The following is a 107,909-nucleotide window of genomic DNA, read 5'->3' as shown; positions in this document are numbered from 1 at the left end:
AGTTGGCCAGGCTCCGTATGAAAGAAGGAACTTCGATGCGGCATCATTTTCAACAGTTCGACGATATCATCGGCAGGCGCAAAGCTCGAAGATGACGACATGGTATCGCAATTATTTCTCACACTTCCCGATAGCTATGACTCCCTTGTAACGGCTCTAGTATTATCAACGAGAACGACCTCACATTGGAGACTGTGAAACAGCGGTTACTGGCTGAAAAATCCAAGCGGTTTGATAGGATGGAAGATTCGAGCGAAGACAAGGCAGCAGCGTTTGTTGGAGGCAGAAATAAGAAGCAACGAAAGTTCAACGGAAAGTGTCATCGATGTGGGAAACTGGCCACATGATGAAAGATTGTCGTGTGAAGAAGACCGATGATAACGTCAACGCAGTGGTTGGAAGCAAAGCAGTTTCGTTCAAGGTGAACCAGAAGCAACCGAAGGTGCAGAACAAGCAAACCATTTTCTACGTGCACTCCGGATGTAGTGACCATCTGGTTAACAGTTTAGATTGCATGCAGTCGGAAGCTCAAACAACCTTTCGTTATTGATGTGGCCAAAGATGGTGGAGAGTTGACTCACTTTCTTGGGATGAAGATACGATACGATCAACAAAATGGTAGAATGATGCTGTCTCACGAAACCAGCATGGAAAAGATCTTGCAGAAGTTCGGCATGGCGGAGTGCAATGCAACAAGGACGCCAATGGCGAACGGATTGAAATTGGATCGTCAAGTGGCCGAAGGTGTTCAAGAACCGTACCTTGAATTATTGGGAAGCCTGATGTACGTGATGATGTCCACAAGGCCGGACATTTGCTTTCCTATCGGATATCTGGGGAGATTCCAACTTCAACCTAGACAACAACCCAGACAACCAGAAGTCGTATAACAATGTGCAGACAGTATCGTAAATTGCTACAGTTTAAGTCAAAATCGCATATAAGAATGGCATGCATCGCATTATATTTATGTTAAATCGTATAGAATGCAAATTTCCGACCTATTTGCGATGACTCATTTTTCCGTCGTACTGTATCACGAATCAAACCGGATTACATCGTAAGACTTTTCAAAGTGAATTTGTTATTACAGATTAAATCGTATATGATGTTAAATCAACTCGTTTAAAATTAAATTAAAATTTGCACGTATATGGCCTCCACGTTTGTACGTAAAAGCCATTTCTTTGCATTCTGTACGATTTGTTTGTTTGTATATATGTTTGTATATCACGAAAACAACTTTGAATATACGTGTATTCTGGTTGTCTGGGAACATTGGACAGCTTTGAAACGGGTTGTACGATACTTAAAGGATCGATGGAGTGTTGCTTGACGATTGTTATGACCAAGAACTTGGAGAGTAAGAGAGACCAACACATCGACATTAGACACCATTTTCTTAGTGATCATGTCGCTGCTGGTAAGCTATTGGTGGAGCCGATTGCCAGCAACAACCAGTTGGCTGACTTCTTCACTAAATCGTTGGACGTTGAACTTTGGACGATGCTGGGACCAGAGCTGGTAAATATCACGGCCGTCATGTGACGATGAGAAAACAGATCCTCTCACTATCACGAGACGAAACTACCTATCACTAGCTTTCTTGTCATTTTTCAAGCACTCAAGCACTCATGAGAATAATTTTTATGTGGTTTTGACATCAACATTTCTTACTGATTTAGATGAATTTAAGCAAAGAACCGTATGTAATCGGTAGAGTGAATACATTATTAAGATTTCCTCGGTATAAGTAACTTTAATAGCATTAAATGAGCTAGTAATTACGATGATCACAACACTGTCACGTTCTGTCATGACAAAAAAATCGATGAGATTTTGAAGAAAATCTCTATCATCGTTTTCTCATCCAATGATAGTGACAGAAGTATCTCTGTAAATATCGCGTGAGATCTTTCATTGAAAATGCCAGCCCTGGCTGGAACTATCCAAGCGAGAGGGGGTGAAATCAAAGTAGTCGTTGGATTATCTGACCTGGTCACTCCTGTTATTTTTCGCTGTCATTCCAATTCAAGAGCTCGATGTGAGCAATTCATATGCTCCGAGTGTCAATCTTTTGTGGAAGGTTGAACAGACAAACGTAACATATAATGGCATTTGTTACGGTGTAAGAGGAGAGGTAAGGGGTGTATCATTATCAGACAAACAATGCATTAGATACAGGAAAAACGTTTGAGACATGATTGAATTCATATAGTGCAGCCTAATAAAGTTAGATCTGAGTTCCCACCAGGTCTTAAAGCACTTCGCACCTAAAGCTTGCAGATCGCTTTAAACAAAATGCACAGAAACAGATAATTGGATTTTAGAGAGCTTACACTCTATGCACTACTCTATAGTCAAATTTTGAACTTGCCACAGTTCGTAACACTAAGTGTCTAAGAAGTCTTCAAATAATCCCAAGAAGAAACGGCTGTTAGCCTCTTCAAGTAGTATATTGGTTCAAGAACGCCGTTCCAGGAAGAACTTCAAGTTCAAAAGCAGTGCAAAAATTGTGAACGTAGGGGAAATGGATGTAATGTCGGCCTAAATGCCCCTAATTTGGGCCCATACATAAATTCAGCAATCGACTAAATTTTCAATAGCAACCAAAAATATCCATTTGTACCGTCCAAATGACGCGTTCATTTAGATAAAATTGATTAATAGCAGATTTTTAGCGATGTGCCCAATCTTAGAGCCATAGGTTAACATTAGAGCCATTTCCCCTAGATGAAATATTGCTATGAGTCAGATCATTTTCATTGTGATCAGATAGCACTTTGCTCCCGTGATGTGCAACATTCAACACTGCCTGATTCAGATTAGCGAAGTAGGTACCAGTACCATGTCCGGGGAGGAAGGCGTACTGGCGGTGGTAAAGGTAGCCGTTACGATCCTGACACCTTGCTGACGCTACATGCATGGGCTCGTGACCCGAGGTGCTCTGATTCGAGATTGGGACGACCAGGCTGTGCCTCCAAACCTTTGGAATGGTATATCCCAACCATTCCCTATTGAGAAGGTTAAGGAGTGTTATCTTGCTTCGTGGTGGTAGAATTTTTAACATTGCATACACGACGTCATCTGGGCCTGACAGCTTTAAGGCTGCCCTTCGGATTTATGGTGTTCTGGTTGTGATGGGAGGGTGCCCAATATACGAATGCTGAGAAGGTACAGGCTAAATTTGAGGGTAGACGCAAAGCTCCAATTGGGAAAATTATACCGTATATACCCAAGAAAAGGAAGAAGAATTAAGAGCTAACCTCGAAAAATCATTGTACAACTATGATCGGAATTCTCCAATAAATCAAATATAACGAAACTATTGATTTCTAAATTACGAAATAGCTAAAATCTAGCATCCGATAGAGACAACATTATCAATATCTAGTGGCGATTTTTGGACAATAGTTTTCTCTTAAAATCAATATCTAAATTATTATCATTTTCTGAAATTAAATAAGTATTCTTATTAGCTATCTAGAAAAAAAAATATCTCGTAAAAATAGCAGAGTCAAAACTTAAGAAAATCGTTCGTTTTTTAGCATTTATCAACCCAATCAACAACATTCCATTTACGGCCCTTCTCGAATTCTCATTACTATCTGTGATATTCCACCTTCTTGCTCTACCTGTGACTATCCATAAGCACCTGCTTTTTCGTAAGCCTTCATGTTCCTTATAAACAGAAAACCGAAAATCAAGTTCACCCAAAAGCTACAACCCACCTAATAGAAGAACGTGATTTCCCTTGTCCGGTTTTCATTGTCGCGCAGCATCACTCACAGAGATGCTTTTTCGGAAGCAAAAGCAAACAAATTCAACGCCTTACAAACGATTTAAAAAAGAAGAAAAAAAAAAGATCAGAAAACGAAAATATATATAAAATATCACTATGTGGTCCAAAACAATACTAGGCTATTGAATTGAAGACAATTATAAAACATTATTGAAATTCCTCACACCGTGAAAGCATAGCTGAAGATAAAGATCAATATGCCAATAGAAAATATCGCAAACATCGAATCGTTCAGGATCGATTGATTTGTTGGCAAAAAAACAGTGAAGGCATGTCCCTTCGTCAGGATTTGTCCGGAATGGATAGGTGATAAAAGGGAAAAAGGACGGAAATAAATCAAATTTACATATTAATCGCGAATCTGTTTAGCTTCGATGCGGCTTATAGATAATTCAGAATAAACTAAATAAAAAATAATAAAGACAGGAAAACACAAAATGGAATTCCAATAACTGAAGCGCTCATTAGTTCTTATACAGATCGTTATACAAATATAAACTGGAACTGAATGATCGAACACAAACAGAAACCGATACACTGCCACTTGATATTGAGAGAGGCTCAGGCATATTTCTAATCATATAATAAATAAGAACTTAGATTTCCACCACCCAAAATGAACAGGCTAGACGCAGCAAACAACAAGAAAGAAATAATCTACACAAAACAAAGAAGCAGACTGCAAATATACAGAAACCTAGAATTGCTACAAATCTACACATACACAAGAGAACAAAAACAAAAACCTACAACAACTCTCACATTCCGCCGACAAGTTTTGGAGGACTTTTTTTTACCTAACACCTTCAAAAATAATGGCTTTCGTGTACTGTACAATTACATCTTAAAAAATCTCGTCAAGTCGACAAAAACAAAGAAAACAGTAAACTATTCCAAACATAAATCTTACAGTGAACAACCCGAGTAAAATAAACTTATTCGACTACAGCGTGGCTTTCATTTTAAATAAAACAGAACGAAAAGAAATTTCTTTCCTTGAAACTGTAAAACAAACAATTTTCATATCATAGAAACATTTACTTGCACGTGAATCCGCGAATTCGAAAATAAGTCGGCCCTCCCAAATCTGAAAAATGCGCTTTTATACCTCTGGTTCTGAAATTAAAAACAATAGAAACAGTCATTTTGCACTACCGCCAAATCTACTGGCTACCACCACCACTGATCCTCTCCGCCGTTTGCTCAGCGATCACTTTGATCAGGCTTTCGTCGAAGTCCAGGTCGCCGGTGCTGCCAGTCGTTGCTTTTGGCGAGACTTTCGGAATTTGCACAACTCGGAACGGTCGCCCTTGGCCCATATCTGGATCGAACAAGTTGCGGGTTTGGAATTAAAAAAAAAAGAAAAGAAAATTTAGCCAATAGCTTAAAGCAAAGCACATGCTTAGTTATATTTGCTGGATCCAGATAAGCGCCGAAGACATGATAACAACATAAATAAAGGCAATTAATTGAAACAAAATCTGCGAGAGCATTTATTTTGGAATATTGACTTAACATCTAATAAAAGAAATGCTTGGTTATCGCTGAATGAAGGGGAAGTTCAGCATCTCTACTAGTATTCTGCGCTGCCGGACACTTTTTTCTCTTATCAGTTCAATGCATTGAATGTCGTCGTGGAACGAAATCACATTTATAGCAATCATTTCGTTCTATCTGACCAATGGCGAAGACGTTTGGTTCCCCTCGCAAAAAGGCAGGGCAGATTTACGCTTTACGCTATACGGTGTTGACTTATTTATCTGGTAAATAAAGAGAAGATAAATAAGTGTTGAATGGTTTGGTTAGTTAATTAGATCTGTGATTGAGATTTTATGGTGTAATTTAATGACAGAGAGTTTTGCAAATCAGATGAACGGTTTTCTTGGAACAAACATAATATTTGTATTACATTTTTCATTGTAGAACATACTAAGTAACTCTTATTTATGGAACATTTCTGTATGACATTACAAATATATAAAAAAATATGCAAAAATATGACTATCCTTTCACCAGAAAATCATGAATAACAAAATAACGATCAACAATAGGCATATATTTTCATGAGTTAAGTTGTTTGTCATAACATTTTCCATCGTTTAGCTTTACTAAATCAACTATAGTTCTTATTTTGATGTCCACTATTGATGATAGTATGTCATAATGCACAAAGAAAAAGCGTCTAGAAAGCCGTGAGAAAAAATCCCGAAGGAATGTGAAAAAAATATGTAAGTGTTGGGTTTCACTAAACTTCGATGCATTAGAAATATTGGTTCAGCTATGACTATGAAAAATCGAGCTACCTCAGAATCGTGTTTTTCAGAGTTGCTGCCATACAAAATGTTGTTTTCCTTGGCTACTAAATTTGCATTTTGGAATTCCCGACTTTTTTCCAGTTCAAACCTAAACAATTGCCCGGTTATGAATATTCAACAACTTTTATTCAAAACCCCTTAGAACACCACGAAAACATTGATTTAACGAGTGAAGAGATGTTGTTCTTCTAGAAAATTTCAAATGCTCATGGAAAAATAGCAGCAATTTAGAACGATAAAGACATTTCTAGATTTTTTGAAACTTTTTGATTTCGTTTATTTTGAGAAATATAACAGATGTACAACATAGAGTCGGTGTATAATGAGTCACGCCAAGAGAAAAACAGTTGAACTCGCATCACGGTTTTCGAAAGATTCCCTTTCTTTTAACTTGGCAACAGAGGACTTCTGCATCAACTTCAAATGACTTCTAGCGAGGAAAAAAATTAACGGCTGTAGTAAATCATTATATCAGTGATTTTGTCGAATTATCTTAAGGAAAAATAGTAGAAATTGTCATTTCTGATCATTACAAAACGTATCGCATGACAAATGTAATGCTCACTGCGTGTATATAATCATTTCTTCGGTTATATTTAATATTTAATTGCAATACCTTTGGTGGACCTTTCATAGCATCGTAATGCTTGTTTACTTTGCACGATAGGTAGCCGGTTTGACAGTTCAATAGGTAGACTTGGCTTCACTCTTGGCGTGACTCATTATACACCGACTCTAGTACAACAGTGAAAGATTCAAATTAAATATGCACTCAATATCTCTCACAAGCTCGCTCAGTTATTGTGGAACACGACCAACTGCAATAACTCAGCGACTGAATTCAATTAACCACTTTATTCGAGCACTTAAAATGACGTTTACTACCACTCGAACTTTGAAATAAAACATTATTTTGAGATTTTTTCTTCTAGAACCTCGAGAAAAGTTGCCAACATTTGTGCGTTTCATAAAAAAATTGAAATTAGTTGGTCCAGTTTTGTGAAATCGCTGGTAGAAAGTCACGCCAAAACTGCTTGACAAAGTGGTCAATTGACTCAGAGCATTTTCTTTCCATACGAAATTTACTCATATTTGGAAAAACTGTATAGGAGTCGAAGTTGATCTGGGAACGTTTACCCGTTAAGGCAAATGAAGCATCGTTAAGTGGAATTTGATCAAATAGGGGAAATGACGGCTTCGGCATGATAGACTATTTTCGGCAACACAAATTGAAACACTATTTTCACTGGATTTTCTTACGAAAAAACTTCGCTGAATGCATGCAAACGATTCTTTATGCTTTCAGCTTCAATTAAACTATATATTTACCACTGAGAAAAAGCAATCTAGCAAGTTTTTCTTGAATTTCAACACACGCACTATAAATTGTAGCTGATTTCGAGTTGCCGATAATAGAACAGCAGATTTACATGCAGCTCAAATGGAACGGTTGCCGAAGAAAAACTGGTTGCCGACAATACTCGCTCTCACTAGAGAAGATTGGAGCTTTGTAAAAGCGTTTCAAAACAGTTTTTGACAATTCTTTCGACTGAAATTGTTAGAGCAGCTGGCAGCAAAAGATTGTAAACAAACCAATACTGCATATGCGTGCGTTCCTTGGAGAAAAAGGCTATGGAAAGAAGGTCGCTGCTTAGGTTGCCGAGAATACGTACATTCCCCTACATGCACTTTATACTAACTCGGAATATTTTTTTATAGTTCATTACAAGACCTGGGCACACTTATTGGCACTGTTTGACTCTAGTTTGACTCTAGAATTCAACTGACTTGAACGTGAATTTAACGTGTAAACCATGCCATTCAACTGACTTGATCAACTCACTTGAATTGAACAAAGTTGAACCAGGCTCAACTTTTCAAGCCAATTGAATTCAACTGAGTTGATCATTTGACTTGCCTAGTCTAAACCCAGCTATAATGTTTTTTTTTTAATGTCCGTCGAAAATTAGTGCAAGGTGTTTGACTATAGATACTGTAGATTCCATAGATAAGCGGAGGCAAAGTATAATGTAGCCAAACGAACTGTCAGTTAGTGTAGCCAAACGAGCATGACGTCATCGTGGTGTTGTTTGAGGGAGAAGTATTGTAATATTATTAACACAAAACGCTTTCCACACTCCACATTCCGATTTATTTCGCGGACAACGGAAGAAGGATAGATAAAGCAAACTATTCCTCGATTCATTGTTGCAAAGATTTGCTTTGCACTTCATTTTGAACTTTTGCGCACGAAACAAAACAAAACTGCACAACGAAGAGCTTTATGATGGCATGAACGTATTTCACAGATGCCAGTAAGATCATTTATTTTTCATGGTTGCTAAAACATCTTTTTGTGCATCCGCTTATCTATGGAATCTATAGTATCTATAGTGTTTGACGAGGCACAACCATAAACAAACAAGAATATCCATCGCTTAAAGCACGCCGTGGACCCTATTTTCCAACTTTCCTTTCGCAAATATAAACAATTAACAACGCCATTGACGTCAACAGTGATTCCGGCATCACGGCCAGTCAGATTGATGTGATCCCTCTGTCCTTTTTATTCCACGATTGCTACTGTCAAATCGACCAATCAGTAACTGGCTCGGATTTGACAGAAAATTGGCACGAAATCGCTACCCGATTGTCAAGTCCCGTCCCAGAGGGATCACATCAATCTGACTGGCCGTGATGGCGGAATCACTGTTGACGTAAATGGCGTTGTTGATTGTTTATATTTGCGAAAGGAAAGTTGGAAAAAAGGGTCCACGGCGTGCTTTAAGCAAAGGATATTCTTGTTTGTTTATGGTTGTTTTTATTGTGTTAAGCAAAAATGAGTTACAAGGTGCTAAACTGCGGTAGGAACTCCGAATCAAATTACAATTAAAAAAGAAAAATCATTCTGCAATCCTGGCATCATTGGTCAACCCCGTCAAACTATAGTCGCTATATTCATAGTCTGGCGGATACAATCTCGGGAACCAATAGAGCTGTCAAATAGCGGAACCAATCGAGCAAATCACGACCAACTATTACGAAAAAAAAACTTTGCAAACCCTTTTCTCGTTACTCAAGGCTCGCCTACGCAAACTAACACCATCTTTGGGTTGAGGAAAGTTACCCCTATCCGATGATGCCGGTAATTTGCGTTCGATTGGCGAGGAAAGAATAATCAACGTTTTGTTTATAAAAGTTGATAGTGCCTTTTCAATTGTTGGTCTACAATACATTGAATTGGTTCCGCTTTTTGATAGATCGAAATTCTATCCGAACTATGAATAGACCTTTTTGACGTTTAATCGTCTTTCTCCATCTAGCACACATGGATGAATGGACGGTTTGTTTTCCCACTAATCTGTTTCCCGCTTGCTCGCACTCGTTCGATTTAAATGGTGCAGTAGTGTGCGCCGTTTAAACGTCAAAAAGCTTTACATAGCAACTATACGTCAAACACCATGCACTAATGTTGGACGGGCATTCATCAGAAACATTAAGAAGAGTGAGAAGCTGGATTGTAAAGTCTAAAGCCCTACAGTAAAAGTATGGACGTCTGTCATAATTTGTTCCAATCGAACCGTCAAAATGCACCGCTTTCCTCGATTGGAACAGCTTTTTTCAGTTTTGTGGTGACAGTCGTCCATACTTTTACTGTACACGGAGAACAAATTCGTTAAGTTAAGATAACAATCCTAATAGTTACTTTCACATGGAAAAATATTGTTGTTTGAAAGAAACCTATAGTTATTCCAACATTAATTTGACCGTCAACTCAATCATATCTACCTAGTAGATTCAATACTCAATTCAACTATAACTTTGATCAATTATAACAACCGTCAAATGTAATTTATTTATATAATTTGGTTTCAAATGATCATCATAAATCCACATACTTTTAACTTGTGATGCGTAGAGCAGGCGATAAGATAGCTGGTTCTCACGCAGATGAACACGGTTCAAATCTAAGTTGAATGTTCTTGTTCACTTTTTTATGATTTTGCAGTTGTGTTTTTGAGATCGATAAAGAAGCAAAACAAACTTCCTTAATATGTCGATAATGAAGAGCAGTTCGTTTAATAAACATTGTAAAATTTTGCTTTTCTAACAATAGTTTTCTTGAATCAACTAAAGCATAGTTGTATTTTGAAGATTGACGTTTGTTCATCTACTGAAAAATATAGTTGGACTATAGTTGTTGCCCTCTATATATAGTCAAATCAACTATAGTTTCGGGTTATCTCTAAAACAATTGAACAATATAGTTATTTTGACCGGAAAAATAATTGCGTCTGCTATAATTTGTTCTCCGTGTAGGGCTTTAGTAAAGTCCCGTTCCGGGAAATCGCTACCAGATTGTCAAGTTCCGTCCCAGTGTAAAACATCAGTTACAGATAGAGGGAACAGCGTTGCCAGATTGTTTTAAAGTTCATCGGTATCGTAGGTATTAAAAAATCGGTATTTATCGGTATTTAGTATTTAATCAATTTTTTTTTTTTTTGCCGTATTTGAAAGCCTACTGCCTATCATTAAATGAACAAAAATATTGAAAATCAGCCAAAACAACGACTAAACTAATGACAATAACGACAAACAATATTTTCATTTTAAAAGGTCACAAACCACATGTCAAATGTCGGGCAAAATACATCGTAGTCGTTGCAGTGTTTTAAGACTGAGAAAGCCGTTAATCAAAGCAAAATCTTAGCTTTTGAACTATGATCGGAAAATTCCGGAAGATAACTCCGGGGAATGTTTGAAATAGCTTCTGAACGAAGCTGAAAAAAATTTCCAGAGAAAGACGAAAGAAGCTCTTCTGGATGAAGTTCGAGGAAAGTTCTAAGAAAAGTTGGAAAAACATCCGGGAAACTTCCAAGACACGAATTGAGAAACTTGTGACAAAAATTTAAATAAACTATCGGAAAAAAAATCGGATGTCACATCCAAAGGAAACCAGAAAATTTCGAAAATCGAAAGTAAATTTCTAGAAGTAGCCATTTCGAGGGAAAGCCATAAGCTCGGAAAAACCTTCCAATAGAAGTCTAACAAAAAAAACACCTTTGGCTTATGGTCAAACTTCCAGAAGAAGACGATAGAAATTTCTGGAAGAATTAATTGAACTTCCTGGAGAATACGAAAGAAACTTCCTAAGGTAGATTGGAAGAAACATCTGAAGAAAGTCGGAAGCCAGAGCGCTTACGGAACAGTTGAAAGAAACAAGGACATAATTCATAAAACATCCCTGAAGACTCCGCAATTTCCCTGAAGTTTTCAGAACACTCCTGAAATGCACTTAGGAATATTCCATGATTCCTCGAAATTCCTTAAAAGTTCTTGTAATATTCCTGAAATTAGGGGCTGTTTTGAAGTCCTCTGGTCATCGTCGAGGCGCTCGGAATTTCCCTGATTTTAATAAGACTACCGGAATATCTCTAATCATCTTTGAAGGTCTCTGGACTTTCTTGAAAATTACGAAATCTCTTAAGTGCTCTCACAATTTTTTTTTGAATTTATTGTAACATCAGTATTGAAGTTCTCTGATCTTCCAGACTTTTTTCATTTTTAAAAGTTATCGACACTGCCATTAAAAAGCATAGAACTTCCCATAAAATGTTTTCCCAATGTTCTAATGTTCATGTAACTGTTCATGGAACTCCTTTATAATTCCAGCAATTTCATTGGAATTAATTGATCTGTCCTGATGTTCTCTAAGCTTCACTAAAGTTCCTGAAAACCATTAAATTTCCCTGAAGTTCTTTGGACGTGTGAAGTTTCCAAAATATGTATGATGTTTCCTTAAGGTGATACTCTAAGGAAGCCTTAGCGTGAAACTTTAAAGGCACAAATGTCAGCTTCCACAAAACATACAAATTTGAAATTGCTACTCCTTGTTTGCTGTGCTACTACAAACAGAGAGTAGCAATTTCATATTTGTATGTTTTGTGGAAACATCATACATATTATCGAAACTTACACAAAAGTCTGGACTTTTCTGAAGTTTCAGAACTTCTTAAATGTTCCTGCATCCTGTGGATCCGCAATAAAAATCTGATAGCATCCTTGAAGTTCCGGGAAAGTTGATAAAACTGACTGGAGAAGATGAAATAATCATTCGAACGAAGGCTGAAGAAGCTTCCAAGGTAAGGTGGAAGCAAATTCCAGGGAAAGTTGGATGAAGCTTCCGGAAGTTAAATAATGTTTAAAAAATATTTCTCAATTCCCTAGGAATTACCGGAAAGAGCCATCGACTATTTCTCGATTGATGGGTAGCCAATCAAAAGGAGGAAATGCAAACATGTCGAAAGAGTATCAAGCATAAGGCATGTTTAGAGATGGTTTGTAAGATTTTTGAAGGCTCAAAAATTATGAGGTTTTCAAAAAGATACAAGCCTTTCACAAAATTTTATTCGAACTTCGAGCGCGGGCAGGCAATAGTAATTTTGGTTATTTAAAAAAAATCGGTATAAAACGGTATTAAATCTCAAAAATCGGTATTCTGAGGAACCTTATCTGTATATCGCCATCGATAAATCGGTATATCTGACACTGAGAGGGAACCTTATAAGTGTGCTAAACGCAACCTAATTGTTTACTTCCCGCAATAATAATGTACGGATAGCACATAAATGTATGCAACCTACATATAGCTAAAAGCAGTGACGGTATTTTCGTGTCATCCGAAGTAAAGAGCCTGAATTTAGGCTCTTTAATCCGAAAGTGTTCTGTGGGACTGTTAGTGTTTTGCATTGTTATTTATCATTCCCTATGATCAGTTGCAATGAAGTTTGCATGTTTTATTATATCAACGAAAAAATGTTAATTCAAAAAGCAGAACTGTAACATGACATCTAGACGATGGAATTTTAGAATAGGACTGCTATGTGATTACTTTGCATGATGGGACAAACTGAAAATTTCATTTAATGGATGTAATGTCGGCCTGAATGCCCCTAATTTGGTCCCATACATAAATTCACCAATCAACTAAACTTTCAATAGCGAACAAAAATATCCATTAGTACCGTCTCAATGATGCGTTCATCTAGATAAAATTGATAAATAGCAGATTTTTAGCAATGGGCCCAATCTTAGATTCATAGGCCAATATTAGAGCCGTTTCCCCTACATTTAAATTAAGCATAAATTCGAATGTGATTGAAGCAAAGATATCGAAAGGTTTAATGGATCATTACTAAAAAAAAAACATTCAAATTTCATCTATGTTTTAACGAACTGCTCTGTTCTTTATGCAGGATTTTTGTTTTGTTCTGTTCTCAAGAATTTCATTTAGAGTCATTATTCAGAATTATTCTGAAACGACAGGGAAATGACTTGAATTATTCCTCTAAAAAAATGATCAAACTAAAAGCTCAAGCAGGGAGACACTTGAAAATATCTGGAAAACACTCCAAAAATTCATGGGAATCTCTTCGAATTTTCAATGATTCTTCAAAGGAATTACTGAAGCGTCCTGATTATTTTCAAAATTTGATTCAATCCTCCCATGAGATTAACCTCAAAATTGTCTTGAAGTTTTGCTCAGAAAAATCTTTGCTCTAGATGCCCTTAGAACTATCCTAGGAATTCCCATGTAGTTCCTTTAAGATTGCCTCGCCAAAATTTGATACACTTGGTTTTTTTCGCGGAATTCCCTGGAAATCTCTTTAGGAATCACTTCAAATTACACAGTGCAAAACGACTTTCTGGAAAAGGAAAATTTTACCATGTTTGACTGTGTTGAAGTCTAGAATATAATGTTGCCCTAAAACGGTACGGTTTTAAGGTACCGCCCACTTTATGAGGTTGTATCGTCCTAAAGACGTGAGTGAACGTGAACGTTTTCTAAAAGACACCGCAAAAGTAGGGTCGGGTGGGGCAACCCTAATAAAAAATAACCATAAACGAACGATAACCCAAATCATTGAACTATTCCACAAATGGTTTGGATGATACCCAAAACACGTCGTTAAGCAAATTAACCATACAATTTTTATTAGGGAAGAGTGCCACCCCCTATAATTTTGAAAATAAACATGTTTTCAATGCTAATTCACCCATGCAACTATGAATGGTGTTCCTATGCAGCATTATAGAAAGTTCTGTCCAAAATTAAGTATTACAAAAAATGCAAAAAATCATTTTGTGTTGATGTGTCAAAAATCGAAATCTATCTATCTTCTATCTATCTATCTATACATATATATAAAAATGAATTTCTGTCTGTCTGTCTGTCTGTCTGTCTGTCTGTCTGTCTGTCTGTCTGTCTGTCTGTCTGTCTGTCTGTCTGTCTGTCTGTCTGTCTGTCTGTCTGTCTGTCTGTCTGTCTGTCTGTCTGTCTGTCTGTCTGTCTGTCTGTCTGTCTGTCTGTCTGTCTGTCTGTCTGTCTGTCTGTCTGTCTGTCTGTCTGTCTGTCTGTCTGTCTGTCTGTCTGTCTGTCTGTCTGTCTGTCTGTCTGTCTGTCTGTCTGTCTGTCTGTCTGTCTGTCTGTCTGTCTGTCTGTCTGTCTGTCTGTCTGTCTGTCTGTCTGTCTGTCTGTCTGTCTGTCTGTCTGTCTGTCTGTCTGTCTGTCTGTCTGTCTGTCTGTCTGTCTGTCTGTCTGTCTGTCTGTCTGTCTGTCTGTCTGTCTGTCTGTCTGTCTGTCTGTCTGTCTGTCTGTCTGTCTGTCTGTCTGTCTGTCTGTCTGTCTGTCTGTCTGTCTGTCTGTCTGTCTGTCTGTGTCTGTCTGTCTGTCTGTCTGTCTGTCTGTCTGTCTGTCTGTCTGTCTGTCTGTGTCTGTCTGTCTGTCTGTCTGTCTGTCTGTCTGTCTGTCTGTCTGTCTGTCTGTCTGTCTGTCTGTCTGTCTGTCTGTCTGTCTGTCTGTCTGTCTGTCTGTCTGTCTGTCTGTCTGTCTGTCTGTCTGTCTGTCTGTCTGTCTGTCTGTCTGTCTGTCTGTCTGTCTGTCTGTCTGTCTGTCTGTCTGTCTGTCTGTCTGTCTGTCTGTCTGTCTGTCTGTCTGTCTGTCTGTCTGTCTGTCTGTCTGTCTGTCTGTCTGTCTGTCTGTCTGTCTGTCTGTCTGTCTGTCTGTCTGTCTGTCTGTCTGTCTGTCTGTCTGTCTGTCTGTCTGTCTGTCTGTCTGTCTGTCTGTCTGTCTGTCTGTCTGTCTGTCTGTCTGTCTGTCTGTCTGTCTGTCTGTCTGTCTGTCTGTCTGTCTGTCTGTCTGTCTGTCTGTCTGTCTGTCTGTCTGTCTGTCTGTCTGTCTGTCTGTCTGTCTGTCTGTCTGTCTGTCTGTCTGTCTGTCTGTCTGTCTGTCTGTCTGTCTGTCTGTCTGTCTGTCTGTCTGTCTGTCTGTCTGTCTGTCTGTCTGTCTGTCTGTCTGTCTGTCTGTCTGTCTGTCTGTCTGTCTGTCTGTCTGTCTGTCTGTCTGTCTGTCTGTCTGTCTGTCTGTCTGTCTGTCTGTCTGTCTGTCTGTCTGTCTGTCTGTCTGTCTGTCTGTCTGTCTGTCTGTCTGTCTGTCTGTCTGTCTGTCTGTCTGTCTGTCTGTCTGTCTGTCTGTCTGTCTGTCTGTCTGTCTGTCTGTCTGTCTGTCTGTCTGTCTGTCTGTCTGTCTGTCTGTCTGTCTGTCTGTCTGTCTGTCTGTCTGTCTGTCTGTCTGTCTGTCTGTCTGTCTGTCTGTCTGTCTGTCTGTCTGTCTGTCTGTCTGTCTGTCTGTCTGTCTGTCTGTCTGTCTGTCTGTCTGTCTGTCTGTCTGTCTGTCTGTCTGTCTGTCTGTCTGTCTGTCTGTCTGTCTGTCTGTCTGTCTGTCTGTCTGTCTGTCTGTCTGTCTGTCTGTCTGTCTGTCTGTCTGTCTGTCTGTCTGTCTGTCTGTCTGTCTGTCTGTCTGTCTGTCTGTCTGTCTGTCTGTCTGTCTGTCTGTCTGTCTGTCTGTCTGTCTGTCTGTCTGTCTGTCTGTCTGTCTGTCTGTCTGTCTGTCTGTCTGACCCTTATAGACTCGGAAACTACTGAACCGATTGGCGTGAAAATTTGTATACAGGGGTTTTTGGGGCCGTGGAAGGTTCTTATCATGGTTCGAGACCCCTCCCCCTTCTGTAAGGGGGGGGCTCCCATACAAGTGAAACAGAAATTTCTGCATAACTCGAGAACTAATCAAGCAAATGGAACCAAATTAGGCATGTGGGGGCGAGTGTGGGGGTATAAGGAGATAATCATAGGGGGTAGCCCCTTAGATAATAGGGGGGGGGGGCTACGTACAATATAGCATGCTTTTTTTTAAATCGGCGCATAAACTCAAGCTAATATTGAATCCCGAGCAAGACCGGGCACACTCAGCTAGTTACTTATAATAATTAGACATCATAAAATAAGGATTTTGGAATTTCCAAATATTGTTTTCTACAATAATTAATGATGAATAACAAATAATTGAAACACCAATAACAAAGAATATATAAATATTCCCTATAATTAGTCAAAAATAATTTTCTTAAAAATTTACCTCACACGGGCCAAGAGTGCCACCCCTACATTTATGAATAAAATTATACAAAAATGTAAAAGAAATTGCTTCATTGCCCATTTAAGTCTTCGGTAAGCTTGTTTTGACCAAATTTGACAAAACCAGCTACATAAAATATCAACAACAATAGTTTTCATTTGAATTCATTGTTAAACATAGTTCATTTGTTATGTATTGAATAATACTGTAAAATTCAATAGTTAAATTGGGTAAACAATAACAGCTGTTGCTAGCATGATTCATAATCAAAAGCCTATATTATAAATAAGCATTAATCGATTTCATTCAATTTAAGACGGATGGCCCTTTTGCCCCATAGGGGTTGGCACTCTTACCCTATTGCAGTTTCAAAAAAAGATTTGAGATTACATTTTGAAAAAATCGTAAACAACTTTTGACGAGATATAATTTGCATTGCATTGCTGATGTATGAAGGCAATAATATGAAGTTGCAATACGGTGTAGAAACTCCTATAAATATCCACTATTTGGCATATATAGAACGTACAATTGTTAAGGTGGCACTCCCGAGCAAAGTCTGAGATCAAATTGAAATCTAAATTTGATGTTGTGATTTCGCTGATAATGATTACTCAGGTTGCTGTCATTTTGGTCGTCTTAACGGTTAAAATATCACAATTCTCGCGTCACTTTTCAAATAGACCAATGTAACAAATGTAAACAAATCGAGTTAAGCTATACAAACTATTGCTCTTCTATCATTGTATGTAATACAAAAACATCCATCAAAATTTACTTTCATTTATTTAAGATAATCATAGGTCAACAATTGTCCAATGTACAGTTTGAAATGATGGGTACATGTTTGTTACTTCGGTCATTCGGACTGCCTAACATGATTGGTGCTCATTTTCTAAAGGCGGGGCTAAACTAAAGTTAGGTACTCTACTCTGAAATCTGTGAAAGGAAAGCTAGTATCATGTAGACAAAACGTCCAATGTAACATTCATTGATTATGTCATTGAGAAAAATCGTCCAATGTAACATGTCCGATGTACAACTTGACTAGTCAAAACGTCCAATGTGGTTTTTTTTCTATATTGTAGCATGAAATTCAAAGTAAAATTGTGATTTTATCGTTTCTAATGAATTTTCAACGTTATTATTCACTGACTACATTAAAAATGGTATTGCAAAATGTATTGTTTCTAAACAGTTTAAATAATAATCTGTCGAACTTCAACTTCGATTTTCTCAAAATGGTGGATATGTTACATTGGTCTATTTGAAAAGTGACGCGAGAATTGAGAGCAAACAAATCTTCCTGTGACATCACATTGAAAACTATTTCTGCTATCAGTGAGAGCAAACGAAAAACTTAATTTGATTTCCATTTTTCCTGTTGATAGCAAAACAAGTATTCAATTTGATGTTATGCTAAGGCAATGAAAACAAACCCGCAACAACATATTTCTGAAGACCAAATGTACAGCAAAATGAAATCAAAATTAGGTTTACAATTTGTCAATTGCGTAAACTGAAATCAAACTATGATTTCCGTTTGATGTTGATATCAAAACTTGTTTTCAATTTGTTGTCATTTTGAAGCTGTACTTTGCTAGGGCTCTTACCCCACCCGACCCTATTAGAAATATCACGGAAATGATAATGTCACATGCTTAGGTTAACAGCAAATGATCAATCGTGGATAGTATCCCAATGCCTAAAGAGGGTTATAGATGAAAAGGTGACGTGTTAGACCTCTTTGCATAGCCCAAGTCCTGAACAAATATGAATTAAAAATTATGCCATCTAAAAAACGGGTAACTTCGGCTAACGATGTTCGAATTTAAAAGGCTAAATAATCAGAGATCTAGAGTAACATTTGAAATGGGCCTATGTCCAAAACGTAAACAAACCAGAAAATGAATTTTAATTTTTTCCGCTACTATTCAATTCATATTTAAAAAAAATGAAGTATTTTAGGCATTTACATTGTTCACCTCATAGCCTAGTCAGTAAAGGCACGGTATTACCAAGCCGGAGGCGACGGGTTCGATTCCCAGTCCGGTCGAGGGAATCTTTCGGGTTGGAAATTTTCTCGACTTCCCTGGGCATAGAGTATCATTGTGCTTGCCACACAATATACAACTTCATGCATTGGTATTGGCATCGAAAGCTCTCAATTAATAACTGTGGAAGTGCATTTAAAACACTAAGTTGAGAGCACGCAATAAGCTAATATGCGCTAAGCAATAAGCTTGAAATGCGAACAAGAAGAAGAAGAAGATTGTTCACAATAACAATAGTAACTGGATCTCAGTATACAACATCCAAAATATGCGAAAAACTTTCAAAAATATATGAAAATCGATAACAATTTAATTTCATAAATTAATAAGCCTTTTTGTGAATCTTTCAATGGATTGGCCCTTTTTGTTAAGCCGTTGCGCTCGTCATCACAAATGGTACGCCCTTTCCTAAGCCTTTTCGCAACCAGTGTTGGCAACATCATCACTCAAATTATATTTTCCCGCTCTCATACGTTCTCAATATCACGCGTGATATTGGAACAAAATATCATGCTTGATATTGATTTTACAAGCTCCTTTGATATTGCGAGACTATTCACAACGTGCAAAAATCAAGCGGAGAGTTGACTCGACACAAAAATGATTCCGTTGCACATCGTTTTCTTAGAAAGAGAAAGTATAGTTTGCTATCCCTTTTTACTGTTCACCGATGGCAGACACGAAGTGACTGCTGCCAGCCGTTATGGAAGTTTCGGTTGCGTTCGGGTGAAATGCAAAAATAATTAAACTCAATCTCACCATAGTTTGTTGAGATTTGCAGCTGGTGAGTTTGGTTAGCTTGATATTCCGAGCTGCAGTATCACAGCTTGCAAAATCAACCGCGGCTGTATGCGGTATTTTTGTCTACGAAAATCAAGCGTGATCTAGGGAATTTGTGAGATTTGATTTTTTGATATTTTCCCAACACTGTTCGTCAAATAAATTCAAAACAAATCATCGGCCCTGCCTCAACCAGTAGGGCCTAGCTTTGGTTTGAAAACTTTCAATCATCGGCCCTTCTACGTCACTAGGCTTATCAATGAAATGAAACAAATTAATGGTTGGCCGTTTTAGCGTGCGGGCCTTTTTAATGAATCGAACAATTTCGTTGATCGGCCGTTTCGATAATCGAGTAATTTTTAACGATTTTTCTCAATTATGCGGAACTTTCCTACACGATTAGTAGCTATCATGTGGTGCTAAAGAATGGTATCAAAACCCGATTTGTTTACGTTTTGGACATAGGCCCATTTAAAATGTTACTCGAGAGTGAACATTTTTTCTATACAACAAAAAAAGGTCTATTCCGGGAAATGTTTCGTTCCTGGATATGATTTTCCGGAAAATATCATACAATTATTTTCATTTGCAACATAGCAGAAAATTCAGATCCGCACATAAAACTGGATGCGAATAGCAACAGCACTCGCAAGGCTCTACAATATTCACCCCTATTCTGTATTTCGTTTCGAACGAAATTCTCATACAAAAAAATATTTTTTTGTATGAGAATTTCGTTCGAAACGAAATACAGAATAGGGGTGATTATCAAGGACTAACTCCAAGGAAGACTACTCCAGCTAAGTTCCAGGGCAGATTTGGTTTGCTATCGTGATAAGCGCGCAGAGGAATAAAAAAGATTGATGAAGATTTCGTCCAACAGGATAATAGTAGATGGGTTTATAAGCAAGCAACACAAGGCAAAAGACATTTAGTACATTGATTCGCTAACGTGAGATTTTTAGATTGCCATTGAAGCAACATAATATGTTCGCAGAAAGGAATACTTTTGGGCTGAATCCAGTTTACCGTTAACTATTTGATCAACATATCCTACTAAAATCTTAAAGTAACTTTCCCGCGGTTGAAAACAACTTCAAGTTAGCGTGTGCATCTAGCAAATCAATTTAGTTAAAACACTTCGTTAATTATTATTAATTTGAAAATCTAGCAATACATTAAAACTTATTCTAGATCAATTTGAATTATCCACCATCATTCTAAATGCAGATAAATTTTGCACGACATTTCTAAGAACATATCAAGCTGAACAATGCATTAGGCCCTAAGTAACATTGACCGATTCTCTTTGTTGACTTTCTCTTTGCATCCTCACGGTCATGTTAATGCATTTTCTGCTATTTTCAGCGCACAAATCGATGAAAGAAGCTTTTATCTAGCTTCTAATACGACAAACACAACAAGAAACAGTTATGTGCTCAAGTTGATAACGAAAGAGGAAGTCGACGAAGAGAATCGATCAATGTTACTTAGGACCTAATGCATAGTTGAGGTTGATATGACCATATGATATGTTGTCTGAATTTCTGCATCTCACTTGAGGGCAGCCCGCGGTACGTCACAACCCATAGATTGAGAAACGCTGAACTAGTGTATTTGAGGGCCCACGGGGTATCGCTGAAACATCCATCAAACGAAATTTTAGGTGCTCAGCTTTCATCTGAGAGTAGTTTTAAAATGTTCTATTGGTGTGATTTTACAATTTTTTTTCTTCCGAAATTAGCTTAAACATCGATTTTTGTCTCTACTCCGTAACGGCCATTTGGCATAATCGTGGGAAAATCAATTTTAAAACAGTATTAGATTTGAGATACGACGGTACAGCCGTTCTATTTGTGTTAGGTGCAAACGTTTCCAACAACAATATTGTTTGTGTAATATAGGACACTAACCTCACAATTATGGATCATAAGGTACTTTCCCTTCTTATTTCATGAGCAGTAATTCTTCAACGGTATTCCGTTGTATTGTCGTGTTGGCTCATGAAACAAGAAGGCATGTTTCTCGATTGTTCATCATATACGGGAAATGGATGTAATCGACCTAAAAGGCCCCTAATTTGGGCCCATACTTGAATTCAGCAATCGACTAAATTTTCAATAGCGATTAAAAATATCCATTAGTACCGTCCCAATGACGCGTTCATCTAGATAAAATTGATAAATAGCTGATTTTTAGCGATGGGCCCAATCTTAGATCCATAGGCCAATATTGCTCAAAATGTTTTTGGTTGTATACAAATGCAAAAATGTGTTTTTTGAAAACTGCAAGAACAAAAGATGATCCATGTCGCCCAAATTTATCGAATTCATCAAAAAAGTTGTTGTCTTGATATGTTGACTTCGTTTTCAAGTACCGTGTGGTGGCCGTTCACAAACCAAATCAAAGTAAAATTAGTAATTTTTGTTTACGTCTGTTTGTATATGTGTCACATTCTATAATTTGACTTTTTAAAGCTTAAACATTAATTTTCCCACGATTATGACAAATAAGCGTTTTTCCAAACGACCTGTGATACCACGAACCATGGGCTTATAATTGGATTGATTAAGGCTGGCATATAATTGAGACATTGGCATTGCTATGCAGCAGATTCACAACCATCAGCCAATGTATTCTATCAAGAAAATAAAGCAAACAGCACAATTTGAAGTTCATTAGACATGGCGGCGACAAGGCATGTAACTGTAGCTTCTAATGAAACTTAAAAAAACATTTTAAACAACAAAGTATTTACCTAGCAACGTTTCCAACAGACTCGTTTGTTCGAGATTTGCTACAACGGCTATCATCGCATCGGAGGGGAAGCAATAAAAGTAAAGGGTAAATTTTCCTCTTAATTTTTATTCCAGTATTCCACGACGCTACAGATTTGTAACACTAAACTAAAGGCCTAACTCGCTATTAATATTCTATTGAATCTAGCTGAACGCACTTCCAACGATAGGGTAATTCCAAATTTTCTTTTTTCTTCGTAAGTCCCATTCACACGAAAAAGACGAACGGAACGGGACTTATCGAAAGCAATTCGCAATAAAAGCCAAACCAATTACGGCATCACTTGGTGGTGAATTCAACAGCTCAAACTGATTGATTTTCCCTTCTGAATCAATCAAAGAAATGCATAGAACGGCGTGTCTTTGGCCTTATACTGCCCTAAAAATGTGATTTAGCATTATTTCTTACTTGAAACTCTCTTGGACATGTCATCGAACTCGGCATCCGAGATGTTCAACATCAAACTGTTAGCGGAGAGGTAGACACGGTTCTGCGAGCTTGCGATCTGTGAAAGAGCAATGTGGTTATAAATTGAAACCGGTTAAACATTACACTGCCAAGACATACCGTTCGAGCGATGCTCTGTGCGGCACGAATCTTTCTGAGCTTCAGGTAGCCAGGATTTTGACTAACGGCCAGACCCAACATTTTTGCTGCCTCGGCTTCACCCTCAGCCTGGACGATTTTCTGCTGCCGTTCTTGCTTGGCACGTTCCACGAGGAAAGCCGCACGTTGGGCCTCCTGCTGGGCAACTTGTTTGCTTTCGACGGCAGCCGTATATTCCTTGCCGAAGCTGAGTTCCGTCAGCGAAACATCATCCAGGATGATGTTGAAGTCTTTTGCGCGTTCCACCAGTTCACGGCGGATCAGCAGCGAAACCTGCTGGCGCTGGGTGATGAGCTGCGAGGCATTGAACTTGGCCACCACACTCTTCAACACTTCGTTACAAATTGATGGCAGCACTTTTTCGTCGTAGTCCAGTCCCAGCTGGCGGTACATGATCGGAAGTCGCAGGGCATCTGGTCGAGACAGTACTCGAAGGGAGATGTTCACCATCTGCAAATCCTTCGATCCGGTTGGGGACGAGATCTTCCTGGGGCGCGAGCGGATGTCATATACGATCGGATATTGGAACCATGGAATCCGGAAATGCAAACCTTCAGTGAAGGTATCATCACCGATGCCACCGATTCGGTTGAACATGATTGCACGGTGACCACCATCGACTGCAAATCAGATGCATATTAGTAAGATATATCTAATCAAGATCATCGATCTTCAATGTGTACATGATGTTGCATACCGCTTCATAGGCGGCATGTTATGTAACAACAAATACACTGAATCTGTTTTTGATAGATATTGCAATTAAATGGAATAAATATGTGTCACGTCCGTATGGTGATTAAGACCCTACATAAATCGAGATTTAACCAATATTCACGATATTATGTCAATTTTCTCTCTATTGTGTAATCTCCATGTGAAATTCTTCCGACTCAGTTCCAGGTATTTGAAGGTTATGTTCCTTACATCAAAACCACAAAAAAGAAGTTTCATCCTTGTCCCATGACAGAAAACCTCACCTGTGAACATGGAATTGCTGATGCCATAAGCAGTGGCTCCAACTGCGGCCAACAGCTTCAAACCGGTAGTCAATCCGGGTGGTCCACCCTTGCCGAATTTTCCGGCCAAATCATTCAGTTTACTCTGAGCCATTTTCGGATTGCGACAAACTGCGCAACACGTACGCCACTTGCACAAAAAGTATTTAAGCTACCAAAAAAGAAACGAAAGGGAGTTTACAAGATGCCTCAGGAAGATTTATGATGAAATATTGAGAATAATAGCACTTTTTTTCACTTACAGCAGAGCGAATTACAAAACACGGGCGACTGTAAGGAAAATCACACACTTTCTGCAGTTTTTCTTCAGCAGAGATTGACAACTTTCAGCAGCTTTGGACAGTTGTGCTGAATCGAAGAAAATGTCAACAGCATTATAACAGTTTTAGACATGCAGGGCTGACACGAAAACTTGCAGGCGTCTTCCATCAGAGTCGATGGCAGACGCAGAAATATAAAACAAGCTGAACATTGCATAAGGTCGATTCTCTTCGTCAACTTTCTTTTTCGCTAATAACTTGAGCACATAACCGTTTCTTGTTGTGTTTATAGCATTAGATGCTAGATAAAAGCTTCTTTTATCGATCTGTGTGCTGAAAATACCTGAGAATGTCTTTACATGGCCGTGGGAATACAAAGCTAAAGTCGACGAAGAGAATCTGTCAATGTTACTTAGGACCTTATGCAATGTTCAACTTGAAAACTTTCCGAAATTTTAAATATTTTTTCCAGCCCAGTGGCAGGCGCGTAGGCAACATGTTATACAGTGACAGCGGGCCCAGCACAGCAAAATAAATTATTTGAGCCCGGGACATGCTGCCTACTGTCAAACGCTGCTGTTGGTATAGGCCTTGTCACTGGCCTGATTTTTTCATTCAATCAAGCTGAATAATGCATTAGGTCCTAAGTAACAATGACAGATTCTGTTCGTCGACTATCAGATAGTCAAAGTAATTCTCTTTGCATCCTCACGGCCATGTTAAGATATTCCCAGCTATTTGCCGCACAGATCGATGAAACAAGCTATTATCTAGCTTCTAATACGACAAACACGACAAGAAGCGGATCTGTACCTAAGTTATTGCGAAAGAGAAAGTTGATGAAGAGAATCGATCAATGTTACTTCAAGCTGAATTTTGCATTAAGTCTTAAGTAACATTGACAGATCCACTTTGTCGACTTTCTATTTGTATTCCCACTGCCATGTAAGGCTGTGAACCATTTGCCGAGTTAAATTTAACTCGTAGTTAAAAGTGACATTTCGAAAGTTATTTCTTATGTTCGAAAATCCCCGTGCTGTCGATCGACCGGTTTTCGAGCCACGGTCGTCAAAATTTAACTTCTTGTCTGTCAGAAATAACCACGCTCGGATAGCAGGGTTAATCGATAACTTTCCATCTGTCAAATTTTAACCAAAAGTTAAAATAATCCACCAAATGGTTCAGAGCCTAAATACATTCAGGGGCTACAAAATGGTGAGTTGTCAACCTGGAAGGAGTGGAATACCTAGCCCTGGTCCTCACAAGTTCCTACTTCACGCTTCCTCGAGTCAAACGATAACAAAAGACTACCAGCTGAAACATGGATACAGCTGGGTGGCGTAGCCTGGGCAATGTTGCCAGTCCGGCAATAGCAAAGTGAAGACGTGCGACGCGAACACTGGCGCGGTTACCATAGTACGGTGATAGAGGAAATGCTTCACCAAACCTGAGCGTCTGTTCACCATGGAGGTGCGGCTCAAAACGGCGTCTGTTCTCCATGTTAGGAGCGGCTGATCATCGTCCTAGTGCCAGCGTGGGACTCTAAACAGAGCTGTGCACGATGGTCCCCCGGCGAGACAGGGGGTTGGGGCAGGCCCAACAACACAGCAAAAAAAAAAGTAATATCAATCAACGTAATTCAAGCTGATGTATGAAATAATGATGTAATAGCAAAAAGCAGATACAATATTACATCAATGGATGTAATTTTGTTCGCAAAATCGATGTACATCGTACAATGTGATATTACACAACCGATGGATTGACCTGGTTGCAGCAGTTTCGATGTAATATTCAACAACTTTTTTTGCTGTGAAGCCGCCCTGGAAAAAAAAAACAAAGTTGCAAATACCGAAGAAAGAAATACGGATCGGAACAATCGGCACAGACCTACGCGACGAAATAAGGACTACGGTTGAAAACTCGGAACATGGAACTGCAAATCGCTCGGCTTCCCGGGTTGCGATAGGTTAATCTATGACGAACTTCAACCACGCAACTTCGAAGTCGTAGCACTGCAGGAACTTTGCTGGACGGGACAAAAGGTATGGAAAAGCGGGCATAGAGCGGCTACTTTCTACCAGAGCTGTGGCACCACCAACGAGCTGGGAACCGGCTTAGTAGTGCTGGGTAAGATGCGCCAACGCGTGATTGGTTGGCAGCCGATCAACGCGAGGATGTGCAAGTTGAGGATTAAGGGCCGTTTCTTCAACTACAGCATCATCAACGTGTACTGCCCACACGAAGGGAGACCCGACGACGAGAAAGAAGTGTTCTATGCGCAGCTGGAGCAGGTGTACGACGGCTGTTCGCAACGGGACGTCAAAATCGTCATCGGCGACATGAACGCTCAGGTAGGACGGGAGGCAATGTATAGACCGGCAATCGGGCCTGCATGCCGTATCGAACGACAACGGCCAACGATGCGTGAACTTTGCAGCCTCCCGGGGTATGGTAGTTCGAAGTACTTTTTTCCCCCGCAAGGATATCCACAAAGCCACCTGGAGATCACCTGACCAACACACAGAAAACCAAATCGATCACGTTCTAATCGACGGGAAATTCTTCTCCGACATTATCAACGTCCGCACGTACCGCAGTGCGAACATAGATTCGGGCCACTACCTAGTTGCAGTATGCATGCGCTCAAAACTCTCGACGGTGCATAACACACGTCGAAGTCGAACGCCGCGACCCAACATTGAGCAACTACGGGACGCCGGAATTGCCCAGGACTACGCGCAGCAGCTGGAAGTTGCACTACCCACGGAAGAGCAGCTTCTCTTGAAGATGGCTGGAGGGACATCCGTTCAGCCATAGGTAGTACTGCTGCAGCGGCACTAGGTACTGCAATCCCGGACCGAAGAAATGACTGGTTTGACGGCGAATGCAAACTGTTAGTAGAGGAGAAGAATGCAGCACGGGCGAGAATGCTGCAACACCGCACGAGATTGAATGTGGAGCGATACAGACAAGCGCGGAACAGACAAAACTCGGTTTTCCGAAGGAAGAAGCGTCAGCAGGAAGACCGAGATCGCCAGGCGATGGAAAATCTGTACCGCGTAAACGACACACGGAAATTCTACGAGAAGCTAAATAGTTCGCGCAAAGGCTACGTGCCGCAAGACGATATGTGCAAGGACTTGGACGGTAACCTTCTCACGAACGAGTGTGAGGTGATTGAGAGGTGGAAGCAGTACTATGACGAGCACCTCAACGGTGAAGCAGCAGAAAACGAAGGTGGCACGGCAACAGACCTTGGAGCACGCGCAGAAGACGACAGGCTACCGGCCCCTGATCTTCAAGAAGTTGAGGAGGAGATCGGTCGGCTGAAGAACAACAAAGCAACTGGTGTAGATCAACTACCAAGTGAGCTATTGAAATACGGTGGTGAAGCACTGGCTAGAGCGCTGCACTGGGTAATTACCAAGATTTGGGAGGAGGAGATATTACCGGAGGAGTGGATGGAAGGTGTCGTATGCCCAATCTACAAAAAGGGCGACAAGTTGGATTGCTGCAACGACCGCGCGATCACACTGCTGAGCGCCGCCTACAAGGTACTCTCCCAAATTCTATGCCACCGTCTGTCACCATATGCAAGAGAGTTCGTGGGGCAATACCAGGCAGGATTCATGGGTGCCCGTGCTACCACGGGCCAAATTTTCGCGATTCGGCAGGTTCTGCAGAAATGCCGCGAATACAACGTGCCCACACATCATTTGTTCATCGATTTCAAATCCGCATACGACACAATCGATCGAGATCAGCTATGGCAGATTATGCACGAGTACGGATTTCCGGATAAACTGACGCGATTGGTCAAGGCGACGATGGATCGAGTGATGTGCGTTGTTCGAGTATCGGGGACACTCTCGAGTCCCTTTGAATCTCGAAGGGGGTTACGGCAGGATGATGGACTTTCGTGTCTGCTGTTCAACATCGCGTTAGAAGGTGTGATCAGAAGAGCTGGGATGCATACCTAGATATTTTCACATTCAGTGGTATTGGTGGGACACGTGAGAGCATGGTAGTTAAGATCCGAAGAAAATTTCATATTTTTTTAGGTTAGTTAGAGAAAAATAATATGATGATCCCACTAGTGTGCGTGCGTTAAGTGTAACTAATTTCGTAATTGGTTTGTTGCGTTCGAGGTTCACCCAGAAAAATATCATCATAATAGATCGAATTAAAAATATTTGAGGAAAATGTAAACGTAAATTCATTTTGTTTTCATCACACACATGAACTAGACTGATTTCAAACGTATTTTATGTTAAAATTCTTGTGATATCAATGATTTTCGAGTTTATTTTAAACGTTTTGGAAGAATATATTTATTTATAATTATATAAAGTTTTCGAATGCCCGCTAAAACAAACAAAAGTGTACAATTATTTTACATCTCCTTTGTGTTTTCGATGCCTTTAAATCCAGATTCAAATACGTTGAATACACTAACTAACACAAACTAATCGTATGCTTTTATTTGCATTATAACGGTCACTTTATCCGCATGCAATCACTTCCGTATTAAGAAGTGAGAAAAAATCCCCTGAATGATGAAGTAATGAAATTGGGTTGTTAGCGGAATACTTTAAATAAAACAGCAAAAAAGGATATCCTCCATTTAATTAAACTTAATCAATTTTGGTATTCATGACAGAAGTATTTCGGCTACAATGTGCAGTCTTCATCAGTGTCATTCCTACTAAAGGACTTATCAAAACCTAACCCCCTAAGTGTAGTCGAAATACGTATCTATCATGGATACCAAAATTAATTAAGTGGAATTAAATGGAAGATAACCTTTTTTGATATAGTTGAAGATGCTAATTTCAAATAACAGACTGTAGCGGTAATTTTTATACGATAGATGGAGTAGATGAAAGCATAGAGTTGATAGTTCCGTTAGAGTACGGCAGTTTGAAGAATTGCATATAGATATTAGAATAGCGAGCTAGGACAACTTTTAAGGAAGGTACAAATCGGTTTTTTCATCTCTCTTTACCAAACTCCCCCTTTGGAGAGGGATGCTGAGGGGTGTCCCCCCTGAAAAAAACGATTTGTACCTTCCTTAAAAGTTGTCCTAGCTCTTCGGTCCCAAGCTAATCGATTCACCCCTCGAAACATAGGAAAAACCAATAACCCCTCATTTTATCTGTCAAACTTTCATAGCGAATCAAAACAAACATTGCGTAGTTCTAGAATTTCAACTAGAATGGGATACGTTAATCGTTTGCTTGGGACCAATAGGCTAGTCAAGTAGTGAGCCAATTTAAAATCATTAGTTTCGTATTGATTGTTGGTAATATTCAACAACTATTTTTTCTGTATTCGTCAGATGTGGTGTGTGTCTTCAGTGGGATGCCTTGACCACTTATCATTTTCAACAGCTGACATTTACTACCTAGACGTGAAAAAGAACTGGCATCACTGATAAGTTCGAAATTTGGTGGCTTGTTCAATGCTTCAGTGGCGCCACCATGACAAATACAAGCACATTCCCAACTAAAACATTATTTGCGATGAATGTGATTGTGAGTGTTATATCTGTTTGTCTGTGCTTTAACTTTGAAAGTATCCAAAATGAAGTGATGCGATTGTACCATATTGTACTTCGTTTTGGATGAAAAATTGCAACGCGCGCCATTTATATTTCGACTATGTCTCCTGCCGAAAGCAAAATTTTGCCCGTTCGTAATCTCATCATCGGAGTCGTATTCCATATGTATTGTAGTGAAATTAGTGTTTACTGCTCTGGAGAGGAAAAAGGTAAGTTCTACATGTACAATATAGTATTCTTCTTTGGTTCTGTTAAACAGTACTTGATTGATTTATCGGAAAGTAACAGTAATTAAACTTAATTACATCTTAGGTATCCACGCGGACCAAAACGTATCTTGCAAAACTGCCTCCACGAGCCACCGATGACTCCACAGTTAGTGGGATAATCATTACCCAGCCTTGGGATGAGTGAAGGTAATGACATTTTAGTTTTCCGAGCGAGCTTTCAAGTTGATTAATGTTTGCTTCTTGTTTAATTTTTCGCCATTACAGAGTAATTAGGCTGAGTTTCATTGGTCTGCTTCTTATTCCTTCCGTGCACCAGCCGGAATCCGAGCCGAGGAATCGGGAGCCGAGAGTGAATTTGATGAAAAAGACGAGGAAAATGGAGGAGCTTGGAATTTTACCCGGTCAACCGGAAGATGGTTAACACAACATGATGGATCTAACAATTTGTGATTTATTGCTTCTTCAAGGACAACGTATACGTAGATTTTATTGTAAAAAGGTTCAATAAAGCCGAATATAAATTTGATTTGAAGTACTCATCACAATTATAGCAAAAAACTGAAAAATCCCCTATTCAACTAAATTTTCTATATTGAAAACCCAATTTTGCTTAGTTTTTATCCAACATTCATTATTTCTGAAACAGTTAATTCCCACCCAAAACGAAGTCTTTGCTGAATACTCGAATTTTGATCCTTCGCAACCGTAATAAAATTGTTGCGGTTACTTTGCTTAACGACATGTTCGGGGTATAATCCAAAACATTTGTGGAATAGTTCTATTATTTGGGTTATCGTTCGCTTATGGAAATTTATTATTAGGGAAAGAACACAATTTTGACTGGCTGCACTTAGGTGTCAAGATGAGTACAAAAGATTTAATTTTGAGTTGTTTCGTTTCTCCGTGAATGCATGTATGGAGTTTTTTTTTGTTGCTAACTGTTCGAAAGTCCAGGTGACGTTTCGACGTGCCCCACCCCTACCGTTGACGTAATCACCCGCAGAGAGGAATGTTTTTCAAACGGCGATCCGCGAACGATGGAACGCGTAGCTCGCTCGCGCATCAGTCATCCAGCAACAGAAGAGAGAGTGTTTTTAAACCTGTTTTCCAGCCAGAATGTCAAAAGTGACGAAGTCTAGATAGTGAAATGATGTCAATCGTATTACGGAAAATTTATTTGCATTTTATCGAATCGTGATCGTGAAAATCCACTAGCGGGTGTACGCGTTAGGTGCTGGGTGAGGCGCTTTTCCGCGCGGTGTTATTTTATGCACTCAGTTTGCATTGCAAAATGTCGAAACATGATCGTGCGAAATCGGGTGGCTTGCTGGATACGCTGTTCTTTGGCCGACCGCACAAGAAGGGCGGCCGCGGTGGTTCTAGCGGCTACGGGAGTGGTGGGTTGGGAGGTGGCAGTGGCCACGGAGGCAGCTTGAACGGGGGAAGACCCCTGTCTGGGGTCGAATCGGAACTGGTCAATATGGAAGAGATAAGCAACGAAGTGAAACGGATGACCGAAGCGGAAGTTAATCAGAAATTCCTCGAGATTCTCGAGGACATGAATATTCCGAAGGATAAGCGGGATCCGCTGCTGCTGAAGCCGCTGGACGAGAAGAGGAAAATGATACTGATGCATTTGAAAGGTGAGTGGAAAAGTGCGGGGGTGGATTATTTGTTTTTGTTTTGGTACGGTTACAGTGCAGGAGGAGAGGGTTTTTTTTTTGTTCTTCAACAAGTGGGTTAAGCGCGGAGTGTGTGTCTGTGTGTTCGACAGGGTCACGAGAGGGGTGCATAATAGGAAGAATACGCGGAAGCAAACAAAAAAGAATAAACGTTGGTTGGTCGTTACTCCTGTCCGTGAGGGACCTTGATCGGCTGTGTCATACGGTATCGCATCGTTAATGGATAGGTCCTTGAAGGTGATGTACCGCGCATCTGCGAGAATGTGCCTTTAGAAGAAGAGGTGATGATAAATCAAAACTTAATGTTTGGCCAGTCGGGTCATGTAATGCACTGAATTTATTTATAAATTTAATTTCATAGGCGTTAATTTTAGAAATTATCTCACGGAGAGAGAGCAACGATGTACTCGTTTATTATTTTACCTTTAGTTTGGTGGACGCAAACAGATGCCTTGAAGATCTTTTTTTGGAACGTTCAATTTTCAAGGACCGTAGTTTTATTTGGGCGGCTTTTGCTTTAGTTGACAGATATGGGTAATTTGTTTATTTACGGATAGTTAAACTAGCGCAAAAGTAGTGGGATAAAAGACTTTCTAGATTCTATTTCGGATTATTGAAGCTTTGAATACCCAATCGGTATAAAGTTCAGTAGATCTATTATAGTCAACAGCTTAATATGCTAAGAAACTTGAAGAAACATCAAGAAGATCCCAGTTATTTTCGTCGTAGAGTTCTGATTTTAAGGATTACTATCATCCTATTGCACCAACACATTTTTTACATAATTTCGAACACGGAACTGTTAAGCATTGAACAATTTCAAGATGTTCGAACTTGGAGAAAATGTCGCTTGTCGCTCTTCAGGGATCCATGCTACATTTCCAGTTCACCGATTATGATGTTTTTAGCTCAGCTTCAGCTTAGATATGGTATTGCAGAGCCGGAGCAGGGGAGTTCGATTCTCTGTCCGATCCAGATAGTCTTTCGGGTTGGACATTCTCTCGACTTCCTTGGCTTGACCCTAGGATTGACCAAAGCTCTTGTGCGAGCCACACAGTATACAAAGTCATGCACTATTGAATAACGCAGTAGTCTGTGATAACCCGTGTCACTGTTGTAAAGAGAAAATATAAAATAAAATTCATTCCACTGCATAACGTTAACCAATAAAGACGTGTTTCGATCGTACTCTACAATTCGTTATGGGCCCAGAATCCCTAACCGGAAGATTCAGAAGATTTTTTCACTGAAGCAGCAGTATGTCCACAAGCGGAAGTTCGGGATCGGGACAGCAAGGTCAAGGGAATGGAGAGGGCAACGGAAAAGGCACGACTGAAGCAGGAAGCGTTCGAGTCAGAAGTTCCGTTGCACTGCCAGCCATTTGCGATGCGGATGATTCTGATCCGTGATGGAAGCTGGTGTGCCATTGACGGAGACGGTGAAAATGTTCCTGAAGACGTGAAGTTGCAGGCTCTCGCAACGATCTGCCAAGTCTGGAGAGCTACAACTACAGCCTGGTTCAGGATGCAGAAACTGCGAAGGAAGCTTGGACGAAGCAGCAATCTGCATTCCAGGACAGCGGATTAACCAGGAAAATTGGGCTGCTCAGAAAATTCACGTCAGTACGGCTAATCAATTGTGCTAGCGTTGAGGTGTACGTGGACGAATTGATGAGCCCAAGTCACAAGCTCGCATCCGTGGGATTCAAGGTGGACGATTCTTGGCTCATGGCGATTCTGTTGATAGGACTTCCTGAGCAGTACGAGGCCATGATCATGGGACTCGAAGCGTCCGGTACGGCCTTGACAGCGGATGCAGTGAAGGCTAAAATTTTACAGGACGTAAAATTAGATCGCCAGTCAGCAGCAACAAAGAAGGTGCCATGTACAGCAAAACGAGCCGAAAGAAGTCCGGCGAGCTAAAGGACGGTAACAAAGGTGAGAAGCTGTGCTACAACTGTGAGAAACCGGGACACTTTACAGCCAAATGTCCCAATGCCAAAAAGTCGTCTTTGTAGCCAAGCAAGTCAAAAGGAATGTGCTTTATTTTCACTATTGGAGATGTAAGGACCGATGAGTGGTATCTAGATTCCGGTGCCACCAGCCACATGGCACGTTCGAATCAATCTTTCGTCAACGCGGTTGCCATGGACCATGACGTTGGAACAGCAAACAACAGCAACATTGCAAAGGGAACGGTTTCCGTGGAAACTGCAGAAGGAAGCGTGAAAGTTGCTAATAGAGATTTTCAGGACTGGTTCAACTGTATTGGTGCGCTGTGTGAAACTGTTTTAAGTCGTTTTCGTTTTTGCGGTGTAGCTCTGGTGTAGTGTAAAGGCCTGTATAGAGATCGAAGCGAAGCGAAAATCTCATACAAAATACTACATTTTTCACCTGCGCGAAAAACGCAATTGGCAAATAGGGGAATTTACGTATTCTCGGCAACCTAAGCAGCGATCTTCTTTCTATAGCCTTTTTCTCTATGGAACGCACACATATGCAGTATTGGTTTGTTTACAATCTTTTGCTGCCAGCTGCTCTAACAATTTCAGTCGAAAGAATTGTCAAAAACTGTTTTGAAACGCTTTTACAAAGCTCCAATCTTCTCTAGTGAGAGCGAGTATTGTCGGCAACCAGTTTTTCTTCGGCAACCGTTCCATTTGAACTGCATGTAAATCTGCTGTTCTATTATCGGCAACTCGAAATCAGCTACAATTTGTAGAGCGTGTGTTTCATTTCAAGAAAACCTGCTAGATTGCTTTTTCACTGTGGTAAAAATATAGTCAAATTGAAGCTGAAAGCATAAAGAATCGTTTGCATGCATTCAGCGAAGTGTTTTCGTAAGAAAATCCAGTGAAAATAGTGTTTCAATTTGGGTTGCCGAAAATAGTCTGTCATGCCGAAGCCGTCATTTCCCCTATTTCGCTTCGCTTTGAACTGTAAACAGATACGATCCAGCGAAATCTAATTTTGTAGATCGCATCTTTTTCGCTTACGTTTATTTTTTTTTCGCGCATTCAGCGCTCGCGAAAAGAGCAGGAGCTAAGCAAAAAGTTGACGTTTCGGGAGAGCGTATCTGTCAGATTTTCACTTCACCGGAGGTGTAAACTGGTCGATTTCGTTTCACATGAACTGTAAACTGCGAAAAAAGGAAACTGGAAAATGTTCCACAAACATTTTTTCACAACCTTTTTCGCTAGCGAAATTTCATGATTTTTCGCGTACTTCAAATTTTGTTTCGCTTCGATCTGTATACTAGGCTTAAGCAGGAATAAGCGCGAGTCTTTGACAATTCAACATCATTTGTTTGTGAACAAAGGTGCATTCTATATCTACACCCTAAAATATTTCGGTGTACGGCAGTGTAGCACCGGTGTAGCTACACCGCAAAAACGAAAACGACATTAGTGAATATCCGAGGAAAATACATAACAAACCGCTGTCAAACTCATTTTGACAGATCGAATTACATACATTTTGAGGTTACCCCGGGGAAAATAATAAACAACTTTACACGGCGATAGACCCCCATTAGTGTACGTGCGTTAAACGTCACTAATATCTATGTGTTGAAAATTCCGGACCTATCAACCAACCTGTTATCGGTCAGCCCAATCTGTAAGCGAGGAAACAAGGTAGTATTCACGGCGAACAAGTGCAAAGTCTGGGATGGAAGTGGCGAGCTTGCCATTACCGGAGTTCAAGAAGGCGGTCTCTATCGTGTCAGTCGGCCGATGGTTAACAGCATCGAATTGTGACATAGACTTCTTGGTCATTTGAATTAAGAAAGCTTGAATAAACTGAAGGAAGTGGCTAGCGGAATCGACTTCAAGAATGAAGAACTTACCAATTGTGTGTCGTGTCTCAATGGGAAAAAAGGCACGATTTTCGTTTCCCACCAGTGGTTCAAGAGCGAAGGAATTGCTAGAACTGGTGCACTCCGACCTGTGCGGCCTTGTGGAGGTGCCATCGTTTGGAAGAGGTAACTACTAAAATTACCTTCGTGGACGATACCAGTAAGAAGGTAGTAGTGTTCTTTCTTGAAAGGAAGAATCAGGCGCTTGAAGCATTAAAGAAATTCAAAGCTAGAGCCGAGAGACAAAGCGGGAAGAAGCTGAAGATTTTGCGTACAGACAATGGGACGGAGTACGTCAACGAAAGTTTCCGTGAAGGTATCCGGCATCAAACCACGTGTCCGTATACGCCTGAACAGAATGGTGTTGCAGAACGCATGAACCGCACGTTGGTGGAGAAAGCACGGTGCATGCTCAACGATGCAAAGCTTGGTATGCAGTTTCGACAGCTGCCTGTCTGGTCAATCGATGTCCAACGCGGACCAGAAGAGGCGTGGTCTGGAAAGAAGTCGCACCTCAAGCATCTCAAGATTTTTGGATCTCAAGTGATGGCACACATTCCGAAAGTGAAGCGGAAGAAGTTCGATGCCAAGGCCAGAAAAGTGATCTTCGTCGGCTATTGTGTTTCAAATCAGTCGAAATATTGTAGTCCTAACAAAAGGTGAATCAAGTCCAAGCCTAACGAGTAATCAACATGCACAGCCAGTGGAGTTCATGGAGCTGAATTTCCAAGAGCTGTTGGTACCAATCAGCGCTGCTGATGGAAGCAATGAGGAGCAGCAATACGAAGTCGTTTTAGTTGCTTCTGATGGTAGATGAAGACATCGAAGAGGTTGCGGATGCAGCTGAAAACGCGCCCCCAACGCAACTGAATAGACCAGCTGATTCGCAGCAAGGGTTAAGGCGCAGCGATCGGGAGCTCAGTTATCCAGGCGAGTACAATGATTATACATATTAGCTTTGGAGCATATTCTGGTGATACCATTTCCCCCATAAAGTTACCCCCTGATTTAACCAATGGTGAATGTGCGATGGACGATCCAACAACTTACGAAGAAGTTCTGCAACAGCCTGACAGAGATCATTGGGTTCAAGCGATGAACGATGGGCTGAGGTCATTGAGCGAGAACAGCACGTGGGTGCTTGCGGATCTGCCTGAGGGGCGGAAAGCGACTGGGTACAAATAGGTGTTCAAAGCGAAGCGTGGACCTGATGGAACCATTCAGCGGTACAAAGCTCGTCTCGTCGTGAAAGGATGCTCGCAGAGGCCAGGACTAAATTACGACGGGGTATACTCATAGAGATAACTCTAAAACTAGAAGGTCCCGAAGAAACGTGCTCAACTTTTTGGCTCAGCTCTGGTACTCTCTTCGGTCCCAAGCTAATCGATGCACCCCTCGAAAAATAAGAAAATCCACGAACCCCTCATTTTATCTGTCAAACTTTCATAGTGAATCAAAACAAACATAGTGTAGTACTAGAATTTCGACTAGAATGGGGTACGTTAATCGATTTGCTTGGGACCAATAGGCTAGTCATGTAGTGAGCCAATTTAAAATCGTTAGTTTCCACCGGTTGGTATACTCTCCCGTAGTATGGTATGCGACGGTTCGTTACCTCATGGCGTTGGCGGTGAAATACGATCTGGACATCGATCAGATGGACGCAGTTACAGCCTTTTTGCAAGGAGAGCTGAACGATGAGGAGATCTAAAGGGTGTCCACGATGAAATTGCCACACTATGAAATTGCTCTAACTTTTTAACCGTTGGGTAGAATTTAATGAAAATTTGGGTGGATTTAGTTCATAGTGCATTATTTACATCCTGCAAGTTTTGAAGTCCTGTGATCAAAACTCGCGGAAATGGAGTCGAAAGAACAGCTCTTGCGTGATAAAATCTTGCGCATTCATCACGAGAACAAGGATCTCTCGCATCGTTCCATCGCTAAAACGTTGAGAATCGCGAATTCCACGGTGTCGCGAGTGATTAAGCGGTTCGAGGAACGGTTGACCACCGATCGGAAGCCCAGAAGTGAAGGAAAAAGTATTCCGTACAACACCAAAAATCACAACCGCGTAGTTGGGGCCTTCAACCGAAATCCGAACGCCTCCGTTAGGGATGTGGCTAAGAAGCTGCACCTAAGCCGAAGTTTTGTCCAGAAGGCCAAAACTAAGGCTGGGCTTCGAACGTTCAAGGTACAAAAGGCCCCTAATCGCGACGAGAAGCAGAACAAGTCCGCCAAAACCCGTGCCAGGAAGTTGTACCTCAACATGCTGACGAAAGTTGAATGCTGCATCATGGACGACGAAACATATGTGAAGGCCGACTTCAAACAGATCCCCGGCAACCTGTTTTTCACGGCCAAGGATAAGTTCAGCGTTCCGGAGCATGTCCGCACTCAGAACATGTCCAAATTTGCGAAGAAATTCCTGGTTTGGCAAGCCATCTGCACGTGCGGGAAGCGGAGTGCACCTTTCGTGACCGGACAATGAACGGACAGGTGTACATAAAAGAGTGCCTCCAGAAGCGGCTGCTTCCTCTCCTGAAGGCCCACAACGTCCCAACAATCTTCTGGCCGGATTTGGCCTCATGCCACTACCAGGCTTCCAAATAGTACAGCCTCCTCGCGACAGTTGGTTTATACCTGAATTGACTGTTGCTTTGTGTGCTTTACTGCCGCTTGCTACCGTAAGTTCAGATCTGAATTCGAAATGTATTGGCAACAGCGCACGCACGAACGAATGAAAGCTGTATTAGAACAGTCGCATCTATACCCGCTTTGCTAAAATCATCGTGATTGGAACGTAGTGAACCGAATGGGCTGTATTTATACAATTCTTTATGACCAGGTTCTCAATGTTTCTGTCGTCATAACAGCCTTCACAAATCGACGACATCCCTCAGCTTACCCAAGTGGCTGTCACGAAAAGGCTGTCACGAGACATTATATACAATTGATATACGGCAGTGGAGTATGGAAGAAACCCAGAAGAATGATCCCGAACAGATATGTCGGCCCGATGTCGGATCAATGTAAGGTCAATTTATGGTCGACGTCGGCCAAATGTCGGGTCGATGTCGGGTCAATTTTGCGTTTATGTCGGGTCAATGTCGGGCCAACATCGGGTTGGGGTTTGGTAGAAGTCAGGTTGGTGTCGGGTAGGCTTATATTTTTCGCCGAAGACCGCGCGTTTTTAAAAAAATATCGGATGAAAATTTTGCAATGGGCAGCACGAACGTGATAGCAACACCGAACGAGCTCCGGCGCCACACTGGTAGTGTAGTAGCAGTCTTACGACACACAAACAAAATTTCAAAGACAGCAGCAACGAATCGGCAGTTCGACGGATTGCTTGTTGTATGTACGAGGAACGTTACGAATGACCATCCGAGGCTGTCATAGCCGAGCGAACAAAATACATGACTGAGAACGAGCTGTCGTGTACTGCACAAGACGGCAACGTTGCATGTCGTATAACAGCCTCACTGTGGGCTGTCGCTTATAGCTCAATCTCAAGGCTGTCGTAGGGAAAAGAAAGCGACAGCCGTTGGAATACTGTCATGAGGCGGTACTTTTGGTATGCCTGATCCCGGAGCAGGGGGATCAGCCAACTGTTGGTTGAGCGGGAGCGGCGCCAACACTGGAATTGGCCGTGGTTGGACAATGTAGGTTTTTTTTAAATCGGGCTGACATCTAGAAGCCACAAATCGATGTCCGACGCCATATTGAAATTCAAGATGGTGGCTTCCGATTTCAGAAAAAGTGTCAAATAGCCTACAAATGGCATCGAATATCGATTTTCAGCATCTACGCGTCATCCTCGTTCCGAAAATACTCAGATCTTAGCGTATTTGACACTTTTTCTGAAACCCTATGGCCGCCATATTGGAGTCCAACATAGCATCGGATATCGATTTTCGACAGCCACGCGTTGTCTTCGTTCCGAAAATACCCACATCTCAGGGTATTTGACACGTTTTATGAAATTCAATGGCCACCATCTTGGATTCCAAAATGGCGTCGAATATCGATTGTCGGCATCTCCGTTCCGAAAATACCCATATTGTAGGATAGTTGATCCTTTTTGAATCCTGATGGCCGAAATTTTGGATTCCAAAATAACGTCGAATATCGGTTTTCGAAAAAAAAACCCCGTATTGTAGGGTATTTGAGACTTTCTCTGACCCCGATGGCTGCAATCTTGGACTCCAGAATGGCCTCGTTAATTTAATTTTCGTTTATTATAAAAATATATATTATTACTACCGATAGTGTGTAGATACTATCCGGATACTATATTTTGATGCCTGCGTCGTCAGGTCGTGACAAGTCGAATGAGCCCCGAATTGAAGTGAAAGTGGAAAAAACTAAGGAAACAGTTTTCGAGTCATTCATTGCGTCAATTGAAACAAGTATTTGCTTCAAATGAAATGAACAAGCACTTGACGAACGAAACAATTGATAGTCCAGTCATGTTTAAAAAGAGGAATGTTCATCGTGACTCGATAACAAGAAACACGATGACTTACACGAAAATGATATTGCTCGAAATGAAGCGATTCTGCGGAGAGTTCATTTTCTTTTCTTTGTTTCGAAAATGCAGAACCCTGCACAGTAGTGTTGCTCACGATAAGCAACTGTACCCAAACAGTGGCGGTGTGGCTTCTTCACTACTTCTCTGACTAGAGCAGACAGCCTTTGTAGCAAGCTGCTTGTCGGGAGCCTGTCCACCGGTCCACATTTTGTGTGTTGGGCGATCGATATGAACACGTCCAAAGTTCCAAAGGAAATCCGGATTCGGCTTGTTTCGTTTGGGACCAACTCATCGCGAGTGATAATTTTAATTTCAGTTTATGATGTTGGTTCGTTCACAACTATTAAAAAAAAGTAGAAGGGTCTGTGCCTAGGGGCACGAACGGAAGCTTGACGTAGGACCGCTAGTGGACGGAACAAATGTGAACATTTAGTTCTTTTAATTGATCAATCATCAATTATCTTAACTCTTTCCGTTTTATATTTGTAACCGTATCAAATTTATAGTATTTATTTCAAAGAGAAAGTTGATGAAGAGAATCCAAGGGACTGTAAACTTGAGTATTTTCGATTCATCTACCCGACTTTAAAAGGTGTATTTTGAATTTTTTGTTATTTATGAATTCTTAAGTTTTGTGCATTTTGGTATTAAAGTGTATTCAATTCACCCCTCACAGGATTTCCTTCCAAATTATATGAATGGGGCGGGCGGAAAGTATCGTTTGTGCAGAATATGTAAAAACGAGGGACTTCGAGAGATTGAACTCGTGAGAGATAATTTTCTCACAAATTTGATTTTATTGGCTTTCTGGGGACTGAATATACACCCAAAGCGAATTATTCCCACTTCTCTCAAATTCTATATGGATTTTTAACACTTCCTACCAGCGTGTTCTGGAAAATGGTCGGACGATGATTAATCTCACCAATACATTCGGGCCTACAATTCCACACCTTCTATAGAGACCATGTAGAGCCTTGATAGCTAGCTGCTCATGGGAACTGAGGATCTTGACAAATGTCCAAATAATACTCTTAACAAATTTATGGTGATCCTGAAAAGGACCGTTTTGTAGTGCTGGTTGAGTAATGCTGAGCTGAGCACGACGAGCTACTGATTCCGATCCTAGCCTAGCGGTGGGACTTTTTCCTCCTTCTCTATGGTTGCTCATATGATGTATGTGTTGGTAGAGGGAAAAATGTAAACTTTGCGGGTGACGATGTCTTAACACTCGAAAGCAATTTTGTGAAATATGAAGTAAAACAAATCCTAGCTAGTTCTGCATGATGATTTTGTTTGATTTTATTTATTTTTAAAGTCGCCGGGAAATGCCAGCTGCCGATTTGTTTTTTATGATTACTCCTTACTGGAAAACAGGCAAAAACTCACAAACAGGCTGCTTTTACATGGAATACAGTGTGATAATTCAATAATCAATAAATTATCTCAACATTTAGTGACAAACCATCATCCACATTAAATTTCACAGTGGTGTGGTCGTTGGGAGCGTGTGGTTCTGAGTATGGCCATGAGTGTGCAAAATATTACGCAATTCCATCCTCCCTATTCGCACGCTCCCGATGATCGAAGGCGAATGCCATTTCGACTTGTTTCGTCTACTTACTAATCTCTGACGACTGTGCTGGGGAAGCAGCATATGCATGTAGGTAATTGGTGGATTTGTTAGTTAATTCGACGCTTTTGGACAATGCTGGACATTTACCAGTTTTTCAATAGTTTCTTGTTGAAAATCAACATTCGGAAGCATTGTTATCGATGCGTAGCCAGATTTTTGATCGATTGGTGATAAAATTATTGAAATTGGACCAGGGGCAGCTGAGTTATTAACGTTCAAAATCTTTCTTAATTTGTTACATGTTCCATTTTCGGTTTTCACAAAGTGTACCCCCATATAGAAATCAAAGACGTAGTCCTACGTCAAAAGTTTTGATGTTTATTGGATCAGTTTCTTTGCACGGCTGTGTTTTTTTGTAACCAGCGGTTGTAAGTGTGCCTGCGAATTGCATTGCCTCCTGGGAGGCCGGTTCACCGTATTCGCCGGTTCATCGTGTAGTTCTATCGGGAGTCTTTCAGAGACGATAGTTTTTGCTGAACTGCAGAAGGATATAAATCGTCCTATAATATGGGGGCTCTTCGAAATCGCCGTGAAGTCATGGATTCCTTCACGCAGAGAAATAATTTTTAAATTCAAATGGATATATTTTTGGCTCAGGGCCTAATATATTTTAGGTATTGATTCAAATATATTATTCAGTTAATTCAAAGAAAAATATTTTTGAATCAACAAACCGCTTGTAGAGTCAATAACTTGTTTGTTGATACTAAAAACCATTTAGTTGATTCTAAAAACCATTTTGTTGATTCTAAAAACCATTTTGTTGATTCAAAAATATGTTTTGTTGAAATAGTGATACAATATGTTTGAATCAATAACAAAATACATTAGGCCATGAAACAAAAATCCGTTTTTCTGCGTGTTTGCAACATATCGGGTGAGATCTTTCCTTTATTGTTCTCTTAACATTCATTCCATTATTATATGACACATTATATGCTGGGTATGGGACGGACGGTCTAACCAGGGCACCCGATTGCAGCGATATGGATGGGGAGAGTGGAATGGAACTTCCTGTCGTTAACAGATCGTCAATTGAAGGCGGGCTCTTCTTCCCCACTCATTGGGACATCGATGGCGATGGCTTGTACATTACCGGGTTGTAGGATTTTATTGTTGGAAGGAGATCCTTTTTATTCCCGCGGACTGAGCGTACGTGTCTCTGCTTACAGGTTCGCCCTCCGGTTTTGGCCCTTTATTCAATGGTAAATTGAATACAATCAGGTATTGTACTTGATCAAGTCGTACAAGGTGGACAGTCCACTGTCTAATGGTTGTGCCTGCAACAATGAGTGGTTTCTTTTACATACAAGACACCGTGTGGTCTAAGCATATGTATGGGAAATTTTGATGCTACCAATTTTAGTTAAATTTCTTATGTATTCAACTATTTTCATTATTTGTACTATATGCCACAAAACTGCTGAATGAAGCCTCCGTCGAATGGCATATTGCATGACATATTTCACATTAATGCTTTGGAGAAATATGCGTTCAAAATCTTTCATAATTTCGTTACATGTTCCATTTTCGGTGTTCACAAAGTGTACCCCCATATAGAAATCACAGACGTAGTCCTACGTCAAAAAAGTTGGTCCAAACTTTGTACAAGATCTTATGAGTAGTGTTAAGAGAAAAGTACGTGCATTTGGATGTGGCAATGAAATTGAATAAAACGAACTTGGAAAAAGTTAAACAATACCTATGTTTGCTTTTATTCTCTGAAAGTTTGAAGATGATCGGTTGAATGGGTGAATTTTGCTGAATCTTTTCTTATGATGCAATTTGATTCCGTACAACCTTTATTTAAATCATAATATAATTTTTACTTTTTCAATACTCAACTGAATCTGCTCTGAAAATTTCAACGTAATTGGTATACCTAATTGGTAAAATAATGAAAAAGATACATCTGTTTTTTGATCTATGCATGTAGTATTTTTATATTTTTAAACGATACATTCATACATTTCGATCAAGATTCACCTCGCCAAAACGCTATAAAATTTACTAGAGAGGAAAATTAGTGCCAAATTTAACCACGCCATTCCTCTTAGGGACTGTCCATAAACTATGTAGACAGTTTAGGGGGAGCGGGTTGGCAATTAATCATATCGTCCGAATATTTTCCACAGAGATAGTGCTGTTCCGCTGGTAGGAAGTGATAAAAATCCCCATATAGAAATTTATAGAAGTGTGACTAACTCGCTTTCGGTGCATATTCAGGTAAAAAAAGTGAACGGGAACCTAAAGAAATGAGTCAGGGACTGTGTCGTTAATTTTTTCCCCGGAAATTATAGTTAAACAATGTACAATTTAATTAAAAATTATTTTTCCCCCATACACTTTAACCTGTTTTACTACCACTCCCCAGAGAGCCTAAAAATTCAAATTTGAGAGAGAAAATTTGCTCTCACTAGTTCAATTTCTCAGCATGCCATGTATTTTGATGACTACTCTATTTGTGATTTCCCTCTCACAGACTACAAAATAGAGTACCTGATACTACAAAACATGTATGGTACCCAGGCAGGGAAAATCATTTACATTCATTTCATGCATTCATTTACATTCATTTGCCCCTAACTTTATTCATCAATAGAATTCCGCAAAATGATTCATGGAGCTTTTGTAGGTTTTGTTATTAGCTCAAACATTTGCCAGTAACTCAAATTTGTATCTCTTATGCATCACAAATTAGAGCGGGCAGAACTCGTTACTGTTTTTCAGTGAATGTAAAATACATTCACTGAAAAACAGTAGTGGATTCTGTTTGCTCTGGTTCGTCATGCATAAGAGATACGGATTTGACTTGTTAACAAAAGTTGTAGCTAACAAGTTTCATACATCATTTTGCGGAATTCTGTTGATGAAAAAAGTTAGGGGCAAATGAATGTAAATGAATGCAAATGATTTTCCATGCCTGATGGTACCTCTATATATGCATTTTGATTAACATCCGAAGACCCTCCTTTTTTTACTTTTTGCCCCACCCCGTTCATAGAAATCGGCTGGAAATCATATGAGGGGTCAGCTATTTTGTGTGCAGAATGTGTAAAAAGGAGGGACTTCGGATGTTAATCTTAATGCATATATAGAGGTACCAGACATGTTTTGCACTGCACTGTCCTCTGTGAAAAATTAATGGAAAACAAATTATGTGTAGTTTCCGATAGATGTAACAGCCAACAACAACAGTGACATCTGATGGAAAATTAATACAGAAGCTTAACAAAATGAATAATTATCCACGGCCCATACAAAGTTAATTTTTTTTTTGTGTGGACATTGTCTACGTAGGGTGAGGGGAGGAGGGTTAAAAAAACTGTCTACGTAGTTAATGAACAGCCCCTTAATAGCCGCTTATGGACACAAAACGAGAGTTCAAGGTTACCCAGTTCCTTTAGAGCAGCAGAAGACACGATGCGGACTTGGATACCACTAACAATATCTTCCTCATATGTCGTCATTGTGTTGAAAACTGGTTGCAGTAGAATTAGAATTTGATTTGATATAATTAAATTGGTCACTGTTGTAGGAATGCAAGATTTTCTGTTCAGATTGATAAGCTATAGGGTAGAGAACTACTACGGCCTAATCGCCCATTTTGGGCCAATCGAGCAGAAAACTTCAAATAAATCCATAATTTCAGAGTTTACAAGTCAATTATGGGTTTGGTACGATACTTTAGTTAATAAGCTACGGAGTGAAGTCAATGAGAACGCGTGATTTGAAGGTTTACACCCAATATTACCAAAAACAAAAACAAAACGCTCTGACCGAATCAATTTTTATCTTCATCCGATAGGTCGAAGTGAATTCATTTCAATACGTTAGGCCGAGTTTAGAGAATCCATAGGCCGAGTTTGAAGTCAAGAAGCAGTGTTAGACTTTTGACAATATCTCAACGATTGGTTTCTCTTTATCAAATCTTACGGTTCATACGGAAAGGTAAATAAATTTGGAAGCCATCAGTAATAATAACATTCCGTTTGGTGCTAAACTGCGCTAGATTAAGAAAGACTAAGTGCGGGTTGTGCTTAATAGGCCGGAAATAGAGTAGTTAACCCTACTGCTTAACCTGTAGAATGCCGAACGGTTTGTTTCGAACCGGCTATAAACTTAATCAATACCGCGGCTCAGGCAACATTTGCCAACCACAGGTGACTAAATCGTCTACATAGAGTCACATCCCATCATCATCATCATCAGCATCGATTCACACCAATCTCAGAACGAAGAAAGAAATGTATACAAGCAAAATATCGATGATCTCATCGTCCCTGTTGGTTCAAACCTCGAAGATCAACGAGAATCTCAGCAGAAAATAAATCTCAATTTTCAATTATTATAGCCGTGACACACGGCGGGAAAGTACACTGTATACAAAACGCCAATCCTTCAGAATCGTCTATAGCGCTGTCTGGTGACATGTGTTTCTTGAGTAAGTCGCGGTTGAATTATAGGCAGATTTGTTGCCAACACGTATACGAATGCATTCAAACTGTGTGCCTGTGGGGGACGGTCGGTGGGTTATCTCATATGAATGTCATTTCTGTTTTTAGTATTTAATATTCATCGTTTGGTGATTGAATTTTCGGATGCCTTTGGTCGAAGCTGGACCATCATGAGTGATTAACGGTTGAATGTTCTGAGCTGTGATAGCAAGAGTTAGAAGTACTACTCTACTCAAGCTCATTTAGAAGTCACGACTCAACCTTCTGATATCTATGGACGAACGAAATCATGTCTCTTTTATGAAGGTGTGTCGATTTGAAGGTTAGCAGTAACACATTGGAATTCCTTTGTCTGGTGCTTTTAAATTGCATTGAAATTCAATCAAAATGACCAAAAACACACTTCCCAATACTATTGATCACCATTCATGATTGAAATATCTATAAGTCCACAGAAGCTCAAATGAACACCTAGAGGTGCTACCAAAATATGACTCAGCTGCAAAGGGAAAAAATCTCTGTCACGTGATGCCTGTTCTACGGGTACAAGTATCTAAATAGCTCAATATGATATGTAGAAAAGAAATTCCATACCAACTGACCATGGATCAGTGGTTCAGCTTAGAACGCGTGCCCTCTTCCTGCTTCTACAGCACACATATATGAAATGTACCTACCTACCTTTCCATCTATAAAAATGATATCTCCACTATAATGAGCAAGGCAGACGGGCGACCTAATGGCTACGTCATTACCTACTTCTTCGATATTCGATAAGCAACTCGTCATCTTCGTTTGTTCCATCCACCTCCTCCGCGAATACTACACGCAGCCCGCAGAAGAAGTGTATTGGAAGAGTCATTCAGTTGGGACAGAATGTGCGAGAATGCGGGGGGTTACGAAAGCAGAGAAGACAGAACGAACAGCACCACTCCGATACTGCTGATACGAATAATGTGATCAACACACGTATGGATGTGGAGCAACCCAAACCAACCAGCCAGCCAGCGGACTCTGTGGACGGAACGCATTCACAAATCGGCGTTGTTGTTGTTGTTGTCGCTGCAGTGTTGTAGACCTAACGGATTGGTCAGAAACGGTTTTTGGTGATAAGAACAGAACTGACGATACAGCACCATCCAAAGCGGGTGGGTGAATTCGTTTGTTCGTTTATTTCAAGACAAACATACGGAATAGATGTTCGAATTGAATTTTGATCAAGCTGGGAAATCAATCACTTGTTGTCTGTTACTACTTGTGTCCCAAAAGGCCAAGTTAGTGAAGTCACTTTTTCTTGTAATCAGTCACTTTTTTCAACTTTTTTAGCGTGAATTTATTTCAATACTGATCCTCGTATCCGGTAACCCCTAAATACCCAATAATGACTACAAAGTAAGCATTTTCCAAGCATTGGACTACCCATTAAGGTGTTTCGCTGTGAGATCCTTATTCTCGTAGCCATTACGAAAATTTAACGTTTGCTGTACTGCAGCATACACAAAAAAGCAATTTCAGTTGAAATGGGGTATTAATTTCCAAGATGTGTGTAATTAATCATTTTGTTCGACAATTTTCCACAGAGATGGCGCTGTTCCGCTGGTAGGAAGTGATAAAAATCCCCATATAAAAATTGAGAGAAGTGGGAATAATTCGCTTTCGGTGCATATTCAGGTGAAAAAAAGTGAACGACAACCTAAAGCAATTAATCAGGGACTTTGTCGTTCAGTTTTTTCGCGGAAATTATTGTTAAACAAACTACAATTAAATAAAAATGATTTTTCCCCATACAATGTTACCTGCTTTACTACCAGTCCCCAGAGAGCCAAAAAAATTCAAATTTAAGAGAGAAATTCTCTCTCACGAGCTCAATCTCTCAACATGCCATGTATTTGACACTCGATTTATGATTTCCCTTTCACAGATTACAAAATAGAGTACCTAACACTACAAAACATGTCTGGTACCTCAATAGACCCTTTTGACGTATAATGATCTTTCTCTATCTAGCACACATGGATGAATGGACGGTTTGTTTTCCCACTAATCTGTTTTCCTCTTGCTCGCACTCGTGCGCTTTAAATTGTACAGTAGTGTGCCGATTAAACGCCAAAAAGCTCTATATATGCATTTGCTTTAACATTTGAAGTTCCTCCTTTTTACATATTCTGCGCAAAAGATACTTTATGCCCCGCCCCATACATAAAATTCGGTGGGAAATTCTGTGAGGGGTGCGCTATTTTGTGTGCAGAATGTGTAAAAAAGGAGGGACTTCGAATAATAATCTAAATGCATATATAGAGGTACCAGACATGTTTGCACTGCAGTGTCCTCTGTGAACAATTATAGGAAAACAGATTGTGTCTAGTTTCCGATAGATGTCACCGCAAACAATAGCAGTGACATCTGATGGAACATGAATGCAGAAGCTTGACAAAATGATTATTTGAAAATTCGAAGTGAAAGGGCATTTGTGGACTCTACAAGAAATCTGCCTTAAATGAGTAAAATTTTACCCATTTATGAGTACCCGGGTAACAAATTTATGCTTAACAAGTGTTCTTTCAACGATTTTAATTCAGTCTCAGTTTGAATAATTGTTGTACATAGACCACTTTAACCTTTGTTCAGCTTTTAAACATCTAAATCTGGTGATTTTAATCAGCCCAAAGCTTAACAGCAATATACATTATATGCGTTTCAAGGCATTAACCAACAGTCTTTTCCAACTCTTGTTCAGCCTTCATGTGTTATAAAAAAAATAATGGAAGACCGCATCATATCTTATACTTTTGGTGAGAATGCTTTAGAATGTTGCTAACCAATTGGATTTACATATTTATATTGTTATTATATGTCTAGAAATTACCTTTACATTTCGGGATTCGAACCGGCAGTCTATGATTAACAGACGTCAACTATACTCACTAGACCACGTAAGCATATTTGTGGCAAAAGGTATGATCATTAACTTGAAGCACGTCAAAACTAAGTTGAATAATAGCAACCGGAAGAGTATTATTCAGCAATGCAGAATTGTAAACAATAAATTGTGACAGTAAAACATTCCTCCCATTTCAAGTGCAGTAAACTCAATGAGGACACAAGTGCGCAATGTATTTCGATGCTATTTTAGTGCTATAATTGAATTATATTTTTGAAATGCAGTATGAAAATTAAGTTCAATATAAAGTGGTGAACAGACAAAACACATGAATACAAATGTTAATACTTCCGACATCGTCGCAGTCCACTTCTAGGTTGATCTATTCTTAAAAAAAACTCCTCTTCCTTGTCTCTACTGGTGCTGCTTGGGATTAGAAAGGTAGGCAGTGAATTTAGAATAACTAAAATGTCGGAAATGCAACAAGTGACACTGACGACATTTTACAAAATTGTGCAATAAATTCATATTATTCAATCAGGCTATCAAAATATTTGTAGCGCATTGCTGGTTTGTGAAGTAGTATTAAGCTTCAATAAGTCTTGTTCAGTCTTTCGATCAGCTAACTTACTGAGGTTGAATTATGGGGATACAATTCGTTTCATGCACTACTACAACTTCATACAACTACAAAAATTAGTAGTAAGTATTGATTTATGAGTAACAAATACTCATAAATGGGTAAATTTTTTACTCATTTAATGGGTAGTCCAGTATCGCTCGAAAGTGCTTACTTTGTAGTCAATATTGAGGCTTTTATAGTAATTTAATGTTTAGTTTAAAGTTTCATTAATAATGTATTATTGTACTAATGAGGTACGATATTGTTTTTTGAGCGTGCGGGCAAACTGTTGGAAACAAATGTGGAATACAAAAGCATTATTTTCAGTAGAATATGACTCGACCCAGGTTCATAGGGGCTCCTGGGGTAAAATGCACCAATTAAGCTAAAACATGTATTTCTCTCTAATAAATGTGCTTGTCAATCAATCTTTTATCCTGTCCTAAACATCAAAGCCTTATTTAATTGATAAATTATTCATTAGGCATCAAAACCTTCAACATAAATAATAAAACATGATCTATGGAAATATAAAAATTAGCTGCAGAAACCGCTCAAAGGGGTAAAATGCACCCATATAGGTGTAAAACGCACTACAACAAAGGAGCAAGATACACCATATGGAAGGGACAAAATACACCATAACAATGGGGCAAAATGCCCCAATTCCAAAAGCGAGATTTTCCTCAAGAATGTCAATCGCCGAAAGATCTATTTATCAGTGGCGTCGTGTCCACATGTGCAACCTGTGCACGACACAGGTGTAAATAATTAAAAAAAAAATGAGTTTAGATTTTTATAGATTTTATGGTCGCATTATAGCTGTACTTCTTTACTCCAGACCACAAGTGACCATGAATACACTATTTTATAGTGTGGTTCAATTAAATCTTCGACCTTGGTTTGCTTCAAAAAGGATTAAATTCAGTTCGGATGGTCTGCCTAATCCCTAATGCATTGGTTTCTAAGCATGTCGATAACACTACCATGACAAAACTCGTTAAATAGTGCACCTAAAAGCGAGCTTCTTTGGGTGGCGTGTGGCAAGTTTCTGAATGGTCAAATGCCTGATGTATGCCAAGCAGACCTTCTATCACCTCTTGAAACATAGGTACCACAAATTTTCCACAATACATGGCAGTTTGCTTGCACCAGTAGTTGTAATTAAAACTCTCAGCAGTCACGCGTTTAACGGGACCAACGCGGAAACAGCAGTCTGGTACGCTTTGGACGTTATCATACTTGCAGACCGGTTTGAATGTGTGAGTTTAAATTAAAAGAACATTTATGATGTATGGGTGCCCAAAGCGTGCATTTTTCGCTGTGCACTTGGATATCTGATTGCAGACAAAGAGAGTAATGGAGAAAGAGAGTGCAAAAGATCGCTCTCACTCTCTTGTCAGTTGTAAATTTCTCAATCACCGATAGTTGCGCCGGTGCTCCAGTCAAAACTTATGAGCTGCCCCTGGTTCATTCTGATACCTAGTGTTGTTATGATGAATAAAGAGTTGATTAATTCAAGTTTGCTACCCAGGGGACTATGAATTTTCTCTAGATTTGGACACTGTTTTGTATCAAACAATGTTTTCGGAAGTGTTTGACGGATATTCTTTATTACACTTCAGTCGAAAGAGTTAGCCTTTTGATAAAAACGAGAATTCAAGCTGAACACTGCATTAGGTCCTAAGTAACATTGACAGATTCTCTCCGTTGACTTTGTATCTCCACGGCCATGTAAAGACATTCCCAGGAATTTTCAGCACACAGATCGACAAACACAACAAGAAATGGTTATGTGCTCATGTCATTAACGAAAGAGAAAGTCGACGAAGAGAATCGATCAATATTACTTAGGATCTAATGCAATGTTCAGCTTGAATTAGTTAACTTTTGCAATTCCTCCTACTTCGGTTAGTGCGAAAAAGGGCATACAAGTTTGGTTTACACAAGATGATAGGCCCTTCAAATGTTACGTTAGGTAGTGATTAATATAGAAATTGAAAATATGTTCCTCGAATTCATGAAGCATTGAAAAATAAAACCAAAAACTAATATGTGGTGGTAAACTATAACGAACAATGTTTGGTGCACAGGTAAACAAATGAGGCACGCGACGCCTCTGCTATTTATGCAGTTTAAATTATAAATGGGACTCTACAACTTCATCATGAACAGTTCAATATCAAATTCATTTATTGCAACATCAAATAGTAAAAAAATAACATCAAAAAAAAATAGTGGCCGGGTCACATGTATTAATTCAGCAGAGTAGTTGTCAACCTATTTGCAAGTGCCACAAGCTTCCAAGTTTGCAGAACATGCTGAATGGAGCCATTCCTGACAGTGCTTGCACGCTTGCGGGTAGAGGCGGGATGTTCTCCTGTTCTTTCATTAGTTCTGTTGATTTAGTAAGTGTTTCGTAGTCAGCCTTCATCATGCTGACCTCCGATGAGCACTGCACTTTCAGGGTGGGTTGGCTCCATAGAAGGTTCACCGAACACATCCGTTTCAAAAAATGTCGTGTTTTGCTCCACCTGATCTGAATTCATGATGATGGAATACTGATTGGAGACTGGGCCAATGATAATATCTCCATTGCTTCGACTAACGTAGTATTCGTTTTCATCTATGTGATCAATGGTAAAAGTATCAGCTGACACGTCCACGTTAGAATCAACAACGTTTAGCTCAATATCTGCTGGAACATCACTGGTATCATAATGTGCGTTCAATTCCTCTTCAGTATCATGAGAAGAATCTTTCGTGCTCGAACGGATCAAGAAATCTTCTGCTGCAAAATCGGTGTCGGTGAATATTGATGGAGCAGTCGACATGGTAGCAGATTTTACGAAAGCGTAGTTTACCAGTGCACATATGTTGTAAGGAGTAATTGCCTTTCCTGAAAAGTAGGAGTACAATACATCAGTAAGTGTATACATCAAAGTGATATAAGCTCAAATTACTAACCTGCATTTTTCTTCATGAAATTTTCGATCGCCGTTGAGTAGTGCGACTTTAACGGGCCCATCAATGCGACATCTAATGGTTGAATCTTGTGCGATGTGTGTGGCGGAATGGAAACGATTCTAACGAAGTTTTCTCTAGCCTTTTCCAGCATCGGCAAGTTCCTGGTGTGAGTTGAATGTCCATCCAGAACTAGCAGAACTGGTGAATCAGAAGTTGGCCTAGTATATGACAAGAAATGGTCAAACCATTCCGAACAGGTGGTGATCGAACTCCAACCACTAGGGTTGCACGCAAATACCGACCCTTCGTTGCCTCGCAAATAAGAACATTGGCGGTAAATATTCTCCCGATGCCGACATGGCCATGACTAGTATTTACGCCTCTTTCGCTGGATGAAATGCCACCTACCTGATGTTGCCCTTTTTTGGCTACAACTTGTGGTGGCTTAGTCAGAACCTGTGGAAACAAAGCTGTAACCAAGTCCACAGCCATGGCCTTGTTAGACGTCAAAAAAACGTTTGACAATGTTTGGCATGACGGACTTGTGTACAAGCTTTGTAACTTCAACTTCCCGTTACATCTGGTTAAAATCACCCGTAACTACCTTCAGCAAAGGTCGTTTAAGGTATCGTTGAATTGTTGTCTTTCAGACACGTTTTCCAACCCAGCAGGAGTCCCGCAAGAAAGTCTACTGGACCCCTTGCTATACAGTATTTACACTTCCGACATTCCTCCCCTCGGAGACGGATACGTGTTTTACCTGTTCGCAGATGAATGATACCGCAATAGCCGTCAAAGGAAGGATGCCTCCAGAAATAACGAACAAACTTCAACGATGCCTTAACGCCTTTGCTGATTATGCCACCACGTGGAAAATCAAAATCAATGCTTCCAAAACACAAACAATCATGTTCCTCCATCGGTAATCGCCCAAACTGAAATCGGCTCTCTCTTGTACTGTAATCATGGATGGCACAAGGGTTGAGTGGTCCGCCGCAGTAACCTATCTCGGGATGTTGTTCGATGGAAAGCTCCTCTTCCGTTCGCATGTAGAGAAAACTGTAGTCAAGTGTTCTACCTTGGTTAGGTGTCTGTATCCGCTGATTTGCCGCAGATCCCGTCTCTCAAGGGTAAACAAACTGGCTGTCTACAAACAAATCATAGCACCTGCGATCCTCTACGCAGCTCCGGTGTGGAATCATGTGCACAGACTGACAGGAAGAAAATCCAGGTCGCTCAGAATAGAGTGCTGAGGATGGTTCTTGATCGTCCTTTCGACACTAAAATAACAAATTTACACGAAGAGGCAGGCATTGCCAAAATAGATTCCAGAATTAACGAAATTAAGACTAAATTTGCTCAAAAATGTAATTTATCAGGACATGCTTTGATAAGCAATTTTTATATAGTAGATTAGGTGTATATAGTAGTTTTAGTTAAAAATAGTTGTTATAAGTAGTCTTCTTTTTCAATTTAAAGCAAACCAATCCCACCAAGGTGGTCATTCTCTTAAACTGGCCTGATAAGACTAGGAACTGTAATTAATAATAATTTAAATTTCAAAGGAACTAAAGTTGAAAAGACGCATCTGTGTCATTTGATAATTAATACATGTTAACAACACAAGTCAAGCATAACTTTTCAAAAGGACGTATGTAACATTGGATAGGAAATTAGAAACATTGGATAGCAATGTCTATAAGAGATTATTAAATGCTATTTAAAAGTTAATGCTATTTTTTTTAAATCTGTTTGTGCTATTAGTTGGATAAAGGGATTGCGTTTAAGAGAATTGTGAAAAATGTCGAGTTTTGCAAAAACGGACAATACTTTTGATAAAACAAAACCATACACCTTTTACTTGTGTACTACTCACATACACCCTGATTGATTCGTCGGTATCACACCTTGATTGTTACATACACCCTGCATGATTCGTCTATTTGACAGAAGGTTTTCACATACGTCAAATCAGATACACCGGTTTTTGTTTTTCAGTGAAGATACGTCGGCAGCTCGAAAAGCATTCAGGAATTGTCGGTTGGTTGGTTTATTTACATAACTACCCAGAGTTGTGAAATAATCGATGTTGAAAGCGGAGATGAGAAGGTCACCGCATTATCTGCTGTCAGATGTTATACGTTTTGTGTTTTTCGTATTAAGAAAGCGCTGGTCAGATTGTTATATGAAGTTCAATATTAAAGTCAAGATTAAAGTGCAATTTTATTACAATACTTTTGAAATAAAAAACATGTTGTTCCCGGAAATACAAAAACAAACATACAAACTTGACGCATTTGCTGATTGATAGTGGTTACTTTGTTTTTCACATACGACGCTTCACTGTGAGCGTATCTGCAGTTTTTGTGTTATAATCAAATTTTAACAGTTAAGTCATGTTGACAATATAAGGGAGTATCAACACCATTTTAAAAACAATGAAAGAAGGTCACATAGGGCGTCCATTAAATATATTTTCCATAATGCATTATAATTTCAAACCTTGTTTTTCATTAACTCGTAGGAAAAGCATGTATTTTATATTCGGTTAGATGCAAAATATCGAATTGTTTATTTTTGCGACTTACGTCCTTTTGAAAAGTTATGCTTGAAGTACATGAATAAAGATCATTTAAAGTAAAAAAAAGTGTTTTGCTCTGCACTGTCCTCTGTAAACAATTACCGGTGTTTATTACATTTGACATCTGATGGAAAATAAATCCGGAACCTTGACAAAATGGTTAATTCGAAGGTGTTGTGCTTCTATAGAGAATTTTGACGTTTAATCCTTTATAAGGCAGTGGCAACTATATAGACCTTTTTGTAAGGGGTAGGTCACTCCACACACCGATCTAGGGTGAACATTTTTCTCAGTGTACCGCTGCACAGTGGGCAAAAAATTATAAAACCGGGACTAAATTGAATATCTCGGTTGCCAAACGGTTTCAGTCAACATGTTATACATATTTTCTGCTGAATCAATTGGTTGTGTTCTCATTGACCGGAGTCTCATGATTCTGAACAAACATAGAAAAAATCGCAAGGTTCTATGATTTTTTTTCATAATGTGGTCACTTTATCGGTCGTTCTGGATCCTCCTTTAGGCCAGTAGAGTTTCCCTGAGGGCGTATATGGTGTATTTACACCATATATACATAGTACTATCAATTTCCAGTAATATACGTTAAGTAAAGTGTAAAATTATGTCGATAGATGGTCGGCGTAGACGATGAAACCATCAACAACAAATCAACCTCGCTGAAGACCTGACTGCTGGGATACGAGCTTACCGATATGATTACGGTGCTGTGCAAAAAGTCAATCTTTTTCCTGACCAGCAGAAGAAGGTCGATTTTCTGAAGCGGTGAGGAGGGCATTCCGGCGGTGAAGCTGTTGGTTCGGGAAAAGAACGACTAAGACTAGATCAATTTTGAAAAGCTGCTGGAGGCGATTAAGGGATCCAAAGATGGCAAAACGTTGGCCGTCTTCTTCCCGGATGAATTCTGTCAATCGTAACGAGCCTTCATCAAGGACAGGAGCTTCAATACGGTAGACATCAGCGTCCCAATCGTATATATCATGTGCTCCTGTCATGGGGTTAGCTATTTTGTGTGCATAATGTGTAAAAAATGTGGGACTTCGGATGTTAATCTAAATGCATATATAGAGGTACCAGACATGTTTTGCACTGCACTGTCCTCTGTGAATAATTAATGGAAAAAATATGTGTTGTTTCCGATAGATGTCACAGCCAACAACAACAGTGATATCTGATGGAAAATGAATGCAGAAGCTTGACAAAATGATTAATTATTTTTTGAAGGTAGGTGACTTTAAATAAATATAAAATCTGCATCAGCCTAAGTCTTAAACAGAAAAGAGAACAACAACCACAATACCATAACACATAACTTAAGGTATGAAAACAAGAAAACATAACTAATATAGAAAACAAGCAAGATATAGTAATAACAACAGTAAGAATGAATAAAGAAACCTTAGCGTTTTTTGGGGCCAGCTATGTATATCTGATTCGGTGTATTACAATATCCCAAAAATTGACATAAATTAAAAGATTATTTCATTCGCCGTATTCTTCTTCCGTTCCAGGCAAAACCAACACCGAGCACCGTGCCAACTCGCGCTTCGAAAAGCCCATCGACTACATTCAGTATCTCCGGGACGGGGACGTTACCAGCCGGATCCCCAAGATCCAACAATGTGTGGAAAGTCTCCGGGTAGCGCTGACCAGCAATCCCATCAGCTGGATCAAGGAGTTTGGCGAGACCGGAATCGACGAGCTTGTCAACCTGCTCCGGTACTGCAAATCGATACCTCGGCGTCTGGATAAGATCGAATTCGAATGCCTACGATGCCTGAAGGCCATCATGAACAACTCTTGGGGGTTGAATGTTATCCTGACGCCGGATCAGCACGCAGCGGTCATGCTACTGGCTCAGAGTGTGGATGCCAGCAAGCCGCATACGATGTGCGAGGCGGTCAAACTGCTGGCGGCCATTTGCTTGGTCAAGGAACGGAACGGGTACGAGAAGGTGCTGAAAGCCATCACCAATTGTACCATGATGGCTAGACCGGGAGGGGACCGTTTTAAGCCGATCGTGGAGGGGTTGTTTCTGGAGCATGATAGGAACTATGAACTAGCGTGTAATACGATGATCTTTATCAATTGTATTATAAATACACCGTCGGACATTAACTTCCGGTTGCACCTGAGGTGCGAAATGATGCGAGCTGGGCTGCACGATCGACTGGATCAGCTGAATCAGATTGTGGAAAAGAGTAACAACGAGAATCTGGAGAAGCATTTCAAGATATTCAATGCTTTTCGGGAGGATGACTTTGAGGAATTTAGCAATAGGTTCGATAACGTGCGACTGGATCTGGATGACATGAATGAGTGCTTCGAGTTGTTGAAAAACCTGGTGGTGGATACGAGCTGTGAGCCATACTTTTTGTCAATTCTACAGCATATGTTGTTCGTAAGGGACGATTACGTTTATAGACCCGCTTACTTCAAATTGATAGAGGAATGTGTATCGCAAATTGTGCTGTATAAAGGTATGTGCGATCCGAATTTTGAGAGTCGAGATTTTCACATAGATACATCTACGTTGCTGGAAGATATGGCAGAGAAAAGCAAACAGTTGGAGTCTAAGAAGAGTGAAGATTTGGAAAAACGAATGGAAGAATTGCAGACGGCGAAGCAAGAAGCAGAAGCAAGGGTTGCAGCGTTGGAAGATCGCTTGAAAGAGATAGAAGCCACGGGAGTCATATCTCCTAAGGGGAAGAGTAAACTACCTCAGATAAATATACCTCCTCCACCGCAGATGCCCGGCATGGGACCTCCTCCACCGCCACCACCACCGGGAAGTGGTGGAGGAGCAGCACCACCTCCCCCACCACCAATGATGCCTGGTGTTCCACAACCACCACCTATGCCGGGAATGATTGGAGCTCCTAGACCTCCTCCAATGCCGGGAATGGGTCCACCGCCACCTCCAATGCCCGGGATGGGACCTCCAATGCCTCCAGGGATGCTAGGAATGCGACCGATGGTACCGATGGTTGTTCCATTACCACATGGCTTGAAACCGAAGAAGAAATGGGACACCGAAGGGCCTATGAAAAGAGCAAATTGGAAAGCTATCATCCCGCAAAAACTTTCCGAGCATTCGTTTTGGGTTAAGGTGCAGGAGGACAAGTTGGCGGACGACGAAATCCTTTCTGGTCTGGCAATGAAATTTTCCTCCAAACCGATGAAGCAAATGGATAAGGATTCGGTAGATCGACCACCTTCCTCGAAAAAGAATGTTGATCTCCGTGTACTGGATGGTAAGGCAGCCCAAAACTTATCGATCCTATTGGGTGGTTCCCTGAAGCACCTGTCCCACGAACAAATCCGAACGTGCCTTCTTCGTTGCGACACCACGATTCTAGGGCCAAGTGTACTACAGCAGCTGATACAGTACTTACCTCCGCCGGATCAGCTGAAGCGGTTGCAGGAGATACGGGCCCGTGGGGAAGCGCTGGCAGGACCGGAAGCCTTTGCAGCCACGATAGGAGACATTAAACGACTGGGAGCACGATTGCAGAGTTTGAACTTCAAGCTGAACATGCCTGATTTGATGCAGGACTGTAAACCGGACATCGTTGCGGGAACGGCTGCCTGTGAAGAGGTCAAAAACAGTAAGAAATTCGCGAAGGTGCTCGAATTGATTCTACTGTTAGGGAACTACATGAATTCCGGGTCCAAAAAGGAAGCTGCTTTCGGATTCGAAATAAGTTTTCTGCCTAAGCTGAGCAGTACGAAAGACTATGAGAACAAGCAAACCTTGCTGCACTACATTGCGGATGTTGTGGAAAAGAAGTTCCCTGAAGCGCTTACGTTTCACGAAGACCTTTCCCACGTGGACAAAGCCTCTCGGGTCAGTTTAGACAACATTCAGAAGACGATGCGGCAGATGAACAATTCGTTGAAAAATCTAGAATCCGATCTGAACAACAACAAAATCCCTCAAAGCGACGATGATCGATTTATGGAAGTGATGGGTCAATTCTCCGTCGAGTGCCGAGCACAGGTGGAAGTGCTAGGGCGGATGCTATCCCAAATGGAAACCCTCTTCCAGAGTCTCTCCGAGTACTACTGTTTCGATCCAGCCAAATACACCATGGAGGAGTTCTTTACCGATATTCGAACGTTTAAGGATTCCTTCGTCCAGGCCCATTCAGAAATTATCAAAATTCGAGACGAAGTGGAGAAGAGACGTCGTACACAGGAAGCCAAGGAACGTTCCCAACGGGAGATACAGGAACGGCAGCAACGAAAGTTGGCCTTGGTCGACATCGATGCCGCTCAGACGCAGGAAGGTGTCATGGACAGTTTGCTGGAGGCACTGCAGACGGGATCGGCGTTCGGTAATCGGGATCAACGACGACGACGGGGGCCACGGCCTGCGGGAGCGGAGCGGAGGGCGCAACTAAACCGAAGCCGATCGCGAACGGGAATCACAGCCAATGTATTCTCCAGTCGGGAGATGCTCTCGGAGTTGCTGGGACCGGCGTAGGAACTAGCTCGAGGTACATAGGTGTACGTGCAGTGAGATCGAGTCTGCTTATAATTATAGAAATAAAGCATTTTAACACTGGGTTCATTTTAGAATACGATATCTAAATTGTCATTTGTTTTTGGTATTTATTAGCTTTACTGCAGAAAGCGATATTTTATATTTTTTAAATTCAAACGATCCACTTGAACCAAGTCGACGAAACAATAAAATTTCAATATTTTGTTTTATGTTCCATATTGTTTCATGCTTCATTTTTAATTGTATCTTCTTTTATATCAAAAACGCACATCAGCACTCGATTGCAGACATACCTAATGAATACCAAAACTGAAACGCAATCAACAAATTCGTATAGGTAGAATGCTTTTGCTTTCACTATTAGATATCATTCGAATAAAGCACAAAACCGGGTGCATTTTTTTTTCATGAAAATCAAGCAGTATTCCGAACAGGAAAAAAAAGGCCTATCATAAAACAAATATTACAACAAAAATAGTCGAAAACCGAAGTCGAACGAACCTGAGTGTGTGTTTACACTTTACTATGCAACTAAACAGCCACAACGGTTTACATTATTACGGTGCCTAAAATCGACAAACTAATATAAAATTGTGTATTGTAAAACCACTTCAAGCGCTTTTTGAACAGAAGAAAAAAAAAGACATTTCCAATTGGGTAGAATGAGAGTTAAATATTACTGAATAGAGCGAAATCATATAAGGTTAGAAATTTGTGGTTACGTTGCAAAACATACACCCCTATTCTGTATTCCGTTCGAAACGGATTTCCCGTACAGAATAAAACAAATGTATGGGAAATCCGTTTCGAACGGAATACAGAATATGTGTGATAATCAGCCATATTCTCGTTTTCTTTCGAACCGTTTTCCGTTACGGTTCGAACGAAAACGAGAATATAGGTGAATACAATGTATTACAAGCATTAGAAATCGCTAAAAAAAAAAATAGTCGAAAAATATGGTAAACGACGTCTACAACAATGGTGAATAAGACACCGAATTAAGCATTAAGCATTTAAGTAACTTACAAGTGATAAGCGTATTCAATACTTATATATGCATATATTTTTGAGTACATATATTTTCTGAGCATTATACATAATTGCGTACTGGGCCAAACAGTATGTGCGTACATTTTTGTAGTTTCTTTTTTCTATTATATAGTATGTAAATATCAGTAAGGTAATTAAAACATGTTATTGCATTTTGCGAACCCTTTCTTCTTGTGAGAATGAATATCACATCGCCGATTTTTCAATTCAGATAGGGGAAGTAGGGGCAAGAAGGTCACCCTGTAGTGTGTTGATATATGCGATTTCGTGAATATTTATAGGAGTTTTGCAACTGAATTGTAAGTTTACAACATTGTCTTCATATATCATCATTGCATTTAAAATTAAACTCCATCAAAAAATGTAATGTTGTTTTTTTTTTCCAAAAGGTCATGTTCTAAAAAATGCTACGGGGTAAGAGTGCCACTTTTATGTGGCAGAAATGCCACACGTCTATTAAACTCTTAAATGAAGTGAAACATATTAATGTCAAACTTACTATTCTTAAGCATGCCAGTAACAGCTTTTATTTTTATTGTTTATTCCATTAAAATGTTTACTTAACAAAACATATAGGGTCTGCTGGAGCAAGAGTGCTACTTTAACAATTATTGTACGTTTTATATATGCCGAATAGTGGATATTTATAGGAGTTTGTACACTCTATTGTAAGCTCATAACATTGCGTTCATAAATCAGCACTGTAACGCAAATTAAATCTCGTCAAAAGTTGTTTACGATTTTTTGACGTAGGACTACGTCTTTCATTTCTATACTGGGGTTACACTTTGTGAAAATCGAAAATGGAACATGAAACAATATTACGAAAGACCCATTTCAATAATTTTATCACCAATCGATCAGAAATCTTTCTACGCATCTAGAGCATTATTTCCGACTGATGATTTTCAACGTGAAGCTATTGAAAAAGTGGTAATGTCAAGCATTGTCCAACGTACAAATAAAAAGTGGTAATTTTATCACTGTTTTCATGAAATAAACGTTCTTCCCAAACCCACCCTAATAAAAATTGTATGGTTAATTTGCTTAACGACGTGTTCTGGGTATCATCCAAACCATTTATGGAATAGTTCAATGATTTGGGTTATCGTTCGTTTATGGTTATTTTTTATTAGGGCAGTCCTCATAATCGAGTACCACTTGGTTGCACATCATTCTGCTTTAACCTGAAAAGATATAAAAGAGCGCTGCTGTATGGCATTAGCTCATGATGATTCCATAGAGGTAACTCTAAGACCACTGGGTCCCGAAGAAAATCATTATTATTTTTGGCTCACTCAGTACCACAACAACGGTCCCAAGCAGTCCCAAGCTATTTCACTCACCCCTGCATGTTCTGCATGAATCCACACACCCCTGATGTTATCTGTCAAACTTTCATAGCGAATCAAAACAAACATAGTGTAGTAATAGAATTTCAACTAGAATAGGGTACGTTAATCGTTTGCTTGGGACCAATAGGCTACTAAAGTGGTGAGCCAATTTAAAATCGTTAGTTTCGTATTGATTGTTGATGCCACCGCGACGAACGTCAGCGTCATTGGTGATTTCGGCGACGCCGTCGACAACGAAACTGCTGCCAGTCCGAGAGCAGCAAAAATGAAGCTTCCTCCACTGGTGGTGAAGCAAGTCCCAGGCAACACGCTGATTGGCGATCTTTCATCGCTAGGCATTGCAGCTGAGTTTAAGCTCGGCAGGATCGGCACCAAGATGCTCCGAACAAAAGCGGAGTACGAAGTGGCCGTGAAATATCTGAAGGATACCAAGGCGGAATTCTTCACGCACGACATCCCCGGTGAGAAGCCCTTCAAGGTAGTCATCAGGGGTCTACCAAACTTCGACCCCAAGATGGTCGAAGCTGAAATCAACCGGTACAAGCTTGCCCCAATCGCTGTCTTCCGAATGACAAGGAGAGACGAAAACGTGAAGACGTACCCGGATTGTCTTTTCCTGGTGCACTTCCAGAAAGGGACGGTGACGCTCAATGCGCTACAAGCCATCCGGTCGATCTACTCCATCATCGTACGGTGGGAGCCATACCGTGGCGGCCATCGTGACGTAACGCAGTGTCAGAGGTGCCTCAATTTTGGACACGGTACCCGCAACTGCAACATCAAGCCACGCTGCAGCAACTGCGCTCAAGAACACGCCACTTCTAACTGCCCTGCGGATGGAGCCGTGGCGATAAAATGCGCTAACTGGTGGTGCACATCAAGGATCCGACAGACAGTGCTTCAAACGCGAGGACTTCAAACGCATCCGAAAGCAGGCGTCAAGCAACAATCAACCAGGACGCAAGAAGGACAAAACCCCAGCGTTCAGGACGGAGGATTTTCCGCCTCTTCGTGCTCCCTAGCAAAGGCAAGCGAATTCGCGGGTGCAACCCGCCCCCCCTCAAAAAGCTTCAGGTGATTCTGCTGGCCAAAGCTCTCCATCCCCCCTGGATTCTGGAGACAACCAACAGCGCAAAACAACAACCCCGATCTGTTCTCAGCGGATGAACTGATGGAAATTTTCATCAACATGTCCGGTGCTCTTCGTAAGTGCCGCAATAAGCCCGAACAGATTCAGGTGCTCGGTAAGTTCATCATCCAGTATGGCGTCTAAACCGCTAACTATCGTCACCTGGAATGCTTGCACTGTAAGAGCAAAAGAGATTGAGCTTGCCGACTTCCTCCGCAAGCACAGCATGGACGTGGGCCTTCTTACCGAGACCCATCTAAAGTCCGGCGACAGCTTCTGGTTGCCTGATCACAACATTATTCGGCTTGATCGCACCAGCTCCAGGGGGGGGTGGTGTTGCGGTCGTCGTCAAGAAAGGAATAAAATACCACACTCTGTCCCATATCCGCACCTCTATCATCGAGGCCCTTGGTGTGGAGGTGGAGTCGTCGACTGGATACGTCCAGTTCATCGCCGTCTACTGCCCTCGACAGTGTGCCGCCAGCAGCGGACTAGCTGCTAAATTCAAGAAAGACCTGTCCACCATAACCCGTACCGGTTCCCGCTTCGTTGTTGAAGGAGATCTGAATGCTCGCCATGAGGCCTGGCGGAACTAACAGCAGAACCAGAACGGTCGTCTGCTGTTCGACCATTCGCAGCATGGGCTGTACTCCGTTTGGTTCTCGGACGAGCCAACATTCATCTCACCGGCAGGCAACCCATCGACGCTAGACCTGTTTCTTTCAAATACCGACTTGTCCAAGCCGGTAGCCTTAAACGAACTCAGCTCCGACCATCAACCGGTGGTGGCTGAACTGGGATACAACGTAGCTCCTGCTCCAAGCCTGCGCAAGGACTACCATCAACAATCAATACGAAACTAGCGATTTTAAATTGGCTCACTACTTGACTAGCCTATTGGTCCCAAGCAAACGATTAACGTACCCTATTCTAGTCGAAATTCTAGTACTGCGCAATGTTTGTTTTGATTCGCTATGAAAGTTTGACAGATAAAATGAGGGGTTATTGGTTTTTCCTATGATTCGAGGGGTGAATCGATTAGTTTGGGACCGAAGAGAGTACCAGAGCTGAGCCAAAAAGTTGAGCACGTTATTTCGGGACCTTCTGGTCTTAGAGTTACCTCTATGATAGTACCAGAGGTGAGCCAAAAAGTTGAGCACGTTTCTTCGGGACCTACTTGTCTTAGAGTTACCTCTATGCTACCATCGCGTAAACTGGGCCCAGTTTGGACGCGTGGTAGACAGGCACAACATCGACAATCCGCCGCTTGACTCCGTGGAGGACATCGACCGAGCGTTGCACTATGGGCAAAAATGGGTCCAAAATTACCCAAAATTCAATATCTCAACAGCACGCTGAATTCCGGCCATGAAAAACGACTTTTCCGAAGGAAAATCGTCCGGGGAATCGATTGCACGTGGTCCTATAGACCGGATAGCCTTTTAGGTATGTGTTGTGGACCATTTTACCCCATTTTCCCCTACGTTTTGGAGGAAATGTTTTTTCACAACTCTATTTTTCGTAAAACATAAGCACTTTATGCATGGTTTTAGAATACTATGTCTTTAAACAACAGTTCATGAGATATTAGGGGAATACGGGGTACACTTTATAGGAAAGTAAGGGGTAAAAGTTAACCCTCGCTAAATTTATTTAAATTCATAAAAATGTTGAACGATGCGATTGTTTGAATGACCCCAAAGGCTGCCTGCAATAATAAGATTTTTTTTTCGATATTTTAAGGTTAATTGGGGTTAAATAAGTTTTAATTTACTGCTATCTGTTTTAAAAGAGTTTTCACTTTTTTTGTCTGTATACAGCAGAACGATATAGTGGTTCTCAGAATTTTGTAAAAATTGGTAGTTTTGTTCCGTATCGCAACATATTAGACCCGTATTTTTTATTTTGTCATTAAGGTGACTATTTATATATTAGGGCGGTCAAAAAAAATTTTTTTTTCGATTTTTTTCAAAAAGTTATAACTTTTGAACTGTTTGGCCGATGATGGAACTCAAAATACCAAATGAAAGTTAATTAAAAGTATTCTACAGAAAAAAATATAATGATGTTTAAAAAAAATGGATTTTGTATTAAAAAAAACATTGATTGTATTTTCACTTTTACCCCTTACTCCCCTATAAAGTGTACCCCGTATTCCCCTAATATCTCATGAACTGTTGTTTAAAGACATAGTATTCTAAACCCATGCATAAAGTGCTTATGTTTTACGAAAAATAGAGCTGTGAAAAAACATTTCCTCCAAAAAGTAGGGGAAAATGGGGTAAAATTGTCCAAAACACATACCTACAAGGCTCTCCGGTCTATGGGACCACGTACAATCGATTTCTCGGACGATTTCCCTTCGGAAAAGTCGTTTTTCATGGCCGGAATTCAGCGTGCTGTTGAGATATTGAATTTTGGGTAATTTTGGACCCATTTTTGCCCATAGTGCGTTGGAGGGACTCCACCAAGCCATAACCGTGGCTGACGAGGCGTGCGTCCGACGAGTTCCTGTGAGGGGTAAGTTTATTGCCATTGATTCCCACACCCAACTCTTAATTCGCCTGAGAAATGTTCGTAGACACCAGTTTCAGAGGACTGGAGATCAAGCGATGAAACGCGAAATGGCCGATCTGAACAAGGAGATTGCTTCCAGAATGGTCTCACTCCGGAACGAAAGTTTCGGGCGGCTTGTCCAGAATCTGGACGACCGCTCCAGACCATTCTGGAAGGTAGCCAAGGTCCTGAAAACTCATCCCAAACCCGTTCCACCTCTCAGAGTCGATAATGATGACGATCGGCTTTTAATCACCCCACAGGAGAAAGCAAATGCGATAGGCGAGCATGTCGCTTCATCGCATGTGCTTGGCTCGACTATCCAAAGTCCGCTCGATGATCAGGTTGCGCAAAGCGTTCAAAACCTAGATGACTCCCCTTGGGTCGTGCCTCCGGCGGATATGATTACAGTACAACAAATTTGCTCAGCGCTGAAATGCACCAAGAACATGAAGGCTCCCGGGTTTGACGGTATATTCAACTTGATCTTGAAGAGACTCAGCATGAAAGTGCAGTCTTTCCTAACCGCTATCTTCAACAGATGTTTGGAACTGCACTACTTTCCAAGCATCTGGAAAGTAGCAAAAATCATACCAATCCGCAAACCCGGTAAGGATCCAACATTGTATTCAAGCTACAGACCAATCAGCCTCCTTTCAGCGCTGAGCAAATTGTTCGAGAAACTCATTCTCAATCGTTTGCTCAAGTTTGTCGAGGAAAATAACATTCGCCTTCCGGAACAGTTTGGGTTCAGAAAGGGGCACTCCACCAATCACCAGCTAGTACGGGTGATGAATAACATCCGAAGTAACAAAGCTGTATCCAAGTCCACAGCCATGGCCTTGTTAGACGTTGAAAAGGCGTTTGACAATGTTTGGCATGACGGACTTGTGTACAAGCTTTGTAACTTCAACTTTCCTTTACATCTGGTTAAAATCACCCGTAACTACCTTCAGCAAAGGTCGTTCAAGTTATCGTTGAATGGTTGTCTTTCAGACACGTTTTCCATCCCAGCAGGAGTACCGCAAGGCAGTCTGCTGGGCCCCTTGCTTTACAGCATCTACACTTCTGACATTCCTCCCATCGGAGACGGTTGCGTGTTTTTCCTGTTCGCAGATGATACCGCAATAGCCGTCAAAGGAAGGATGCCTCGCGAAATAACGAACAAACTTCAACGATGCCTTAACGCCTTTGCTGATTATGCCACCACGTGGAAAATCAAAATCAATGCCTCCAAAACACAAGCGATCATGTTCCTCCATCGGCAATCGCCCAAACTGAAACCGGCTCCATCTTGTACTGTAATCATGGATGGCACAAGGGTTGAGTGGTCCGCCGAAGTAACCTATCTCGGGATGTTGTTCGATGAAAAGCTCCTCTTCCGATCGCATGTAGAGAAAACAGCAGTCAAGTGTTCCGCCTTGGTTAGGTGTCTGTATCCGCTGATTTGCCGCAGATCCCGCCTCTCAAGGGTAAACAAGGGCTGTCTACAAACAAATCATAGCACCTGCGATCCTCTACACAGCTCCGGTGTGGGAATCATGTGCACAGACTCACAGGAACAAAATTCAGGTCGCTCAGAATAGAGTGCTGAGGATGGTACTTGATCGTCCTTTCGACACTAGAATAACAAATTTACACGAAGAGGCAGGCATTGCCAAAATAGATTCCAGAATTAACGAAATTTAGACTAAATTTGCAGAAAAATGTAATTTATCAGAACATGCTTTGATAAGCAATTTGTATATAGTAGGTTAGGTGTATATAGTAGTTGTAGGTTAGTTGTAGTTGTAAATAGTAGTTATAAGTAGTCTCCTTTTTTCCAATTCAAATTAAACCAATCCCACCAAGGTGGTCATACTTTAAAATAGGCTTGATAGGGCTAGTAACTGTAAATAATAATTAAAATCTCAAATGAACTAAAGTTGAAAAGACGCATCTGTGTCACTTGATAAGTTATACATGTAAACCACACAAATTCAAGAAATATAGATCATTTAAAGTCAAAAGCATCAACTCATTTTCGCTACGGACACCACGCCGTCAGCAATAGCAGCATTAGGAATGCGGTGGCTAGTTCACTCTTCTACATCCAACAAGCAACAATTGACTGGTCGTTTCAAAGGAGGAAAAGGTCTTGGTGCCTCGCCAAGCGTCATCGCAAAGTTCTTCGAGATAACCGCCATCCGCCGTCTGGCTCGCCGTGGTGGTGTATCTCCGGTCTGATGTACGAGGTGTGCTGAAGGTGTTCCTGGAAAATGAGGTCCGTGATGCTGTCACCTACACTAAACACGCCAAGCGTAAGTGGCCATGGATTTCCTCTACAATAAAACGGCCCTTTTCAGGGGCATCAAGCTAGAATTTATTTGTGCCTGTTTGTCCATATTCAGAACCACAGACCCCCAACGACCATACATAATGCTCTCCAGAGTTGTAACAACAATCAATACGAAACTAACGATTTTAAATTGGCTCACTACTTGACCAGCCTATTGGTCCCAAGCAAATCGACTAACATACCCCATTCTAGTATAAATTCCAGTACTACACTATGTTTGTTTTGATTAGCTATGAAAGTTTGACGGATAAAATGAGGGGCTCGTGGATTTTCCTATGTTTCGAGGGGTGCATCGATTAGCATGGGACCGAAGATAGTACCAGAGCTGAGCCAAAAAGTTGAACCCGTTTCATCGGGACTTTCTGGTCTTAGAGTTACCTCTATGGTACCATAGCTGAGCGAAAAAGTTGAGCACGTTTCTCTATGATTGTAATCTTGTAACCAAACTTGGTGCAAGTGATTTTGATTGATTCTCTTCATCAACTTTCTCTACCATTCAAAAACGGTAAGAGTTAAGATAAAAGATGATTGATTGAACTAAATGCTCTTCACATTTATTCCGTCCACTAGCGGTCCTACGTCAAGCTTCCGTTAGTGCCCCTAGGCACAGACCCTTCTACTTTTTTTAAGCAGTTTTTGAACGCTTTCTGGATACTAACTCAATTTTTGTTTTCCTGAAGTTTGCACGATTTTCCTGAATATCGTAGAATTTTCCCGAAGTAAACAGAGATTCGTAAAAAAAAATCTGTAGATTGAAAAAAAAAATTCTTGGATTTCACAGAATTTTTCTTAAGTTTTCAGATTTTTTTTAAGTTTTCACAATTATTCTGAAGTTTATAGAGTTTTTCTGATGTGCATATAACTTTCCTGAAGTTCACACGGTATTTCTTGAAGTTCACCAAAAACCTTTCTGATTTTCCAAGAATTTTTCTAAGGTTCGGAGTGTTTGTCTGATATTTTCCTGAGGATCGTAGAAATTTCCAGACTTTTTCTGGAGCTCTTAGAGATTTCCTGAAGTTCACAAGATTTTCCTGAAATCCGCAGAATTTTCCTGAAGTTTACAGAGATTTCGTTCGCATAATTTTCCTGAAGTTCACATAGTTTCCTGAAATACGCAGAATGTTCTTCAAATTCGCAACACTTTTCTGAATTCACACAACAAAACTTGGGCGTCATTGCGCAGCTTGAAACGAAACACTTTATTATACTAGCATTCGTACAACAAATCCGGAGAACTTAGAGATTAGGGCGTAATTGCTTTTGTAAACAAACAAGTCATTTGCCGATTTCTCGCGAATTAAAGCTCAATCTAAAAAACTAATAACACAAACAGGTAGAGGATAGGTTCCTCTATCATTTGGTATAGTTTCTTTGCAAGATTGCTTTTTTATTCGCGAGAAATCAGCGATTGACGTGTTTGTTTACAAAATCAATTACGCTCAAATCTCAAAGTTCTCCGGAAATGTTTCGTTTTGAGCTGTACAGTGTGACCTCTGCTCAAAGAAATTCAACAGTGAGTACACTGGAAATTTATAGCATTTCATCACAGTTTACATCCTATTCGTGTACATTCTTTTTTATTGTGGTGAGTCATTAGGCCAAAAGTCATTAAGCTGAATGTCATTAGGTCGAGCGCAATTAGGTCGAATATCATTAGGCGGAATTATCCTGTAATTTCACTTAAGAATAGGATCAACAATCAATACGAAACTAACGATTTTAAATTGGCTCACTACTTGACTAGCCTATTGGTCCCAAGCAAACGATTAATGTACCCCATTCTAGTCGAAATTCTAGTACTACGTAATGTTTGTTTTGATTCGCTATGAAAGTTTGACAGATAAAATGAGGGGTTATTGGTTTTTCTTATGTTTCGAGGGGTGAATCGATTAGCTTGGGATCGAAGAGAGTACCAGAGCTGAGCCAAAAAGTTGAGCACGTTATTTCGGGACCTTCTAGTCTTAGAGTTACCTCTATGATAGGATCACCACACCAAAATTGAGGCAATATCCAGAAAGCGTTCAAAAACTGCTTAAAAAGTAATTTATAACTACTTTAAATCACAAATATATAAATAATATTAAGATCGATCAGCATCAGTATTTCAATATCAATTCAATTGTTTTAAAACAAATTCTTAGGCCTGGAGTTCTAGCTACTTCATTGAATGCAAATCAAGCATTTCCGGTCAAAGGATGCAAAAAAAAACGCAAAGTTCCTTTGGAAAAAATATATATATATGTGTTTTTCACTGAAAATCACTATTTTCCATCCTTCAAATATGTTTACATGAAAATGTTTATTGAAATATGTAGGATCATGTAAACAAATCAGTTTTTTTAATGTTTGCCCCAACTTGAGATATGACCAGTGGAAAATTGAACGTTTCTATGAAATAAACGTTTTTATATGTTGAAACTTACTTAGATAGCATCTTGCAGTATTATAGAAAGATGTGTTTTAGTAATTGAAAAAAAAAACTATCTCAAACATAGCAAAAACATGCAAAAACAGTGGTGGCGGGGGGGGGGGGGGACACCCCTCACCATCCCTCTCCAAAGGGGGAGTTTGGTAAAGAGAGATGAAAAAACCGATTTGTACCTTCCTTAAAAGTTGTCCTAGTTCGCTATTCTAATATCTATATACAATCTTCACACTGCCGTACTCTAACGGAACTATCAACTCTATGCTTTCATCTACTCCATCTATCGTATAAAAATTACCACTACAGTCTGTTATTTGAAATTAGTATCTTCAACTATGTAAATCGTTGACTTCACGTAGAAGTAATACTAAAAACATATAGTCAAAATTTCAAAGGGGTTTCCAAAAAAAAAGCTTCATATCTCAACGAAAATGACAAAATATCAAGTTGGTGTCTTGAGCAAGGTAATTATCATACAAAAAAAGTTAGAATTTTTAAGCAGCGTTCTATCATAGAGGTAACTCTAAGACCAGAAGGTCCCGAAGAAACGTCCGCAACTTTTTGGCTCAGCTCTGGTACTCTCTTCGGTCCCAAGCTAATCGATTCACTCCTCAAAACCGAGGGGGACGACTCTATCTACGATGTAGGAAATATTGTGTTTTGCTGTGGCTAGCTGCGCGTACGCTGAACAGATAGAAAGAAGATTTATCACGATTTTGAAGATTTCCTGCAAAAACATGATGCGTGATGCAAGTAGATGCGAGAAATGAAAGAAGATTTTTCGAAGATTTATTCGCTAGTGTGAGATTTTTTGAGCATCTAGAATTGAGATTTAGATGTGTCGCCCCCTCGCTCAAAACATAGAAAAATCCACTAACTCCTTATTTTATCTGTCAGACTTTCATAGCGAATCAAAACCAACATTGTGTAGTACTAGAATTTCGACTAGCATGGGATACGTTAATCGTTTGCTTGGGACCAATAGGTTAGTCAAGTAGTGAGCCAATTTAAAATCGTTAGTTTCGAATTGATTGTTGCTGGTACCATAGAGGTAACTCTAAAGGCCCACGCACATTAGATCCGGATCGGACGCGTTGCGGCAAAGTGACAGCTAAATCTATTGTCTAACTGTCAAATTTACGTCAACGCAATGCAAACGGATCTAATGTGGGTGGCCCTTAAGACTAGAAGGTCCCGAAATAACGTGCTCAACTTTTTGGCTCAGCTCTGGTACCATAGAGGTAACTCTAAGACCACTGGGTCCCGAAGAAAATCATTATTATTTTTGGCTCACTTAGTACCAGAACAACGGTCCCAAGCAGTCCCAAGCTATTTCACTCACCCCTGCATGTTCTGCATGAATCCACACACCCCTGATGTTATCTGTCAAACTTTCATAGCGAATCAAAACAAACATAGTGTAGTAATAGAATTTCAACTAGAATAGGGTATGTTAATCGTTTGCTTGGGACCAATAGGCTAGTCAAGTAGTGAGCCAATTTGAAATCGTTAGTTTCGTATTGATTGTTGCTGGTACTCTCTTCGGTCCCAAGCTAATCGATTCACCCCTCGAAATATAGGAAAAACCTGGAAAAACCAATAACCCCTCATTTTATCTGTCAAACTTTCATAGCAAATCAAAACAAACATTGCTTAGTACTAGAATTTTGACTAGAATGGGGTACGAATAATCGATTAAAAATTAATCGATTAGCTCGATTAATCGAGCAGTAATCGGACATCACTAGACGTAACTAGAAATACTCAGAGGGAGAGATGGGTGGAGAGAATGTTTTGAGCCAAATGAACTGTCAATATCTGAGCCAATCGAACATTCCAATTAGAATTTTTCCCGAGGATTTCTTATTCTTACTAGAATAAATTTGAGAGTATTGCAATCGAACAGAAAATTCAATCACCCTTAAGTTATGTGTGCTTCTCAGATTCAACTAGTTTTTGGAACCAAAAACAATATTCTAACTCTATTGATTAATTGATCTTCGTTGGTTAATGAATGGCACCAAGAAATGTGCAAAATATTGCGATGCAATCACGCGTTTTTTTTTTTCATCAGTGATGGTGTTGGTGGTTACGTCTAGAAATACTCAGAGGGAGAGATAGACGGAGAAAACAAAATACAATTCGGCAGCAGGGATTTGTTCCTAAATTATCTTGCAACCCTTGCTAGAAGCTAGCATTTCAAATGACTTGTATTTTTGATTCGATTTAGGTGCAAAATAATAATTGATTGCATCGCAATATTTTGCTCATTTCTTGGTGCCATTCGTTAACCGGCGAAGATCAATTGATCAAAAGAGTTAGAATATTGCTTTTGATTCCAAAAACTAGTTGAATTTGAGAAGCACACAAAACATAAAGGTGATTGAATTTCTGTTCGATTGCAATACCATAGAGGTAACTCTAATGGCGGTAAGCTCCAACTCGGATTAACTTTTAATATCGTCCCTGTTTGGATGATGTGCAAAACATTTGCTTAAAGTTGCGTTGATTAGCACTCATGTCGACATCAAAGCAGCCAGACATTCTTGATCGGGATTTAATCCGAGGATAATACCGGTTGGAGCTTACCACCATAAGACTAGAAGGTCCCGAAATAACGTGCTCAACTTTTTGGCTCAGCTCTGGTACCAACCGGTGGAAGCTAACGATTTCTGTTCGATTTCAATACTCTCTAAGACAAATTCTAATTGGAATGTTCGATTGGCTCAGATTATGACGGTTCATTTGGCTCAAAACATTCTCTCCGCCCATCTGTGCCTCTGAGTATTTCTATATTTAATAACTCACAATTTGGGAGCAATCCACCCCAGATCGTTCAAAACTGAACCTACCCAAAAATGTGAGTGACAAGTTGACAAATGAATAACATCGACCTGAATCTGATCGATGTTCCCTAATAACCCGTTACCATACACTCACGGTATCATATAGGGTAAGACCATACAACATAAAGTTGGGATGATATCCTGAATTGGTGGTTAGGTGCTTCTTATGATTATTGTTAATGCGGGTTGTTCTTTTGTCAACTTGTCACTTCCAACTTAGTTTACCATTTTTGGGTAGGTTCAGTTTTAACCGAATTTGGATTCTACCCTCAAGTTTGGGAGTTAAAATAGCGTGTGCTGTAACAAAACCACTTTGCTGAACTATGCAACACGCCGTGAATCGTTCCCAGTCCCTGATAACTGTAAACACGCGAACGCGCTGTCACATTTCTTTAAAACAAAAATCGAGCGACTGTTCGTAGTTTCCATAATTTTAAAAATCAGAACATCCAAATAAAATCATTCAAAATGCCCATTCTGGCAGAGGTAAGTAGTGAAATTCGGCCAACCGAAAGCCCCAAAAGCTAAAACCTATTCCCCGAAACAGCTTGCAGGCGACGAAAACACCGGCGAAAATTCGCGCACGTTTGTCTTCGAAGACGAAGGACATACGCTGGGCAATGTGCTCAAGGCCATCATTTGCAAATAGTAAGTCGTTGATGTATTTAATTTTTCACTTTTGGAAAACGTTGCATTTATAGTCCGGACGTAAACTTCTGCGGCTACACCGTACCGCATCCAGCCGAAAACAAGATGCATTTTCGAATTCAGGCAGCCAGGAATGTTCGTGCGATCGATATACTAAAGCGAGGTCTGGAAGATTTGGAACGGGTTTGTGATCACACGATTGAGACGTTTGAGGAGGCAGTGGCCACGCATCAGTAGGACAGCTAGTTGAGAGTCGGTTTATGGTAATTTGGATGTAAGTTTAATGTATTGTTGAAATAAATACCGTAAGGTAAAAGAAGTAAAGTTTAAAGGAGATTTCGGACGATTGATGACAAGAGTTGGGGGTCATCTATCCACTAGAATGTTTATTGATTATAGAATATGATTAAAGTTGCGCTGTTACGATTAGATAGGTAAGGATAATTTTGAAAAATGCCTCACTGACGGCAAAGTATGATGGGCAAATGTTGCCGAATGCCTTCGAGTTTCACTACATCTATATAGGTACTGCACTGCAAGTTGAACGTTTTTTTTTTCTGGGGCTTCGATGGAGGGTTTCCTTCGATAATGCAAGGATCCCATCAGCGATTGCTACAGTTCGAATTTATAACGGAACTGAACAAATGTGTGTAGCGTACGCACAATGGAAGAGCGACATTTTCGAAGCATCCAAGCTCCACCGATTCGAATAAAGAGTAGATATCGTACTGGTTCGATTACTCACACACATCAAGGTTGATATTTGCATTTGCTATCGCTCATTGGTAGCAAAGGAAGAAATTCGTTTCACTCTTAGGTAAATGTTGCGTATGACTTCCGCGAAGAGAAGTGGCCGTATCCCACGACGAAACGGTTTCTTTCAAAATGTCTATTTGCGCTCGGGTGGCATTTGGAAAATCGTACGAACTCTGGTGTGGGGTTATAATTTCTACTGGGTTATAACATTTTAGCTGATTTGAAATTTTGAAGGGATGATCCAGATGGTAAGGTTATAAAATAAAACACGAATACAACTCAAGAAGATGAAGTAAATGGCAAGTGATGAAAAAAGATACGAGCCCAGATGGTCCTGCAATAAAAAAGAATTGGTCTGGAAATGCTTATTCCGGTGTACCTGCTTCGAGTCGACTCCGATGCGATGGTTGTCGACAGTCCCTCGTTGAGCTCGTTCCACTCGCTGTCTATTTTCAAAAGTCAAAATTCTAAACTTTCGTTGCATAAATTAACGAACAATGCGAACTGTATATGAATGTAAATGAAGATGATTTCTGATGAAAAATGAATCCCTTAGAACTTATGGAATCTAGCTAAAGCGTGGATTAGTGGGGTAGGAAGGACAGATACAGAATTCGTACTCTTTTTGCCCCCGGTTCAATCTCACCCGTTTACATGTTCTGCTTCGGTACGGCGAATTAATACCTCCTTCGGCCACCACCGCCGCCTGAACGTCCACCGAAGCTGGATCGACGGAATCCACCACCACCTCCAGGTCGTCTTCCCGCGTTGCCACCGCCACCGCCGCCTCCTCCTCCATTCTTATTGGAATAGGTTTGCACCTTACCGGAGTATTTACCCGATGGAGGTGTGTAGACCTTCTGTGTACCGGAACTTCCCTTGGATTGTTTAGGGCCCTTGGTATCGTTGGACTTGCCGTTCTCCTCGAAAGTAATTGCCGCATGACGCTTGGCTGTCGTTTTCGAATCCAACTGTAATGAAATGTACATTTTTATAAATCGAATTGTGGTAAACAAATTGAGAAAGGCGCAAACGTACCCCCTTGGATTTCGGTGGCAGCCAGGATAGATGGATGACCGACTTGAAACTGGGTGGGGTATGGAACAAGTCCCGAATCAGAGTGCTGATGTTAGATGTAGTCTTCAGGGCAGTGGCCTTCATTTGATTTTCCTCGGACTTCATTTCTTCCACTGTCTTGCCCTTGACGGCTTCCTGGAGTTTCTTGATGTATCTGAAATCGAAAAGTGACCGGATTAGCCGCTGTCAGGAGAAACCAGCAGAACCAACATACCCTTGTGTACCACGCGCCAAATATTGCAACCTCGAACGGAAGTCCTTCAGCTTGACAGCATCATCCGGGAACGTAAGGAACTCTGTAGCTTGCGTTCCCAAAGTGTGCAGGGCATGCAGAAGACATTCAGCATGTGAGAACTGGAACGACGGTGTCTCGTTCATGTCGGCATCCGCAGGCGGGAGGGGCATGTATTCCTGCAAAGACAATACCCTTGAATTACGGGCTCGCAAACACAGCATTCATGGAAACTCACCAGTAGAACATTGTAGATTGCTTCGACCTTCTCCGCCGGTTTGTCCAACGATCCACAGAAGGCACACATCTCGGCAAACACCTTCAGCAGTCGCAGTTGGGTGGTGTGCTGTTCCTCGCCGGCTCCAATCAGGTTCCAAACGTTGAGCGGCAACAGTTTCTCGCACATAAACTTGATGAACTGGGTCGACTCTACTTGTGACTGTTTTCAAGGACAAAGTTAAAATCATTTAAAAAATTCAATACATTTTTTTTTCAGATTTCGACGTACAGAACTTACAGAGAAATACGGCATAGCTTCGCTAGCGCACTGAATGAACCGCTCAACGGTTTCGTCGTCCGAAGCCAACGCTCCTAGGTCCGCTTCCATGTCGGCCTGCTCGGTGGCAATCGCCACCAGCTCGGCATGACCGGTAACGGTTTTGCTCAGCTTGGTCTGGTTCAGAATGGACATGCACAGATGGAACTCGTCCGCACTTACATCCTGCAAAGCAAATTTCAAAGCTATCACATTCACCTTTCTTGATTGATTATGATAATCATCTTACCAGAAGAATTTTCTTAATTTCAGCGATGACAAAATCTTCCACCTCCTTCGTAATGACCTCCGGTCCGATCTTAATCATTTTGTTCAAAACAAATTGAAAGTTTCGAAAACGTGTCTGCTCATCCCCGGCTACGATCTGACTGAAGATTCCGGTTAGTGTTCCGGTGGCATCGAACTGAAAACATCAAAATCAGATTATTTATATAAAACTTCCAAACAAAAGAAGCTTTTCTACTCTACCTTAGCCAAAGTCAACAAAGATAGGTGCACTTGCTGCAGTTCAGTCACATCTTCCGTGATTAGCAGCTGTGCAAGGATATCGGCTATTTTCGGAGTATGTTCCTTGGTTTCCTTGCACAGCTGAGGCAGATCCTTGATTGCTTGCTTACGAATCTGTTTTCAAACAAAACCAAAAGTTATTCCACAAACTAAAATAAAAGTCCCACCCGCGTCCATACCTGTGCATCTTCATCCTCGCACAGATCCAGCTGCCGATCAATGGCCAGCTCGGATAGCTTCGGAAAGTACTTGAAGAACTTCCCGATAAATTGCGACGCGAGACGCTTTTCTTTAGCGGATCCCTTAACGGCATCTAAAATTTCCCGATACTCCACCTCATGCTACAATAAGAATTGAGAAAAACGTTTATTTTCATTTCACCATGGGATAAACACAACGAACGCCATTAAAAAAAATGCCGCACCATCGACGAAACAATCATCCTCCATCCTTACCTCACCAATCTTGTCCTTGGCGTCAGTTAAGATTTCATAGTTTTTATACAGCTTTTCTATGCTATCGCCACTGGAATCCATCGTGGAACGATCGACGGTGTTGGGTTCTGCAATCGGAAATTAATTTCAAGCACAACAAAGTGGATTTCGACGAGAGAAAACCGAAAAATAAATCACAAACGAACGGTGCACGTTTATATTTTCCGAGAACTTTTTCACGATGATGACGGTTGATGATGGATAATGATTTCTTACCCAAACGTCAAAACGCTTCGCGGAAAGCTGAATAGTCTTTTTCAGAAAAGGGCGAAATTGATCGAGTGGTTTCTGTTTCGGCTATGCACGGTAAGAATTAAATACCAATTTATGGGTAAAATTTTACGAGTTTGGCGAAAGAACAGGAGGCCTACTCAATAATGGGTTATATTTTCACACATTAATTGATAACTGCTACACATAAATGGGTAGCAGTTACTCATTAATGGGTAACAGATACACATTAAGGCCCGCTCTAATATTATGTATCACAAAAAAAAACATTTGAATACCCCCTTGTCATACACTTTTCCTATACCTAATACATGGTGGTTAACACATTTCCAGACAAACCTCACCCCCTCTTGCGTTACGTAATATTTGAATGGACCCTAAAATAAATTAAACCCCTTGTTTGGCAAAATGTGTCAAAGGGTCAGATTTAAATGGGTATTTGATCACCGAAAAACCGACATGAATCATCATACAAATTACTAAGAAATTTCTGATCAAAGCACAAAACTAACATCTGCCGCCGTGTTCGCGTAAGATATGTATCCTAGCCACGAACACGCGTTCAATTTTTATGAGCTGGTTCCTGTCTAATCTATTTCGGACAAATTATTTTTTATCTAGATAAAACATTCACACTTAGAAAATAATACCGAACTCGGTTTAATTTTCTACCGAACCTCTTCGGTTACCAACGAGAAACCGAATAAATGGTTTGAAAACATTTTTTTCAGGCATATTTATCGAAGCAGATCCGAATTTCGGTAAAATAGTATAAATTTGACAGATAGAAATGAAGACTGAACCGAAAAGTTCGGTAAAGTATCGACATTTACGTGAAAACCGAGAATCTCGGTAAACTGAACCGAATTTTCGCTAAAACGTGTTAAACGTCAAACGCTTAAACGCCAAACGTTCCACTTGCGCTCAACTTCACGACGGAATTTTTAACCGAAAACTCTCGGTTCTCTAAACCTAGTCTAAAATTAGTCAGCCATTTTTGGAAAAAGTGCAGTCAAATGGAAAAAGTTCTGCAGCTGTAACAGGAGGATGCACATTTGAATGAAATATTTTGTAAGTATTTGAAACTAACGGTATGATTTTATTTGCAGGCATCTTGTGCTACACACTTAGATTTTTTCGCCGAGTCCGGCAAAAAAAAGTGCCGAGAATCCAACAGCCGAGCCTTCGGCAAACATCTCGGTAAAACATTCAATTACCGTTAGATCGGCAAAGCACAATTTACCACAACAAAGATTTTGATTTTAAGTGTGTAGAAACAAACTATATATACAAACAAAATCTGTCCTCGGTGAAATATATTGCCGTAACAGTTCAGCAAACTGAACATTTGCCGAAGTTTTGTTAAAATAGCTCACTGAAAATCGTATCTGGTTTTAGCCAAATTTCGGTAAAAACAATCATTTACCAAGCTTCGTCAATTGTAATCACTGATCTAAACGGAAAAATTTCAAACTGCCGAAATCAGCAAAATAATATAACGAACTATACGGCATTCACATTTTGCTTAGCCGAAAATACTTAAAATATCGGTCAACGAAGACGGACACATAAATAACTGTCAGGATTAAATTAGGTTAGGTGCGAATGAAAATTTAAAAGTAGTAGCGTCGTAGTTCAGAAAAATCAGTGAGGATGATTGCCCCGGGATGAATCTTCCTCGACGGAAGAAGCAGCACCGACAATCGGAGATCAGATGTCCGATAACGAGTACTACGAAGAGGATGAAGACGACGGTCGAACTACCTTCTACGGAACGCTAGATACGAAGCAATCAGTTTCTAAAATTCCTTGCAGTGGCTGTGGTGCATTGCTGCAATTGAATAAATCCAAGCAGCAGCTAATGACCACTATCTGCGAGAGGTGCCAGAGATGTCAGATTACATCGAGATTATATCCTCTATCAAGGATATGAAGTCACTCGTCCTGTTGATGGTTGGTACCATTTTGACAGACTTCTGTTTAATAAAAAATGTTATTAATTCCTCTAGTAATCCCTTTCAGGTGGATCTCCTCGATCTCCCGTGCTCCATCTGGCCGGGTCTGTCGGAAATTCTTGGACCCAAATGATCGATAATCGTCGTCGCGAACAAAGTCGACCTTCTTCTAAGGGACTGACCCGGCTATCTGAACAACACTCGGAACAACTTTCCTGGATGCTGGCTTCACCAGAAATTACATCAAACACGTGTCGCTCCTCTCGGTCACAACCGGTTACGGAGTAGAACAGTTGATCACTAAAATCCACAACTCTGGGGAACACGGGGTGACATCCATCTGGTCGGATGAATCAACGTTGGCAAGAACTCCCTGTTCAACGGCCTTGTCCGGTCCGATCTTTGCAAAGTCAAAGCAACTGATCTGATCCAACGAGCCACGGGTTGCCCTTGGCTCGAAACGAGTTCAGTCCGAACCGAAGAGGAAAAACTACGCAAGCACCAAGCACCGGATCACCCGAATTTGTCACTCTCATTGGTCACGTTGGTCAAACCTTCGCCGACGATGCACGGTAAGTTCTGATTATTTGTGGCTAGATTGATAGTGTTTTATTTTTCGTGGAATAAAAAAAAAACAATGTTATAAAATTGTATCCTACTATTTTTATTTTCCTTTAAAATCGCAACCGTAATAAAGCAAACAAATAAAAAAAATGAAAAACAGCCAGGATTAACAAAAAAAAAAAAAAAATACCGATAAACGGTAAACAATTTTTCCGAAGGATTGGCAAAATTTGACAGTTGTGGTAAATTGTGCTTTGCCGATCTAACGGTAATTGCATGTTTTACCGAGATGTTTGCCGAAGGCTCGGCTGTTGGATTCTCGGCCCTTTTTTTGCCGGACTCGGCGAAAAAATCTAAGTGTGTACTGCCGCGAAAATGCCCAAAGTTATGTCTCTGGCTTGCAAAGGCATTTTAAAAACCAATTGAATAAGAATGACTTCAAAGTCAGTGATATTGTTTGACTGTACTTTTCCACGCTGTAACTCGCGTTACGGAAGTTTTTATTCGCCAAAACAAATTAAATAAATATATTATATAGGGGAAATGACGGCTTCGGCATGACAGACTATTTTCGGCAACCCAAATTGAAACACTATTTTCACTGGATTTTCTTACGAAAACACTTCGCTGAATGCATGCAAACGATTCTTTATGCTTTCAGCTTCAATTTGACTATATTTTTACCACTGAGAAAAAGCAATCTAGCAGAGTTTTCTTGAAATGAAACACACGCACTACAAATTGTACCTGATTTCGAGTTGCCGATAATAGAACAGCAGATTTACATGCAGTTCAAATGGAATGGTTGCCGAAGAAAAACTGGGTGCCGACAATACTCGCTCTCACTAGAAAAGATTGGAGCTTTGTAAAAGCGTTTCAAATCAGTTTTTGACAATTCTTTCGACTGAAATTGTTAGAGCAGCTGGCAGCAAAAGATTGTAAACAAACCAATACTGCATATGTGTGCGTTCCATAGAGAAAAAGGCTATAGAAAGAAGGTCGCTGCTTAGGTTGCCGAGAATACGTAAATTCCCCTACATTTCTTTGACAAAACTGGTTTTATTTTTATGAAAATTCGAAGCAACGCATCCTTAATCAAAATTTAAAGCAGGATTTGAAGTGAAAACTGAGTGCTGCCCAAGAGAACCGGACTCCGTAATTACAACAGGTGGGTCGGTTTGTTTGACAGCGTTCGGTAATTCTTGAGTAAACCGATGTTCGGTTATTTCTGCTTAAATTTATTTTTCGTAAACCGAGATTTTCGGTAACTTTGACAGATTGTGGGTAACAAAAAGAACTAACGACAGCTCGGTTATTCCTATTTGAACCGAACAGACTACCGAGCGTTCAGCAGATAAAAACTCGGTTGAAATCAAACCGAGTTCGGTAATATTTTCTGTGTGTTTATATGGTTTTGACAGATGGGATCGCTGCAAATTTGAATCGGCCGTTATGGATTCTCGATCAAGAGTTAAGTTTAAGTTTCATGTTGGTTTGTCGGTGATTTGATTCTCTCCGTGCAGGCCCTAATAAAAATGCCATACACGGCGAGGGGCGATTCACTTGTGTATTTTCGATTCAGGCCAACGCAGGGGGAACAACACTCATTTGGATGCATTTTTTCACTTTAATCATTACTTGGGATTTTCGGGGAAAACATAATTGATGGGATTTTTTTGAGTGTGTGTTCTTGACGAAAATAGAGCAAGGATAGAAAAAAATAAATTGGAATGGATCATGGGATGGAATGGATGTGAGCGGTGTAAAAAAATTTCAGAGGGATACGAGTCTGAACGCGAAGAGGATAAGTCGAGTGCGTTTTGAATTGGTCGTATGTGATCAGGGAATCAAAATGAAAGATTCAGATAAAGATAATGGCATTCTCATTTTGGTTACACTCATGATTAGTACAAATCCATAAATCTCAATGGACAGTTCTGGAAACGATAATGCGATTATCATTTGTGTAACAGATCATGATCATATGAAATAGCGATAATCTCAGATCATCATCATCAGCTGTCGTCACTGAAAATTCCCCATTTAGGACAAGGTTAATCAAATACCCTATAATATGTGAATTTTTGGAATGAGGATGACGTATAGAGATCGAAAATCGATGTTTGCCGCCATTATGAAATCCAAGATGGTGGCCATCGATTTAAGAAAAACTGTCGAAAATTGATGTCCGCCACCATTTGGAAATCCAAGATTACCCTGCAATGTGGGTATTTTCGGAACAGGGGTGGCATGCAGATGTAGAAAATTAATATCTGCCGCTATTTGGGAATCCAAGATGGCGGCTATTGATTTTAGAAAATTGATGTCGGCCGCCATGTTGACTAGTTTATTTGTCGGTTCTATCTAAAACCAAAGGCCGCCAAATTGGATTCCATTGTCCGGGGAGGCTTTTCCCGGGGCTAGGATCAGCAGTTTGGCACCTTCCAAGCTACTATACACTGACACCTGGTTGCTCGTCTCCGTCGGATTCAATCGTTTTAAGCCCGGAAAGTAGATGTGCGTTACCTTCTCCTCCATGATGCGCTTGATGCTTTTGTCCCCGTGACCGATTATGAACGAGTGGTCCATCCTGGGGGCAAGACAGCTTTCGATCATGAGTAAAACCGGAGTTAATTTTGAGTAACTCTGAGTAACTCACGTTGCTCATTATCTTATATACACATAGCAACCTGATTGTTATATTGAAAATAATGTTGAAACCGATGCTGTCAAGTAAAGTAAGTTGACGTGCTTTCTTGGAATTTCTGTGTAGGGACTTTTGAGGCGGTTCGATAAGTTCGGGTTAGGCTTAATTAATTCAATAAATTCAATTCTTAGAGAAATTTAGTTCACGTTTTTTTAAACTTCCAGAAACTCAATGAAAACGTTATTTACACAAATATATAAAAATAATACAGTACATGCTGCACGATTTTCAAAAAGATAAGAATACAGTGCCTTCCCATTATTGGTAACAAATGATTTTTGCATGTTATGCTGTCTATAAATTCAACGAAAGCTCCATTCGATTTATAGGATTACTCGATCATTCTTCAGGTATTAGACGCTTGATATTTCATGAAATGTTGTGCTGTGGGGACAACATTGAGGAAATAAACATATGGGGCCGTGTTTCCAAAAACGGTACGGCACTGTTTATGGTTGTTGACCATGGCATGATTATTAATGTTAAGATTCCACAAAGGGTAAATAATTGGTTTACTTCTTCTTTTTGACATATCCTTCGATATTTATTCACCATTAAATACATCCACTCACCCATGTTAATGAGTCAACTTCACAATTGCTTGTTTTAATAAACTTTAATTCATTGCTAGAGGCAATACATCTGGCAACGCTTTTTCAATGATACATTTACGATTGCTGGCAAAGTGCTTAAGTGGTTTTCTTAGTGTTCAATTTTGTGCACCAAGAGTTTTGAGTTTCGTGTATTCGATTGTGTGTAAGAACACAAGTAAGTAAATACAGTGAATGTGCTTTAGCCGGGAAGTTTTCGTTCTAAAATCATGAAATACATGTGTTAAATTTTTGTATTAATAATTTGTGAATGTATGTGTATACTTATGATGATGATTGGAGAATATTGCAAAAATAAGAAGAATACAAATTTAATTGTTGAACCTTAACAAACTCCACGAAGCTGGTCAGAGCTGACATAATCTGGTCTAGAATCAGCAGCTACATAATATACCACAATCAGCAGTCAAGGACCAATTCTATTGACCACGAAGGACGTTTAAAGCTCAGGTTGTACCTCAGGTTACCGAAAAGGAGCATTCCCCTTTTGGAACGGGTCACTCCCGTCACTCCTGTATCGTCCTAGGCCATGTCAATCCTTACCAACGAAGGAAGGCGCCTAAAAGGCATCCAAGTCACACACGAACGACAAGCCTCGTAAAACCTTCGTGCAGTCAAACCACCACAAGAGCATTTCGTTTGTCCACAATTCGATTTGTTAAACGAGCGATTAGATCTTTCAAATGAGCGAACAGATACTTCAAACGAAATATGCTGTCAGACGACATTTTCGTTGATTAAAAAATCGAGACTACTTTGATAATTTTTGAGTAAATATGAGTAACTCAAATTTACTCGCTGCAAATATATTTACTCTGAGTACAGCTGTCTTGCCCCCAGGGTCCATCGTTTATTTTAATGAGATCGTTGAAAACTGACAGCGATTATGGCAGAGTGCTTCGCGGTCGACCTAAAAACTGCGAGAAGCTGCACGGCTTGCTTGATATTTGTGTGCATGCAGAAGGGATAAGTTGGGAATAGAAAGAATAGATTTGATGGATTGAAATTTTGGGCACGTTGAAAATTTTATGAGAGATTTGGGTAAAAATGGGATAATCTTAAAGTGTCCCCAACTAACAATTTTCACAATGTAAACGCTTTACTCATTTCATTTATACAGTCTCAAGCTGTATTCAAACGTTATACGATATGAGGAAACCTTTACTCAACCTCTATACAAGCAAATTTGGCGAACTTAGTCAGCTACTTATGGCTGTTGGAACAGTCGGGAGAAGCTCTTATTGCATATCCATTAACGCTTCTATACAGCTATTATCCTGCTGTTTAGTTGTGTGTGAACTTGAAAGGCGCTTATTCAACCTTTTCCCGGTTGTCCAATAATCACTACACAGCTTTCTCTTGAAGCCGGGTTAAATACTGTTAACGCTTTTTTATGAAGGAATTTATTGAGTTTATTTTGCTGTGAATCAAATTAACCGAAATTAGTTACAAATCATCACCAAATTATTTACCCTGCACCGGAACCTGGAATTGAACTCGAGACGACCTCATTGGCAAACCTTGACACTACCAACTGTGCTACGCCAACATTTTGAACTTATGTAAACAAATCAACATTCCCTTCTACAACAAAATCGCTGAGTAGAGGCTTTATGATAGTGCACATGAATCACTTTTCTCGACTAGTTATAAAAGAGCAGAGTAAAAGCTGTAAAACTGCACACGTCTAAAAATAAACCTAGTTGACTGTGAAAATGCTTCCGAAGTTGCTCTAGCACAGTTTATAAGCTGAGTACAGGTTGTTTAGTTGTTGAAAAAGCACTTTTGATGTTTATGTTATTCAGCAAGAGTGGTTGGTTGTGTAGAAGCCATCAAATGAGTAATATATTCACATTGTTAGCTTTGTTTTGCAGCTACAAATTGAAAGTTGGGTAGTGTGTGTATAGAAGTGACATAAGCGTTTATTGGCTGATGTTATTCAGTGCGACTCACAAATTGAATAATGGTTGTGAGAAAGTTGAGTAAACGCTATCCAAAACTATTTTGCTAACTTTTGCTTGTAGCTATATCTGCAGCTTCTTTTCAGCTACTTTACAGCACAACGCTGGAAAAGTTGGCTTACAAAGCTGAAAATGTTAGTTGGGTCGTTCCCCCTGGGCCAACGTATTGATGAACGTATTGACGTATTTTATATCAGTCCGCATCGTGCTCTCTTGCCGTGCGGATCTATTTGCTTTTTGCTGAAGGAAGTGTTACTACTACCTAAAGCTACAAAAAATTTAACCAGCACTTTTCAGTGCTCACCCTATAAAATTTTTTCTACCTTGTTCAACTCTTATTCCTCTTCGATCCTTGTTTGGACCCTACCCGAGGTAATCCTTCTTGGATATCGATTTGGAAAATTCCTCTTCGATCCTTCAGATTCTTATAGTAATCTGCTTGGAAGTCGATTTGGATAAAAATCTACTGCCGCCATGGCGCCTAAACGCAAAAGAAAGGGGCAAACTCTTGATCCTCCTTCTGATGAAATTAATTTGAGTAATCAATTTGATTTGCTCACGGATGATGAGAATGATCCATCATCCAAGAAAAATTCTAGTAAACTTTCCCGGCTTAATGCCAAAAAGGAAAAGATTCCCCCTATTGTGATAACCACTTCCGATTTCCATGCTCTTCGCATGGAACTTTTGAACTTCTTGAAAGTTAAGTTTTCACTACAAATTGGACGTCGGGGTGAATGCCGTGTATTGGCTGAAACCTTGGACGGATTTAAATGTCTTCTCAAGTATCTTACTGAGAAGCAGCATAAATTTTTTACTTACGACACCAAAACTGAACGTGTGTTCAAGGTTGTCATGAAAGGACTGCCCAGTGGTGAATCCCTGAATCAGATCAAAGATGAACTGGCAAAATTACTTGGAGTTGTGCCACTCCAAGTAATCAAAATGAAAATGAAATCCCGTCCTGGCGATTCGCGCAACGGGATTTCTAATGATTTTTATTTAGTTCACTTCAAGTCTAGTGAACTAAACAACCTTAAGGCCTTAGAAAAAGCTAGCCTTATGCTCCATGTCCGAGTGAAGTGGGAACACTTCAGGAAGACTGGAGGAAATTTCCAAAATAATGCTCTTCGGGACCTTCTGGTCTTAGAGTTACCTCTATCATAGAGGTAACTCTAAGACTAGAAGGTCCCGAAATAACGTGCTCAACTTTTTGGCTCAGCTCTGGTACTATCTTCGGTCCCAAGCTAATCGATTCACCCCTCGAAACATAGGAAAAACCAATAACCCCTCATTTTATCTGTCAAACTTTCATAGCGAATCAAAACAAACATTGCGTAGTACTAGAATTTCGACTAGAATGGGGTACGTTAATCGTTTGCTTGGGACCAATAGGCTAGTCAACTAGTGAGCCAATTTAAAATCGATAGTTTCGTATTGGGACCGAAGATACTACCAGAGCTGAGCCAAAAAATGGAGCACATTTTTTCGACACCTTCTGGTCATAGAGTTACCTCTATGCTATTAGTTGGGCTGTAGCCTACCTAAATTGAAGGCAAACCCCAACAAACAATTCAGAATCACAAATAAGCATATATATTGAATAAATGCTGTAAAACAGTGTACAATGCTGAATAAAACGGGATGTCGAAATATGTGCTGAAAAAACCTCATTGAGAGCGATAGATGCGCCTTTATTCCGTTGTTTGCTCTGATCTGATTTATTTATTATTTAAAAGCTTTATAAACGTTGACTGTCTTCCTGATTCCATACCAGAAGTTTAATCCAATTACAAACTGAATAAGTAAAATTTGCACATAAATTGACGCTTTAAATCGATTGTTTTCCATTGATTTAATAACGTGCTTTATTAGACGTCTTATAAATGTTTTCTAGCTCCATTATTAGATTTAATTGCTTTACAATATTGCTGTATAAAGGTGAATACAGTCAGCAAAATAGCTCTTATACCACTATGCGTCCATGTTTTGATTTCATGGTTTGTAAATGCTTTATAAACGACGTATTAGATTCATTATTCCACAACACTGGTTCCGTCTAACAACAAGACGAAATTGTAACAAGTGTAAGCGTTGCGTCCAAGATTGGTGAGATTAATCGCGTGTAGTTTTCGTATATTTAGTTATTTAATTCCAAGAAAAAGTTTAAATGTTCGTAAAAGGTAAAACGTCCCAGAATCCTCACGAACGCAGCCAGTAGGAGACACTTCCCTATAAACTGTAGAACAATGCCACTAGCCACCACCAGAGCACGCTGTGTGCAGTCATGAATGGACGTCCATAAGGGTGGCGTAATCGGGCCATTGCGTGGAGAATTCGTGGCACGTACGACGGTTCAGGTTCAACGGTCACGGTTCCGGGTCATCGTCCACCAAGAGGCACAGTGATAAGCCTGGTGATCATTATAGACTACGGTCACATAGCGAAAGTCAAAGCTAAAAATTAATAGTTTGAAGGTGAAAACTATAGCTAAAGTGCTAAAGTGAGCTAAGTTGGAAGTTTGAAGAAGTTGTAGAGGAAGTTGCCACATACCATTGGACAGCCAGGACCTCGCGGTTTTACCGTACGGCCAGTGAACTAAACGAATTTTTCTGGAGTCGACCACGCCAATCGCCGATAGTGTGTCCGAATCGCATCTCAACTGAGTAAACCTTACCCATTTCGGTAGAAACTTTTACATTAGATAAAGAGGAATTTAATCTGGACACACTGGTCAAGGGGGAGAATAAAATAAAGAGTCAACCAATGTAAACGCGTGTGTTTTGATTCAATTCGATAATCTAATCCCTGGTCAAAGATACAACATTCCAGAATCTGATCCCTCAGCTACAGTGTGCGCCACCAAGTCAACTTACCCTTGTGGTTCGTTGAAACCTCGAGTCCGTCACCATACTCGAGGGGCGCACGGGACAGGTAGAGGCGTCCACCCCTGGCCCAAGAACTAAGAAGGTGATGCGGTACCAGAGGAAGGAGAGGAACGACGACGGCAGTGGCAGGTGAAGGGGCCCCGAAGACAAAGAAGAGTAGTGCTAGCACAAGGTAGGAGTAGACATCTAAGGAAGTGGGAGACCGTCCGTGAAGCGAGTGTCGTCAAAACGAATAAATTGGGAGTTTGTCTTAAGTGAACTTTGAGTGTTTTCTTGGTTCGCGGAATAATCACGAGCGTGTGCCGACCCTGAGGCTTGGAGACGGGGGTCTCATCAGTGCTGGGAGTAACACCGCACTGGCACGTTACAAAATCAGTAGAGTAGTGGTTACCGTTTCCGCGTTCCAAGTAGAGTTCAACCCCAGCTCAACCCTTTTTTATTTGTGTTCTAAATCTTAATCATCGATCACATCACTCACGACAACACATTCGTTGATTTAGTTTAATAAATAACCCAGCATCCTTTCCTTGGAAATTGGAGAGATGAAGAGGTAGAATTGGTCTGATGTAAAAAAACGATGAATGAATTAATGATTCTCACTGGACCTTTTGACGATCGGAGGTGCTGATAGGTATGCAGTTTCAAGCAAGCTTTTATTGAATATTGAGCAGTCCATATGATGTATTCCAGGATAGCTCAGATGGCAAGGCAAGCGGCTGGTGATCGGAAGGTACATGGTTCGGAACCCATGCAACGGACATGTAAAAATGTATGTAATAAATTTTCTAGCATCTGTTGTGTTATGGTGCGTGCCTCGTCAGAAATAATGAAAACAAATCACTATAGGAAAGAAAACGCTGTCTTGTTGTTCTCTACCGTTTTTCGGGTTAATTTTCCTGCAGTTAGAATAATCGTTTAATAAATGTATAATAGAGTATAATTTAAAAGTTACTTCAAATGATAATCAAGCGTATAAATCATCGCTATCTAAGGAGAAGATGTCTAATACACGCTGAATAATAAAAAATTGATCGAATAAGCTCTGTTACAATTCAAAGAAAGTCGAATAAAAGTATCTCAACATACCTTAGCCAACACATGTTGTGGTTGAATAAATTCTCCAGGTTTGTGTGAACAAAGCCTGAACAGAAATTATTATTAAAAATTGTACAAGCATGCAGTTGAATAAAATCGTCAAGAAGTCGTTTCTTCAATAGGCGATTGTTTGTTGGGACCTTACTTCTGACAGAGCTGATCCCTTTTCGAGAGGCTCATGGAAGAACCATTTGGATAGTTGCTCAATAATTTTGATGCTATTAATCAATCGGTGTAACCCTCAACCAATTTTCAGGTTGACGCTCAGCCCAACTAACGAAAGCCCAACGAGCGAAAGTTGTAACTATACAATTGAATTTGTTATTTAGAATAAATTGTTTTGTCCACAACGATAAAATAACCATGGAATTTACTGTTTCTACAATAGAATCTATGGTAAATGAGGAAATCTACAATAGAACACGGGTAACTCTAAGACCAGAAGGTCCCGAAGAAACGTGCTCAACTTTTTGGCTCAGCTCTGGTACTATCTTTGGTCCCAAGCTAATCGATGCACCCCTCGAAACATAAGAAAATCAACGAACCCCTCATTTTATCTGTCAAACTTTCATAGAGAATCAAAACAAACATAGTGTAGTACTAGAATGTCGACTAGAATGAGGTACGTTAATCGATTTGCTTGGGACCAATAGGTTAGTCAAGTAGTGAGCCAATTTGAAATTGTTAGTTTCGTATTGATTGTTGGTTATACCGTGCCTTTACCGACTAGGCTAGCTGAGGCCTTACTGGTTCTAATATTGGGCCCATACATAAATTTGAATGGAAAGCATTTTTTGACGATGTTTTACTAGCATCCAAAAATATCCATCGTCTGAATGACGCACTGTTCTTTGAAAAATTGAAGAACAGGATTTTTTATCGATTGGCCCAAATTTAAGATCTAAAGGCCAACATTAGAGTCATTTCCCCTTTGTTACGAACATCTTGATCATCAAAATGAATTATCTTATAGACTTGAAGTAAATAAGAGATGCCAGTGGCATCGTGCATTGAAAAAGTGGACTTTGTTGTCGGAGTCATAAAGCTTCTATTCCTTACCATATTTTTCGCTTCATTTTGGCATTTTATTCTTTACTGCTGCGCTCTAGAAAAGGCTACTGCCGGTCCGTGCGTGCCAAGCATTTACACACGTAACCCATTCATTTTTGAACCCTTTTAGAAATACATAAAATTCTCATTAAAAACTGAAACTCCCAACATCCAATAAAGCGATAAATTCTTTTCGGCAAAACACTGAGAGAATCGAAAAAAGAGAGACATGCAGCATGCGTTTCAAACACTCCGGATTGGGTTGCCGCTTTTCTTTTGGTATGAATTTCCATACACTATATACCTACTCACTTACTTTTTTCTTCCTCTTCAAAAGTTAAGAACTGGCTTCTTTCTGATGAAATCACACTGTAATAAAATATGCCTAGTTGCTTTCCGAAAAGCACTGACGTTGCGTGTTTTGCAGCTGTTGGTTGGTTGCATGAGTCCGACATTGAAAGTCGCTTATTAGGCTCACTTTTCCAGTATCAGAATTAATGATGTTTCGGAAAATCCGGCGTATTCTTATTCCATATTATTGGCATAATACGTTGTTACTTTTTAGAACTACTGCGCTACTTGTATATTTTTTTTTAATATCGAGCTAATTAGGTTCATATTAGTAAGCACAGTAATTCAATGAAGTCCTAACCAGTGCTGCAAAATATCAATATCAATGCCTACAAAATGCTGAATTTCACTATCCACCTTATATCAGTACCAGTGCAAACAGTTAGAAAATCAATATCATTCGCCTCAATGTCAGTACGCAAATGACTTTGACATCGTAAAGCGACCACTGATATTCAAAGATCTGCCGCAAATGTTTCTTATATACGCCAGCTAATCAAGTAGGTACCGATCTTTAGAAAACTCATCGGTAATATTAAAAAAAATACATCGGTCACACAAAAAAAGTTGATTTATTGAGATAAAACTAAGATTTTCTATTTTTCCTTAGTGATATTCATATGGCTAGTAATATCAAAGCCGTAACGCCTGATATCATGCTTCCTACGAATATCAGTGTCGAAAGTGAATTTCATTGCTAGACCAATATCTTACGTCAATTGACAATGTTGACAGCACGCAGCACTGGTCCTGACACCAATAATGGCAATACTCTCTAGGGTAGGTGTACCAGTTATGTTTATACGTTCCTATTATGATGTGTTCCAATTATGGCCTATCGACTTCACAGTAAAAAAATCTACCCCAGAAGATCAAGATTCCCTTCTGATCTGGGTGTAGAAAATAGGGGTTGTCCGTTTATTCACAGATACTTTTATGTATTCTCCGACGGCACTCACTCGACGGCATTTTCCGGAAGACATGAGTGCTTCGAAGTCTTTTTTTTTTAAGAAATTCAATATACTTATTTAACATCATCATCTTTGGCTATATTACGTCCCCATTGGGACTTTACATCAGCAGTTCCACAGTTGTTAATTGAGAGGTTTCTAAGCATGTACCCCAGGTTTGATATGTTAAAATTCTTATAAATTTTAACTTTTAGCACAAAACTAATGAAAATAACGAAGTTTCTTCCCGATTTAGAGGATGTATCTCCTAACCCTTTAATTTTCCTGTAAGTTTTTTACATATTCGATCGCACAAATCATCCAACTTCTCTTGTGTCCAGCGAAGTTTCTAAGAATTTTTCCCGGAAGCTCTACCCATTTTTCATTGATTTAGAAAACCACTAACTAAAGGGTGGAGCTTGAGCTTGAGCTTGAGCTTGATTGACCGCCCACGGTTGCTACTCTGTTATTGCCAGATCAGCTGTAATTACACAGAGAACCAATAGACGATGCTTGGGACTAGCAATCATCCTCAATGTGTAAAAACTGGTGATCTTAAATTAGGCAATACCAGCGCCGGCCGCGCCCGAACACAGGTCAAGAAAGGAATGGGAAGGATTGTGTTGACATGACACTCGCTTTGATGGAAGCCGAGAACACCTCTGCACTTCCACGAGGAATCACTGGGATGTTGAATAAGAGGGTTGGGTTTGCAGCAGGGTTCGTTTTGGTAAACGATAAGCTGAATTGATGTCCTAACGATCATATAACGCGAAGGAGCTTGGGACTAAACCCACGGTCTTCTGCTCAGTAAGCAAAAACGTTTGCCACTAGGCAGACGAGCACTTTTTTAATCACCGAGTTGCTGTTATTACCATGTAGTTGTATTAACAAATAAAACGATTGACGAATCTTGAATGTGGATGGGCCTGAGATTAGACTCATGATGTTCTGCTCAGTAAGCAAAAACGGTGCTCTAAGGCCACTGAGCCCCTCATATCACATAATACCGTTGCTCAAATTTTTGTATTCATTCAAACCCGGATCCAACGACAACAACGAGTTTCGCAAAATACACGATACACAAGCGATTTTACCATAAATCTCTTTGATATGTAAGGACCTGGGACCGCGTTTTTCTGCTCAGTAAGCAGGCCACTGTAACCGACGATCTTTCAAATCCGAAAACTAAAAACTACGAAAAAGTACTTAGGCCTTCATTAAGTTCCACTTTCAAGCGACGTTCAATGACAGGGTCCTATCCAGGATTACATCTGAAAAATCCAAATCTGGCCAACGCACACCTAAACCTGTTCTAATCCATCTGAAATGACTAACGAATGGAAGACTTTGACTACCCAGCCATGCAATAGTCTCATTCCGTGCCTTATGGCAACTTGATGATTCTATTGCGCTCATCTTTTGGCACCACCCAGGGGAGACTTGGTCCTGTACCCAATGCTTAACTTATCTCCATTCCACTCAGCTACTCGCAATTTCTTGTGATATAGTGGGCGGAATATTATTATATGAGACAATTCAATGCAGACGTCTTTCCAAATTTGGCAGATCGGCAGGTAATCGGTGAGTTACCACGATAGTCGCTATTCAACAACTCGCAATGTCCCATCGTCAACGCCTGCTATGAGAATTTCCCATTGCAGACGCCAACGAAATGATGTCATCGAGCTATCGATCAACTACCCTGGTTATCGCCTGGTACCTTATAGCACGATGCTAGGAGGCGAACCGGAAGAATCGATGAGCTACCTCCCCCCACTAACTAAAGGGTGGAACGAGCAAAAAGTAGTCAGCTCAAATTTAGTGCATTTTTGTTTAGAGTGTACTTTAAAAAATAACAAACGTTTACGAAATCTCTTGCCATTTTTGGTTTTGATATTTTTCATTCGGTTTTTATGATAACTACCGAACAAGAGATTTTAAACAACATCCTGTTCAATAATGTTATAGTGCAACCGGAAGGAAAATAGTTCAGAACATCTTAAGCAGAAACATTGTTTTCGATTTCAAGCAGCCATGGACGTGAAAATGGAGTATGTCATAAATCTGTATAAATTCGCGTGCAATCTTTTAGAAACTGAAATCTCTTCGAAAGAATGAAACATTTAATTTTCGCATCATTATAGAGGTAAAAAGGAACCATGCGTGGAAATTCCGTTCAATATCAGAGCTTATAGCGAATTCGTTTATTATCGGGGTTAACACCAGTTCCAACCCAGTGCGAAACCGAACTTTTTGTCAGTGTGAACCTCAACCTGAGCTAGGTTTTAAAAACAAACGAGCAAACTGACGTTTGACAGAAAACAAGCAGACCCAATCTTGATACCCGATCCAGGTTGGAACTGAATAATAAACGAATTCGCTATTAGACTCATTGCCAGGACACCATAAGTGCTAGAACTAAAACGTGCGTGCCAGCTGTGGCTCATTTTCGTGACCAATGTGGCTGGTAATTACAGGGAAAAGGAGAGAGATTTTAATACACTGATTATATTGATATCAACAAAACATGCAAGCTTTCAATCGTTATGAACATTTTTAAAATTGACAGTTATTCCAAATTACCCTGTAAAGTGTGTTGAGTTGAAAATAAGCTCTTGAACTCATGCATGCATTCATTTTAGATGCTTTTTCTTTGAAATTGATCAATTATTCATCATAGCATCTTCAGAGAACTTCAAAGGGACACTTTAATTGACAATTTAAAAATATAATACGACTACTTAGTTTTACTTTACAGTCAACTGAATGCTGTCGTGGATAAAGTAACAATACATATTTACAATATTTACACTTCAATGCGAAGATCGACTCCGACAACACGGACGTGAGGACACTACGGTCTCGGAGAAGTGAGCGAAAACGGTGAGTTGTTCGCAGAATTTTGTCGCAGTAACGACATGGTGATCGGGGGCTCGCTTTTTCACCATCGACCAGTGCACAAGGTCACGTGGGTTTCCCGTAATGGACATACCGAAAATCAAATCGACCACATCTGCATCAGCCGAATATGGAGACTAGACTGATGCAAAATTTGAAATTTTCGCTCCACAGTGCTTAAACGGTTCCAAATTGGGTCCTGCTTAGCCTCCCAAAATATCAACTACTTTAGTATGAAACTGACTTGGCACAAACCATTTCAACTTTATATGGAAATTACTTTGGGAAAATTTATGTTTTTGTTCATATCTATCTAACAATTCACCACATCACCAGGCTTTTAAAAATTTTCTCAGCTACAACTTTGTTGAAAACTACTTTTTAATCAAATGTATGGAACAAAAGTTATTAATGATTCAAGTCACTGATGTCTTATGATTATGCTCATTCAACTGTTCAGCAGGTAACATTGGTGTTTCTAGCGCGTAGAATAAAGCACAAAAATCATGGCTACTATGTCACACTGCAAAATACAGTGTTGCCCACAGAACAGCTGCTTGATCATGCCATAAGATTATCAATCTCTTAAACAATTAATAACAATTTAATTTGACATTTGGCTGAAAAACAATATTCCGCTAAGTTGTAGCTTAGAAAATTTCCCGTAAGTATAGTTATTGAAATTTCCGAAAAAGCATTATGGAAAATGCGTAGAAGACAATGAACAAGAAGTTTGGTTTTCCCATAGTAATTTCCATATAAACTTCGAATAGTGTGTGCCAAGTCAGTTTCTTACCAAATTAGTTTAAATTTTGGGAGGCTAATCAGGACCTGATTTGAAACCGTTTGAGCACTGTGGAGCGAAAATTTAAAATTTTGCATCAGTCTAATGGAAACGGAGCCTTCTTGATGTCCTAAATAAACGCAGCGCCGTCTAACCACCACCTTGTAATCGGTGAGATCCTCGGCTCGGACAGCGATTCAACGCACGCCGAGTAGAAGATCAAGCTGTGAAAAGATCGTTCGTTGAAGAACTTCAGACCCGATCGGATGTTCCGGAAGGTGGCAGCGTAGAAAAACAGTGGTCGGCCATCAAGAATGCCTTTATCGAGACAAGTGAGAACAATCTGGGTGAGCTGCGCTCTCAGCAAAAAGAGTAAATCTCGATGAACATTTCAAATGGTCCTATCAGCTTTGATCGATTCTCTTCATCGACTTTCTCTTTCGTCAATAACTCAACTGCAAAACCTTTCCCTGTTGTATTTGACGTTTTGGACGCTAGATAAGAACCTCCTTTATCAAACTATGTGGTAGAATTAACGCGAAATCTGTTTGCATAGCAGTGGTTATGAAAAGAGAAAGTCGATGAAGAGAATCGATCAAAGCAGATAGGACCATTTGAAATGTTCATCGAGAAATCACTCTCTCGGCATTTTATTTTGCTGGAACCCGGCATTACATTGCAGACGCTCATGGCGACGGAGCTTTCACAAGGGAATAAAGGAAGTCGACAGGAATCTGAACTTGGCCCAGATCAAGGCAAAACTGAGCAGCCGCCCAGGATGGGAATCTTACACGTTGGCCCTATATGGTAAGTTTTACTTTTGAACTTTTGTATATGAGTAGGTTTGTAGCAAAAACCTTGATTTTCAAAAGAAACTGCGTCTGGAAACTATAAAGCACGCATTTTTTTTTCCTTTGGTTTGTTTTTTCCGTCGATCTTGTTTTCCGTGCTGAGCACCAATGCTACCGACGTGCCAGGAAGGTAGCTTCCACACCTGGACCCTACCTATCGACCCATCAACTCATGAACCGGGGACCAACGGCTTTACTTCCCATCCGAAGGAAGGCGTGATCAGAGATGTTATGCCTCAGAACATCCCGGCGGCGCCGACTGGGATTGAACCCAGGCCTTCTGGGGTGAGAGGTAATCACGCTTACCACTACACCACCGGCGCCGTTAGAAAGCACGCATTTGCCCGCTATGATTAAATATGCAAAAGATAACTTATTTTATTAGCTTGAAATGGAAGGTATTTCATTTTGCGCAAATTTTCGCAAGAACCGCCATTCCTCTGTCAGTATCTGGTGTTTCGTATCGTTAAAACTAAGTATCCTTAAAGTAACGTGGTAGAACAATAGAGGTAACTCTAAGACTAGAAGGTCCCAAAGAAACGTGCTCAACTTTTTGGCTCAGCTCTAACTAGTACTATCTTCGGTCTCAAGCTAATCGATGCACCCCTCGAAACATAGGAAAATCCACCCCTCATTTTATCTGTCAAACCTTCTTTAGCGAATCAAAACAAACATAGTGTAGTACTAGAATTTCGACTACAATGGGGTACGTTAATCGATTGCTTGGGACCAATAGGCTAGTCAAGAAGTGAGCCAAAGTTCAATCAGGTAATACGGCTTGGCATATCACTTACCAAAAGCTAACATTAATCGACTGACTATACTCTTCAGTCCAGTACGATAATTACCAACCATAATCCCCGTTACCCTCACAGGACCTTTTGTGGTACCATTTGGTACAGCGCCATTTTGTGAACCAACCGACTAAGTCGGATTAGTAGTCCTTAGTGGCTACTGATCCTAAAAGTAAAGGACACCTTTTCGATCTGGCCTAGCGAGGCCAAAATCGCCAAAGAGCGCATTCTTCGGGTCAATACGGCACTAAAAGCAACAGAGGACCTCTCCCAAGCAACACACATATTCTATAACAGTATTTATAACCTTCATTTGGGTTTAAAGCAGTTTACTCAACATGATTATATGAATTTGTGTTACTCGGGCTTTCAGCAGAGTCGGCCTTGTCTGGACTCTGGTGATTCTTGTCAACGAGGGTAGATACCAGGAGACTGTATATCGCACCATTTAGTAAAGTCAATCTGTTGACCGATCCACCAGCAAGCCACTTCAAACACTACCACGCTGTCAGGCTTGATTCGCCTGACGACAAGCCCGTGGTACGTAGCAACATCGGCGAGCGCTCACACATCGGCACTGTAGTCCTTCGGCAGAGCATACTCAATGGCAGCAGCTCAGCGCCGGTACGTTAAACCCCCATAATAAAAACCCACTGTACATCCATAAAATTCAATACTAATTCTTTTAGAAATCCAATCCACACCTGTTATAGCATTTCTAAATAAACACCAATTAGTATACACCATTCGATTACTGTTTCACTTACACTTTCTATAGCTTTAAGTCAGGTGATAGTACTACATATGGTGATCGCGAAGCCCCGCCAGGTTACTTAGTAGTAACAACCGGTGGAAACTAACGATTTTAAATTGGCTCACTACTTGACTAGCCTATTGGTACCAAGTAAATCTACACACTTAGATTTCTATTCCGAGATGAGCACACCGAGCAGCACGGTATTTTGTTTTGCTGGATCTCAGTAAAAACTTGCCGAGATGTAGCTAACAAACGGGAATTTTGCCGACATCTCAGCTAACAAACAAAAATGTTGCTGAATCTCCGCAAGTTTTTCACTGAGATTCAACAAAATAAAACGCCGAGCTGCTCGGTGGTGCCCATCTCGGCAAAAAATCTAAGTGTGTATAAGCGTACCCCATTCTAGTTGAAATTCGAGGGGAGCATCGATTAGCTTGGGACCGAAGAGAGTACCAGCAACAATCAATACGAAACTATCGATTTAAAATTGGCTCACTACTTGACTAGCCTATCGGTCCAAAGCAAATCGATTAACGTATCCCATTCTAGTCAAAATTCTAGTACTACACTATGTTTGTTTTGATTCGCTATGAATGTTTGACAAATGAAATTAGGGGTTAGTGGAATTTTCTATGTTTCGAGGCGTGAATCGATTAGCTTGGGACCGAAGAGAGCACCAGAGCTGAGCCAACAAGTAGAGCTCGTTTCTTCGGGACCTGCTAGTCTTACACGGTAACGGCAAAATACCCAATAATGACTACAAAGTAAGCGTTTTTGAGGCAAACTGGGACTACCCATTAAATGAGTAAAATTTTACCCATTTATGACTAATTACAATTACAAAAATAAGTAGTAAGTATTCATTTTTGAGTAAGAAATACTCATAAATGGGTAATATTTTTACTCATTTAATGGGTAGTCCCAGTCTCCCTTGAAAATGCTTACTTTGTAGTCAATATCGAGTCTTTTATAGTCATTATTGGGTATTCTACAGTTACATTATTGGGTATTTTGCAGTTACCTCTATGGTACCAGAGCTGAGCCAAAAAGTTGAGCACGTTTCTTCGGGACCTTCTGGTCTTAGAAATACCTCTATGCTTCCACCCAGTGTAGATGAATTGCGCTTGTTTTGAAAATCTTCGCTGTTACGTACGAGCGAAACGAACAAATGAGTTCATCATACATCAACGAATACGCATTTGTTGATATTCACCAGTGCTTGATTATCCAACCTAAAATTGTCAAAATCAGAATCAAATTTCATTTTGAGCAAAAAGATTATTTTGAGTTTTTTTTTATAATTACTTTATTTGAACAGGCTCAATCGAATAAACTTTACAGAGTCGAGTTATTCTTTGTGTTATACATTATTACTGTCTTATATTTAAAGTTAAAGGAACTGGACCGAGTACTCGCGGTTGTCTCGAGGTTAGTGGAGATGTACAATTTTTTTGATGGGAAAAGGGAAGAAGGAGGTTTGAAATGTGGTTTACGATACAACTATTTAATTAATCCTAAAGCATGAAATTATTTCTATTCACCTTGAAAACAATCATTGAAAAAAAAAACCCACACGTACAAAATACTAACTGAACACAAGGTTAAACAAACTTACAATCTAAAGTTAATATCCTTAAAGTAAACCTATATGAGTTTCATAAACTCCAGATCGCGTCTAGCCAAAATATCCCGAACTGGAACAATAGGTAGTCTACCTCGAGCCCGAAGGGAATCATAAAAATGTGATCTGACTCCACGATACTCCGCACAAGACCAAAGGATGTGATCAGCGTCGCGGTAACCTTGTCCACATTCACAGAGATTGCTGTCTCCCAACCCAACCCCACACGGAACAAGTGAGCGTTTAGACAATAGTGATTGGACATGAGACGAGACATCACGCGTATGAAGTCTCAACCCAAGTCCAACCCTTTGAACCATGCAAACTTCGACACCTTAGGGATAATTGAATGTAGCCATCGTCCCATGCTCCCTTCACTCCATTGATGTTGCCAGCTAACGAGCGACTGCTGACGATAAATAGAGAAAAATTCACTATAGGCGATTTGTCGATCATAAATGTCGCCTTCCATAGCGCCCACCTTCGCAAGTGAATCCACCTTCTCATTGCCCAAAATTGAGCAATGCGAAGGGACTCACGCGAAGGTGATGATGAAAGAGCGCACGGATAAAGCACTAAGCAGTTCTCGTATTTTCAAGAGAAAATACGAGAAGTGCTTAACCGGCCTAATTGAACGGATAGCCTCGACAGAACTGAGACTATCCGTAAAAAAAAAGTAGTGGTCTGTAAGAAAAGAAGCAATAGTTTCCAAAGTGTAGTGAATTGCTGCCAGTTCAGCCACATATACAGAACAAGGAGCTTCAAGTTTTCGAGAGGCGCTATGAAATTCATTAAATACACCAAAACCAGCGGACTCCTCTATTAGAGATCCATCTGTGAAAAACGTTCTTGCAGAATCAACATGGCCAAACTTCGCAGAGTATAATGACGGAGCAATCATAGGACGATGATGCTCTGGAATTCCGCGGATTTCCTGCGTCATAGTTAAATCAAAATTCACTGAATTGCCGAAATCGGAGAAGCCTACACGATTCGGAATATTTCTTGAAGGGCTGACATCCTGTGTTAAATATAGGTAGTACAAAGTCATAAAACAATTTTGAATATTGTTAACCTAGATATTATCATTAATTCAGCATGAAGCAATAATTTGCCATCGATCTATATTGGCCTGATCTCTTACACTAAAAAAAAAAAAAAAAAAAACAAAAATACGCACTTAATCAAGCTCGGTAAAATCTCCAGCCGATTACCTCGGCATTTACTTTTGCTGATATATCTGCAAAATATCTGTTAGTTAGCTGATATCTCAGCAGAATGGTATTTGTTAGCTGAGTCTCAGCAAAATAAATTGCAGAACTACTCGGCTGTTGGAATTTCGGCGAAAAAATTAAAGTGCGTAGATTAAAATTTAATCAATGTGTGTCTAAGTTATATTCATACATTCATTAGATTAAAATATTTTTAAAATTATACTAAGTCCGAAAAACGACGAGGAATTCGTTCATATGACGTTAGGAATTTAAAAAATTTAGATCCAAAAGATGAATTTACGCTGTCTGGTCGTTAGTGCGTGAAATGCGAAAAAGCTATCAGATTGGTAAAGTCGGTGAATTCCTTCGAACAGCGGAGAAACTGGAATTTGAAGTGGTGAAGGACGGCTGCTCCCAAAAGAGTGACTCCGATCCCTCAGATTTCATCGGCAGGATATGTCGATTAATCTCCGCGTACAAGCTAGATCAAGTATCTGAACTCCACCAGGTTGATACTGAGCTGAAGAGGATCTGGCTGTTATTAGCAAAATTATTGCCCTCAGAAGTCACCGGTCACCGGTTTGCGCTGTTGAATATTTATTCCAACATCATCTATTAAAAACAATTCAACTTCTTCCAGATTGCAAAGCACGAAACATTCTAAAAATATTGGAACCCAGCAATGAATCCGTTAATAGCGACAAAACATGTTATGCTTGGCTCACTGGATACGATAAGTAGGAGAGCAATCAGGCGAATGCATTCTACTTTGACAGGTTTTACGGAGAAAATAAAGTATTGATAAATCTTAACTAATTTTTATAATTCTGTTTGATACTACATAAACAATTAAAGACTAGACAGCAACAGCAATATTAAAACTCAGATATATAACGTTTACGCGTTTATAGAATAATTTCACTTTATACTATCTAACTTGCTTTAGTTTATACTAAGTTCGTATTCTCTCTCTTTATACCGAGGTATGGGTCAACCAGGCTAATAGCGATTTAGTGAGATTTTTAAACTAGTTAGTAAAGATTTTTTCTGAGTGTACATTGTCTTTGTGGTAAAGTTACGTGAAAATTGTATGAAACCAGCAACGTTGCAGTTGTAGCCTAAAACTAGAACCCGTCAATCATTTTAATTCGTCCATATTAAAACCATGAGACTACCGGAATATCTCTAATCATCTTTGAAGGTCTCTGGACTTTCTTGAAGATTACGAAATCTCTTAAGCGCTCTCACAATTTTCTTAAATTTATTATAACATCAGCATTGAAGTTTTCTGATCTTCCCGATTTTTCTATTTTTAAAAGTTATCGACTTTGGCATTAAAAAGCATAGACTACTTACTTAAGGGTCCTGTGCACCACCAGCGGTGCAAGAGCCAACGTGAAAGACTTCCATCCTGGGCGGCTGCTCGCTTTTGCCTTGACCTGGGCAAAAGGTCAGATTTCTATCGACTTGCTTAATTTCCTTATTGAGGCTCCGCCGCCATGAGCCCCTGGGTCTGCCTCTGCTGCGATGTCCTGCCGGATTCCAATCCAGCGCTTGCTTGCAGATTTCGTTTCCGCCCCGTTGAAGTGTGTGGCCGACCCACCTCCACTTTCGCTCTTTTTCTGTTTTCTGTTGCTATCGGCTTCTGATGTAATCGACGATGGAGCTCGGCATTCGAGATCCAGTTGTGAGGTCACCAGGCACGAATTATATACCGCAGGCATCGGTTGATGAAGATCTGCAGCTTTTGAGTGTTCTCCGCTGATACACACCACGTCTCGCTGGCGTATAACAACACAGATTTCACGTTCGAGTTGAAAATTCGGATTTTGGTACGTTGACTTATCTGGTTGGATCTCCATACGTTTTGTAAACTCGCAAAGGCAGCCCTAGCCTTCTTGATTCGTGCACCTATGTCGCCGAGCGACGCTATTTGGCTGCCAAGATATGGGAAACTTTCGACCTTCTCCACCGCTATCGTAAAGTTGGAAGTGTTGCCCGTGTTGATATCCAACGATTTGGTCTTGTTGACGTTGATGGTGAGACCCGCCGCAGAGGAGCGTTCGACTAGGTCATTGAGCTTACTCTGCATATCAGAGCGCCGTTGTGCTAGTAGAGCAACATCATCAGCCAAATCGAAGTCGTTGAGATGCTCCATGGTGATAGGATGCCAAAGCAGCCCACGGTTCGGTACACGGTCAATTGCACCTACCATGATCTCGTCGATTACGATGAGAAACAGTAGCGGTGATAGTATACATCCTTGTCTCACACCAGCGACTACCCGGATAGGGTCGGACAAGGCTCCGTTATGCAGAACTCTACACGTGAAAGCCTCATACTGCGCTTCGATGAGGTTGACGATTTTATCCGGGACTCCCTTGCGTCTCAGGGCGCCCCACAGATTCTCGTGATTGAGACGGTCTAAAGCTTTTTCGTAGTCAATGAATACCAAATAAAGGGACTCTTGGATTTTTTTTTATTATTATAGTCACTTTAACACTCATGGGTCATTCGTAACTTGTCCGAGGGTGAGATTTGAACTCGTGACTTTGACGTGAGAGGTATGGATGTTAACCACTACACTGGGGTCGCCCCCATAATTGACCTACCCATTCTCCTAGTAGGTGGTTGGCCTAAGGTCTCCTATCCGCCGTGATGGGGCTGCCATTTTAGGTGTAGCTTCCGGGGAAGAGCATTTCTTATTCAGCCGCTGGATGCCAGTCAGACGCTGTTTGAGCCGCACCTCCATGGTGAACAGACGCTCGGATTGGCGAAGCATTTCCTCTATCACCGTGCTATGGTCACCGCGCCAGTGTTCGCGTCGCACATCCTCACTCTGTTATTGTCGGATTGACAACATTGCCCAGGCTACGCCAACCAGCTGTGTCCATGTTTCAGCTGGCAGTCTTTTGTGATCATATGACTCGTGTAGGTGTGAGGTAGGAACTTGTGAGGACCGGAGCTAGGTATATCGCTCCTTCCAGATTGTCACTCACCATTTTGTAGCCCTAAAAAGCATAGAACTTCCCATAAAATTTTCTCACAATGTTCTAATGTTCATGTAACTTACCTTACGTTTCTTAAATTTGCATGAGCCCCTCAGGACATTGCTAAAGTTTTCGGAAATTGCCTGAGTTTCTCGGAACTCCTTAATAATTTCAGCAATTTCATTGAAATTAATTGATCTGTACTGACATTCTCTGAGTTTCACCAAAGTTCCTAAAAACCATTAAATTTCCCTGAAGTTCATTGGACTTGTGAAGTTTCCAAAATATTTATGATGTTTCCTTAAGTTCACTGAAGTTCGCTGGACTTTTCTGAAATTTCCGGGTTTTTTTTTAATTTTAACAGAAGTTAATGAAACTGTCTTAAATTTATCGAAACTTACGCAAAAGTCTGGACATTTCTGAAGTTTCAGAACTTCTTAAATGTTCCAGCAGCTAGTATGGATCCGCAATAAAAATCTGATAGCATACTTGAAGTTCCGGGAAAGTTGAAAAAACTGGCGGGAGAAGACACAATAATCATTCGAGCGATGGCTGAACAAGCTTCCAAGGTAAGGTGGAAGAAAATTCCATTGGATGAAACTTCAGGAAGGAAAAATATTTCTCGATTCCATAGGAATTACCGAAAAGAGCCATCGAATATTTTTCGATTGATGGGTGGCCTATCAAAAGGAGGAAATGCAAACATTAGTCGCAAAAGTATCAAGCATAAGGCATCTTTAGAGATCATTGTTTAGAATTTTGAAGGCTAAAAAAATATGAGGTATTCAAAAAGATACAAGTTTCTCACAAAAATTTTCTCCAAAATTCATGCGCGGGCAGGCAATAATAATTTTGATTATTAAAAAAAAAATCGGTATAAAATCTTAAAAATCGGTATTATGTAGAACCTTATCTGTGCATCGGTATTTAGTTCGGAAATAGGTATATCTAGCAACGCTGGTTGTTAGTTACCGTAACCATAAAAAAAAAATCAATTTTTCTCGAACAGATTTGGTCTCATTACAATAAATTTTATTGATTTTTATTGTGCAAAACTTTGATTATACAGAATTTGTTGTAATCCTATTGGGGTGACTATTTGATTATTTGATCAATACAATAGAATTACAATATGATTAATTGTTGACAATAGAATCTATTGTATTTTATTTATATTTTATTGTAATTTTATGGTTATTTTTATCCGAGAAACGACACTATTCCCGGATGAAAGTAACATAAACAGCAACGACAAAAAATTTCCCGGAATGGCAGCAAGTAACCGCAGCGAACATGACTATAAATATGAACACTAACCAGAGTAGCAGTGGCTTTGGGGGTACCAAAACATATAGCTTCAGACGATTGGACATCCCACGGCTTAGCAACAGGTTGGATCGATTGAATTTTTCGCTGATTAATTGAATATTGATTTTAAATTACGACCCATTTCAGAAATATAATTCACCGAGCAAGCAATTTCAATGGACATAAAAGTCGACATCAAGTTGAACAAATTGATTTCGTTGAAAAAGTTCTACGTTCACATGAAGGGTAAAGAAAGCAAATGATGTTCCTCCAGTTGGTGCAAAAGTATAGAATGAGAGTAAAATCGATTTTCGTTAGTGGGTTTTTCCAATTTTCAGCTGTAACGATAATACTACAGCAAGAATAGTGCGTGGTCGACGGCAGGGTGTAATTCAATGTGACGGCAGTTTAATTCACGATGGTCGACGCTTTAGAGACAGTTCAATCGATTTTCTTCTGTTTTCAACAACCTGTCATCACAGATGCTACGCCGCCCTTTTGTATCGTTTTTTATTTGATGCTGTATGATGCAAATGACTACTATGTTTCAGTGTGCGTATTTTAAGCACTTGACGTTAGTTGTTGTTACTATTTCAAACTATAATTGAAGCCACCCCAAAACGAGAACTTGTTCTATTTGAAGTTATTGTCAGAACCGTGTCTTGAATCCACTCCCCCAAAGCGTGAGGATCATGTAGTAATTACGTAAGCTGTAAATGTGGATTTATAAACCACCCTTCACCCTTAGAATATTATCATGATCTGGCTTTGATATCTTCATGCATACGTAAGATATTTCTGCGGCCTTCTTTCTTCTATCTAAGATTACATAATAAAATAGCACCCCTTCGTTCTTTAATGCCCTACCCCGACCCCTTAAGTAATTATTGAATATGTCCATACTAATAAATAATAACTTTCACTAGAAATTTTCTGTTACCTAAAGAACATTTTCAAATGGAAGAGAACTGTCATCCCACTCCCCTCTGAAATATTCCAAAGTGGACACAGATGGCAATCATTTATATATCTTACGTCATCTCTAATCTCATACTATCATACTTTTCGCTGGAGATCGTTACACTTTTATTTTTATAACAAATAAACAGTCAATTTCCACCTTCCTCAGAACCAGCCGTAACCCACCTAACTCAATTTTCTCACATCATCCAATAAGCCATGGCAAGCATTATTGTTCGAGTATGGCTCACCCGAAAAAAAAAAGTTATGATCATCATATACCGAACCAATGCTGACCGCGTGTGCCTTTTATGTTTATTTCTATTTAATATCACCATAAAGAACCTTAAAACAACATAAACACTTCATATGTGTAAATTGTAGCTATTGATGACTGTGTTTGAAGCCGGGCTCTAACAGCGCTTCTTCCTCACACTTTGTTTATGACGACAAAGTTTGCATCGCTGACTGGCTGGCTGGCCATTATGACTTCTCGCTTGGATCAACTTTTGGGCACTTTGTTCAACTATACATATTTCCGCCCTCGGTTTTGGTTGCTCAGGCTGCTGTTTTAGCTGATCTATAAAGGTAAATATCACACGCAGGGAAGGAGATGCATTTCTCTATACATACAAGCCAATAACAATAAGGGTGCTCCCCAAATAAAAAAAAAACGAGCGTGTCAATATATTTGTAAATAAATAATCGTATAACAATTAACGGAAAGTGCTAACTTATAGCCGTAATACTCATATTCTTGTACGTTGTTTATACTGCGTGAGTAGAAGCGAGGTTTTATGAAGCTAACCAATCTATACCAGCTACGATATTTGATTTAGGAAATGGAGAGTTCCAATTACCGATTGTTTGGGCTATACACACTCATCACAGCGACCGGAGTGCCAAAATAAAATATTTTCTACTAAGCACGGCCTAGCGATTACTTTAGGACCATCAATATGCTAAATGCTTTATGATTTTATATGCGCTCATTGGGCTACTGACTAGCGCCGGAGGTGGTGATGGTGGTGGCGCTGCTGGTTCAATATATGACACCACATTCAATCCAAGCTGAAACCCATCCAATATAATGGTATAATTTGTAGCAATAGGTGCTCTTCAGTTGACAATAATCGCTTCGCAGTGACAACCGTAGCTGTATTGTAAATCATCTGCTGTATACAGTAGCATTTCATCCATGCGAATAAAGAGGGGGTTGCGCTGGCATTGGTGCAATTACCGTAGAAAATGTATTTTAAATTATTAGGGACAGTTAGGGACATAGCCTAAGGGGTCCGATTCCCAGTTCAAACGGGGATATTTTCGAGTTGAAAGATTTCTTGGCCTCTTTTGGCAATTTACACGGCATACACGACAATATGTATAATAGTTATTTATACAATAAGTTGCAAAAAGAAGAATTTTTCAGCACGAGCCGAGTTGGAGAATAACGACGAGTCCTGAAAAAATCGAATTTTGAAACGAGTTACATAAATTTTTTTTTTGCATTTTCGCATCATATTACAGTTCAGACTCGACTATCTGGGGGTTTGATCATCCGGAGCCACATTTTTTCATGTAGTATTGGATATTATATTGATGCATTTTAACCATTTCCAGCCAATTTGTTTATGTCCACCAAAACAAAGTGACATAGAAAGGTAAGATGGCGAGGGCATCCTGAGGTTACCATACCATACCATCCTGATCTGTGAGGGACCATACCAGGAAACTCACTGCATGGTTGTTGCA

General features: G+C 40.2%; 4 protein-coding genes across 6 annotated transcripts; 2 read left to right on the top strand and 2 right to left on the bottom strand.

Moving 5' to 3' along the window:
• Positions 1-4,891: 4,891 nt before the first annotated feature.
• Phb2 (prohibitin 2) lies at positions 4,892-24,184 on the bottom strand. Of its 2 annotated transcripts, none has more exons than XM_065236764.1 (5): positions 24,092-24,184; positions 23,811-24,000; positions 22,792-23,450; positions 22,633-22,729; positions 4,892-5,123 (listed from the first exon to the last, which is right to left on the bottom strand). In XM_065236764.1, exons 2-5 carry the CDS (start codon positions 23,941-23,943, stop codon positions 4,966-4,968), a joined length of 1,047 nt encoding a protein of 348 aa, XP_065092836.1. In that variant the 5' UTR covers positions 23,944-24,000; positions 24,092-24,184; the 3' UTR covers positions 4,892-4,965. The 2 variants fall into 2 exon arrangements, with proteins under 2 accessions (XP_065092836.1, XP_065092837.1); XM_065236765.1 differs by lacking the exon at positions 4,892-5,123 and adding an exon at positions 5,369-5,562.
• A 6,741-nt stretch (positions 24,185-30,925) lies between these two features.
• On the top strand, positions 30,926-60,600 carry dia (diaphanous related formin 1). Its single transcript, XM_065236744.1, has 2 exons — positions 30,926-31,545; positions 56,647-60,600. Exons 1-2 carry the CDS (start codon positions 31,194-31,196, stop codon positions 59,619-59,621), a joined length of 3,327 nt encoding a protein of 1,108 aa, XP_065092816.1. The 5' UTR covers positions 30,926-31,193; the 3' UTR covers positions 59,622-60,600.
• Positions 60,601-73,727: 13,127 nt separating this feature from the next.
• On the top strand, positions 73,728-74,297 carry l(2)37Cg (RNA polymerases I and III subunit AC2 l(2)37Cg). Its single transcript, XM_065236739.1, has 3 exons — positions 73,728-73,830; positions 73,892-73,992; positions 74,046-74,297. The coding sequence occupies exons 1-3, from the start codon at positions 73,813-73,815 to the stop codon at positions 74,227-74,229; spliced, it is 303 nt and encodes a 100-aa protein (XP_065092811.1). The 5' UTR covers positions 73,728-73,812; the 3' UTR covers positions 74,230-74,297.
• A 61-nt stretch (positions 74,298-74,358) lies between these two features.
• cass (cassowary) lies at positions 74,359-77,776 on the bottom strand. 2 transcript variants are annotated; one of them, XM_065236752.1, is made up of 9 exons: positions 77,576-77,776; positions 77,300-77,461; positions 77,082-77,234; positions 76,843-77,016; positions 76,566-76,778; positions 76,296-76,496; positions 76,040-76,236; positions 75,787-75,979; positions 74,359-75,719 (listed from the first exon to the last, which is right to left on the bottom strand). In XM_065236752.1, the coding sequence occupies exons 1-9, from the start codon at positions 77,654-77,656 to the stop codon at positions 75,426-75,428; spliced, it is 1,668 nt and encodes a 555-aa protein (XP_065092824.1). In that variant the 5' UTR covers positions 77,657-77,776; the 3' UTR covers positions 74,359-75,425. The 2 variants fall into 2 exon arrangements, with proteins under 2 accessions (XP_065092824.1, XP_065092825.1); XM_065236753.1 differs by having other exon boundaries at positions 76,575-76,778.
• Between the last annotated feature and the right edge of the window lie 30,133 nt (positions 77,777-107,909).

Source organism: Ochlerotatus camptorhynchus, unplaced genomic scaffold (genome assembly GCF_037179485.1).
Source record: "Ochlerotatus camptorhynchus isolate MF236.1 unplaced genomic scaffold, CSIRO-AGI_Acam_v1.1 ptg000574l, whole genome shotgun sequence".
In the NCBI taxonomy this organism is placed as follows: Eukaryota; Metazoa; Arthropoda; class Insecta; order Diptera; family Culicidae; genus Ochlerotatus; species Ochlerotatus camptorhynchus.
This window is presented reverse-complemented; position numbering and strand designations above follow the sequence as displayed.

Coding starts and splice junctions, on each gene's coding strand:
- dia (XM_065236744.1), top strand. CDS start 31,194: ATGTCGAAACATGATCGTGCGAAATCGGGTGGCTTGCTGGATACGCTG. Junction 31,546..56,646: donor GATACTGATGCATTTGAAAG/GTGAGTGGAAAA, acceptor CTTCCGTTCCAG/GCAAAACCAACACCGAGCAC.
- cass (XM_065236752.1), bottom strand. CDS start 77,656: ATGGATTCCAGTGGCGATAGCATAGAAAAGCTGTATAAAAACTATGAA. Junction 77,017..77,081: donor CTTTGTTGACTTTGGCTAAG/GTAGAGTAGAAA, acceptor TGATGTTTTCAG/TTCGATGCCACCGGAACACT. Junction 76,779..76,842: donor AAATTAAGAAAATTCTTCTG/GTAAGATGATTA, acceptor TTTGCTTTGCAG/GATGTAAGTGCGGACGAGTT.
- Phb2 (XM_065236764.1), bottom strand. CDS start 23,943: ATGGCTCAGAGTAAACTGAATGATTTGGCCGGAAAATTCGGCAAGGGT. Junction 23,451..23,810: donor CAGCAATTCCATGTTCACAG/GTGAGGTTTTCT, acceptor TCTGATTTGCAG/TCGATGGTGGTCACCGTGCA. Junction 5,124..22,632: donor CATGTCCAAGAGAGTTTCAA/GTAAGAAATAAT, acceptor TGTTCGATCCAG/ATATGGGCCAAGGGCGACCG.